The sequence below is a fragment of the Lytechinus pictus genome, chromosome 2 (genome assembly GCF_037042905.1).
Source record: "Lytechinus pictus isolate F3 Inbred chromosome 2, Lp3.0, whole genome shotgun sequence".
NCBI lineage: Eukaryota > Metazoa > Echinodermata > Echinoidea > Temnopleuroida > Toxopneustidae > Lytechinus > Lytechinus pictus.
In genome coordinates, this window is record NC_087246.1 from 36,411,545 (window position 1) to 36,532,462 (window position 120,918).

Genomic DNA, 120,918 nt, shown 5'->3' on the forward strand with positions numbered 1-120,918 from the left:
GTACCGAATTCTTGATTCATGAACAGTACATCTTACCATATAGTTAGATGAACTGCTTATGAATCAAAAGTAAAAACAGTTTTGAGACCGGGGGGGTGTTTCACAAAGATATAAGTATGACTTAGCGTTGCACTTGAATGCCTAGTTGCGTGTTATAAAAGGCAGGTCCGCATTGGTCAGATCATGCTAAGAGGAAGCGCACTGTGTATTAATCAATAAGATTGCGCGTTGCATATCATGTGCGCGTCTGTATTTAAGTGCGACTCTAGGTCATACTTAAAGCTCTGTGAAACACACCCAAGATTATTCTAAATATGTATTAATATATTTGTGCCTATTCTTCTAAGGGGGATTTATCCTTAGTCATATTTCTGTGGTCCCAAAAGATTCAACTTAGGGATAGTTATCCACTATATATCGACTCCAATGACACTATCATCATCATCATCAGCCATGTTCAGCCCACTGAATACAATTGGTCAACTTGGAATAACAAATCCTGCTACGTCCCCATTTACTCAGGGTTCCCATTTTTACAAGAAAACAAAATTCCCATAAGCTCAAAGATTCCCTGATATTATTTAAACCCATTCCCAGTTTTGCATGTTTTCAAAGTTGTTGCAGTGAATTACATGTATTTTCAGTATAAAAACAATAATGTAAAACTAATTAGTTAGCACTAAAAATGACCACCATTTATCCAGTTATTCAAAGGATGTTGTTTTGATATGCAATGAAATATAACCGAGTCTGACTGACTACCATGCTTTTGACTTTTTGACTGGATAAAAATAAAAATAATTTTCCCCGATAGGCTAGGAACCCTGTTAATTCACCTGGATTGAGCGCAGCACAATATAGAATAAGGCCTTGCTGAAGGAAATTAGTGCCATGGCTGGGATTTGAACTCGCAACAATCTGATTGAAAGGAGATGACTTTCAATGTTCAAGATTTTATGAAACTTTTAGCGTTAATGCTTTTCCATCAATTTAGAAAGCCTTCAAAATTTCTCACAGGAGGATCTATATTGTCAACAAGTGGGCTCCTTAACATTAATTTTGACAGTTGATCATGGTGCTTATTTCTAAGATTGATTACATAAATTCTAAAACACAGCACCACAATCAATTGGTAAGCTTTATGTTAAGGGGCCATGGTAGGTGTTTCTTAAAGCTATTTTTAAGTTACAAGCAGCTGTACAATGACTGGTGATCCTTTCTTAGGGACTACAGTATATCTACACCAACGAGATCTGGTGTATCATTTACTACAAGAAAGCATCACCAGTCGTTTGTAAAGTCGCTCGTAACTTACGAACAGCTTTATTAAACACCCACCTGAATTTACAAACAACACATTTTACAACAATAATTCATGATATATTTTCAGACTTTATTAGAATTCACCATTCATTTTACAAACCTCTGTACCCAATAATTTGTGAGGCAAGGTCTCCTAAATAATATATATGTTTTAATATATATTACGTTTTCTTTAGACATTACAAAAACTAAGGAGTTATCTTCGGCATGTTCAAAACATATATGAGAATATAAGGATCATATATCAAACTCAACGGCACTCAGAGTTAGGGTTGTAAACCCTCAACATGATTTTCAAACAAACATACACACAATATATGATATATTCAGCCAATTCTTTAATAAAGTGCAGTTATTCATACTTTTTACAAAATGCATAAGGGAGCTCTTCAATGATACAAAACTTCTGAATTTTAGCCATTTCTCACAGGGAAATCGGAAATGCAATAACAGCCTGACGCAATCTCAAAATAACACTTTGAATTAAATGGGAATGTCAATATATGTTAAAACCATGATTCTTAAACTCTGACCACCAGAATAAACAAAAATTATCCCACTAATATAAATGTATATTGCAAGGTAAATCCTAATATATACCCCTTTTAAATTTCTGGCCAATATGATGAAATGGTGGTGGCAGTAATGAGGATGAATATGTGACTATGATGGTGATGATACTAAATGATGATGACAGTGATTATGGTTTTGGTAATGGTGGTCACGATAGTGGTGTGGTGATGATGAAGATGATGATGGTGGTTTTGAGGACCTTAATCACATGGCTAATCTGCAAAACCCAAGTAAACATAACTAATCACCACAGACAAAAACATTTCATTAAATCTAACGAGGAATATCTGAAAAAAAAAACATTGTCGGATTACTGACCACATCATTGCACTAAGTTAATCTGGCCTTGTCAGTTCAGGTCCCCATCTTACATAGAGTTACGATTGATCCAATCAATCTCGACTCTATGGACATTCATCCATACCACAATATTTATACAAAAACAGGAATTATGCAGAAAAAAAATCACTGAATTTTCAAGAGAATGATGAATTTATGCATATACATCATATCTAGAAAATCTTTTGAACAAACATACCGGGTACATTTTAGATGTAGATTTTGCTGGCCGTCCATAGCTGTGATCGATCGGATCAATTGCAAATATTTGTAAGACGGGGCCAAGTAATGCCCGTCATCTCGTCTACATTACTGATGGGGTGTTGCAAGAAACTGGCAATCAATAACAAGTCAACTTTGGGTCCTAAAATCAATCGGAAGTCTTGCAATCACTTGCAAATTCGCACTCAAATGCTGATCTGCTTCTCGATCCAAGAACTTCAAATAATCTTGCCCAAGTGATTATTGACCTATCAATTGCAATCATTTTGCCCGTATCTTGTTTACTCTCTGAGTATGAATGCATGTTTGATGATTCCAGAAATTTGATGACCATTCAAACCAACTGCCCCATTGCATAATTGTTACTATGAACTGTCATGATAATAATTTTGATATGCAGCAAAATATAACAGACTGACTACCATGCTTTTGATATTTGGGCTGATCAAAATTCCCTGATTTTTCCCTGATTTGAGGTATTTTTAAAATCAAATTCCATGATTTTTCCCTGACTGGAAAAAGTAAAATAACTGTCCCTGATTTCCCTGATGGGCTGGGAACCCTGTCCTTGTAATGCAATTCATGTATATTGTCATAATCATCAAATAACCAGCATTTCTTGCATTTGTAGCTCTTTCAATAGGTTTATGACATTTAAAATATTTCACCAATGGAACCGAAAGACTGTTGCTTCCGTTATAATCTGTGAACACTTGCAGGTGATGAAATATTGCACATATATTAAATTTTCAGAAAAAACCCAAATCATTTGGGGGTTTGAAATGATTGGAGAATTTATTCAAATACAGGGCTTTGAGTGACCACTAGTAAAAGTGTCAAGTCGAAAAGGTAAAATCTGCAAAAGTTCCTTTACCTTTTCAGGTATACATGAATCTCGCCAAATAAACATAAAAAGTAATACATTGTAATACAACGCTGAACTCTCTGAGTATTTCACACTCCTGCAAATAATCTCATACAAAAAAAAGTGAAACTAATATCTGAAATGACAACTCAAAAACAACCTTAAGAATCCTTCATGATGGAGACAAGCAAATAACAAATTGACAGGGGATCCACTTCAGTAAAAGAGTAAACAACTATTGTAAGTTTGTCATTATGGAAACTATACAGTGCGTCCCACAAAAAAAGGAAACCCATTTTCAGAGATAGATTTCATAATTATTAAATGTTTTTTTTTACTATAGATTAGTTACTCATGGCAAAAGTACGATCTCATCTCTAATATGAAACCAACAGCTTAGCAAATAGTCCACGCATGGCAGATTACAAACAATAAATATTGAGGAATATCAGAAATGAATTGCCAAGAAACTCATGTGTGAATCTGAATCCACACTCATTTTAGGGATCAGTGAAAGAATCTAAACAAAGAATACAAAAGAAATGCTAATAATCGTCGAATAAGCACGGTCGTATCACAAACCAATCTTGTTTTTTACATTAAAATTTCATACCGGTCTTGCTCATTAATGCGTGAAGTGTTTGTCTCATATCAGGTATCAAAATAAAGAGGAATAATTGAATTAGATGATTATGTATTAAAATGAAATAAATTAAATTTTCATTTGCCTTTGAAGAAAAAAAGATAACATGATAAAGGGGCACATGCCCAGGCATTCAAGGTACTAATACAATACTTGTTGCCATCTTCATTACAAAAATTGGACAGTGTATTAACTTGCTAGCACTGCTAAAATACCACTAGCTAGATGAAAAAAGTGCAGACATACATGTATGGCTCTGATCACAGGTTGGGCAGTGGCAATTCAAACCACAGTGGCATGTGTGGGCCAATCAGGAAGGGGAGGTCCAACGAGATATCCAGATTCTCTCTATATACAGAACAGCAAGCTATATATGCAATTGACCTCCGCCTGCTGAAGGCAGAAACACAACTACCGGGTCATTTAATTAGAAGCCGAACAGCAAAGACTGGCACTAATCCAGTTTTTAAAAAAATCAGCATTATTCATGGCATCTGCATGAGCATTGTATAATTCAAGTGTCTGTAGGAAGATAACATGTGTGCCAGCATTTAATATGTATTTTAAATCTCCTTGAATACCAGGCGTGTGCTCCTTTGTCCGACTGTAGGCCTACTAATTTACAGAGATGTAGATATTATACTTAAAATAGCTCTTGTAGTACAGCGGCATGTTGGTCCAGTTATGTACTTAGATGTCATGATTAGTTGTGCTATAGTGACTTTAGATGTAGCCTTGCCTGCTCGACTACCTGTTGTGCAATTAAAAGGGAAAAAGAGAGAATTTCAAAATGTGATATTTAAAGATGATACTGATTTGAATAGTTTGAATTCTAAAAAAACTTGTCATTATGATCATACCATCAGGGTCTGCAATTCCATCATTATCATTCTTATTAAACTTCTATACAAATGAATCAACAACAAAAGGCAAGTTACTGCCCTTCTCAGATTAAAACAATTATTTGAGAGATGATGAATGGTAAATGATAGAGAGAGAGGTAGGGAAAGGCATGATTTCATGAACAACTTTCTATAAAATATATATCAAAAGAAAAATCAACTTGCTACCCTGCCCACATTAAACACAATGGCCCGTATTCTGAAGTCGGGTTTAACTTAAACTCAGGTTTAAAGTTGTGGTTTAAGTATGGGAAGCCAAAAGTATCAGAATTTTTACTAAGTTGTATGTTTCTTATGTTTACTGTGCTCTTTCATGATTCATTGATGGTGAAGACAATCATCTATTTATACTTCCTAGACAATTATGAATGATTTGATAGCCAAATGAGCTGAAGTAACAATTGGCTATCCATACTTAAACTACAACTTTAAGCCTGAGTTTAAGTTAAACCCGACTTCAGAATACGGGCCAATATCTACAAATTGATAAATAGTATACTAATTCGGTGTTGTCGCTACAGAGGGCAGCACAGGTCAGAACCACCCATCACTGAAAGTGTCCTCTAAAGAGTCCTTGGTAACAACTCTGTGCCTCTGTGCAACTTCTTGCCATTGGGTGATTTCAAGTTCGGTGTTGACCTGTTGGTGTTTCGTCTATTTTTACACGAGTATAACACCAAACATCAAATGAAGATGGTCCTGAAAAGTCACTCACTAGCTTTTGAGATGTCAATAATGTGATCTGGATCAGTTTTACAAACTCAGAAATAGATTTTGGAGCTAGGGGAATCAATCCAAATTTTAACACCAACGCCAACACTGGACTTGAAATCACCCAATTCTCATTGTCATTATCATTGTTATTATCATTATCATTGCTATTATCATTATCATTGTTATCATTGTCATTATCGTAATCATTATCATATTACGATTATCATTTTCACTATTATCATGATCACACTATCATCATCACTGGCAAAGAATACTTCCTGATTATCCAAACGTAAAAAAAAATATAAGAATAGTGTCAAATTATTTGGGAAAAGATAATCTTTCAGGACATTTGCAATAGATCTGAGTTCATGATGTATCTTTCCATTGTATTGCTGATTTTTGAGGTGTAGACATTTTTTCCTGATTACTCGTTAAAGACATTCAAAAGTTCATGTGAATTGAAACTTTAGAACATAATTTCTCTGGCATCCTTCAAGACACACGTGTGAATGTCACAACCATGTCTTTCCACTGGAATCCCCAAAAAATCCCACAAGTGTCCTTCAATCAATTATGATTCCATCATAGACCAAACAATGGAAGAATGTGGGAAAGCAAGCAGGATCCTGCTAAAAATGCAGCAGAGACTGTAAGGTGTCTAAACATATGCACTCTTGCATGTTATCAGTTGGGGATCGTGGATCACAGCATGGGGGGGGCACAAGCAAAAATTTTGAGTCACTTAGTGGGCACGCGAAACGCGCTCAATAGCCAGGTCTACTGACCTAATAGCCACATTTTAACATTTTAAGGATATGTACCTCACTAAACAGATAATGCGAGCACGAGGCGCGAGCTAAAAAATTTTGATATTCAGACCTAAAAAAAGGGACATTATTAGCAAACTTTTGTAATTATGATGCGTACCTGTCTCACTAAACAAATAATGCGAGCACGAAGCGTGAGCTGACATTTTTTATATATTGACTTCAAACAGAGATATTTTTTAGGAATTCATATCTTACCATGATAGTCATCTAATGTGAGCGCAAAACACGTGCTGATTTTTTATAGAATTAGACCTACACCTAAACACATGAAGCACTTTTAGTAGTCATGGTAATCATGAACATGATACGTATCTCGCTAATCCAATTTTTCGATATTCAGACCTGAAAAGGGGCATTCTAAGGCTTGTTTGTGGAACATACGTATTTCACTAACTAAATGATGCGAGCGTGAAGTGCGAGATGGAATTTTTTTTGATATTTAGACCAGAAAAAAGGAAGATTCAATGGATGTCGTTTTGATATGCAACAAAATGTAACAGAGTCTGACTGACTACCGTGCTTTCGATATTTGGACTGATCAAAATTCCCCGATTTTTCCCCGATTTGAGGTATTGTTTTATCAAACTCCCTGAATTTTCCCTGACTGGAAAAAAGTAAAATAATTTTCCCTGATGAGACGTCATTACTGATATTGAATAGGTATTGCATTTGGTTTCAGTTTAAAAACGGTAACAATGTCATTTAAACATCAATCACTAATATTGAACTTTATCATTATTTTAAGCCTTTATGTTGGAGTAAAGGGCAAATTGGTTTAAACTTGTGACTCATCATAAGATTGCCATGTCTTCATTACTGATATTGAATAGATATTGATGTTGGTTTCAGTTTAAAAAGAGTAACAATGTCAAGGATTTAAACATCAAGTATTCATAGAGACGATTTATAACTTTGCTCAGTAAGATGTTTCATGTTCAACATTCACATCAAGTGATGTTTTGTTCCACAATCAGATCACACACCAATTGTAAGATGTGTAGTGGCCTTCAATAAGCTCTACATCTAGCAAACCATACCTCTTTATCTTCATCTGTCTCCTTAGAGTAGTTTAAAGCTTTTTCAAAATAAGTACGAGCTGAAGTTTTATCACCCTTCTTGAGATACGTCTTTCCTAGCCACAACAGGTTCTTGCTATAGAAGTTTGGTTTCACTGTAAACAGAACAATTGGTGAACAGAAATTTTGAAAGCTTCACAACTAATCAGGATAAACAGTGCCTTAAATATTGTTAACCTGCCAAATATTTCTGAAATAGTAATATAAAGATATAAAACAAAATAATCTTTATTAATAAATTGGACCCACATACACAATGCAGGTGATTAATACACCCTCTTACTATTTTACAAATGATATAATTTTGAAAACAACATTTCATTTAATATGACTTTGATCTTATAAAGGACTTGATCACGTGCCTAAGATCTACATTTTAAATATTGAACAAGTGACGGGCATCATAAGAAATGTCAATACCAGGATCTACTAACTTATAGAAGTGAAACCATGCTTGATGGAGCATGTAATGCATGTTGTTATGTGTCTCAGCATGCCTGCACAGTTAACTACCAAAGGTCAAGTCCACCCCAGAAAAATGTTGATTTGAATCAATAGGGAAAAATCAAACAAGCATAACGCTGAATAAATCAATAAAATCGGATGTGAACTAAGAAAGTCATAACATCTTCAAGTTTCGCTATTTTTTCACAATTAACAAAAATGCACAACTCAGTAATATGCAAATGACAGAGTCGATGATGTTCCTCACTCACAATTTCTTTTGTTTTATTGTTTGAATTATAAAATATTTCAATTTTTACAGAATGACTGAACCGTAAAATGTTATAACAATGGTAATACCACATGTTCAGGGAGAAAAAAAAACTTTGTTTCTCAAAACAATGGGGAGAAAATAAGAAAATTTCATATTTCATTTAATACTAAAGAAATAGTAAGTGCGTGACATCATCAGTCCCCTCATTTGCATACCAATCAGAATGTGCATATAACTGTTTTGTGAAATTAAGCGAAACTTGAAAATGTCATAACTTTTTTAATTTTATATCCGATTTTGATGAGATTTTCAGAGTTAGGCTTGTTGGATTTTTATTCAAATCAACTTTTTGTTAGGGTGGACTTGTCCTTTAAAAGTGTTAAAATTTGTCTTAATATACCTGAACAGAGCTTCAGGGTAATGATTAATTACACGCAATTAACTAATATCTTCAAAACGAAATGAATGAGAAATTGAAAAAGGAAAAATTGACATTTAGAAATCTTACTTTTCTCTGCATGGAGGAATTTTTCAATAGCCTTCAAAAGAAAGAAAAAGAAAAACAGGCTAACACTGTAGTGATGATTTATAAAGTAATACATGTATTGATTTTCATGAAATTATGATTATTTATGTTAGATGATGAGGACAATTATTATTTCAGCAGAGTCAAATTACAAAAGTGATTTCAACTTCAAGTGCCAGGTCAACTTTTATAAAGTGTTGAGTGCTGGGGGCAAACAAAAAATATAAAGTGAAAAAGAGATACCAAAATCCAGGCAAAAAACTTTCAGACGTTATCTTGTCTCAATTGTAAAAACTGTGCAAAACTGATTCTTGGACCAGAACATGACAAGTATTGTTCTTATCATTTCAATCTGTTCACCCAGCTTAAGTTCAACAATAAGGACAAATTCATTTTCTAGACATTTGAATTGTTTGCAAAATCAAAACCTTAGCTTTAAAGATTTAACTTGTTGAAAAATCAACATAGTAGAATTACAGGGAGAGTTTCAAAGAATAAAAGACACTATATGGATTCACGACTACATGCAATTGCAGTTTGTGTTTCCACCATTGCCAGGCCAAGAATATATTACATACCTCACTTCTAAATTTCAAAATAATGATCTCAGAGACCTTTGTGATCTTTGACCTTTTGCATTGTGACCCCAAAATCTTATCAGACCATTGTCCCTCCAATATAAATACACAAACTAAGTTTGAAGTCCATGCCTTAAAAGGCTCCTTAGCTATAGACAGAACACGATATTTCAATGTATATTATACGTTGCTGACCTTTGACCTCATGACCCCAAAATCCGAACACATCATCATCACTCCTCTATGATTACTTCTACCAAGTCTGCATTTGATATATAAAACATTTCATGAGAATGAAAATGGGACAGGTGGACAGGATAGCCTGGAAACATGGGTGGAGGCAAAAAATGTGTTTAAATCAAGCATGAGATGTTATGTATGTTTAATAAACAGTCTAAACATGTATGTCTTGAATAAACTCTAGTGTGCTGTTTTGGTAGAATTTCATTAATTCATTTCAATCTGATTGCTTTTCATTAACAAAGGCAATATATGGTAGAGTTTATACTACTACTAATAATAATAATAATAGCGGCATATTTACCCAGGGTAGCCACTTCAGTTCCGAAAACTGTTCTCCCAGCGGGCCCTGCTATTATTACCCCGGCTTTAGCACGGCTACCTTTATCGGGCGCTCGAGCATTCGAGGAATTTCTTCCTACCGGGTACCCATTCACCTCACCTGGGTTGAGTGCAGCACAATGTGGATAAATTTCTTGCTGAAGGAAATTACGCCATGGCTGGGATTCGAACCCACGACTCTCTGTTTCAAAGTCCGGAGACTAATCCACTGGGCCACAACGCTCCGCTATGTTTTCTCAATTCCATTTTGGTTGAATGCCAACCTCCTCCCCCCCCCCAAAAAAAAAAAAAAATTCCATCTTGGTCTTCCTAGGTGTCCTTATTTATTGACATTTTTTCCTATTATTCACAATCAATAGCACCAAAATGCTACCTCAGTCCCTCATCACAATCAGTGTGAAGGCCTTGAATGAATGCAATGAAAATGTGATGTCAGCGCGTGCAATGGGGTGAAAAGATTGCCCAGGGATTGAATAGCAGAATAAAGGGTATGGGGAAAGTCCATCCTTGCGGTATAGCAAGCCATCGTTTGTCAGCATTTTAAAACAACCCCTCATATCTTTAGGGCCCTATAACCGATGGTAGTGATGACTGTAGAGCTGCATGATTCCTACTACAGATTTCATTGGCCATTAGGTGCAATCGATTACGAAAATCAATCACTTAGTGGCCCGAATTCACAAAGGTGGTTTTGAAAACCCATGGTTGAGTCCATGGTTTATGCAGATTTCCTGTATAAATTACGCTTAAAAAATACCGCGTATATAAACAAATGTCCAATGCTGATGCGCGCTTTTGTCACAGTGCGCCAAATTGACGCCTGTTGCCGTGGTTATCCGCGCTATTTTATTCATGAGTCCACCGTATTGAATAATGAGTCCACTCTTCAAACAGTGGACTAATGAATAAAATAGCGTATATAACCATGGTAACAGGCGTCAATTTGGCGCACTGTGACAAAAGCGTGCATCAGCATTGGACATTTTTTATACACATGCCCGATACGCGCTAAATTAAGCGTAATTTATACAGGAAATCTGAATAAACCATGGATTTTCAAAATCACCTTTGTGAATTTGGGCCATTAGGTTTCTTCTCTCTCTCCCTCCCTCCTCCTCCTCCTTCTCATCATCCTTCTTCTACTCTCCCTCCATGCTAAAATACCTAAGAGGTGCCTCTCTTACGATACTCTCATATCACACTGCATCACGCATAAAAAGTAGAACTAATCGCGATGCAGGCAGATAAGAAAGGTCAGAGGTCAGACTATATCATATTCACAAAAACCACATACAAACTAAGTACCTCGTCATAAGTTCCACTGGGGGGTGTTGCAAAGACTGTGGTAGCTATTTTTCTCTGAACCCATCCCATATCAGCAAATGTGAAATACCTGAAAAGACAGTGTAAATTTCATAAGATATTAGGATAATCTATAACAATATTCTACGAAATAAGGAACAAACTAAATAGAAACAAGTGGAGCACCTCTGGCAGTCTTGCCTGCATTACGCGATTTGATATAGCAGCAGTGCTGACTTTGAAAACAGCTATTGAATAATTATACGCAAAATAAACATTAATATGATAGTAAAATACTATGTCCATTGACCCAAAATGACCTTTGACCATGATCATGTGACTTAAAACGTGTGCAAAACAATCAGCATTCATACTTGATTACCATTATGTCTATGTTTCATGAACTAGATCCATAAACTTTCTAAGTTATGATGACAAATCCACAAATACTCCCCAAATTACCAGTTTGTTGACCCTAAATGACCTTTGACCTTGGTCATGTGACTTGAAACTCGCACAGGATGTTCAGGGATACTTGATTTAACTTATGTCCACGTTTCATGAACTAGATCCATATATTTTCTAAGTTATGACGATATTTCAAAAACATAACCTTGGTTAAGATTTCAATGTTGATGGTGCCACCGCCGTCGCTGTGGGAAAAGTGGCACCTATAATCTTGCTGTGCTAAGCAGCCAAGGCAATTAAAAAGGCATATTAAAAGGTAATTGTCTCTTCTAAAAGAAACAACACCCTTAAAAGGACAATGTATAAATTAGACAAAGATATGAGGAACATCTATAGAATATTTCTATATCAAGTGCTCAACAGCATGGGCCATAGCAGTGATTGGAAAGGATATTGTTCTTTGTTGGATATGATATTGACTTTTGCAGAGGATTATCTAAAAATTAGAACCATAATAAAAAATAGTAGTTCAATCTTTGTTAATACTTAAACTTAAAGCCTATCTAAAGTTTCGGTAAAGGATAAGGAGTGTCACCTAATATTCCAATGTAAAAAAAAAATAGAATGATTTTCACGAAATCACGTTTTTAGTTGTTGCAATTTTGGGTTTGGCATTTACTTACACAATGTTGTATAATTTGGGAATTATGTAACTGGGCATTTACATATTTGGCTTTAAAAGTTGTGCAAGATCAAGTTACAGAAAAAAAAGTCCTGAAAAAATGACACTGACAAAGCTCATCAAATGGATTTATCGCAAAATGTCTTATCATGGTTAAATAAAAACTAGTCTAAAAACTATCACCTCATAAACCTTTTCTTTGAATGTGCTTTCAAGAGCTTATATCACTTATATTTCATATGTTAATTACAATACTCACCAACGACCAAGCAAATGTATAGATGTAGCATCCTGAGGGTTCAATTCCGTGGCTCGCTGTATGCAATATTGATTTAAAAAAAAGCTTCATTAGCATCTTGCATAATCCATACCAATATGGCTGACAGTTTTGCAGGCAAACCAAATCAAATTTGTGCCCCCTGACCCACATGCCGTTCCCGCATTTCTTTGCATGTTCATGTACTGTAATTTTTTTATTCTAATGTAATGTGTATGTACTTTTTATATTGGTCAAATAAATAATAATAAATAATAATAATAATAATAAAACTCCTAAATGGATTTATGACGAGTGTAGGAAATGATTTTATTTCATAAGGGCTATTTATGATTTTTTATTCACATTGTGGAAATTGATTATTCTTTCATTTAAAGGGCTATTTGTATGTGCGAGAAGCAGTTATGTGACCAATGCAAATATCTTCTTTCTGCTGGATGTAGAATATTGATTTTCTAAATATTCTTGAATATGGATTGCATTGGATCTTGGGTCAACTGTTAAGTCAGCCCAAAGCATTCAATTTGGGGGATTTTGGGGGCAATTTGGACTGTGATAAAGGCAAAATTACCCATCACCCCCATGTCTTTCTTTCGCTGCTTATGAATCAGGGGAAGGATGTTAGAGCAGGGGGGGGGCTGGAAAAATTATTTTTCAGATATTGCCCACCAGTGTGGTATAGTAATTATCTCCTTCATCTTAAGTGAAATCTCATCTACACATTAAAGTTCACTCCAAATAATCTTGAAAACCTATCCTGTACCAAACTGAATAACTTAATATTCATAATTAATAATTTATTATTAATCATATTTTCTGTTGCTGCTTTAAAAAAGTTTATGTTTGCTATGGGTTAATTTTAGGCACCATAAGCATTCATTTGATATGCATCAAAACAGCATTGCTAGCTATCATTATCATGAATGGACAGGTATACACAGCAGACAAACAGAAAACTTTGAAGAATGAAAGTCTTACCACAAAATGATCCTTGATGGTAAAGGCATTTTCAATTTTCATCTTTGTTCCTAAATAGTCCCCTATTTCACTCAAGGAAATAGCATACCACTGGAGGAAAAAAAAATCAGAAACGAAACAACACATTATTTTCAAGGCTTGAAATACAAAGAACAAATAGAGTCACAAGATGCAATGTAGTTTTATCATTGTACATACTTATGATATGATTATTTTTATGGTCGTTTTGGTCATGTATTATAATTCTCACCCCCTCCTCCTCCCCATCATCATTATTTCATTTTGCAGAATATAAAACAAGTCAAATACAATGATAAATGATAATTGTTACAGTAACACAATAATAACACAGTAACACAAAAACACCTGGATGAGCTGCCAGGCATTGGGCAAAGTTAACCAAATAACTATAGTCCGTAGACTGCCCTAACCCATACCCCATCCAGGTGAATCCCCTGTAGTATTTTCATGTGACATAAACATAATATACATTTGCATTTAAAGTTACATATATACGAAAATAAAATGTTAAATTACTCAGAATTTAAAAGCATAAAATCACGCAAACAAATATCTATAAATAAACTGCACTACAAAATGAGAAAGTGAATCAAAGAAAAGGTATACATGCATGTATACTAACCAAATATCTAAATTAAGTTTGATTGGCTTTGACATGTGAGTCAGTAGGAAATTGTATAAATTGCAATGAATAATAAAAAATTGAAGTACTGTGGTATCTTGGCAAGCAATACAGCATACATTTATTCACGATTATTATTTATATTGCACTAAATGTAGCAAGCTAAATACAAGCCCCGAGATTTAGACTGCAATGAATGAAACTGTTATTAGGCCTAACTGCTATCATCATAATCATCCTCCTCCTCCTCATCATTATCATCATCATTTTCATTAACCACCATCACCATGATCGTCATCATCATGGGGGGCGTTGTGGTCTAGTGGTTACGAATCTCGCCTTTCAATGAGAGGGGTGTGGGTTCAAATCTCAGCCACGGCGTGTTTTCCTTCAGCAAGAAATTTATCCACATTGTGCTTCACTCAACCCAGGTGAGGTGAATGGGTACCCGGCAGGATTCATTCCTTGAATGCACCAAGCGCTTTTAGCAGCTGGAGCTACTGTAGCTCCAGCTGCTAAAGACGCTCATTGCATTCAATGGCGCACTATATATTACCCCGGCTGTAACAGCCGGGGTAATATATTGTGCGCCATTGAATAGGAAACTAGATAAATCGGCACCTCATAAATGCTATATATTATTATCATCATCACGATCATCACCACCATCACCATCATCATCATCACCATCATCACCACCACCACGATCATCATCATCACCATCATCATCATCATCATCACCACCATCACCATGATCATCATCACCATCATCACCACCACTACGATCATCACCATCACCACCACCACCACGATCACCATCACTTTTATTTTCCATGTTGTCACCTTGTGGCTAGCAAAGTTCTGATCATTTGCCTTCAGTGCCCTCTTGGCAAAGTCATGTAAATCAAAGGTCAGTTTCTTCTTCTCGTCCTTGCTTGTTCTGTCCAGTTGACCCACTGACCAACAGGCCCTGGCTAGACGCCAAAGAAGCTCATCGTGAGTGGTATCTTTGAAGCGTATCAAATGGACATACATCTCGGTTGGTTTGTTAGCACTGTAAAAACGATCTGCCTCCTCTGCTGCTGCTGCCACTTCCGGCTCAGCCATCGGCGCTGACTCTAAAAGGAAATAGCAATACTATGAATTATATTAATATCATGTTCAAAATTACACAAAACATTTTGCATAATCTGGTAGGAGGAAGGAAATTCCTCAAACTGGGGTGAATATTTGATGGATGGACACCCAACTTAGCAAGTTTAACTTTATTTTGAAGAAAATAATGAAAGAAGAACATCTCAATCGTTCTACATCAATATTGCAACACCCATTTTTTTTACATAAAGCATACTTCATATTTAAAAGAAACCTCTTCATCTTATTATTATAATCTATTACATAATCAAATAAACAACATATACAAGCAACAGGATGAGACTTAATTCTTCTACTCAGGAACACTCTGTCCCTTTTCTCCTTGACTTTTCATAACTTCTTTTGACATCAATCTCTCCTCTATAATTTCTTAAAGGCAAAGCCTTTCTTTATTTCCCTTCAAAGTTCAATCCATATTAATTTCTTGATCTCAAATTGCTTCTTCTTTGATACCTTTGTCTACATTCCTCTGCCACTTCCCTTTCCACAGGCCCATTGCAATTCGGTGGATTCATAATATGGTGCGCCATCTATCGGTTGCAGAAAACAGCGAACTTTGGGGTCGACATCTTGCACAGGTGCAGGCAGCGTATAGCGCTAGTGTACTGTGATGCTTAAAAAATGAGAATGATTTGGCAAAAGGGGAAAAATGATTCACCGAAAACGGTTTAAATTTGCAAAGAAATATGCGGCAAATTTCTCTCCCACCCCCTGGACATTTAACAGCATATGTGAGCCGGTCGAGGCGCATCAGCCAGTGCAACATAATCACATGCATGCACTAGCAGGCAACAGATGTTGAATTTTTCCCATGAGGCACTACGAATTTCGGCCTGACCACTGCAACCCATATATGGTGCACCATATTGTGAATTCATCGAATTTCCTGCTTGCCTCTCAATTTAGCGATTCCAGTCTCTTTCATTGTTCATGTACAATATATATCTTTTTTTTTTCACTTCTTCATGTAGATCTCTAGAACCAGATTTGGGGCCTGTTTCTCAACACCGTCATAAGTGTAAGTACTTGACTGAATCGGAGACAATGAGCTACTTGTACGCTGTTTCACAAAGCCCTCTTTGCCAAGATCGGGGACAACAACCTGACTAAATATTTATGACACATCCAAACCTGTCATAGTTTCTTTCGTAATGACCTAATGGCATCACGTGGGTAGACTATGGCATGCAAAAGTTTCTCGAAATTTGACATTTTAATCTAACGTAATCTATCATAGAAGTCTGAAGTTGAAATTACATTGCACAACAAGTGGGATAGCTCATTCAATGTTTTTTTTTTAAAGATACAGACCACTCTTTTCCTTTTCTTTTGTCTTCAATTAATAATTTGGTGCCTTTCAAGTTTATCAATCATCAATGGGAAGATTGGTGAGTTTGGATTGTGAAGTTCTTTTCCACAAAATCTTGCTAAATTTGTTGTTTTGTTTCATAATAGTATGGAAGTATATGTGCAGTGATTTCACTCTAGAATCTGAATTTATTTATTTTTCTTTTAAAAAAGAGAACTCAAACAGGGCCTTCGTAATATGCATACAAATCTAAAAAATGCATTGAAAACTGATAACATATATTCAAGCTTAATTTCTACGTATCCTTCTTGATACTTGTAATTAATTGCATAGGCCTACAATGCTAAATACATATTTAACACTCAGCTGCTCATCCCTCCTTAAAAAATTGTAATCAAATGCCAAGGGTCTCTAAAAAATAAAAGCTACATATTATACATGTATAACAAATTGTTGAAACAATAAAATACTTAGGGAATTGGTGAAACAATCAAATACATCAGAAAATATTTTTGTACCATACAAAGTATAAAAGGATGATAATTTTCATATGTAAAAAAAGACCCTGTACATACTAACCCAGGGAGCTCCGGCCCGCACAGCGGGCCAGAGCCCAGGGGCTTACCGTGTATTTGACCATACTCACGGGACTAGGGTGATTTATGGTCTAAATATTTCTCCAAATGAATTGTGAAAACAGAAATTATGCACTTACCACGATTATATGGATGAAGGTCTAACGAGTGGCAGTTTCCTGACATCTGGGCACAAACTGGAACCTCAAAAAACGAAAAGTTCTCTCCTTTTCCCCCCGTCTCGATCGGCCATTTTTGTTATGAATTGTAACAAAATGGCCGATCGAGACTGGGGTAGAAGGAGAGAACTTTTCGTTTTTTTGAGGTTCCAGTTTGTGCCCAGATGTCAGGAAACTGCCACTCGTTAGACCTTCATCCATATAATCGTGGTAAGTGCATAATTTCTGTTTTCACAATTCATTTGGAGAAATATTTAGACCATAAATCACCCTAGTCCCGTGAGTATGGTAAAATACACGGTAAGCCCCTGGGCTTCCGCCCGCTGCGCAGGCGGGAGCTCCCTGGGTTATGTACATACATGTATTGTATACTAAAGTTGAAAAAAAGATTGTACCGGTAATTTATATCAGAAAAACAAAGAAATACATTAGAAATTACAAAAAAAATACTTCAAACAAATTCATTAAGAAAATTATCTACCACATGATGCTGCTGTTTTGATGCCAACTAAATTATATAAATTATCTATCATGATCACCTTCAATTGGCAAAAAAAGAGGCAAGTAATTGTTATTTGGCGTAATTTGCATAATTAATCAAAATTAATTAGAAGAAATTATTGTACATATTAAGAAAAAATTAAAAAGTGACATGATTACACATCAATTGAGCTTTCTTTCACCTTTCCATTGATACCAAAATTACTTCAAAGGGCTCAAAAACAAAGAAGTTAGAGCCTGTTGAAGACTTGGGTTCAAAATGGTCACAAAAATCGGTATGTATTCCATTGACTTTACATTAAGACAATGGCCACAAATTTGGATGAATATGCGCCACTTAAACTGAAATAACTTTAATTCCTTGATGAAAATTAGAGTTCTTGGTATCATTTGAAAGGTCTTTTTAAGAGCTTTCAAATGACACAAAATTTATTGATATGTGATGATTTTCATTTTTTTGTCACATACGGTACCTAGTAAATTATAAAATTTTACCATATTTATAATTTTCATATTTGGAATAGCGAGTGCGAATTTTTCTTGATTGTATTTCCTCTAATTGTCATTTTTAAAGCACTGAAATAAAGGTGTCCGGCAATAAGATACACTGCCATATACCCTCCGCTACACCTATGACCCACCCGTTCCGGTGGGTGTAACACTAACCCGGGCCAGGGGCAGGGAGCTCGTCCGTGTAATACTAGTCAAACATCAACCTCGTATTAGTGAGTGGTCAAACATATACTTTCCAAAATGCAAAATGGGGTACTGGTAGAACTAGTAGAAGAATGGGATCGCAATCTGGCAATGGCCAATGGCAATGCAATAGCACTCCAAATAAAAGGGGAAAATATAAATCATGCACTTAATTTTTTCCTCTTTTATTTGGAGTGCTATTCCGACCCCATTTTAGAGTGGTATATGTTTGACTGGTATTACATTAACCCAGGGAGCCCAGGGGCTTACCGTGTATTAGACAGGAATAACCGTCGTTTCTGGGGATTTATTCAACAATTTCTGACATTTTACTATAATCCCCATTTACCGACGGTAGTGTGTTAGTGCGAGCCTGCATGTGTAATCTGGCTCGACAATTCGGAGGGTGGGTTTTGTCCAGATTTTTCATTTCTTTTAGATTCTAAATGACATTATATTATCTTGAACGAAGGCCCACTATTTTCTTTAGACTCTAATCTTTCTATTGATACGATGTAAAATCTATAAAATATCGAAAATATAAGTTACCGATGAGTTATTCCCTGGGTTATTCCTTATTTTTTAATTTTCTGCCGGAGAGGAAAATATGGCAGCCGTCAACGAGTTGTGCTTTTATCAAGGCTTTCCGATTAAATTTTCGATATCTTGGCCAATCAATGCGAGCGACAAGTTCCGAAAGCACGCACATCTACATGTACAAGCGCAAAGCAGCGGCACAAATCGCGATATATAGCGACTGGTAAATACGTCTGTAAGGATGATGACGTCATCCAAGATGGCAACTTATGTTGACCAACGAAAGGATCGAAGATGACGATGTTTCGATCATCGTTTGAAAGGAATTAGCGGTAACTGCGGTCTAAGGTACGATATTTCTGAATTTTAAACATTTTTTCGTAAATATGGATGTGATTTCTTTTTCATGTGACATTTTATGTACATAAAAACGATCAGAAAATCGGGTTTCCGCTGTTAGATCTAACGTAACTGCTAAAATACGTTGTCTGTACGTACGGGCCTCCAAGCTCTTCAGTCTATGTATACTATTGGTGAGTGAGCCAACGCAGTTCAGCGGAACAACCAAAATACAGAGACTGAAGCTTTTGGTCTAACCGTGTATTTGACCATACTCACGGGACTAGGGTGATTTATGGTCTAAATATTTCTCCAAATGAATTGTGAAAACAGAAAGTATACAATTACCACGATTATATGGATGAAGGTCTAACGAGTGGCAGTTTCCTGACATCTGGGCACAGACTGGAACCACTCACACAACATGCGAGGTTAGTATACTAACCTCGCACAACGCATGTGATTTCATAGTGCATTTTGACGTTTTCATTCATCACACGAATGTGAGGGACTATGAAACGCCAAATCTTTCAATATTTTTCCACTATGTTAATCTTGATCGTATGATTTAGTTCATTTTTAAAATGAATTCGAAATTTTTGATAAAGGTGTTTTTATCGCTTACCTCCAAATCTCAACCAGGATACTTCGCTCGGTCCGTCCTTAGTCATCCTTCATACTGCGGTGGAAATTACGCAAAAAAAAATTGAAATGCGAATTTTTCCTATAGAACATTCTCGATTCAAGTCGTCGGCGCATAATAGGAAATTGTACCAAAAATCAACAGGTTGCATCTCATTCTCATGTATATACTTAAAGAGGGTCCTATTTGGTCAAAGTCGTGAGAATTGAAATATTGTATAATTCGAACAATAAAAGAGAAATAGTGAGTGACATTATTGACTCTCTCATTTAGATATCAATGAATTGTGCATGTAACTGTTTTGTGATAAATAAGCGAAACTTTAATATGTCATAACTTTCTTATTTTACATCCGATTTTGATGAAGTTTTCAGCGTTAGTCTTGTTTCATAATTCTCTATTTATTCAAACATTTTTTTTCTGGGGTGCACTTGACCTTTAAGAGATTTTCCAATGAAAATACTACATGGAACTTGGAAATACAAATCATAATTTGGTTGAACAAAATGTTTTCTGTTAACATATAAAACAGAAGAGGAACATTTCCTTCACGTATTTTTATATCCAAAATATGTTGCCTTAGTATGGAATAATCACAATGACATAAAATGAAAATGGGTAAAGTACCTTCCTAATGATCATTGAGATTTCACCTATGGAATCGTTGTTTATTAATTTTCAAAGCTTTAAATAGATGAAAATGTTCATTGAGAAAATATACATATATATATATATATATATGCTCCTCTTAAAATCTACGATTTTATTTTTACGGCATTTACTAAACCTTTTGTGATTATATATATATATATATATATGAACAAAATGATAATGTCCCGATTGTTTCGCATTACGTGTGTTAGATTGCGGGCGTTTGTGTGTGTGTGTGTGTAGGAAGCAAGATTTTTGTGTTAATGTTTGCACAAAAAAGGAGAGGGAAAGGGAAAGGAAAAGAGGAGGGGGAAAGGTAGAGGAGAGAGAGGGAAAAGGAGACCATAAAATAGAAAGAAAACAAAGGAAAGGAAGAGGGGAAAGAAGAGGGAAAGGGAGGGGAAAAGAAAAATGGAAAGAGCGAGAAAACAGTAGGGGAGGGAGAAAGGAAAGAAAAGAAGGGAAAGGAAAAGCGAGAAAGGGAATGGAGGGGGCGGGAAAGGGAAAGAGAGACAAGAAAAGACAGATCAAGGGAGGGGGAAAGGTAGAGGAGAGAGAGGGAAAAGGAGACCATAAAATAGAAAGAAATTAAACAAAGGAAAGGAAGAGGGGAAGGGAGAGGGAAAGAAAAAAATGGAAAGAGCGAGAAAAGAGTAGGGGAGGGAGAAAGGAAAGAAAAGAAGGGAAAGGAAAAGCTAAAAAGGGAAGGGAAAGGGAGAGAAGAAAAGAAGGGAGAACGAAAATGGGGAAAGGGAGAGAGAGAGAGAGAGAATGATGAAGGGGATAGGAAAATGTCAAGTTTGAAGATCTGAATATTAACACTAAAACAAAATTAGACTTCCATGTTTTATTTATAAAACTACCATCTTTTTCATGATTATAAAGGTTCAACGTCCCTGTACTAGGTCTAACTTCAACATAAATCTACTGGCGCTTTGCACTTGAATTCTGGATGTCATTCCTTTTTTAAAAGAGGTAATCTGTCGGACTTTTCAAATCCCAAATTTAAATCTTAAGCGCAAATGCCCTCGCATTATTTTTGATTTAGATACAGTCCTGTCATCAATATCAAAAATTATAAGTGCGAGCTTCGCGCTGGCATCATTTTTGTAAGTGACAGTTATGATGTTGTTCATATTTTAAAAATGCTTAGAATGTCCATTTGTTGAGGATTAAATGTCCAAAAGTTCAGCGCTCGCATAATTTGTAAGGTAAATAGGCCTACCCTTTTAATTGTTATACAACGTCCAGAATGCAGTTCGGAATATTGAAAATAACTGTTGGTCCCGCTATTTCTGCCCGTGCGACAAGCATTTATCATTTTGAATCATGAGATTCACCTTTAAAATATGATGAAAAAGTATCGTTAAGACTGAATTAAAAAAAAAAGAAGCTCACGTTTCACGCTCGCATTTTGATCCGTTAGCTTATGATAATAATGGTGCATGACTTCGTTAATATATTTTATCGGACATGTCCACCTTTTGGTGCTTCAAGAAAAATAAACACAACACACAAAATAATAATAGAAAACGAACAAGAATAGAATAGATAGTTACCTATCCCACTCATGAATTCTTATTTAACAGTCCCCAAAACGTCTTTTTTTTCGTGTTAGCTTATTTCATATACATATATATATATATACATATAGGTCTCCTCATCATGGTTATAAAAAGTGCTCAGAATGTTTTATTTTCAAGTCCTTGTATCATCAGAATTTTCAGCTCGGGCAGCTCTATCGCATTTTGATTACTATCCTGTTGATTTATTTATTTGAACAAAATATTTAAAATGTCCAGCTTTTAGAACAGATATCAAAAAAAGGTATTCACCTTTGATCATAGATGAGGAAGAAGAAAAAGGGGAAAAAAATAGGAAACAAACTAACGAATTAATGTGACACAATTTTTCTTCATTTCAAGGCGACTCTTTACATTTCATCATTGCTGATGGCACTACAATCGAAAATACCGCTTGACAGCAAAAAAAAAAAAAAAAAACAGAAAAAGGAAAATAATGCTGAGCGTCTAAAATGCAGCTAGCAGTACAAGCTGCAGATCGTAAACAAACGTCTTGTGAATAATATCGCGCGCCCTCTTTAGGCAAAAGTTGATACCCACGATCATACTGCGGCATCTACGTGAAGATCACGAGAAAATGCTTTTATTTTATTAAAAAACACACCAAAGAGAAGTCAAGAAACGATCCATATAGTTCGGTAAGTGTCATAGCACAATTAGAAACATTATTTAAAAAGGAATGGCATAGTTATTTTAGTAAAAAGTGTGTGAAAGATTTGCGTGCACCATGTGCATATGAATCCTTCGCACGCGAGATGCATTGATCCCATGAGTGACTGGAACCTCAAAAAACGAAAAGTTCTCTCCTTCTAGTTCTACCCCAGTCTCCATCGGCCAAATTTTGTTACGATTTTTAACAAAAATGGCCGATCGAGACGGGGGTAGGAGAGAACTTTTCGTTTTTCTGAGGTTCCAGTCTGTGCCCAGATGTCAGGAAACTGCCACTCGTTAGAATTAGACCTTCATCCATATAATCCATTCGTGGTGATTGTATACTTTCTGTTTTCACAATTCATTTGGAGAAATATTTAGACCATAAATCACCCTAGTCCCGTGAGTATGGTCAAATACACGGTAAGCCCCTGGGCGGGCGGGAGCTCCCTGGCTGCTAACCCAGAGAGCTCCCGCCCGCGCAGCGGGCGGGAGCCCAGAAGCTTACCGTGTATTTGACCATATTCACCGGACTAGGGTGATTTATGGTCTAAATATTTCTCCAAATGAATTGTGAAAACAGAAAGTATACAATTACCACGATAATATAGATGAAGGTCTAACGAGTGGCAGTTTCCTGACATCTGGGCACAGACTGGAACCTCAAAAAAACGAAAAGTTCTCTCCTCTACCCCAGTCTCGATCGGCCATTTTGTTACGATTTTAAACAACAAGTGGAATGCCTCTGGCCGTCTCACCTGCATCACGCGATTCAATATAGCAGCAGTGCTGATTTTGAAAACTACTATAACTTGCACAAGATGTTCAGTGATGCTGGGTTACTCTTATTTCCACGTTTTATGAACTAGACCAATACACTTATAGAGATATGATGGCAATTCAACAAATACCCCCAACGTGGCCAAAGTTCTTTGACCTTACATGACCTTTGACCTTGATCATGTGACCTGAAACTCGCACAGGATGTTCAGTGATACTTGATTACTATTATGTCCAAGTTTTATGAACTAGACCAACACACTTTCAAATTTATGGCTGTAATTCAACAAATACCCCAATTTGGCCAAAGTTCATTGACCCTAAATGACCTTTGACCTTGATCATGTGACCTGAAACTTGCACAGGATGTTCAGTAATACTTGTTTACTATTATGTCCAAGTTTCATGAATCAGATCCATAAACTTTCAAAGTTATGATGGTAATTCAACAGATACCCCCAATTCGGCCAAAGTTCATTGACCCTAAATGACCTTTGACCTTGGTCATGTGATGTGAAACTCATGCAGGATGTTCAGTGATACTTGATTAACCTTATGTATAAGTTTCATGAACTAGGTCCATATATTTTCTAAGTTATGATGACATTTCAAAAACTTAACCTTAGGTTAAGATTTTGATGTTGATTCCCCCAACATGGTCTAAGTTCATTGACCCTAAATGACCTTTGACCTTGGTCATGTGACATGAAACTCAGGCAGGATGTTCAGTAATACTTGATTAACCTTATGGCCAAGTTTCATGAACTAGGTCCATATACTTTCTAAGTTATGCTGTCATTTCAAAAACTTAACCTCAGGTTAAGATTTGGTGTTGACGCCGCCGCCGCCGTCGCCGTCGGAAAAGCGGCGCCTATAGTCTCACTCTGCTATGCAGGTGAGACAAAAATGGCCGATCGAAACGGGGGTAGAAGGAGAGAACTTTTCGTTTTTTTGAGGTTCCAGTCTGTGCCCAGATGTCAGGAAACTGCCACTCGTTAGACCTTCATCCATATATAATCGTGGTAATTGTATACTTTCTGTTTTCACAATTCATTTGGAGAAATATTTAGACCATAAATCACCCTAGTCCGGTGAATATGGTCAAATACACGGTAAGCTTCTGGGCTCCCGCCCGCTGCGCGGGCGGAAGCTCTCTGGGTTACCTGGCCGCCTGGGTTAGTATTACATGGACGAGTCTTGGGCTCCAGCTCGCGAAGCTAAACGGGCCGGAGCTCCCTGGGTGAGTGTGATGTATGAACTGAAGACTAACGACGCAGCTTCAGGTGCAGCCTTGTACGCATGCGCGACAGAGAGCAAGATGGCGTAACATTAAATGGCAGACACTACTCTACATCGCTGTGCTATTATCTCATTATTATGTATCCCTTTAAGAACCACAACACGAGAACATAACAATTTGGCGACGAGGATGCAGGGATAAACATGAGAGTATAGATTGGACTTGATTTCCAGTAAGTGACATTGCATTGCGGATAGCTTTTGGAAATTAGCCGCGGATATTGTCATTGATACACTGCAGTGCAAGCAAACATAGTGTGATCGGTCAATCGCAGCCTAGCCGTAATTTGGATGACGGATGAATGTGGCTTGTTGAAATGAACGCTTTGCAGAAGCCTCACACCGCTCATGCCAGCCTATATTGAGACCGAGTTATGTAGTGTCTACAGCCCATATGTAGCATAGGCATAACGTTGACAATTGCTGTAAATTATGCCTAGCCCTACTTGTTAACTACTACATTTGACTATTGACATAGCAAATTGGAGCCAACTTCAAGCCCGAAGTCTCCAAAGCAGCCCAGCCCAGCAGCAAGCAACAGAGCCCAAGGACCAAGCCGATCGAGGACCCAGCCGAGACCTCTTTTGCCAGGTTCAGCCCAGACGGTGTTGCATTCATTAGTCAAGTCCAGCCAAGCAAGTTTTGAGTCTGCAAGCCAGGACAAAGTTGTCGTGCCAAGAAGACTCAATACAAATTCAAGCCAAGCTGCATAATTAATGAATGAAACAGAAACAAAACATCAAAGACTTTAAAGACTTTTTGATGGACTTATTATGAATAATAATAAACACAGCATTTATTTATTATGAACTGAAGCTTAATCTAAGACTAAAGGTAAGATTAAGACAAATTAGTCCAGGTCCAAAAAATACATTATGGTTGTATTTGCAACGTGTTGGACTAAACTAAAGAATTAGTCGAAACATAGATCTGGTCTAATGTAACAAAGTACCGTACATGCCCTGGTGAGTTGTTACACTGGTTCAATTAGGTAGTATTTAGATTTAGGTCATTAAAATAGCAATTATAGATCTAGGTCTAGAACCAACAGGACCAAGTCCAAGACTGAATTGAGATCTGATGCTACAGTAAATAACTATAAACTTAAGCTGAGTTTATGCCGTAGTCATATAGCAAGTTGGTCCAGTCAACTGGTCTAAGACTATGCAAGTAGGACCAGGCCTATGAAATTTAGGACCAACAAGAAGGTCCAGGTTTAAAAAAACAGGACTAGGTCTAATCAGTTGTAGGACTATAACTTAGGCCCAAAGTGTTGATCGATTATAGTCTAAGACTTAGCAATTAGGACCAGGACCCAGTGCCTATATTTGCTATGCAATTGAATAACTGCAGCCCCACGACACGGGAGTAGTCCCACATATACCAGTTGTGTGTAGTGTTATAGTATTGTCAATCGTTGGACTATCTATGTTGTTCTAGCTCATTTGTTTCAAGTATACATTAATGCTTTGTAGGCATTATGTACTAAGCAAATAAGCTTTGCTTACGCGCAATAGCAAGATCAAAATTATATTTTATGATCAATAAGTCTAGATATACATAGTGTTACAGCTACCTATTGTGTAGTCACAATCAAGTTAACAGCTGAATTTTGTACAACATATGAAACAAAATTATGGCAAGCCAACATATAGGTAGTGTGCCCAAACTGAGTGATGGGTACAATTTTGACAAATGGCTTGAACTCCTAGAAGCATGGTTTGATGCTAACAATATACAGGAAGATGGGAAAAGAAGGGCAATATTTCTGACCAATCTTGGTAGCAAGAGCTATCACATTCTCAGAGCTCTCTTGCAGCCGAGTAAACCAATAGATCAAACATACACAGTATGCAAAACTACGCTTACGTCACACTTCGTACCAAAGCCTACCGAAATTGTTCAGCGCTATAGGTTTTACACTTGTGTGCAAAAGCAAGATGAGTCCATACCGCAATTTGTAGCAAATTTGCGCCAATTAAGCGAAGGCTGTAATTTCAAAGAATTAGATAACATGATTAGGGACCGCTTAGTAGTGGGTTGCCGGGATATCGCAATTCAACGCAAGCTGTTAAGTGAGTCATCCCTAACCTTACAACATGCACTTCAGACCGCCACAGCTATGGAGGTAGCAGACAGAGATGTTGAAAAGCTCAAGGTATTGAGTAAAGGGACCGAGTCACCTACAGTTCAGAAGATGGAGGGCAGAAGCCAGCGTAAACCATTTATGTCCTCATCGCGTAAAAATACACATCAAAGACAGAAGCAGGAAGTGCAGGAAAAGCCAAGCCAAAAGAAACAGGAAAAACCTGCCTCAAGATGTTGGAGATGTGGTTCAGGTGATCATGGCCAGTCAGCATGTAGATTTAAGGATGAGAAATGCTATCAGTGTTCTCAAGTGGGTCACACCCGCAGCCAGTGTGAGAAGATCAAGCAATACAGATCTAGAAAGAAATATGCAAACCACTTGAATGGTGAGGAAGGTGCAGAACTGATAGAAAACATGCCTAGTGGAGAACTCAGACACCTTAGGGGTGGAATGGTAAACAAGATGGCAAAGTACAGTGAACCGTTCCAGACTAGCCTAAGCCTAAATGGGATCCAAGTTAACTTAGAAATAGACACAGGAAGCCCCTGGACGATGATGTCGCAGCAGGATTTTCATAAACTGGGACATCGAGCTGATGTGAAGCAAGCAAATGTTTCCTTGAAAACATACACAGAGTCATCAGTACCAATCATTGGTGAGGCAATGGTAGAAGTCAAGTTTGATGCCAGCCAACCACCAAAGAAGTTGACACTTCTTGTAGTTGAGAAAGGTGTTGCGTTACTGGGCCGAGACTGGATGCAAGCCGCACCAGAAGGAATCTACAGATTCCTACAGAATCGCCTCAACCTTCAAACACATGTTTCCAACAATCCAGAAACCGTGCATAAGATACAAGCTACCTTACAAGACATGTTAGTGAAGCACAAGCAAGTGTTTGACTGTTCAAAAGTTGGTAAACTTGAAGGCTACCAGGCAAAGGTGCATCCTCAAGATGATGGAGATAAAGCCAGGTTCTACAAAGCTGCACCAGTCCCATATGCAATGCGCCAGAAAATTGACGAAGCCATTGATGAGCTACAGGACCAAGGCGTGATTGAGCCGGTGAAGTTTGCTGATTACGCATGTCCTATCGTAGTGGTGAAGAAACCAAATGGTAAAGTCCGCATCTGTGGCAACTATAAGTTGACAGCAAATAAAGTTCTAAGGGTGGAACGGTACCCAATTCCTTCGCTCCAGGATATGCTCCAGGACTTAGGTGGAGGTCAACAGTTCAGCAAGCTTGACCTTTCACATGCATACCACCAGATAGAACTTGATGAACAAGCAAGGAAGTACACCACAGTAAATACACACAGAGGACTTTTTCAGTACACTAGGTTACCCTTTGGTATAGCCACAGCCCCTGCGCTCTTCCAAAGAGCAATGGAGTCACTCTTAGCTGACATACCAATGTGTCGCCCGTACCTAGATGATATTATAGTTAGCGGGAAGACAGATGAAGAACACATTGCCAACTTGCAAGCTGTACTGCATTGCCTAGAGAGTAATGGACTTCGACTGAAAAGGGAAAAGTGTGAGTTCATGATGGACTCGGTGGAGTTCCTTGGCCACAAGCTGGATCAACATGGAGTTAGCCCACTCCCAGACAAGATAGAAGCCATAAAGAAGACTCCAAGACCACAGAACCAGAGTCAACTACAGGCATACCTAGGACTTCTTGGCTACTATCGGAAGTTTATACCAAATTTGACCAAAGAGATCGCCCCACTAATAACACTGTTGAAGGCAGAGTATGCTTCAGTGCCAAAGAAGCAGGGAGACCGGAACAAAGCAGATCCAAACCTGAAGTGGGGAAGAGACCAAGAAAGAGCCTTCCAGAAGTCAAAGGAACTGGTTCAGAGTGACACAGTGTTGACACACTATGACCCCAGTAAGCCTTTGTTGTTGCAATGTGATGCAAGCCCCTATGGTCTAGGTGTAGTCCTCAGCCATGTAGGAACAGACGGTCTAGAGCAGCCCATTTCTTTTGCATCACGCACGCTCACCAGAAGTGAAGCAAATTACGCCCAATATGAAAAAGAAGGACTCTCTGTCATTTTCGGTGTAAAGAAATTTCACAAGTACCTGTACGGAAGACGATTTACAATCGTCACAGACCACAAGCCGCTGTTAGGCATATTCGGTGACACCAAACCTGCAAGCCCCATGGCCTCTGCAAGGTTAGCCAGGTGGCACATGATCCTCTCAGCCTACGAATATGACATCATATACAAGGAAGGTAAACAGCACCAGAATGCAGACGCCCTATCACGCCTACCCTTGGCAGATGATCAAACAGTGTGGTCGCATCAGAGTCTTGCAGAGCTGAATGAGCAGCCTCCAGTTCAAATCAATATGCTGGATATTGACACAAGGCCAGTTGAAGCCGATGAAGTCAGAAGAATCACCAAAAGGGATCCTGTTCTCGCAAGAGTAACAGCCTATGTGATGAATGGATGGCCAAACCCCAAGAGCGTTCCACCAGAGCTCAAAGCCTTTGCGCAGAAGAAGGAGGAACTCTCGATTGAGGATGACATCATATTATGGGGGCATAGAGTGGTCATTCCAGACAACAAGCAGATGAGACAAAGAATCCTTGATGAACTTCATGGGACTCATCCAGGCATAGTCAAGATGAAAGCACTTGCACGATCCTTTGTATGGTGGCCAGGCATCGACAAAATGTTGGAAGAGAAGGTGAAGACCTGTACAACTTGTCAGGAGCACCAGCGAAGCCCACCACCTGCCCCTATCCACCCATGGGAGTTCCCAGAACGTCCCTGGAGTAGGATCCACATCGATTACGCCTACATCGATAACCAGAACGTGCTGATTGTTGTTGACGCATACACCAAGTGGATTGAAGCTATTAGAGTAGCACACGCCACTGCAGCTGCTACAGTCACTGCCATGCGACGCCTGTTTGCAACGTATGGTATTCCAGAAACAGTCGTAAGTGACAACGGCACCCAGTTTGTCTCTGAAGACTTTTCGAACTTCCTGTTCAACAACAATGTAGAACATGTGCAAACAGCCCCAAAACACCCTTCCAGCAATGGCCTTGCGGAAAGGGCTGTGCAAACCTTGAAAAGTGGAGTTAAGAAAACCAGTGGAACATCATTGGAGATGCGCATCCAAGTATTCCTAATGACCTATCGGATAACTCCACAAGGAACTACCATGAAAACACCAAGTGAACTAATGTTCAAAAGGAGGATCAGAAGTAGAATGGATCGTGTCCGTCCGAACCTGCACAAGTCGGTTCAGAAGCAGCAATCTGCAATGAAACAGGCGGCAGACAAGCGCTCAAAGATGAGACAGTTCAAGTTGAATGATACTGTTCTGGTGAAGAACTTTGCAGCCGGACCAACTTGGCTCAGAGGAATAGTAACCGAAAAACTCAATGAAGTCATGTACGTGATAGAGTTACAGGATGGTAGAGAGGTACGTCGCCATGTGGATCACATTAGACTTTACACTATATCGCATGGAAATGATCATGACAAGGAAGAAATGCCTGATCAGAACACCAATCTACAACCAGAGATTCTGATTCAACAGACGCAGTATCCAAGCCAGACAACAGAAAATCCCAATATGGCACCTAGTACTAGCGAATCCTTAATTTCAAACACTGAACAGAGTATCGCTGATACTACAGCCATGTCACAGCAGGTCCAAACAGAGTCACTAAGTGATTCTGATGGAGCTGTCATGCCAAATTCTAAGGTCATGTCAGAAAGACGAATGTCCAACCGGAAGTCAAAGACACCCTCAAAGTTAAGAGATTTCATTGTATATCATTAAAGGAAAAAAGCTGTTAACATGATTGTAAATAGTTGTTGGATATACAGTTAGGAGAAACACTTAAAGCCATGTTAGAAGGCATTCTAGTTGGTATTGATACTAATTTGTAAAGAAAAGGAGAGAGGTATGTTATAAATTGGTAATTCAATTTGATAGTTGAATGATTAAAACAAAAACAAAAATAGAGGGTGGAGAGAAGAATGAAGTTCTATAGGTAGAGAGAAAAAGTGTTACCTTTAAATTTGATATGGAGGAAAATAATGACAAGTGTTGTAATCTTGAAAGTTTGTTTATTGGAGAAATATGAAAAGCACATAACTCGCATTGTATATAGTAAACTAGTCTGAGATTTAGATTTTAGCCGTTATATGAGTCGTGAAAATTGTATTTGGAGTCATTCACGAGACATTATTCATTGATGCAAACACATTTATGCAAACTTATTGATAAGGTTTAGTATATGATACAGTCTTAAGGAGTACATTATTATTATATCCTGATTCATGTGATAAGAGTCACACAGTTTATGCTAGTGAACAATTAACAGATAACCCAATGAAGTAAAATGCCACCTGTAGCTATTTCTTTATAAAGTGAGATTTAGGATGAAGTATATTCAAAGAGGTTAGTTTGAAAAAGCCATGTATGTTTAATTGATTATGGTTAATGGTTGAGTAAGCAAAGTATTATGGCGAAGTTTGGCCTAGCATGCCTAGTTTAGTATTACTGTTATCTGGTTACAAGTTATACAGTGTTACTTGTTGTATCTATTGTTATACATGGGTAGTGAATGTATTACATTAGCCAGTTGAAATGAAGCAGGATATGCTCCCAATTAAAAGGGGAGGAATGTGATGTATGAACTGAAGACTAACGACGCAGCTTCATGTGCAGCCTTGTACGCATGCGCGACAGAGAGCAAGATGGCGTAACATTAAATGGCAGACACTACTCTACATCGCTGTGCTATTATCTCATTATTATGTATCCCTTTAAGAACCACAACACGAGAACATAACAGTGAGGGTACCGTACGCTGCCCAATTCTCGCTCACCCTTACAAGCGCGATGCGCACGCTGCTTATTATGATTTTCATTTTAAATTCGTCCCAAATTCCTTATTGTTTAGTATATACTCGCATAATTAAGCACCCAAGAGGAGACCATTACATGAAAAAACAAAGTGTGGAAAAATAAAATCAATCCCTTAATAAATCATCGTGAAATACTGCTTTAAATGTAAAGTAACCCGATAACTGTTTGAACTTCGATCAACTGTACCGCAACTGCACCAAATTACGTTTTTTTTTAAATCACTTTAAAAACTCCTAAAAACAGTGAAAAATGTTATATTCTTATATGATGAATGAAAATGTGAGAGTCGTAGGTGCGGGAGGTCCTGATATGCCGTCATGACAAATTTTTCTAGAATGAATATTTGTTGTGTGAATGAATTAGCGAGGGCATACCTTGAGATAGCAGCCTGCCCTAACTCCGCTCACCCTGATTGTGTATGATAATCATTGTAAGAGTATAGGGCCTAAACGGAATTGTCATAATTTTTCAAGTAGATTTTTCTTTAGAATCTGATTTTTTGTGTCATTTCCTCTATTTTGATGGTGCTGAACATGAATCCGCTTGTTGCCAGTTTCATAAATGCCTCCTTCCGCCGTTGCCATGGCAACTGATTATGTTTAAAAAAAATAACATATTGAGCCTATATATATGGCACATTACCCTGTCAATTTAAATGGTCCAATCTATCATTCTTAAGCCTTCCAAATTCAATTTCTAGATATAGGCCTATCAAGTCATCAAAGTATTTGCAAAAGATCCATTGCCATGGTAACGGCTTATCTTTCCCACAGAAAAATACGATTGTCTTGATGATTGCCTGCAGAGACATGCAGGGCGCCGCTTTTTCCGACGGCGCGCCGTCGTAAACATTGAAATCTTAAAACAGGATAAGTTTGTGAAATGTAATCATAAGTTTGAAATATGCCTACAGGTTTTTATAGCTATCATGAAACTTAGAAATAAGGGAGTCAGTGAAAATCCTATAGTGAGTTTCAGGTCATGCCATGGTCAAAGGTAATTTAAGGTCAATGAACTTTGGCCAATGACGTTGGGGGCATTTATTGAATTGCCATCATAAATCAACATTATGGTGGGAAAAGATGAATGGTGGAAAATGACAATGAAAATGTCAAAATCTATATAGGTTTGACCAATTCATTTGAATTAAATATCGAAAACAACAGAGTGTTCTGCATGGATATAAGTTCATTTGAATGCATGGTAATGGTATGTTGCCATGGTAACGCCTGATTTCTCTACTAATTCAACTCGTGAATTTAATATGAGATGAAAATTAAGTGTAAACAATGTAGGAATGTCTGAATTTATTTCAGGTCATAAATCATAATTTTTTGCTTGTCAAATTTTCCAGCCCCTTGCCACCCCCCTACTTTTTGGGAGAGATTTCCGCCCCTGATTCAGAGAAAAAACAAGACATTTTAAGCACTTTTGTAATGATGTTTTATGTTACAAACCGAGAATGACTTGAAAACAAGACATGAATAATGAAACAAACGGGCAATGCGGGTGCGAAGCGCAGGCTGAATAGTTATTTTGTTCTAAATGAAGAGTACAGGTATTTGTCGGTCCCCCAACACTCATTTTCGTCTTGTCTTCTTCCTTTTATTTTCCTTCCTCTTAATCTTTTTTTTTTCATTTCATTATTTTCCTATTCCGGCCTTGATTGATACCTCTTCTCCTATGATTTCTTCTCTATCTCCCCCTCTCTCTCCCTTTAGCTGAGGGTTACGGCAAATAAAAGCCCCTCGGTCGTCAACGATTTATCATGGAGCAGGCAGATAAGCTGACGTTTACAGAAATGTTGAAAGATGATCAAAAGAGTTTGTCACTGTTCACCAGAAATATTTCAAGATTTAATTGTAATCATTGTCCCGGCCCAAAGTGTTTGGTAAAAAGTTTTACAAAAATTATCTTGCTCTATAACGAATTGTAGGGTCATCAATGCTAAAAAATGAGACTTCGATGTTTATCACTAAATACCGACGTACAAACAACTTGGAGATATAGGGATAGTTTTTTTTTTGTTCTGGGGTGAAGCCCCTCCCCCGGTTCCGCGGCCCCTGGCAATGTCTTCTAGGCTATTATCGATCGTAATACTGTTTTTTTATGTGGCGTATTCATATTTTGATGATTACCAATATTATTTACTCAGAGTATGAAATTTAGGGATAATTTAATTGGAATGATGGAAATAGATGTTTAATTAGGCCTATATGTGATAACTTATGAGCCTAAATGATACATATATTTTATGTTAAGCCCATACGCATTATCTGCATGCCTATCTGATTCATATCTATAAATCTAAATAAAATAAAGAATTTAAATGAATAAATAAGAAAAAATCTCCCACTAATGGGCCTATATAGGCCTTTTGAACTCGGTCAGTAGTTGATTTGAATAGATGAAACTTTGTCATGTTTCTGGAGATTTCCTTTTTTTAATTGTGTTTTGTTTGAAAACGGAACAGGATTTAAATTGACCAATTTATTTTGAACAAATAGAATTTTCTTGAGTGCCTTTTTCCCTCTCCTATTATTGACGGGAGTTCGAATATGAACTTAAGCCAGCGAGGTGATTAAATATTTATTGTTGTTTTTCAAGATGAGCTTTTTTTTAAATGAAAGTCAATATAAGGGAATCCCCCCAAAACTATTATCGGAGTTCAAGGTTTATGCACATCAACATTTCACATTTTCAAAAATCAACAATTCAATACAAACAATAATATCATACAATAGGCCTACAAGTTTTCATAGATAAGCAAAAATAAACATCGTAAAAATATGAAATGTATACATAATATAACAATAGAAAAAAGTACTAGAATGTATTCTTGTAATTGGTTCTAAAATTATGACAAAGAAAGAAAATGAGAGATGTGGATATGAGGGAGCTAAAAGTAAAAGCAAAGCTTGTTGGTTGAAGGCTCCAAAGAATTATGCAGTGAGAGTCCCATAAAATATCAATACGACAAGAAAAAGTAAAGAGTAAACAAAAAAGTGGGATACACGAATACATACTTAAAAAAATAATGAGTCAAGATAGTGTAAACGCAACAAATTTGAATTAGAACCTGAAGGAGAATGCAAATAAATATTTCTAATAAAAAAAAAAAATAATGGAAATCAATGGTCAATGGCATCAGGGGGCGATGAGCGGAAGGGACGACAAGGGGGGGGGGGCACTCAAGTTGGATGAGTGGCGAAAATGATTACTTTGAATGGCGAATGTGCTAAAAGAGTTTTATAGCGTTTTATTTATAAGAATGTAAATTCATCAATATTGATATTTTAAGTTGATTAAGTTAACTTAACTATATCAAGCATGTTATTCTATTATATATTGTTCTTTAAACATTTTTGTTCATGCTGACTCTTTTATCCGCTTCCGATTTTATGTAAGCACCCTTATTATAGCACTGGTTAGGGTCATGGTCTTTATTGACAACAGTAATTTATTTGACCCAGTGGGTGCTCAATCTATATTAATGTTGTATTACATTAATTGTTCCAATTTCATATATGGTAGGGGGTCCTAAAGCTGCGCGGGTCCTAAAGCTACGCACCACTCATCGCGCATGTAGTTTTTATGGCAAATGCGCACTCTGTGTGTGGAACTGTGACTGCAGAGTGACAAACGATTCCTATTCAATTTTTTCTACAGAGGCTGCAGTAAATCTCTAAATGCAGAGAAAACCAATAACTGTTTCGGAATTTTGGAGTTATATTCGCTTAAATTTCATTTTATCCTATGATAATATGAATATATTTTAGAAATTGAGGCACAGGAAATACTATTTTTTTGCATGATAAATCGAGTGCGTAGCTTTAGGACCCCTTCTACATCGGGTGGCGAAATCAAGAGGTGTTCGGAAAACACGGCGGGATTTTCGTATTAGTGAGTTTTGCGATATTTTCTTCTTGGTTAATGATCTTTAGAATGTTTGCCACAAATTAGTGAAAGATATTTGTTGAAGTATTAAAATTGGGATAGTTTTTATTGTTTGAAAACAAAGTGCGTAGCTTTAGGTCCCCCCATCATACTTTTCATTTCCAAAATAAATGAATAAATAAATAAATAATAATATATACTCATAAAATTCATGAATGGATTAGAATCATATTCATATTATTAGACAATTGAAATCATTTAAAGTTTGTCGGGAAAGGTTTTTTGAAAATATTTTATAAAAAATACGGAATAAAGTTTGGAGGATAAAAAAAAACGATTATAGGCGTAGATCAGTAACAAAAAGTTTGAGGCCCTAAAAATAATTGCACTTGGCGAAAGAAACATTTTATACAGTGTATACAATGAGTACTATAAAACTTGTAAACAATACATTTAATCACAACAAAATTACACACTTTCTCACTCAGAAGTGCAAGAAAAAAGGGTAGAAAAAAAGAGTTAGACAGTATCAGGCCTTATAAACTACATGTATGAATGCGCGCGCTAAGTGAGCGGAGCTAGGGCAGTGGTGAGCGGCGAATGGGACAGGCGCAAGGGGTGCCGAAAACGGCGAATTACACAGCGGTGCTTTGAAGACATATAATTATTATCCTATGAAACAATTTTCCAGTATTTTTTCTTTCAGTTGACATATAGAAGTAAGGGTATCATAGCTAATTAAATGAAACATAAAGGAAAATACGTAAACTGAGCGACGATTGGGCAGCGTACGGTACCCGGTAGGTGTACCGTACTCTAAGTACCGTACCGGTAGTTGAGTGTGGAGAGTGTCACTATACGAGAACCATCGCCTGAGTAGGGCCAGGGCTACGGTAGGCTACTCTTTAGAATTCTAGACTCTAACGTTAATTGTTACGATTCGGTTATGAATACCAAGAGGACAAATGATAGATCAATGCGAGGTTCGAATTCAGTTAAAAAGATTGTAACATACCATTCAATTCTGACATGACTGTGCACTCTCGCGATGATTGCGTAAGGCCGAAACACAGTAAAGGATGGACCGGCCGTCGGGCGGACCCGGCCCCGGCGCGGCCGGCCGGCTGGCGAAACTAAACTCCAGTCAAACTAACAACGTAACCATCGCTACCAGTCCCACGAACGGAAACGCGCAGGCGGCGGCGGCTTCATCCGTGGTCGCTACCGCTAAACTGAGATCACATTCAATGCAACTTTTGAGTTTTTAAACTATATGACCATGAATTATTATACCATATAACAAAATAAATAAGTTTGGACATGATCGTTAGCACACTCACGTACAATAGAAAATGAAACATATATTGATATAAACATGTAAAATTGCAAAATATATAAGTTGATATGTGACTTTAATTTTCACAAAAAAATAAGTGATACCTAAAATTCTTTTCTTTAATCAGGGGCACAAGAAGGGAAGCTGGCCGGGGAGATAGAAGGTGACCAACAAAACACCAATGGGGGAGGAGGAAAGAAGAAGAAAAATAAGAGGATGCAGTAAGAAGATACTATGCCTCCTAGCTGTCTAACATATTTTTTGCTGCGTTAGAATTCCACATTCATGGGCCTATATATATTCATCAAAGTAGGTATATATAGCTTTCTGAGGGCTAAAGGCAGAGGATCGCGAAACATAGATGAAAAGGAAAGTTAAGGTAGTAAGTCTGCAGCATAGCCGATGGGGCAGTTTAACCAGACATTTGCATAGAAGAATACAATAGAGTTAGAGGGTGAAGCGGCCGCCCCATCCTGACCATTAAAGGAGGGAGAAAAGTAAAGAAAAATAAGGGGATGGGTATAGTTGTCTGCATAGGGCAGGGGGGAGATTGCCCCCATGAAAATATGGGGGGGGGGGGCAAACATATCAATTTGCCCTAGCTCCTCCACCCATTTTGCCAACTTATAATTGAAAATGTTTTTTTTAAGAGAGCATTGGACTATAAAACCATTAAAGGTCAAGTCCACCTCAGAAAAATGTTGATTTGTATCAATAGAGAAAAATCAGACAAGCACAATGCTGAAAATTTCATCAAAATCGGATGTAAAATAAGAAAGTTATGACATTTTAAAGTTTCGCTTATTTTTAACAAAATAGTTATATGAACGAGCCAGTTACATCCAAATGAGAAAGTCGATGATGTCACTCACTCACTATTTCTTTTGTTTTTTATTGTTTTAATTATACAATATTTCAATTTTTACGAATTTGATGATTAGGACCTCCTTGCCTGAAGCACAAAATGTTAAAAGAATGGAATTCCATGTGTTCAGGAATAAAACTTCATTTCACATGACAATGACGAGAAAATCAAAATATTTCATATTTCATATAATAAAATACAAAAGAAATAGTGAGTGAGTGATGTCATCAGTTCCCTCATTTGCATACGACCAAGATGTGCATATAACTGTTTTGTGAAATGAAGCAAAACTTTAAAATGTCATAACTTTCTTATTTTACATCCGATTTTGATGAAATTTTCAGTGTTATGCTTGTTGATTTTTTCTCTTTTTATTCAAATCAATTTTTTGTTGGGGTGGACTTGTCCTTTAATTAACCTTGGCATAACAATACTATTGAACAGACAGAATATTCAATTCTTTTGCATGCTTTGCACTCAAGATTCTGTATTATAATTTGGCGCGAAAATTGTTGTCGTTTGTTTTCACTTTTGCCCCCCCCCCCCCTCCTTCCCATCCAAAATATGAATTGACATCCCTGGTTGGCGAATAACACAAACTCAAGGTAACTGTATAAAAATAAACATTTTGCTTGCAGTGCCCGCTCATATCCTGCGAGTAGCATTAAGTGGTGTTTAAATGTCTCCTTTTCAGGTCTCAAAAAATAAAAGACTCACTGTACTCGCACTTCTTACTCATAATATTTCTTAAAGGGGAATCCAGCCTTGGCCATAAAATGTTGTATTGGGAAGGAGAAAAATAAACTAAACAGATTGGTGAAAGTTTGAAAGAAATCGGACAAGCAATAAGAAAGTTACAGCTGCTTTAAATTTGAGATCACTATTACTATGCAGATTTCAAATTGGCAACTGGGTAAGTATATCATGACAAGGGGCAAGGACAACTTTCCCATAGGCCATGTATTTTATTATCAGAGATTTGTGGTTTTCTCCTAAGTACCCATTCCCCTGGGGCAGTAATCTAAATATAACCCAGGTAGCATATTGTTTTATGTCCTCATGAAAGAAAAATATAATTTGAAATAAAACTTTTGGGGAAAATAACATTTTAGCCATAATATGTATTGGAGTACATGGAAGAGTAGTCCTTGCCTTACATCACTATGACATCCCATATGCGGCCAATTTGAAGTCTCCATGGGTATAGTGATTACCAATATTTACAATTTAAAAAATTCATAACTTTTTTGTTGTTTGTCCAACATTGTTCAAACTTTCACATATCAACTTGTCTGATTTTTCTTTTCCTTATAAAAACAAGTTTTTATTTGGGTTGGATTCCCCTTTAAAGCCTGATGAAATAACTAACCTAAACTAAACTAACAATTAAACTTTTCATGAGGACCATAAGGACAACTCCCCCCCCCCCACCCCCCGTTTTTATCTCTTCGAGCAAGCGATGGAGAAATGTGAATGTTTTTCTGCCCCATCCCCTATTACACAATGAGCAGAATATTCCCTGTAGGCTTACAGCCCTTGGTGCTGCAAAAATTTGTGACATGAGCCCCCCCCCCCTGAAAAAATGTGAGCCCCCGGTATCATGGAAACTAGTTCTTACAGAAATTTTAAGCAATATAGATCAATACGGCATCCAAAATCTTGGTTCCTCCTGAGGCCAGTTTCATAAAGACTTAGTACTATTGTAATTTGGCAATTGTTGTATTGGATCCCTTGATAGTGATGGGTAACTAAGCCCTATTACCATGGTAATTGTTATGAGAAAGTTACCATAGTTGAAACTCTTTATGAAATGGGCCCCCGGCCTTCAATTATGACATTGTATATTAAATGAGAGATTCACAAGATAAAATTTTGATATCTCAATGTCACCTACAGCCTTGTTCATTAAAAAAACAAGTGGAATGCCTCTGGCCGTCTCACCTGCATCACGCGATTCAATATAGCAGCAGTGCTGATTTTGAAAACTTCTATAACTCGCACAAGATGTTCAGTGATACTTGGTTACTCGTATTTCCACGTTTTATGAATTAGACCAATACACTTATAGAGATATGATGGCAATTCAACAAATACCCCCAACGTGGCCAAAGTTCTTTGACCTTACATGACCTTTGACCTTGTTCATGTGATCTGAAACTCGCACAGGATGTTCAGTGATACTTGATTACTCTTATGTCCAAGTTTTATGAACTAGACCAACACACTTTCAAATTTATGGCTGTAATTCAACAAATACCCCAATTTGGCCAAAGTTCATTGACCCTAAATGACCTTTGACCTTGATCATGTGACCTGAAACTTGCACAGGATGTTCAGTAATACTTGATTACTATTATGTCCAAGTTTCATGAATCAGATCCATAAACTTTCAAAGTTATGATGGTAATTCAACAGATACCCCCAATTCGGCCAAAGTTCATTGACCCTAAATGACCTTTGACCTAGGTCATGTGTCGTGAAACTCATGCAGGATGTTCAGTGATACTTGATTAACCTTATGTATAAGTTTCATGAACTAGGTCCATATATTTTCTAATTTATGATGACATTTCAAAAACTTAACCTTAGGTTAAGATTTTGATGTTGATTCCCCCAACATGGTCTAAGTTCATTGACCCTAAATGACCTTTGACCTTGGTCATGTGACATGAAACTCAGGCAGGATGTTCAGTAATACTTGATTAACCTTATGGCCAGGTTTCATGAACTAGGTCCATATACTTTCTAAGTTATGCTGTCATTTCAAAAACTTAACCTCAGGTTAAGATTTGGTGTTGACGCCGCCGCCGCCGTCAGAAAAGCGGCGCCTATAGTCTCACTCTGCTATGCAGGTGAGACAATAAAAAACGAGGCTGTGCCTAAACACACTTCTCTTTTAGAAAAGCTCATTGACCTTGTACAATGTTCAGACAAAACAGACATGTAAGAAGAATTATATACAACATAATTTCAAAGTTTAATTGAATTTTTGGAAATTCAAAATTTAACACATTTATATCAATCAAGAGTTAAGTTCTCCTGTAAAACAGGAAATACTATATCTTTATTCAATACATTAATCAATAAATGGGGATATATCAGCATCTTTCCGAACAAAAAGAATACAAAATTGAATTCAAATCTAATTTCAAGTATAAAACTGTTCAGCATTTAGCCTGAAACCAACAAGGGTAAAAGTAAAAACACAAGTACACAACACGAGATCAAATCTCATTAAGATATATTGGTCTGCAAATGTCACATAATATGGAATGGCATGTACAATACATAGATAGTAGACAGGGAGAGAGGTGAGAGGAATACTGAATGAGGATGGTGATTATGGTGATGAAGATGATGATGGGGCTGGTGATAATGATGCTGCTGCTGATGTTGGTGGTGATGATGATGATGATGATGGTGGTGGTGGTGAAGACGATGATGATGATGATTTTGATGATTATGATGACAATGATGACGATGATGATTATGATGATGATGTTGATGCTGAACATATGATTTGATGTTGATGATGATTATGACTTTTCCATAACCCCCGAATCATGGGTTAAATCCTGAAACCAGTGGCACATAGAGTTGCAATCAACTCCAAAAATCAAATACACCTTCATTTAGAGAACCAATCAGAAGTGCCTATTTTGGACTTGTGCTTGATTTGTTTTAGCTGTGTATAGCAGCAACTCTTTCTACAATGGTCTTGATATCTTTAAGTAAAAACTTAAAAGAAACATTTAGTCTTGCCAATCTTCAATAATAATAATAATAATATCATCCAAATCAAGGTAGGATATCTTGAATAACAAAAGGGAGACTCTATCCATTGCACACAGTATGATGGTACCCACATAAAAGCAATAAATAAACATACATTACATAAATACAAGAAATAGGGTAACAGATACAGGAATATTGGGGCATGTTAGCAATCACTTTGCAGATAGATGCACCTCTAACTCAGAGAATCTTTTGTCAAAAGCCCTAATGACAAAGCAGCTTTTGTCGAAAATCGGTGAATCAAAACAGTAGCGTCATCCTGGACTCTGGACAAACGACATATTTGCAATTTTTTGTCCGGCCTGAATCCTAAGACGATGTGCTGTCCCGGTCCACCAACTTTCGATAATAATCTCTAATAATGCTAGCCGATACTAATACCTGAATATCACTCACGGATGAGGTACAAATGCACAGATGTAATACCCTTTTTAAAAACTAGTACAACACTGCAATGTGAATTCAGAGATGGATATATTATGTATACACGAGATACATCTGACACTGAGGAATAACACTGCTATTCCAGCATCAAAGCTTTTAACACACTCCAGATAGACAAACAATAAACATTTTAACAGTTCAACTGCATTTTGTCAATTAAGTACAGAGCTGTATGTGCATATTTCACACTTTTGGAGAAAATTGGCATATAGGCAGTGGAATGGATTGTTGTCATGGTTACTTGTGACCCATGGATGCTAGAATTGTCTTGGCCTCTTCCTTAACCTATGGTATAAAAAAGAGAAGAAAAAAATCACGAACATAATGCTTGAAAATTTTAAATAAATTTTCAACAGCTTATTTGATATATAAAATATCAGTAAAAGCTTGAATTGTGATCATCCTGACAAGGTTCACAGAAATTTTATATCTACCTATTTTAAAAAGAAGACTTTATGCAAAACTATTTACAATTTTTGTAAGAATACTAAATATTTTATTAACGCGAACCATGGCAGACATTAATTTATGGGGGATTGTAGTTGGCTATTGTAACACTTGCATCCATGTTGCAGGTGTATTTGTGAATGTTTTTATACATGTACACAATGGGCAGCAGAAAAATTGCACTAATAGCTTTTTATTTTATTCAGCCCTCTTTTTTTTCCTTTGTAATCAAAAACCTAATTTGATTTTCTTTATATATGACTATGATTACCCTCTACTATCAATTCAATTAATTAATTACTAAAGCTTATGTCATAGGAAAAGTTGATTCAATCATGAAAGACGCTTCACATCTACTCGACCATTATTACTCATTCAATCGTTCTGGCATAAGACTTTGTCCCACTCCAACCCGCCTCTCCTGTTTTAGAAATTTATTATCCACAAATTCAATTCACAGGTTCATCACTATCCAGCGAAATTATGGGAGCTTTGAAATGTTGTATTAATATCCCGGAAAGTTTCATAAAATTAACAATAATAATGATGATTATAATAATAATAAAATAATAATCATAATAATGATAATAATAGTAATAATAATTATAATATTAACAATAATAATAATGGTAATTACAAGTATTTTGGACAACTCAAGCATTTGTAAATGTACCACTATTAAATCTGCTTACCTCAGTAACTTGTTTGTTTGTTTATTTGCTGTGTTCATTTATGTCTATTTTCTTACAATATATAGGCCTACCTATTTTCTTTGTAATTGGCATGTTGCTAAGACAAAATAAAATATCTTGTCTAAGAGGGACTTACCCAAACAAGCTCTGCTTCCCTCATATTCATTCTCATACATTAATGGCAATATGCATTTTATTTCAAAATCTAAATGCATATCGCAAAAATATTTGAGTAAACATCGAAACTCAACTAGAGGTTCAACTCAATAGAATAATGTACAGTGCATCCCACATAAAAGGAAACCCATTTTCAGAGATAGATTTCACAATTATTAAATCTGTTTCTACTGTAAACTTGATACTCATGGAAAGGATGGAATCTCATCTGTAATTTGAAACCAACAGCTTAGCAAAGTGTTTACACATGGCAGATTACAAATAATAAATACTGAGGCATATCAGAAACAATTTGCGCAGAAACTGAATCTGAATCCGTTCACATTTCAGGGATCAGTAAGAGAATCTTAACAATACAAAAGAAATGCTCATGAGCCAATCGTCGAATAAGCACGTTCATCTTATCATGAACCAATCTTGTCCGATATTTCTGCGCAACCTGGTTTTGACATTAAAATTTCATATTCGTTTTGCTGATTAATGCGTGAAGTGTTCGTCACATATTAGGTATAAAAAAAGAGGAATAATTGAATTATATGGTTATGTAAATTAGATATCACAATTAATTTGCCTTTGAAGAAAAAAGACATGGGAATCCCTGTTTCCTTTTTTCTGGGACGCACTGTACATACTACACTCCAAACAAAGTATACAAGAAGTAACCAACCAACCTACCTGATTATCTTCTTCTGTTTTGACAGGGTAATCACGGGCTTTGGTCAAGAAGAGTAGAGCCGACTTGTTGTCACCAGTCTTTTGATACGTCTTGCCAAGCATTAACAGATTCTTACTGTAGAAGTTTGGGGAAACTGGAAATAAACAACACAAATAAAATTAGGCACTGCAGAGGTCTTTTACAGGAATAAATCAATTCATTAACAATCAATACTCTCTCCTAAATGTATTCTACACAAAGCAATTCAATATCACGACCAGCACTGATCTTTATCTTCTTAATAGTGAAGATCTTATCTGGATATAGCATATAGAACTAAACTGTGTTGGAATAATGTAAAATACACTTATAAGCCCTAAAATATGCTATGCAACTTGACAAGAATCATTTAAGCTGCCATGTTGTTGTAAGAAAATCATCTGTGAATTAGACCATAAAAAGAATGATTTATCATATCCTGATGCACAGGTTTTTTTTCAGTCTGCCAACACTGCTGCTTGTTGGAATGCTCTCTTGGTGGATATTGCTTGTTGGGATGTAATCTTAGCCCATCACGTATTACACAATACGACCACACAATTTTTGAACAAATCACATTTTGCATTGGATATGAACGTTTCAAGACGTTAATTTATTTCATTAGAAGTACAGTCCAAATCACAGCCAATAATGATGTGATAATTCGGATTTGACTTTGCTTTCATTGCAACAGGGAAGTTTGCAATAGACTGGAAAAGCAATTTCAGTATTCAACCCACTATTTGAAAATTTGATCGTTTAGATTTTACAGGTTGGAATGTTCATATCAAATTTCAATACAATTTCTTTGAAATCGGATTACAACAGATAGTATAGTGTGCGCTAGATTTTATAGGGACAGGATCCTAATTGCTAGATAAAACCATTGCCTGAATTGCCAATCATTATCAATCAAACTTGATTAAAAAACAAACAAACTAGAATTAGACGTCTCACCTTTCTCTGCAGAAAGGAACATTCTCAGAGCCTACAAAAAAAGAGAGAAATATGTACATGAATATCAAAGGGGATAGCACATGATTATCTTTAGTCCATCGTTACAAAACCTCTAGAATATTATAGTCCATTCAAGGTTAAAGTAAAACATTATATTGATCTGAAAACGAACTAAATACCGTGTCAAATTATCTACCTCAAATATAGAGATTCTTGTAAAAGAAAATCTGACATCTCACTCTCTTTCTAAATTGGATCAATTTCTAACTGTTTTTTTTTAAATTTGGAATGTGGATTTTCTTCTAACTGGATTTGTGGCCATCTATTACTGTCGGATGAAAATAATTGAGACAGGAAGTGGCAGACCATATTGTTTATTGGTAGTATGCAACATAACTTTTTAACCCTCTCTTTTGGCCATCGCTAAGAAAATGAATGTCTGGATTGCAGAATTCCATTGTGTTGTCTGGCATGCAGATCACCTGTATATTCATATATGAACATTATTACTAATTTTTTTTTACCTGCACCTGCTATGTTCATGTTTCAGTCTGAGCAATTATTACATCTAGAAATACTTGGAAGCATGGCCTATTTCAGATTCTTCTTTGTTTGTTACTCATCTTTTTTCATATGGAAAATCCTATCCAGTATGATAGCTTTGCCTTGCTTCTCATTCGCTTTACATCAGAACTTTGGGTAATTATTGAGGTCTTATCAAACCTCAAATTGGCATCTAAAATTGAATTCAAGCTTCAGAGAAATATGTATATAAAGGCCACAAATGAAAACAAGAAAAACAGTCTTTATGGGAAGGTTCATATAACATGTTTAAATGAGCAACCAAATTCAACAGGAACAAATTCTATGGTCTTTAGAGAGACTTTGAGAGGTGGTCCTTCTGAAAAGGTGGTTGTGAAGCTGGTGTTTCATAAAGCTGTTCGTAGGTTACCAGAAAACTTAAAGAATGACTGGCGATCCTTTCTTGTGGTAAATGATACACACCAGATTTTCATTGGTGTTGACAAAGTTCCTAAGAAAAGATCACTAGTCATTTGTAAAATCACCCGTAACAGCTTTATGAAACACCCATTAGGTTTTACTGTACTATCCCAAAAGTAATACCTCTTCATAAGTTCCTGTCGGAGGTGAGGCAAAGACAGCTGAAGCTATTTTCCTCTGATACCATGCCATATCGGCAAATGTGAAATACCTGGATATAGGCAACGGATAGGAAGAAGGAACAAATTACAACATCTTGTCTCTTGGCCAGAGAATCTCTTATCTGATTAATAACAATTCACTTTCTATACAAAAAAATCTAAAAAATGAAATTCCTTACAACTAAAAAATAAACACAACCCTAATATTAAGATCTCCCTAAATCAAAATAGAACTTTTGAACAAAAAGGTCTTGAGCAAAATAAACAAGAGTTTCTATACTAGCCATGCATTAATGTTAACATATTAAAGGCAAAATTGTTACTTTTCAGAACTGAGTCAATCAATTTGTTTTTCTGGTAAACATTCAAGATCTTTTGTTCCTAATAATTCATTGCTCCTTACAGTCACATACGCAAAGTTGCGTAATATTTCAACCCCATACCCGGGCATCATAAATTTGGTCTCAAAAGATGCACAAGATTTGAGAGTAAAAAGACAGCGAGTGGCGCAGTTAAAAAAAATTGTGCAGCGGAATGGTCGCAGAAAATGTTGAGGGGGGGGGTTGATTCACATGTGTGCTCCCTCTGTTTTGACTTGACAGATCAATTTCATTATTACACATATTAGTCAATGAGTGAAGGACAATTCTACCATATCCTTTTTCAATCCAAAATGTTAGTCATTTTGATTCAGAGGGAACAATCTGTTGTTTTAAATATCTAATTTACATCCATTTCTTTAAGTTAGCAAAGGAGAATAAAGGTGTATCTAGTTTGAGTGATATGTGATGATCTTACTTTTTAATTCAACAAATCTAATATTCACTAATTGTGGACCGTAAAGCTACAGTGTAGACCCCAGTGAGCCTTTTCTGAATTCAAGGCATTGCATGTGCATCATGTATGCAAATTAACGTATGTAGTAAGTTCACTTAACATACATTAAGTTTTGGGGAATCTCCCTGAAAAAAATGAAAAATTAATATGACATACATAATGAACTTTGCCATGTTCTTCGTTGTGTCTGTGGAAACACACAAAAGTGACACTTTCACTAATCTCAATTGACACTCTATACAGTTTCAAATCACTAAATACAACTATTCCTTTTCACACATTAATTCTATTTGATTTATGTTGACTGCTTTTGTATTCATTTCTATAAGAATTTTTTTTTCAAGAACTTTGTTGGATCACTCTTCAGGTATGTTTACATGTTTATTGCTTGGAACGAGACTCTTCACCTGTCTGGGATGCCATATTTATTTTGTCTGTTTCTCATCAATTACACAGTTTCTATAAGAATCACTTTGCACATTCATACACGCAAACATTTGGGTGTTCATTTTATCGGGTCTGTTCAAACTCATTTTTAACCGTTACCAAAGATGGCATTAATCTTAAATAATTTCTGGTTTGCTAACTATGCTGGTATATATATATATATACCAGCATAGTTTGCTCTATAAGAATCAATTTGCACATTCATACATGCAAACATTTGGGTGTTCATTTTATTGGGGTCTGTTCAAACTCATTCTTAAACGTTACCACAGATGGCATTAATTTTTAATGATTTCTGGTTTGCTAACTATGCTGGTATATATATATATATATATATATATATATGTATGTTATCAAAATATCAAACTATTTTTGTTTTAAGGGAGGACCGAGCTGACCAACAATGTGTGAAGTCTCTCATTGACTGTGAGGTATAAATAGCTTATCTTAAAATACAGTATACCTTTTGAGAAGTTAGAAGTATGAAGAATAAAATAGCCTATAAGGTATTTGTGTGGAGAAACTTGCCTGGTTCACATTTCATAAAGACTCGTTATAACAAATTTAGTATTCAGCCGATCAGATTGAAGAATTTCAGTAGCTTTTAACTGTTATTGGAAATGTGTTATAATAACAAGTTTCATGAAACACACCCCAGATATGGGACTTGAGGTGGGCCTGCTGGTTCATATGTCCTTTTAACCCTAAACAGGGCGGGGGGGTTGAATCAACCCCCCCTCAACATTTTCTGCGATCATTCCGCCGCGCGAAATTTTTTGACCGCGCCACTCACAGAGGCGTGATAGCTCAGTCGGTAGAGCGGGGGATTCGTATTCTGGTGACCCGGGTTCGATTCCCACTTGGTGCGCTAGTGCCCTTTGGTAAGGCATTAATCCTCAGTACCAGGTCCTGCGGAGAGGACCTTAAGCCGTCGGTCCTCTGGTTGCTTACTTACAAGCATTCGTGCTTTCTGAGCAATCAGGTAAAAAATCACCACCAATCAATATGAAATTGTTTATACTTTTAAGTCTCGCGCATCTTTTGAGACCAAATTTACGATGCCCTGGTGCACGGTTCCAAAATTATGCAACATTTTGTAAGTGCATGTCAGACCAAAAATTGTTCCAAAACATGATTTTGTGTACAAAGTCAATGCAAATTGAGTTTTCTCATCTTATTCATAAAGATATGATTGTTTTTACTTTAAACAGCTGAAATCAATTGATTTTAGCATAATTATGCTTCAAAAAGGTTGTGCAATAAATCTGGTGAAAAAAACAAAGAAAATCAAAAGGTTGAAAAACAAAGAAATACATAAGAAATTCATAAAACAATAAATACATAAGAAATTGATTTCCAAACCGAAGTTTTTTTCAATTGCGATTTTCAAGAATGCTACAAAGAATATTTTTACCAAAAATTAGCATTCTAGGAGCTTTATTTAGTGAATTAGAGCAAAAAGTATGATTTATGCATAAATTAGCATAATTAATTCATATAAAATAAATCTCATTATTTTGGAAAATTTTACCATACAGCATTGTAGATTACATCGCACACTACCAGCGCGCAAATTTTTGCGGCGCTCGCGCGATCAGCGGCCGAGATCTCAGGGGAACCCCCCCCCCCCCCCGGCCACAGAACAGCCAAAAAAGCCCGGCCTTGTTAGGGTTAATGGAGACACAGAGGAAAATTGAATCAAAATAAATTCATTGATTACGGTACTCACCACAGACCTAACAAATGAACAGATGTGGCATCCTGTGGGTTCAATTCAATGGCTCGCTGTATCAATATAAGAATATGGGTAAGCATCTGTGATTAGTATGCAGTGTAACCCATGCACTACACTCAATTATTACTTCTTAATGTGGTTGGGAGCCGAGCACTCCCCATTGCATTATTTTCAAATATTGAAAGTCTACCATAGAAAAATAGGATTAAATTTGAAAAAAGGAATAGAATTTACGTGTGCAAGTTGTGCGCTTATTGTGACGACACTCCTCATTGATCCCGAGAGATTGGGCGACCACAGCGTACTCAATACCAGGCATTCAGTATTTCTTTTTCAAAGTGATTTAAACACTACAGATTTCCTAGGATCTCACTTACAAGTTCTATTGATTTATCTTTATTCCTCCCTTTGCTTGGGATTCAATCAGTAAAATGATATTGCTTTACTTTTTCATTTTTAACTTGCGGCCTGTGCTACCTTGAATGTCTTTAAAGGAAAAAGTGGTCAACCATGAAGCCTCTCATGCAGCATAGGAAATATATGAGGGCGACGGACGATTTCGCATTCGTGACATTCCAGATCGCCCCTAAAATTCCCCCAAAATACATGCCTTTGGGCAACCATTATTTCTACAGTCACCCCAAGATCTGTCACAAACAATATTGAAGATTATTTAGAAAATCAATATTCTAACTATGGCAGGATAATCATTTTGTTTTTACTGCATAATTGCTTGTTTTCCCTAAAATTAGTCCTTAAAATGAAAGAAATAGCCCCCAAAGTTCTACAATCGCCCCCCAATGTAGGAATAAAAATAGCCCCTAAAATCTAAAAATAATTTTCTACCCTGCTTTCATGATAATGAACATCGGTGGCACATGTATTATGAAATGCACAAATTGCAGTGTTCAAAGCATTCAAGGCATTCCAACAAGTACACATCTACACCTGGGTGGAGAGTGGCAATATGAAACTTACCAGGAAATGATCCTTGATGACAAATGCATTCAGAATCTTCTGCTTCATTCCTTCGTAGTCTCCTACTTCACTCAAGCAAATAGCATACCACTGTGGAAGATATGAGATGGACAATGAGAACATTTATCCCTCGATCATGACCAGAGGACCTTATCATAAAGAGTTAAAAGTGAGGTAACTTTGCCATTACGGCAACTACCACGGAAACCTTGATTTTGATTGGCTGCTCAGCTAAGTTACCATGGTGAATGCCAAACTGGTGAAAGTTACAATAGTTGTAACTTATTAGAAAAGAGACAGGCCCAAGATCTGAAATGTATTACACATTCAGCGTCTGTCACATTCTCATGGAAGTCATAATTGTTCCCATATGCAGGCAAGGAAATGGGGTTCTTTTTTTAATCTGTGATCACTGTAGTCATCCAGCTATTGCAATGATGTGGCATTTTGTGACCTCAATGACCTTTGACTTCATTGTGTCACTGTTATCACCATCATAATCATTACTTTCATTTTTCGCTCATTACCTTATGGCTTGCAAAATTGTTGTCATTTGCCTTCAGAGCCCTCTGGGCAAAGTCCAGGGATTCGTAGGTCAGTCTCTTTTTGTCCTCTTTACTGGTGCTAGATAGCTGGGCCACACAGCGGCAAGCCCTCGCAAGACGCCATAGAAGCTCATCATTTGTAGTGTCCTTGAAGCGCACAAGATGATCGTACAGCTCAGTGGACTTGTTGGCATCATACAGTCGGTCAGCTTCTTCTGCTGCTGCAACGTCAGGAGAGATAGAGACAGGCTCTGCAACTGGCACCGTCTCTGATTAACAGTAATGAAATAATATTCCTGTCATTAGTAAATTTCATGAATAATTATAGGGGAATCTAACCCAAATAAAACTTGTTTTTAGAGGAAAAAGAAAAATGAGACAAGTTGATAGGTAAAAGTTTGAACAATATCGGACAGACAATAAGAAAGTTTTTACTTTTTTAAAGTGGTAAATATTGGTAATCACTATACACATGGAGACTTCATATTGGCCGCATATGTGATGTTATAGTGATGTAAGGCAAGGACTACTCTTTCATGTACTCCAATACAGAAAATGGCTTAAAAATATCATTTTATTCAAAGTTTTACTTCAAATTATATTTTGCTTTCATGAGGACATAAAACAATATTTAGATTACTGCCCCAGGGGAATGGGTACTTAGGAGAAAACCACAAATCCCTAATAATTAAGTACATGGCCTTGGAAAGTAGATCCTTGCCCCTTGTCATAACCCAGATGCTGAAATCTACATTGTCTTAGGGATCTAAATTTTAAACAGGCCATAACTTTCTTATTGCTCGTCCGATTTTTTTCAAACTTTCACCATTCTGTCTTTTTTTTTCTCCACTCCAACATAACATTTTATGACCAAGGCTGGATTCCCCTTTAGGCATACCAAGACTTTTCCTTTGTAAAATCACAACCTAGTGCGTTTTCTCACTATTTTTTTCTTTTGAATCTTTTATTTATTTAGAAACAAAATGTACTTGTTTTTACTCATTGAAGTATATATGAAGGGGGGAAGAGCAAAAATGTCCCAACTGTGAATTTTTCTGTTATATATTTAACATATTCTATCACATTATTTGGCAAAATATATTGGCCAATAAAGATGTATTATTACAGGCGTCACAATGTCCCAAATCTAGCAGACTTCAAAGTCCTCTAGAATAAAAATAAGTATGTAAACCTATATAATTTTGTGTATATTTGACTAATATTGACTTTCACATGGACGAAAGTAACTTTAACCAATATAGAAAGTGGGGTAAAAATTTGACATTCAGAATAGCTTTTATTTTAGAGAAGCAATTGATGTATAAATATCTTGTAACAGATATACAAGCCCCTATCTCCACTGCCATACCTGGTGGGTGTTTCATAAAGCTGTTTGTAAGATACGAATGACTTTACGCACGACTGGTGATCCTTTCTTGTGCTATGTGATATCCCTAGATGTAATTGAGTTATGACCTAAGAACAGGTTCCAGTCTTACGTAAAGTCGTTCGTAACTTTACGAACAGCTTTATGAAACACACACCAGAGGCCCGTTTCATAAAGCTGTTCGTAAGTTCAGAGCGACTATAAGAACGACTGGTGATCCTTTCTTGTGGTAAATGGTACACACCATTGGCGATGATTTAGCGCGCAAGAAAGGATCACCAGTCGTTCTTAAAGTCGCTCTTAACTTACGAACAGCTTTATAAAACGGCCCCCAGGTTGTAACTTACCAGCAACTTAACGAACGACTGGTGATACCTTTCTTGAGCTGAATTGTGTGCACCAATGTTTTAATCGGAGTGGATTTAGCTCCCAAGAAAGGATCACCAGTCGTTCGTAAAGTCGCTCATAACTTTACGAACAGCTTTATGAAACACACACCAGGTAGCTTGGTTACATTTAACTTGATTCTAACCTTTTGGTTTACCAGACCAGAGACTGAAGCCTCGAGAAACAGTAAGAGATGTTGTGAAGAATGATCCAAGTTTCAGCTTTGTTGAATGACGAGCACATACCTGCCATAATCTTGATACCTAGAAGCAAGAGCATATTGTTATTGTTATAAATAAATGTACTTTTTGTCTCGCCTGCACAGCAGAGCGAGACTATAGGCGCCGCTTTTCCAACAGCAGTGACATCAAATCTTAACCGAAGGTTAAGCTTTTGAAATGTCATCATAACTATTCAATTTTTAAGCGAACATACATTGTTAAATTCAGAAAAAGATAATAAGAAGATGAGCATTTACTCACAGATGTTATTGTCGCCATCTTGTTGTCTCTGTTATTGCAGCCTAGCTAAAAGACACATGTAGAGGGCGGCAACATCATGAGCGGTGCTACATAAATAATACGTGCATTGGCCGATAGATATCATGAATCTTACCTCGATGCTAAAATATCCCGCGCTCTAGACCAGTTGAAGCGGGATTTAGTGAATGACTTTTAAAAAAGATACTACAAGGCACACATTCAATGAACAAGGTTATATGATATAACTCCATGTGTGGCAAAATAAGGTTGGCAATGTTCGGCTTATTTTCTCTTTTTCTTTGGGACAAATGCTGGATTTTTAAACACAAGCATTTTCCATTACAGCTATTAATCATATAACTTGGCTCCTAACTTTGATTCGTTTGATTATTTTTTCTAATTTTAAAACAGAGATTGAAAAATGACAATTTTCTTGCCATATTACTTTCCACCAATAGAGGGAGTACATGTACGCAAAAATATGCCCAACATTCAAGTTTTTTAGCGCTTAGGTGAATACAAAAATTATTCCCAAAATACTAATGAAAAATAAATTGCAACTGTATGGAAATAAGTATTTTTTGTCTCAAAAGTGATATTTTAATGATTTTTTGAAGTGTGCTGCATACGGCATTGGCATACCATAGTCCTACCTGTCCCCACAGGCAGAATGGTTGCAGTGAGCAAGTGCTACAAGGGGAAGATTGGACACTTCGGCGATTTTTAGAAACACTTGATTAATGTTCATGGGGAAGGGCGCCCACTAGCGTTGAGTAAGTAAACCATCACACATTGGCACACGACTGTGTATAATACATATGGGGAAAATGAGAGAGGGGATTTGGGAAAAGGCACAAGGGCGGCGCATGAGGAAAGTTAAATATATCAAATTCTAATATCAGACAAAAAAATTTGAAGAAAAAAAAATTGAAATGTAAAAATCGTCTATTCCTTCACCCCTCCACAATTTCCCTGATATGTTTTGTACACAGCCTACCTCAAGTGATGTTCATGTAGGCTCAACTCCACTTTACTACCGCTACACTATGCTACACCTACCCGAACATTAAGGTGGTAAACTCGCTCTATACTCTGAGTGACAAAGGTGGGATTTAATGGGCGGAAAATATAAAACTCATGCACCATCATGATTTTAAAAAGAATAAAATACTTTTCATTCTACTTTTACTCCATATATATCCTCCAGTTAGTCTCAAAATTGGTGATTTAGAGCCAGTATCGGGTTTGTATTAATTCATTGCCGATTCCAAAACATCGCAAATGCAAATTGCGCATGTGTCGCGTGGAAATCGCAGAGCTCTCAGTCTCAATTTATGAATATTCAGGATGGGACTATAGATCAGGATCGTTTCGCATTTGCATGCACAGATCTCGATCTATAGTCCTTCATGAATATTCATAATTTGAGCTGCGATTTCCACGCATGCGCAATTTGCGTACGAGATATTTGGGAATCAGCAGTGAATTAATACGTGTGAGGAACCTGATACTGGCTCAAAATCACCAATTTTGAGACTAACCGGAGCCGAGGATCGATGGATATGGAGTGAAATTAGAATGAAAAGTAGAAAGATAAGTTTTTTATTCTTTAGGTGTAGCGTAGTGTAGCAGTAGTGAAGTGGAGTGGAGCCTACATGAATTGAGGTATACACTGCCCAATATATCGCGCTGGCGATACGCTAAGCATTTAAAATTAGTAAAAAAAATACTAAAACAAAAAAGTAAGGCTGGCCGAAGGTTAATCTAAAAAGTAATTGGGACTTTTGGAAATTTGGGTGAATTACTGATGTCAGATGACAGAGTAAAAACCTCCAAAATTATTTGTATGATTACATGTTTAGAAAACTCAGTGCAAAAGATGGTAACTATGTCCACCGGATTCCCCAAACTCAATCAATCACTTTATTTTTATGTACATAGTCCCACATACTGACCGATTTGCTGGTTAACCACGGCAGCTTCATTAAAATAATAGACCTTGATTTCTTTTTAGTTTTATCGATTATCATCTTACCTTCCAGGAATTTCGCAGCTGTCTCACTCTATCTTGGTAACTTATCCTCTGACTTAAACCTAGAAGGAAAGAATATCTGCGTAAACCTATCCTTCCAGCCATAGTTGAGATGAATTGAACAGCAACTTCCAACACTCCACAGCTACAGTACAGCTAAGCCTTGCACGCACAGGGCCAGGGCCCGTATTCCATAAACGAGATAAGCATGCTTAAAGGGATCGTTTAACATTGTGAGAAGCTGATTTAAAAAATTCTCAAATTAAGATGAATTATGTTTATGAGTTTATGTACTTGTTCTAAGAAACCCTAGAAATCATCTTTATTTTGAATGAAAAGTTGTTAGTAGGTATGAAAATGTGATTATATTAGAACTCGTCTACTAGACGATTTCCCAAATTACTGTGACATCCCGATTTGAAAATAAAATTGTATGCCTCCCTCTGCGTTGAGATCGTAACGGACACGCAAGCGAGAACTGTCAATCAACCAACAGTGAATGGGGACAAGGCCGCTCCGGCCGGCATGCACTGAGAATTGTAAACATTACATGCAGCGCATGTTCTCTGCTGGCTCTTTTCTATAGTGCCTTGACGGTTCTAGTCGAAGCAGAGAAAGTAGTATGAAAGAAGAAAAACAGATTCTGATAGCGCAACGAAAGATATGTACAGACCATCTAAGATAAGAAAAATGCAGACTTACTGACTCCTCGCCGGGATGGTAGTAACGTGGCAAATTTGGGGCGATGTACTTTAATATTACATGAAGATAAAGCGAAAGTGTAGCACCAGAATAAAATATGTGCGATCCAGAACATCATACATGTACTTGAGAATAGAATAAGAACATGTGGTCTCTCGAGCTCTGCGTGTGTCGTGAGCCGAGGCATGGACCATGGCTAGCTGAGGGAAGGGTGGCTTTATCCCATGCGTGAACGTTTCGTTGTTTATGTGGGTATGCAAATTACTTGGTATTACGTAAGACTCTTCCCATATCGCTCGAAAAATGAACATAATACAGGACATTCATTTTTAATTGTGCAGTCACATGATTATAACATTTCATTTATTCAAGACTGTTTCTCTAATGGGCCGAGCACCTTTTTGAGAGCAGTAATCAAAACTTGTGTAGTAAATCTGCCATATTTTACTCACGTATGCACTCCCTTCCTTTGAACGCGAGGTCCTTTCTTCTTCTTCTTTTGCTTGACAAATTTTTGGCGAAATACCTTTAGATTGTAAATTTTTAAATGAAAACCTTTTTTTTTCTTTTCAAAATTTTCTCATGAATTGTGCCTCCTCCCTTTAGAAAAACCTGGATCCACCCCTGCACAACGTAAAGCTGCCCCCCCCCCCCCTCCAACACATAACTGCACAGCCCAACAACCAATGTATAACGAACATTTTTATAATAATTATATAAAAAGATTTGGTGCAGCATAAAATATATAAAATATAAAGGTATATGCTGGGGATAAAAAGGACATAAAATAATTGCATTATTCTGTGGCCGGCGGCGAAAGCATAAAAATATTAGATTCTGGATTGGCGGTGTTCCGGCGGTGTTGAAGCATGATCTTCCGCCGCCAGTGCCAGAATGTATATTTTTACGTACTTCGGGGGGGGGGGGGGGTAAGAAATATTTCCATCCACATTTCTTCCACATCGGCTGATAAATGCTTAATTATTATCATTTAGGGGGGGTGTCCCATGCAACTAAAGTCTGAATTTTTAAGTACATCGTAGCTTTATTCTTACAATCATGGACCTACTATGGCCTAAATTAATGATGCGAGCGCGAAGCGCGCAAGGTAATGTTTATTTTTATATTTCGCCTTGAAAATAAATATAGGAGCGCGAACTTTTTTATGAACATGAACATCTTAAACGGGTCATTCTACTCACTTTTGGTAATCACGCAGGGTATGTTCATCTCAAACAATTCGATTTGATTTATTGTTCTCGTAAATGCGTATTAGCATTTTCATAACAAAAGAAACATAATATCGTTTAAAATTTTGGCATGAATAATAGAGTGTACTTATTAAAAATATGATTCAACCCACACACACCAAATGATCCACACCCAACATATTATGATATTAACAATTAGCAGGATCGAGGATTGTCATTATAAGCACATTGCTTGGAAAAAAATAACTGAAAACCCGAGATTCAAACTTATTAAATTGCATTGATTATACAACAGAATGGTGCGAGCGCGGAGCACGAAGAACGAGTTGAAAATTATTAATATTTTGACATGAAGAGCTGAATCGGGTCATTCTAATCAAATACGGTCTTATGGTAAGTATAAAGTTTATACGCCAAGCGAGCTGATATTTGTTGAAATTAAGATCTTAATACGAAACATTGTATAAACTGTTTTGGAATATTGCTGCATATTTTCCTGAATAATGATAAGAGCGCATGTAAAACGCAAGCTGATTTTTTAAAAAGTATATTCGCGATTGATTTTTTTTGTATAATGATTTCTACTTTTTCTGTTTTCAAATCGTTCCTCTTTTCTTATTTCATTCACTTTTCTTCTTCTTATATCCTTTCTTATCGTTCCTCTCTATTTCCGCTTTCTCTAGGCATAGATAGCAAAGCCCCAAGAAACTCCAGAATCCTGAGACGTCCAGATGGTATTTTGTACAAAAAAATGAAGTCACCAATCTAAAAATGTCACTTTAATCCGATTTTAAAAAATGTGGAAAGACACATGCAGGGTTCGGCGACAGGGCATATAAAGTTTAGTAATAAAATAGAGAAATGCGAGTAAACGCAAAGAGTTGAATTTGAAAAGTTTTTCGATTTTATATTAAAATCCTACATTTTTATTTCAATAGCATGTTCGTGATATTACTTATAACCCCTTATAACATTGCATTATCAAGGGTTATATATAGATATTCCCGTGATGCACATCAGTGTTTCCACGCCTCCCGAAATTTCGGGAAATTTTACCTTTTCCAGGAAAGGTTCCGAATGAAACAAATCCATGCAGGAAATTTCGGGAAATCCAAAGCCTTATTACAAGTAAACAATAATTAAACATAGCAACTGTCAACATTCATGTTATATTTTTAAAATTGTTTGCTGAAAGTTTCGGCTGGCTACATTTTTGTACAATTTTTGTTAAAATCAAACTAAAAATTCTAGGAAATGTCTATAAATTCGAGAAGTTTGTTTTGGATCTGTGGAAACACCGATGCACATGGCCTTTGTAAGCGGGGGTGCTAAATCACCTCCAAGATTTATATGGGGGTGATGTACAGGTTTGATCCAAACACCTTCATTTTGGTGCGGAAAACAAACTTTTTATTTTTGATTGTATGATTATTTTGCTTTAAATTTTAAGTATTTTCCTTTGTCAAAACTGCTATTTTGGTATTATTGGTTTTAGTAAACATGTGATATTCATCTTTTTCTTATTTTTATTTTCACATTTTTCCTTTCTTTTCTTTTTTCTTTCTTTCTTTCTTTCCCTCTTCCTTTTAAGGGGGTAACTACCCCACTTATCTAAAATTTAGGAGGGCGTGCCCCTTCCCCTCGCTTCCATTTATCGCTACCTTTCCCATTCCCTTCGTTAGTCTGGTAACCTTATTTCGACGTCAAAGTGTCCACTCTATTGTTCTACAACACAACGAACATGACTAAAGAAAGAAAATTGGGAGAGAGAAGTAAAATGAAAGGATCTGAAAACGACGTGTGACCAGGTTGAATTCTCTTATTCACAAAGTGCAACCCTGGACATGGAGGAATGGGGGGTCTGAACATGTGATTTTTGAAATCTTGAAATGAAAATCATTACATCATTATGGAATATAAACAGGGGAAAAGACAAACAAGAACATAGCAGACATTTTCGTTTCTAATATTAAAATGTCCTTTATTTTTTCTCCTATTTCTTGTGTTGTCCAAGGTTGGAGGTTGGTTGCTAGCGACCCCCTCCCTTCACGCTAGCGCATTTACACACTGACGAGGCGGATCGGAGAGATGAAATCATATATCTCCAGAATGGACGATGAAAAAAAATTAAAATTATTGAAAGGGGGAGCGGGAACGCTATAGATTATGCCTATACCTGCGGCCCCCTCAAAAAAAAATGGAGACGAGGGAAGTGGAAGGGGCGAGTAGCGTATAAGTTCTAAGTAATGATAATAATAGTAATAAAATAATATAATATTTATATAGCACACGTGTCCATCTTGTTAGGTGCTCAAGGTGCCCATGTATTATTATCACTGCTTGATTCGTGTGATCAAAACGAACATACCTATAATCCTTTATTTGAGCCCCTCCCCCGCGCAAACGAAAAACACTACGAACTTCCACAACCATGCAAGGGAGAGGGGGGGGGGAGAAGTGGTGTTCATTTTCAAAAGTGATTATATTATTTTATTTTTTGCTCACGAGCTACACTCCATCGTAAATGTTCAAAATGTTTGTCGGTATAGCCCTTGATTCTACAAATGTATATCGGTAACGTGTACCGACGTCAGCTATACGACCATGAGTCTTGGAAGTGTTCAACACTCTCCTCAGTCACATTTTCTTCCACCATACCCAGGGCAGTACAGGCTTTCATCAGTTAAAGGTAGGGGTGGGAATTATCATTCACACTTTCCCGATAGGCCGCCAAAATCATTTTTTTTTTTTTTTTTTTTTTGGGGGGGGGCATTATTCACGTTATTATTTATTTATTTATTCATTTATATATTAGAGGGCTTGACCTAACTAAAGATCGAAGTTCTAATACAGTCTTATCTTACCTTATCTCATGAGGTCTAAATATATCACATGCAAGCTAAATTTATTGTATATTTTTATTTAGAACTGAGAATTGAATATTCTGGGCAGTTATTGTAATCGTGAAGAAGATGCGTATCTAACGAAAAGATTCGTGCGAGCGCGAAACACAGAAGTAATTTTTAATATACTCACCTACAAAAGTATTCGTTTTGCAGTGACTCATGAATGTACATGTAATACAAATCTCACCAATCAATAAAATGCGAGAGCGAGTTGTACATTTTCAATATCTGGGACTAAAAAATGTATATTCGAATCACATTTTCAACCATAAATTGGATGGATATATAAGCATAACTTTATGATGCGAGCGTGCATGAAGCGCGAACAGAAATTCTAATTTTCCGCCCGAAACTCGGACAATCTAAGCACTTTTTCTGTCATGTACAATATGAGTATTATTGAGAACTGAACATGTTAACCACGTTTTGAAATCATAACCAGGATGAGTATGTAATCAAACAATTAATGCGAGCGCGAAGCGCGAGCTGATTATTTTTTTTTAAAATTCAGATCTAAAAACTGGAAAGTTCAAGTCCGTTTTTTATTTAAAGAAGAAACGTCATATTAGAGAATTAGACGCGAGGTGATTTTCCCCCTAGATTTAGACCTAAAACAAGACATAAAAAGCAATGGAACCATGAACAGAATGGCTATCACTGGCGTAAATCCGTGTTGATGGGTGGGGGGGATGACTGAAATATTTCGGCATTTTTTTTGCAACCAGGTTTTTAGATATGCAAGGAATTGCCATTGATATGTCCACAGTGGCGTACCGTGGGTCACGGCATAGGGGGGGGGGCACCAGCAAAAATTTTGAATCACTGAGTGAGTGCGCTAGTGAGCGCGCTCAGTTGCCAGTTATACTGACCTAATAGAGACATTTTAAGGACAATGTCATTAAACTGATATGTATCTCACTGATCAAATAATGCGAGCGCGAAGCGCGAGCTGAATTTTTTTTATATTCACCTAAAAAGGGACATTATAATCACATTTGTGTAAACATGACAGGTACCTGTCCGCTAAACAATGCGAGCGCGAAGCGCGAGCTGAAAATTTAGATAATTCAGACCTGAAGTGGGGCATTCTAAGGTTTTTTTGTAAGAATTAACTAGGACCATACGTATTTCATTAACCAAATGATGCGAGCGCGAAGCGCGAGCTGAAAATTTTTGATATTCAGATCAGAAGGGACATTTTAAGGACTGATTTTAGGAATTTATGAAAAGCAGACATATCTCACCAATCCACTAATGCGAACGTAATCACGGACAGGAAATGTTTCATATATACGAAGACCTTAACATAGGGCAATCACTTTTTGAGTCGTGAAAAAGAAGCATATGTCACTACATAAAACAATGATAACTGAAGTGCTAGGAAATATATTTGGTTTATATTGACTTGAAAACGGGATGTTTTAGTACAACAGGATTATATATCACGTTAAACAGACAATGCGAGCACCAGGAACAATGAAGACGTAGGCCCTGGGCAAATTATGTTTCATAAAGTTATGATAAATATGTTTCTTATGTAATGTAACATAACATAATTATAATATAATATAACATTATAATGAACAATATTTTTTTCTTTCCCACTACGTTTCTCTTCCTTTCTCCCTCTTTTCTCCTTTTCCCCTTTCCCCGTTTTTTTTTTGGGTCAGCCGATGGGGGGGATGTGTCCCCCATGCCCCCCGTAGTTACGCCACTGTATGTCCATATGGCAAATACCAAATACCAACATACTTTTTTAGCCCATGATGGTTTAATGGTTTTATTAGAGACTACATTAAAAAAAAATTTTACATTCCATCTTAATCCCTTCCCAACGACCCCAACATTGATGAATTGGAAGAAACGGGGGTTTCTCTTCAATGTTATAATAAGGACATAAGTATTTCGTTTGGAAATGGTGAACTGGCTCTTTATTTGCATTTTATGATTCAATAATATTGTTTTATTTGTTAAGCGGTATTTTAGGAAGAATTTTCACCAATAAAACAATTATCTCTTGTGATTTTTTTTTCATTTATTTCGTAAAAAGTGGGGGGGATGTTTGTACAGGCCATCCCCCCCTCCTCGAAAAGTGGGGGGGGGGGATATATCCCCCCCATCCCCCCCGGGATTTACGCCAGTGATGGCTATATATATATATATATATAAATGTGTGAAGTTATACATGTACATGTTATACATATATACATGTACATGTTATACACATATATATATATATATATAACTCAACAATCGATTAGAGCGCGGAGCGCAAGCTGATATTTCTTCCGACATGAAAAGTGGACTTTATTACATGGCGTATCTAGCCGGGGCGGCAATGGAGGCACGTGCCCCGGGTGCTACTTTCAGTGGTGCAAAAACGGGAGATAGATGCAAAGAAAGAAAGGGAAAAAATGAATAGAAAAAGCAAAGGAATTAAGACGCTGAAAAAGGAATACCGCTGACGGTAATACCCCCGTTCTCTGTACCATTAATGCACTTTTCAACGTAAAAAAATAATCTTGCATGTCTTTACCCAGAGATGAATATTCGTGCAACTTTTAATTAGTGATATACTTATATTCTCTCCATGAATTCCAACAAACACTCCTTATAAAAAAAAATAGTTTTTCAAACTCAAATGTCATAACTTTTCATCTATAGCTACGAGTTTGCATTATTTTTATACCTTTCTTTTCATTAATTCTTGCAAACAGTTCAGAAATATAATTTTCTGGTTTGTCAAAGCTTCTCACCACGCTCTGATTTTGATGAGGGAGATAAAAACTCTCCATTAGACATTTTTAGGTGAGGATATACAAAATATCATCTCGCGCTTCGCGCTCACATTAGGGCCTACCCCGGTGAGATACGTATCCTTTTCATGAATTCCTACAAAAAGCTCCTAAAATTATCCATGCTTTGATTTCCTCCCGTTTAGATTTTTCAAACTCATTGTTCTTTAACCTCCCACAAAAAGATTGGACAAAACTTCAACGTCTACAAAACTCTGCTGCCCGTCTCCTAACATACACTAAAAAGTATGACTCCATCTCGCCAATCCTCCAGTCCTTACATTGGCTGCCTGTTGATAAAAGAATCTCCTTCAAAATTATTTTACTATTATTCAATTTATTCTCTCTTCCCCCACATATCTCCGCAGCTCTATCTCAAAATATCAGCCTTCACGCAGTCTCCGCTCATCATTCTGATGCTCTATTGCTCCAGACACCCAGAACCAAACACAAATGGGGGGATGCATTCTCTGTTATAGGACCAAAGCTATGGAATCGATTGCCTATCCAATTACGCCAAATTTTCATCAACAGAAACATTCAAGTCCCAGTGAAAACTAAATTTTGATCTCCCATTAACATTCAGGAGAATTCAAATTCTATTCTTTTTCGTTTTCTATTGTTGTTTGGTGTTGTGTTTATTTTTCTACAAGCGCCATGAGCACCGAAAGGTGGACGCGTGCGCTATTTAAGAAGCCACCAATATTATTATTATTATTGTCATTATTATTATTATAATTATTATCATTATTATTAAGATTTCCCCTCAATATTAATTTTTCAGCTCGCCCCTCGTGCTTGCATGAAATGCTTAATTAGACAAGCATCGATATGTCCCGATTGTAGGTCTCAATATCAATAATTTTCGGCTCGCGCTTCGCGAATGCGTTCATTGTCTGGATATGCATCATGTTAATTATTACAAAAAGTGCTTAGAATATTCCTCTTTAAGATCTTAATACTGAAAATAATAGGCACGTGCTTAGCGCTCGCATACGTTGTTTTCGTTAGATACGCATCATTTTCATGATAAAAAACCCCGGACTAGAATAGTATGTTTTATTTTGACTGGTCGAGTGCAGAGTATATACACAATAGACCTATATTTTGAAAGGGGTGCGATTTTAGCACTTGCCCGGGCCTCGTTTGTTCTAGATACGCCACTGTGGACATGGTGGACATTAAATTAAACAATGCGAGCGAATAACGCGAGCTGAATATTATTATGGCCCGACAACTGGACATTCTAAGCAGGTTTTTTAATGTAAATATCAAATTATATGTACCTCAGTAAACAATAATTGCAAGCGCGAAGCACAATAAGCTATTTTTTACATGTAGACATAAAAACTAGACATTCCTTTTGCACTTCTTGTAATAATGAATACGAAGGGTATATCATGCTCAACAATATATTTGTTTTAATATATAATTGATCATGACTGGACGTTGTAAAACAATAAAGGACAAGCTGTTTGTAGCGCGAACTAAATTTACTGACATAAAAGTGAATATCTTAAAAGCGCTGCCCAACACGTAAGAAACTTGTGAAGATGATAATGGAACAGTCTGAATGATGCGAGCGCGAAGCGCGAGCTAACAATTTTGGCGACTGGGACATATGGCCGGGCAATTTTAATCACTGTACGTAAAAAAGAATGGGCTTGATTGTAAGGCGATTTAGACCTAAAACCTATATACATTCAAATCTCTCTCGGAACATGAAGCAATTAATTAGAACCGCCCTGTGTGACAGTATATTCTAATCACTGTCGGTATAGCATATATATACACGGAGTAATGGAACATTCCTTCGTGACCCAACAGTTATATCATTTTTCCGGTAGGCGTCAGTCCGACAGCCTCTTTTCTTTTCATTTTTTTTATTTCCTTCTTCCACTTTTCTTCTTTCTCTTCTTCCCCATCCTCACTTCTATTTCCCCCCTCTCCCCCTTACCCCGACATGGGAAGGGGGGGGGGTCATACCCTGTTAGAGACGGCCTTTCAATATCGACGGAAATACAATTATGCTCATTCACAAGAATTTGTTTTAAAATACACGAATTTAAGTGTATTGTTATGTGATAGTTGTGGTGATGATGTATGACTAATTGTTCCATGGAATTTGAATGTTTCAGTGATTGGATCGAGCAGAAAAGGGAACTTTCGTGATTGATAACGTGTGACTAATTACACTATTTCATTTTTCATTATTTTCCCCAAATGAATGATATCATGAGGATATATTATTTTACATTTGTTTTATATTGATTTGTTATACTCGTATTTATTAGAAATTTTCATATTGTAATGCTAATTTAATTAATTTATTTTTAGGGACCCCGGGGAAGAACAGGTTGGCTATCAATAGCCAATCTGAAACGGGTCTATCCCTACGATTCTGTATTACATGCATTGTAAGCTTCATTACTGTTATATTGTTAATTTGTTATATTGTGTTTTTTTTAATTATTTGATTATGTAATGTTATTTTGTTTATATTTATGCATTTTTTTTAATCGTGAATATAACCAACCAATATAAACAATACCAGATCGAAGGTAAAGGATGCTTCATATACGCTGAGGTTTCATATAAATTGTATGAAGAAAATCAATAACCAATTTACATGTTTTCAGGTAAACGAGCTAGAAAAGAACACAAAACACTATTTTCACGTAAGGTTCATATAGTAATCAGGGATGTGTAAAAAAAATCAGACTTCTTTTTTACTGTAAAGAACGGAAGGAGGATCGAGAGAGGGGAAGCAGAAGAAAAGAAAAGAGCGGCCGAAAGAAATGGAAAATGTAAAAGAAAAGTGATATGATTTGAAAGATGTCATGAGCGGATTATATGGCGGAGAAACTGAAAGAATTATTGACCCCAATCATGGATAAAATTAAATACGATTCCTACCCCTTACAAAAAAACCAATCAAATAAAAATAATAAAAAACCAACAAAGTTTATGGATAATAATTTGTAGGTCTAGTAGTCATTATAGTCCGGGGTCTAGGAGTTGAGATGTTTTGGGTTTGCAACTACCCTATCTACCACGTTCCAAAATAAAGTCCAAAACGGATAGGCCCCGATCGATCGGAGGGGGGGGGGGGCACATGTTGATCATATAGTTTCTCCCCGGGAGTTTCTCATAAGCATCTTACGTGAAGATAGGCCTACCGAAGATTTTGATGGGATGGGAAATCCGGGATGGGAATATCTTTGTTGGGGGAGCTCGTGGAGAACGTAAAAACACACACACACACACACACAAAAAAAAAACCACGATGGTGGATGTTTCCATGCCAGCTAGGGGGGGGGGGGGGAGAGAAGGAGAGGTCACTGCCTTTATTCCGAGTTCCTACCCAGCTATGCCCCGTGTATGTAAACATGCACATGACACACGAAGGCCTGTGACTACGTGCACGTAACATGACCAGAGTGGAGTTCGGATACATATTACAGCTCCATGATATTGCATTACATGGAGCTATATTGCATTCTCTTCTCGAATCAGTCGACGGACAATATCGTGACCAGGTAAAAGAGAATTATCAACAACCACAAGGATATATCTTGTAGTGCATGCAAAGGTAAACTAAAGAAAAGAACAGAGGGAATTTTTTTTTTTTTGGGGGGGGCACAATATAGCTTCTGGAAAATCACGCTCCATCCCCGGCCCCCATGATCCACAAAAAAAAACTACTATTACTCTACACTGTAGATCCGAGATTGTATTTGTAGCCCCGGTTTGTCGCGTTCTTTTCTGTTGTTGTCGTTTTATTTGCTACTAATTTACGTCGCCAAAATATAAATTCATCAAAATCCCATGGTCTGTAAGTCTACAAAGTTCATTATGAGGCATACATGTAGCATATATATTCAAATGTACAGACCACAGACGGAGTGGACATTCACGAGTTCGACACAGTTTGACAGTATGATCATGGACCTATGATATTCCCCCAGTGTTATGCACAAGCGACACACACGGCTACACACTTTCACACAGGCAATAAGCAACGCACATGCATCGATCGCTTATCGCACACACCGAGCGGAGACACAGAAAAAACCCAAAACAAACTACTAGTAACTTCGCCCACAGATCACGCAAGAAGCGAAATTCCCCGTGGTAAGCTCCGCCTACTTTCTTGCATACATCACAAGGTGGCGCTATATAATATCGATTTAAATTGGAAACAGAATCATGAATCAACCGTCGAGAAGTGCATTTTTCTCTTCAAACATTGCCTCAGATTTTCAGTTTTTAAAAACACTTCCCGAACATGTTATGATCCCAAACTTTCACATGGGGATTTTTGAGCTGTTAGTCAAATGTTCATACCATTTTCAAAAAGCAATATGATAATTTTTTCAATTGCTCACAAAGTGAAACAATCCCTTTAAGTCAAAAATCTAAGCATTTTGTCTTAGTTTTCTGTCTAAGACAAAATTCTTAGCCAAAATGCGTATTCCATAAAGAATTGGCTAAGAATTTTGTCGAAGAATTTGGCTAAGAATTTTTGCGCAACTAAGACAGATTTAGGATGAATGGCTAAGTAACTTTTCTTAAATATGCAGAGTCTGTATTTCATAAATTCTAAATGGCTAAGAATTTTGCCCTAACTTTAAGACAGTTGTGAGTTGTCTTAATTGCTTTAAGACAACGTTTAAATCCAACAAATCATGGCCAATTTTTTTTTAGAATTTATACCTATATTGCATTTCGAGCTACTTCCTCAGTTTTTAACCAATTTTCATGAAATTTGGAACACACATTGGTCTTAAGGTAAGGAGGTGTAAGAATTTTTTTTTTGCTTTTTCAGAAATTGTGTTGCCATGGTAACAGTATATTATGGCCAAAATTTAAAATTTAAATTACTTCATCGGTTTTCTACCAATTCTCATGAAAGTTGGCTCACACATTGGATTTGAGGAAAAGATGTGCAAGACACAATTTTGCATGTGTCGGAAATTGTGTTGCCATGGTAACAGTATATTATGGCAAAAATTATGTATAAATCTTGCTATTCCAACTACTTCCTCAGTTTTTAACCAATTCTCATGAAATGTGGCACAAACATTAGTCTTGATGTGAAGATGTGCAAAACATATTTTATGCCTATATACAAAAATTGCGTTGCCATGGTAACAACATATTAAATAACGAAAATTAGGTGAAAAATTTGTGGTTTTAACAAGTTTACAATATTTCAACCACTTCTCATGATGTTTGCCACAGACATAAGTCTTGAGGTAAAGATGTGCAAGACACATTTTCGTATGTGTCGGAAATTGTGTTGCCATGGTAACGGTATATTAGGGCAAAAATTATGTAAAAATCTTGCAGTTCCAACGACTTCTTCAGTTTTTAATCAATTCTCATGAAATGTGGCACAAACGTTAGTCTTGATGTGAAGATGTGCAAAGTATATTTTATGCCTTTATAAAAAATTGCGTTGCCATGGCAACAAATAAAATAACAAAAACTAGATGAAAATCTTGTAATTTGAATTACTTTATCAGTTTTCAACTGGTCAATTCTCCTAAAATGTTGGCGCACACAATAGTCTTGAGTTGAAGATGTCTAAGATATACTTTTGCCTGTATCAGAATTTGTGTTGCTATGGTAACAACATATTATATAAAGAAATTAGGTGAAAATCTTGTGGTTTGAATCCCTTTATTAGTTTTACCAATTCTTATAAAAGTTGGCTCACACATTGATTTTGAGGTGTAGATCTGCAAGACATATGTTTGAAAATTTGTTGCCATGGTAACAGCATATCAGATCAATAAATGTGTAAACAGCATGATGTGTATTGAACTACTTCTTCATTTTATGACATTGGCCTATATGTCCATGAAATGTAGGTTTTGAGCTAAAATAATCTGCAAGACACATTTTCTCATTCATCAAAATATGTGTTTGTATGATAACTACATGTATACGCCAAAAAAGATTAAGACAATGGTCAATGCGAACTTTTGTTTGGCTACATAGAGAACTACATGTAGCTGAGCCTGAGGGCTTAGTTCTATTTTTTTTTTGGGGGGGGGGCTAGACCTCAAGATTTCGAACTATACAGCCCCTAGTTTAGATCTAAGCCTAGATCAAGATTCTTTAGTCCTAGAAATAACCCAATGCTAGATCCCTAGCCTACTTCCTTTCTCAGGCCTAACGTTAGATGAGTAGAACTAGACTAGATCTAGCCTACATTTACTATTTTTAGATCTAGAATCTACATTGAGATAGAGTCTACAAGTCTCTAGATCTACACCTATTACTATGACCCTATGTACACCTAGATTGGTATAGTTCTAGATCTAGATAGGGTCTAACTTTTAGTCTAAGTGAGTAAGTCATTTAGTCTAGATCTAGGCCTAGGTTAGAGATTTCTAGATCAAACAGTAGACTAGATCAGCCAGTCCTAACGTTAGGGCTACCGGATAGGCTAGAAAATAAAATCTAGAATGAATAGAAGAAAGTACAGGCTAGGCCGCCTAGGCCCTAGATCTAAATTCTTATATAAATCTAGGCCCTAGTCTAGACTGAGCTGTTGCCAGTGTTGGTCTAGGTTTAGGCCTGTTTTCTAGTCCTGGAAACCTAGATCTAAACAAGTCCTCAAAATGTATGAAATAAAAACTCCAAACAAACAGATGGACCTAAAGCAGGAGTAGATCTAGATAGATGTCTAGACTACTACTAGGACTAGATCTAACTTTAGGCATAGTTGGCAAGCAATGCATAGCGATATATCTAGCACTGTTGACAGGAATAACCGTCGTTTCTGGGGATTTATTTAAAAGTTTCTGACATTTACTGTCATATCACATTGGTGAGACTAGGCCAACGTAACGTTAGACTGTTTATATAGTGTCGTACTCGTAATACTAAAATAGCGGAACAACCAAAATACAGTCGGAGACTGAAGCTTTTGGTCTAAGTCAGATCTATTCTAGACCTACATGTAGATCTAGATAGATCTATCCCTGTCTTAAGGCTAAGCCAGGCTAAGTCCTGCATGTTCTAGGCCTAGACCAATACTAATATAGGTCTATCGTTAGATCTAGGCCTAGTATTTAGCTTCAGTCTCAGTTGCTCCACTACGGCACTAGACTAACAAAGTTACGTTTTGCTTCAGCCTTCAGGAAAGTAAAAAGTAAAAACAATGTTCAATTCTCCTCCAAACAGACGGATATTAGTTGTAGATCTTGGGCCTAGGCTAGATCTAGGCCTAATGTTAGACCCAAGACTAGTCTCAAAAGTTACAAATGTTTTCCCTTAGACCCTAGGTCTACTTCAACTGAAGTAGAATAAAGATGTCGAGATGAATCTACCCTATCCCATTTAGATTTTGACAAACAATACATGAAAAGTAATGAATGGGACTGATACATAAAAAACTGTGCAAGTCACTCGGTTTGGGATTGAAATGTTTTGGTAATTAACAAAATATAGAATAATCTGAATAAAGAATTCTTACCATATATGGGTGATGAATGCTCTTCTTTTACTACAATAGTTGTAATTAGTTTCAATAAAATCAAACTTGTTAAGAAAAAACAACTTCAATGACATTTTTGCTATTTTGTTGCAGTCACCCCTGCAGCAGTTTAGAAGGTCATAGAATTTGACTTTGAGACTTTGGCTTAGCCATATCGTCTGACTTGAGACAAATGTCTTAAAGTTTATAGAATATCGTTAGGGAAGATTTCTTAGACAAGCAAAATGCTAAGACAAATTGCTAAGACTTAAGCAAGAAGCTTATCTCGTTTATGGAATACGGGCCCAGGGGCTGCCAACTGGCAGCAGCCGGCCGGCGCGGCCCCGCCGGCCGGGCCGGGCGCCTCTTGATCCAATCCCTCGCGACCCGCGGAAAATCAAATAGCTGGAGGAGAGAGCGAGAGAGAGAGAGAGAGAGAGAGAGAGTGGATGAGGCTCGAGGGATGACGGTACCAAAAAAGTCATCAGAATTCATAGTAAAATAAATATGGTTCAATCACCCCTCGAGGACCAGGGGCCCGGGGTGGTTTTTTTTCTTATAGTCATTGAATGATTCTAGGACATCTACCCCCTGGACATCTACCCCCCGGACATCTACCCCCCGGACATCTACCCCCCGGACATCTACCCCCCGGACATCTACCCCCCCGGACATTTACCCCCCGGACATCTACCCCCCCCCGGACATTTACCCCCCCGTATCCAAAATATCCGTGAGTAGATGCCGGGGGGGGGGGGGGGTAGCTGTCTGGGGGGGGGGGTAAATGTCCGGGGGGTAGATGTCCGGGGGGTAAATGTCCGGGGGGTAGATGTCCGGGGGGTAAATGTCCGGGGGGTAGATGTCCGGGGGGTAGATGTCCGGGGGGTAGATGTCCGGGGGGTAAATGTCCGGGGGGTAGATGTCCGGGGGGTAGATGTCCGGGGGGTAAATGTCTGGGGGGTAGATGTCCGGGGGGTTAATGTCCGGGGGGTAGATGTCCGGGGGGTAGATGTCCGGGGGTACTTGTCCGGGGGGTAGATGTCCGGGGGGTAGATGTCCAGGGGGTACTTGTCCTAGGGGGTAGATGTCCTAAGGGGGTGGATGTCCGGGGGGTGGATGTCCGGGTGGTGGATGTCCGGGGGTGGATGTCCAGGGGGTAGATGTCCGGATACGCATTCGAACATATTCCAACCAATAAAATTTTAGCGATCCGAGGTCAGAATAGTTGTAAGACTACTGAAATCAAAATTCAGTGTGGTTCAAGCCTCAATGTAGGAATAATGAAAGCAAATTCAATTCCAAATCGTAATGACGTCATCATCGGCTGCGACTTTAAGCCGATCATGGACTTTACTCCGACAGGGCTTGCCGCAAAACAAGATTATTCTGTCGAACTTCAAATAAAGTAATTTTTCTTTTTGGAACATTCATAGTTAATGCAAAATGTGATTTATCAAATCGGATATCGCACAGTGTGAGACGGTTAAGGCAACCCATAATTGTTTGTCATGGATCCCCCTACTTTCTAGGGTGGTTTTCCTCACATTTTACAATGTATACTACTCATGTGATTTTTTTCCTATTAAAGGGGAATCCAATCCAAATAAAAACTTGTTTTTATAGGGAAAAGAAAAATCAGACAAGTTGATAGGTGAAAGTTTGAACAATATTGGACAAACAACAAGAAAGTAATGAATTTTTAAAATTGTAAATATTGGTAATCACTATACCCAATGGAGACTTGAAATTGGCCGCATATGGGATGTCATAGTGATGTAAGGCAAGGACTACTCTTCCATGTACTCCAATACATATTTTGGCAAAAATGTCATTTTTCCCAAAAGTTTTATTTCAAATTATATTTTTCTTTCATGAGGACATAAAACAATATACTACCTGGGTTATATTTAGATTACTGCCCCAGGGGAATGGGTACTTAGGAGAACAAATCCCTGATAATAAAGTACATGGCCTATGGGAAAGTTGTCCTTGCCCCTTGTCATAATTTACTCACTCAGTTGCCAATTTGAAATCTACATAGTATTAGTGATCTCAACTTTAAAGCAGCTATAACTTTCTTATTGCTTGTCCGATTTCTTTCAAACTTTCACCATTCTGTTTAATTTATTTTTCTCCTTCCCAACACAACATTTTATGACCAAGGCTTGATTCCCCTTTAACATGATTAAATTGAATTGAAATTGAGACGCCCAGCAAAGGCAGCAATGACAAAACATGCGGTCAGGCGCCGGTATCTGACAGGATATATAGCAGCTAGGTTAGCTCGACGGGCTTTTATTTTTTTAATGGGATATTTTCAACATGAACCTCCATCTTTTCTTCGCTTCTCAATAATATGAATAATTATTTAAATGTCAATCTTTTGTAAATTCTTGATCCACCCCTGGTCCCATTGCGTTGAGTGACGGAAGACCGGGAGTGGTTTATTTTTATAATTCCATTGAATAATTGAATAATATAATTCCATTGAATAATTGAATAACAGAGATAATCTAGATTTAAGCGAGCCATAATTATATATCATATATTTTGTTTATTTTCCTCTTTTTTCTCACCCCCTCCCCATTTTGCCCCATGTAGCTGTGCCCCTGCATGGCAGTATATAGCCTAGGCCTACATCTTGGTATAGGCCTACAAGAAGACGAGGTTGTATAATTGATGATCAAACATAATTATCATTTTAAATGCCAGAATAGATATTTGTAGCATTCGCAGCCTATTCTGTTGTGTGAAACTTCCAAATTTCATCACAAAATGTATAAGCTTTAATAACGCACCGTAAATATAGAGTTGATCAATCATTTAGTAACATCACTGCCCCTACTACTGTTTCTTTCCCTGTGAAATAAAAATGAGTGGTTTGAATAAAGTTTTTATTTCTGACAAAAAAACCAAAACACTCGGTCGCTATGTTCCCTTACATATCTACAAATCTAAGTGCCCTCAATCTTCACTTCAAGCAGGCCTATTTTTTTATGTTATTCACTGATGCAAATAACAAATTTTATGTCCATAAATGTTATGCCCTCTCGTTGGTTTTCGGAAATTAAGCCGTCATAGACTCCAATACTGTGTTTTTTTAATTAATAAAGTTACCTAATGAAGGATAATCCTACTTCTACCTTTATATTTTTGTGTGCAGAAAATTCAGTTTTGATGCACAAATACAAGAAGAAAAAAAACTCTGCCTTGGTTATTAATATCACTCTTGACTTTCCCCCGTCAGTTGCTAATTCGCCTTCTCAACTTAATTGGCCCGAAGTTAAATGTGTTAAAAAGTTCCCGGCTATGCCATGCTTCTTACTTCAATAAAATAATAAAATTAATGGATTCCTATATCTACTGACTAATTCTATGGGAATGAGAAACATAAAAGCTCGAAATAATTATCTGTCAGAACATCTTTGTCTACGGGAAAGAGAAGATTTGGTGTTAGTTTAGGCCCACGTTCCGTACTACTAAACATAGATCCGAAAGTGAAAATAATTATAATGCATTTACCCTTACCAAATTTATCATAAAATAACATTTTTTTTCTAATTAATACTGCCGAAATAGCACCAGCGATCACAAACACAATCGCCACATATCCAGTGGGTAAGTTTGGAGCATAGGCTCCATAATTATGTACAGTCTTTGACGGGGGCGGTGCGACATGTGGGGGTGACCTTTCCTAATGATTATCAAATAAAAAAATAGAGGGAAAAGGGAAAAAGGAGGACTGAAGCCGAGGTAAATGGTATAAGATCAAAATTATCAGCCTTAAATAAGATATAAATTTAATAATTAAATTGTCCCTTTTTTCAGAATGGAATATCGACAAGTTTCATCTCGCGCTTAGGATGAGAAATAGGCAGATAGTCATCAGTTTCATATGATGACATAATGTTCTTAGAATGTCCCGGTATATGTCAAAACACAAAGTAATAATAATGAAAAATATCAGCGCGATCAATATCCACCTCACAATTTTCCTACAAAGTGCTTGAAATATAGAGCTTAAATTGACCCTTTCTCAGATTGAAATATCAAATATTTTAAGCTCGCGCTTCGCACTCGCTTTTCATGATGAAATATGTATTTAGGATGCCCATGCAGATTAGGTCTGCGCGCATGTTTATTCAGATACGCAGCTTGTTCTTTATTCAAAATATTATCCAGTTTCAGATTAGAATATCAAAAAAAATCTGCTCCCGCTTGCATTATTAATGTAGGAAGATTCCCAATTACTCATCATTTTTAATAGAGTGTCCCGTTTTTTAGGTCTAAATCTCGAATTTTCCGCTCGCGCTTCGCGCTCGCATTTTTTGTTTAGTTTTATACCCATCCTGTCCACGATTACAAAAAGTGCTTAGAATTTCCATTCTTTAGGTAAATGTAAATAATGTTCAGCTCGCGCTTCGCGCTCGCATTATTTATTTTTTTGGGAGATATGTAACGTCGTCATGGCTAACTGCAAGCAGTCCATTAACAAGTACCCTTTCGATCAGTTCAAAACGTAAATTGAAAATTTTTGTTCACGCTCACAGTAATTATTAAGTTGCATACACTTCTCGTTCAGGATAATTTTAGGACAAAATGCATAAAATTAAAGAAAAAATTAGCTCGCGCTTCGCGCTCGCACTATTTTAATAAGGATTATGAGATTATTATATATTTATGTTGATTTATAAGAATGAAGCTAAGATTGACTACTAGGACTACCCCCATCAAAGAAACAAGCAAAAATCCACTTCGAGCGGCCGATCGGAGAAGATATGGCTGAAAAAAATTCCGCCCCCCCCCCCTTGGCGGAGGCTGGATCTGCCCCTGTATTAATATGTTAAGCAACTCCCTCCCCCTAATTCCCATTTTCAAAATCGCTCAGCGGCCCAAGTTCATGTAATGATTTCTGTGGTTAGGCATCTCATTGCGACCTTATAGATTAGTTCCGAGGAAGTTAAATTATTGCTGCCTGAAACCATTCTGAAATTGGGTTTTACGACCTTACAAAGCGACTCACAATTTTTTTTAAAATTAAGAACAGGCAAATTTTATAGTGATCTCTTAAGCAAAGGAAACTCCTATAAAATTATCCAAGACTTCAAACAAACCAAAAATACAATAAATTCGGGTTATACGGGGATTATGGTCTGTACATGTCTTATTCATTTCCACCTGCCCTCATATATTTTGGGGGCGTGTCACCCCCTCCATGAACAAGGGGCGGATCCAGCTTTCGCCAATAAGGGGGGGGGGAAGAATATTTCAACCATATTTTCCCCGACCGGCCTCTCAAAGTTGTTTTTTGTTTGTTTCTCTGATGGGGTAAGTCTAACAACAGTCACTTCTTAGCTTTATTCTTAAAAAACAACATAAATTAATACAATTATCTGATAAGCCCTAATAAAACAGTGCCAGCGAAGAGCTAATCTTTTTTTCCCCTTTTTTTTTCATGTATTTTTTCCTGAAAATTTAACATTCTGATCAATGTTTGTGATCATAAAAACAAGAATCGTATGTAACTGCGAGCAGAAATTTTAATATACATTCTGGCCTGATCGAAAAGGGATGGTAAGGACTGTTTGCAGTTACCCATAAAGACGAAACATATTATTTCAACATTCAAATAATTCGAGCGCAAGCGCGAGCTGAATTTTTTGACATTCCGACCTAAAACTGGACATTCTAATAAACTTGTTCAGATAATATATACACTGTTTTTCAACATGGTCCTGTTGACATAAAAATATATAACAACGTAAGAAAAAAATGCATAAAACAATTTCATTTCAGATGTAGTAGATAGAAGAAAAAAATATTAAGTGACATAGGTATTATCAAACATAGAATATTATATTAAGAAATAAAAATACACTGGGTGATAATTATCAAATTGAAATTGGAAATATAAACTTGCATAGAAATTAAAGAATGGAGAGCGGAAAGAGTGTTAAGAGAAATGTGTTTTCTTATATTTCATTTTAAAACTATCAATTGAATTTGCAATTTGGAGTTCCGAATTTAAACTATTCCATACATTTCTCCTGCATATCTTAAATAATTTTTTTAAATACTCAATGTTCGGTTTGGGTATACAACAACATTAAGCCTATAATAGCAAATCTTGTATTCATTGAATGCCTATCAAAAACAATATCAATAGAATTACAAACGAACCTGAGCATATCCATGGACATGATGGATACAGTTATACATAATACATGCTATGAAATAGTTTTTTTCTAAAAACTGCAATTTCAATCGTTTAATAATGTCAATACCATCATGAGTATAATCACAATTCTTTTCTACTATTCTTGCTGCTCTCTTTATATTCCTAAATATTCCTTTTACTGACAGAGTTCCCCCCATACCGAATAAGAGTAATCCAGTTTGGGTTGAATTGTACAAATATAAATTTTATTGGGAACGTTCGTATTAGTGAATTTACTGACCTTTTTAAAGAAAATAACTTAAAAAAAACCCAAAGATCTACTTAGGTTCTTCACATGCCAATTCCACGTAAGATGTTCATCAATTTCGATTCCAAGATACCGAATATGTTTTACTTGTTTTATTATGTTATTATATATGATTAATTCTTGAGAAGTATGTGGGTTTCGTTTTAAAAACATAGTATACGGTTTGTCAACATTGACTTTTAATTCATTTCTCTTGTACCATTTACCAATGTTTTCAAGATTTGCCTGTAAATTAGACATAATGACATCGGTACTTTTGTCAGAAATATAAATAACAACATCATCTGCATACATATTGCATTAAAAATTACACATTATTTTGTAATCATGAACGGGATAGGTATATATCTAAACAACTGACGAAAGCGCGAAGTGCGAGAGGAAAAAAAGAGATTTAGACCTAAAAGGGGACACTCTATTCATATTTTGTAAATCATGAAAATGATGGGTAATTGGGTATCTTTCTACAATGCGAGCGCGAAGTGCGAGCGGAACATTTTTGATATTCTGATCTAAAACTGGATTATTTAAGCACGTTTTAAATAAAGAAGAAGCTGCGTATCTAAATAGACATGTGTGCGGGTGTTTTTAAATTCAAACCTATAATCTGGGTATTCTATATACATCTTTTTAAATAAAAATCATATAATGCGTGCGCGAAGCGCGAGCTGAAAATATTTGATATTCCGATCTGAAAAAGGGTCAATTTATGGATCGCACTTAATAAATTATGCCAGCGCGAAGCGCGAGCTGATTTTTTGTTAATAATTATTTTGACCAAGGACCGGGAGATTCTAAGGACATTTTGCCATCATATAAAAATGATGACTATTTTTCTTCTTCTAGAAACTTGTCGATATTCCATACTGATAAAAGAGGACAATTTGATTATTAGGAATTCATGAAAATTTTATCTTATCTATTAATCTAATGCGCCTAATGAGAGCGCGAATTCGTTGATATTAAGGCCTAAAAACTGGATATTTTAAGCACTTTTGTAATTATGAATAGGATGCAAGAGTTAATGTATTTTTAACAATTAATGTAAGAGCAATTCACGAGCCGAAATTTTTATAAACTGTCATGAATGGGGATTTCAAGTTGTTTGTTAAAATTAATGTAGAAGTATACACCAATCAAAATATGCGCACGCACCGGTCGCTGATACGTTTTGACAATCAGACATGAAAAGGGATATTTTGAGAACTTTATGGAATACAAAAAGAGAAAAGGTACTTGACAAATAAAATAATGAGAGCGCACAGCGCGAGCTGAAAATGTGTATTTAGACCATAAAACGGAAATTTTACAGAGCAGTCTTTTAAAATCAATTTGTAAATCAAACAAAATAATGAAAGCTCGATGTCGAGCAGAAATATATTTTGTATATTGACTTCGAAACTTGATATCTTAAGCTCCATATCAGCGAGCAGGCAATTAATACGAGCGAAAATTTTATAAAGTGATGAAACATTTTTTTTTTACAAGTTTTCCCCTAACCTTATTTTATTCACTCGTCTTCCTCCTCTTGTTTTCACTCTTCTTTTCTCATCTCCTTTCCTTCTTTTTTTTTTCTTTCGCCCCCCCCTTTCGCCTTGTTTGCTCCGCCAATAGGGGGGTGGGCCCACTGAACTAGTTCAGTTGGGTGGGCCCCTCGCCCCCCCCCCCCCCCGGATCCGCCTATGCCATGGACTGACGGCCAACACACGCCCAGAATGGCATGCACGAGTCCGCTTGTTCGCGGATCCATGTTTGTTATTTTTCTCTCTCGATCGGCACGGGGAACCCCCTCATTAATGGCGTAGTTTATTAATAATCGGCCCGCCATAGTCGCCGAGCATTCCTGGGGATAACGGAGCTCTTTCAATAACCCATTCAATCATAAACCGGGCATTGAGCACTCGCACACAGAAGGTCCCATTCAGATCGATGTTTCAGACACTGCTACTCTGGATAAAGTTCGCCGTGCAAGTACATAATAGGCCACTGATCTACATACTTAGTATTCAGATCAGTGGTGTAGACCTGTTATGCTAAGTTGAGTCTACGTTTCTAGAATATACAAAGTAAGGTGTGAACCGGTGTGAAATGGAGTGGGATTCATGTGCTTCGACTGCAGAGAAAATAATGGAGATGCTCTGACCTATGCACATTGTTGACAGATACCATCATTTTTATTAGCCCCCTTTTATACATGAGTTGTAATCCAGTCGTGAACATTGACGCAGATTTATATTCAACTATATAGAACGCCGGTGTTCAAACAGAAACACTATCATTGAGAAAGAATATTTTATACGCCTCATAGGATTGTTGAACCGCTGAGCAAGAAGGATTGCGTTTTTGTGCACTTCGAGGTCGATTAACGCATAATGCAGGTGCAGCTGCAACGTAACTTAAGTATATAACGGCTTGCTTAATCACCCTTTCTCCTGGAATATATGGTGATATAATGAGCGATATGTCGATGTCCTCAAGAGTCCGATGTCCCTTTTGTGCCTTTAAGAGCCTGGTCGAACGAGAAGTAAACTTTTTGTTTCATCTTGAAGGTACGTCGGAAAGACAAGTATGACAAGTTAAATCACCTGTCTATATTTCATCTTTTCGGCGTCGGGCTCTTCGCGTACGGGCATGGTAAATATATCAGCTTATTGTAAACTCCGAACGTCGGTGCTAAGACGGTCGGAGCAAGGAAAACCCTATAATGATTGGATGATCACAATTGGATGCTGCCACCACTGTCATCATTGGAGTTCGCCAACATCGTTTTTCGATTTTATTTATTTTTGTGATCGCATATCGCATAGAAAGCATTCCCGTTTTGATCGCTTCGTCTACTCTTATCTTGCGTCTGATTTCTTGAGCAAAGTCCAGACTTAAACTGACCTGGTATCAATTGGAAAAGATAATAAGGCGCGACCGGATATTTAGGGAATATCCCATTCTTTTGTTTATACCAAGGATTGAGGAAAATTACTCAGTAATCGTTAACATTTATGCCCCTCTCTCGGATCTCTGCCATGTCTTTGTGTGCTCCATCTCGAACCAATATTTGAAGGAAAAAAATGTTGAGTTGCATTCAACTCGTTTAAGTGTTATCTCTCTTAATAGTCATCGTATAGTGTTATTACAAATTGTTCATTCCGTTTTCCAGGGGAAATTACACTTAAGGATTTTTTTTTCATTCGCTTAGGCCTATTTGACAATAATCTTTCAGTATGCAGGCTGTTTGTTCAGTATCTCCGTTCAGGTTGATTTACCTGTGCTCCTTTCTCTTTCTCCAAAGTGTAGGCATTTGTTCCGGTGCCAGGATCATCGTTTCCTTGACGAATGCAATGAGGTCAAAGAGTCATAGCTTCACTCTTGCAACAATCTCGCAAGGGTTGGTGGACCACGGACACCACGTAACGGTCCTATCAGGGTCAAACAGAGGTACTGACGGATTCAAGGAGACTTCCTTCAACGATTCCTTAATCTACAAGATACCCTACACACAGGACGAGACGGATGACCTACAGGATAAGTTTACGAGAGTGTCCTTCAAGAAAAGATCGGTAGTGGACTATGCTGAATTGCTTCCTGTTGCGGGGGAATACTTCCAAGTCGTATCCACCAGTTGCAAGAGTCTCTTTGACGATCCATCGCATCTGCAACGTCTCAAGGACAAATCCTATGATGCCATTATCGGGATTCCTTTCTGCCCTTGTGATGGTCTCCTAGCGGAATACCTGAACATCAGCTTTATCGCATTCACAGCCTCGTTCCGTTACGAAACTTTCAATGAATTCACGGTTGGGATACCGGCCCCTAGTTCCTATGTTCCCTTCCCTCTCATAGAAGCCCTCACGGATGAGATGACTTTCTCGGAGCGCATCTACAACGCGTTCTATCGCTTTGTCTTTGTCAAGTATCTCCTGCACGTGTGGTCCAAGCCCTTTGTGGCCATTCAGCAGAAGCTTCACATCTCACCACATCTGTCCATTGACGACATACTCGGCAAGGCCAAGCTTTGGTTAGTGAACACCAACTTCGCCTTGGACTTTCCACGACCAACAGCCCCGGTATGGATACCAATTGGTGGCATCTTGACAGAGGAATCAAAACCATTGCAACAGGTAAATATATATTCTTTCCTTCTTCAAGTAGAAATGATTTATTAAAAAAAAAGGATGTATTAACAATAAAATTTAATGTTAACATCCAATCGTGTTTGCAGAATGGTAAGCGTACAAGATGTAAAAAACAAACAAAAAACAACAAAGGGAAATACGGGGGGGGGGGAATATTCGCCAGAATCCAAGAAGGATACTCGATTAGTCTATGCTTTTTAATTCAAATGATCTTAGTTTGTATTATCATGAGGTTAGTGACCATTTCATGAATCGACATAAAATATGTAAAATGGATGATCAGGTAAATGTAGTTTAGATTTAAATAAAGTCAATCTAAGTCATTGAGGATTTGATATAACGCTTCATAATTTGCAACACAAGATATTTAATTTGGACACTCAACATTTCAAAACAGACAAGTTGAGCAATAAAAACAGACAATAAATGGAATTTAGATAGTTTCTTGAACTGATCCTCGCATTTAGCAGTCTTGGTGAATTTTCCACAGCTGGGCAGCAATAATTGGGAAAGAATGTCCCCCGCAAGTTTATTGGAGAGACGCTAAACTAGAAATAATAATTGTATAAAGTATCCGAAAACCTTAAGTTTTAGAAGTATTCATGAGCCAGTTTCAATAGGCATTTTTTAGGTCTGTCAAAGGAATACCATGTCTGAGTACACGATGTATAATCAACGAGTAAAGTAACGAAAAATCATAAATCAAACGATAACATAAATGACAACGGAATATTACAAAAGTATTTGTCCATACAATGCGTTTTCGCCAACGAATAAAATCATCAGCAAAAATGCTCGACTCATGTCTTTCAGTATTTATCGTTATTATGTCATATTAACTTTTCAAGATATATAGTTTCTTTTATATGGATTTTTTTTAAAGAAAGAGAACCATATATACTACGGTTCCGTGAACAGGTCTATGTTATTACCCACAGGCACAACAAATTTACAATTGTGATAGAATACTGTAAATCGGAATTTGATCACCCGATAGCAGATTTGCAGTAGAAATTTCGTTAGTTATGACAAATGTTAATACATAGGACTTTGTTCGAGTTACATTTTTTCAAAGATCTAATTAACAATAGCGCCCAATCTTTCATCAATAAATTTTCGATGTATGAGGTGACCGTCCCCTTTGATTTCTCAATTAGTGAGGGAAAAAAGGAAATTGAAGAAAGATGGGGGGGGGGGGAGTATAAAAATAATTTGTAAGCCGTGTAACTCTATTTTACCTCTAGCATGTTTAGGTCATGTCCCCCAACCCACACCGACACATCAAAATACCCTGGCACCGTCCCTAATGAAAGGTTCAGGCTTGGATCATGCATGGATCTACTAGCTCCATGCTAGTATCTCCTTTTATTTTCAATGCAATATGTGGTTGTGTGCATGTGGTTGTGGTTGTATTAAAAAAAAAACCTGCACAATGCAAGAAACGTCATGAACATAAAATTCTTTTCTCGTTCATATATTTTAATCCTTTATTCTTCAATGCGAATGACTTACCATGGTAGTAGCATGTCATTCACCATCCCTTTCGAAAAATCATATGAGTGTATTTGCTTGTTTTGTGCATCGCATTTATGTTGCCTATATTTTCCGAGAGTCATCAGTCGACACCCATATTGCTAAAAACTTGTCCTCTTCCTTCTCCGAAAAAAGGGATTCGCCAGTACAGACTGATCACCTCTGGCACTCTCCCCCATTCACTGGCGTAAATAAGGTCCGAGCAATGGGGGGGGGGGGGGTGAAAGCAATATATTGACCTGAAAAATAAAAATTGGGGGGGGGACAACCCCAGACCTATATAGGGCTATGTAACCCTGACATACTCCTTTAATCTTTCAGTTAAAAGCCTTTCACGATTTTTTTTCAATGGCTCTAATTGTAATGAATTTGTGTTATAAACTATTGAACTACAGTTAATATCCAAATGCGAGCGAGCGTGGCGAGCGAGAAAATTTTCCTTAGTTGGAAGACATAATGATAACCAAATCGTCTGTCAAGGAGTTTAATTATGGGAGAAATTGCGGCGGTGACCGTAGTTAGCGAGCCTTAAAAGGTTGCTTTATCGTTTAAAATGATGATGATGATAAGAGTATTATCAATAACGTAAACTTTAGAAGAATGTGAACAAATAATATAAACAGAGCAGATAGGAATTAAATAGTCGAGTTTTGTTCTATGAAAACGCATTTGCTCATTGGTTACAGTGAGATGAGAATGAAATAAAAAATAGGATCATGATTATCGGGAATAAGGGTGCCGTATGAAATGATCATAGTCCATGATCACGTACAGGCCACAACATAAACTTAAAAAAAGTGGTAATATCACAATGAAATTGTATATGAAAAGGAAGTATTTCGAATAATGTTTAAGATTATGTTGGGAGATGATGCAACATATTTTTTAACAAAATCCCCCGCTTCCACAAAGATACCAGATGACCCCCCCCCCCATATTCACGAGAGTGTATTCAATGGATATTTTGATTCGTTATGATCAGTTATAATCATATTTAAAAGAAATTGGAATCACATATTCATAAATGGACTTACTATAACTAAACTCCCATGATGCAGTGGATATAACCTTTGCTATATGCTAAACGTAGTGATTTGTCACGACCAAAGGCAAAGTCTTGAAAGAATCGATTGAGCGCGGGAGCGGAGCGACCGCGCGAGAAATTTTGCAATTGTTTAATGCAAAAGTAGGCCAATTTAAGCACTTTTATAGTATTTAAAGATGAATCCACACATTAACAGTAGCATTAAACATTTAATGATTGAAAACATATTTTTTCTATCTTGAAAAGTGGGGGGGGGGGATGATTGTACATGCCACCCCCTCTCCGAAAAGTGTGGGGGATGTATTTCCCATCCCCCGGTATTTACGACCCGATTTCAGAATAAAATGTTGTAGAATTTGATGCTAATATTGAGACTTGGAATTTCTTACTGTGTAATGTTCGAAATCATCATACGAATACCTATGTTCAAATATGTGACTATGCTATCATCCTTCTTAGAATAAAAGCGAATTTAATATCTAGTCCTTAATGACGTCATAGCAGTCGTACGATTGGCTACGATTTGACGCTAATTTGGCCTTTACTCCAATATAAAGGTTTGCAATCTTTCAAAATGATTATATAAGTATTCTTTCAATTAATTTTAACCTCAAATAAAATGATATGTTCCATTCACATATCCAGAAAATGAGCAAAGTGCGATTTGTTCCAAAATCGGATCGCGAACAGTCGTAAGGTGTGCGGTGGCCTTAATATACACACCCACCCCCGCATTTTAATACGAAATACAGATTTGAGGTTCGGAAGAGTGTCAAATGGAAGAATCGTTTTACGATCTGAACGAAAGGACGATTAAATTTCTTTAAAAAATGAAGAAACAATACCGTCAAATAAATGTTACAAATATTACAAATGTTTGATGTGCGATGTTTTATGTCCTCCCTATATTCTGATACCAATACATCTGTTTTCAAATAAATCATATCAGACAACGTAATATATCTGTATATTGGTGTCTTTCCTCAGCTGTTTCTCCATAAATAATAAAGTTTGCACATGTTTCAACTTTTGACCTGTAGTCAGATATAGATAGCATTTTATTATGTATATGTCCTGTCTTTTCCAATAAGCAGGAGAACAATAGGGACTAACTTTGTACAACTTTGAGCCAAGGGGAGGGGGGGGGGGGCTACCCTCCCTCTCCCATATATATATATATATGTGTGTGTATTTTGAACTATTGAGCTTAATCTTTTTTGTCACAAACATACTTTCTCATTTCATTTATTTCACATTTCGGCAACTAGAAACGACCACACTATCTTCGTTCTACTTCTGCTCTTTCCCACTTCACCTCAAATGAAAAAAAAAACAATAATAAAGGCCGGACTTACTATTGTATCACGTTTTCAGAATAAACTCCCTCTCAAAGCATTTGAAAACATGATTGTAAAAAAAATCATAATAATAGACTTTTGTTTGGAACAGCCCGGGGGAAAAGGCGCTATGTGACAATAGATTCAGTTATTATTATTTGCATTCAAAGCCGGGATTTTGAATTATTTATATGCCTTAACGAAATCATATCATGTAAAATGAAGTTTAAAAAAAAACAAAAACATACATTTAGGTTGTCGAAAAAAAGGCAAAGATGCCTCCAATCTGTGGAGAGTTGACGAGGCTCAATTCAAGATCCCTGATGAATAAAAATCTTAGACCTAAGTAAAAAAAGAAAATCCATTAATTGCATATTCATTTATCATGTTTATGGAACGTTGCTCCCCCAACAAACTTTCAATGAACATTGAACCGTGATAATGGGTTTATTCTCCAAACCAGTTTCTCAAGGCATTCAGATGGGAGATTTAGAGTTTGTGTGCTCGGTATACCGTGTGAGTAAAACAAAAATTGACACCTCACAATTCCCAAATTTACGGGGAAAAATACGTCATGAATACATTATTATTATATATGGCCTGAAAGAGTATCTTCCAAATAATTTGATACCATATTTATATGGTATGTGTTAACGATCAGGAGTTTTTTTTTTGCTGTCGTGTATAACGCTTGATTTGCGCAATTGATGAATCCAGGTGCATGCCAATGAGGTCACAATCAATCCTAAATGAGTTAGTAAATATATTTGCAAATCTGTTTGATGAAATTAACTTGAGAATTGATACTAAAATGTGTTTATAAATGTTGGATATGTTGATTATTGAAAAGGACATCATTGACATAAATTCATTAATTGGATTCATTCATTGGGGTCAAGCCTTTGGCGCAAATCATGTTACATCACTGCAAAGAACACCTACTGATTTGTGATGATGATGATTTGTTTTTTCCTGATTGCTAAGAAAGCATGAAGCAACCAGAGAACCGACGCACTGTGGGCCAGAATGAGTTGAAAGTGCGCCAAAATTATATTCCGTGTTATATTTTTACTTTAAAGACCCTGACCGGTGTAAAAACAATCATATATCAAAATAAAGGTAATGATTCATACAATACGAATATACCAAAAATATTACATATATCTCCTTCCAATAGTTAAAAATATTAAATAAAAATCAAAGAAACTGCTCCTCCAAAGTACGCTTCGATTGAGCACCCCCACGTCGCCTGGAAATGATGACGTCACGTTGTGTCAGGAGGGTTGTGATTCCATAGGTTTGTGTACAAAAGCATTGGGTATTTTCTTCCATTTCCATGTTATGAATCCATTTTTTTTTTTCGTTTTCAGATGAAAATGGCACTCAAAATTATTGACTGTTCAAATTGTTGTAAACCTACAACTATTCACTACCTTTTTTGTGATTTCTTTGTTTGGCTCTTATTGGGCCTAAATTGCTATGTCAGGAAAAGTTGTTATACATAATCTAAATGCAGATAGAATTGAAATCTGCGCCAAATAAGCAGGAAATAAAATATTGCAAAAACTAGTTCAAAACTGCAGATTTCATCAATTCAAGCTTGTGGGTAAAAATATATGTGATATCCCTCTGTGATAGAAGTGAAGAGAATGAAATGCGTTATCTGGAAAGCAAAAAAATCACCCAGTTTTTCTGTGTACAAACCTATGGAATCACGACGCTTCTTACACAACGTGACGTCACGGTCTCGAGGCAGGTGAAAAGCACAATAAAGCCTATTTTCTAAGCGGGGTTCGAAACCCGATAATTGGAATATTCTTAAGCAAAATACTCAGCTGGGAAGCGGTGAAAATGCATAAAGCATACCTTGGTGTATTTAGTAGCTTATAAGCTTTCGATTGGTATATAATTTATCAATTTCATTTTCGGGTCCGGTCTGGATCTTTAACATGTTGACTAAGGGTAATTTTGGGCGTAGAATCGACTGAACATAATTTAAAGCCGATATGACGTCACTTTTATACAAAATTTTGATTGGCTACTTAAAACCTATCTGTGAAAAGACAAATTACGCTAAACAATGTGCAGTATATAAACTTTGTGTTATGTGTTACTTTAAGATTGACCAGAGTGAATGTTGGTTTATGCTTCTCACATGCCTAAAAAGTGTGTATAGATCCTGAAAATGATTTTGTGGCATCACAATGATCATTAGATTAAAAAAATACTTAAAAATCTGAAAAATATTAACCGTGCTTTATCAAGCGGTGTAGACTTGGGTAAAACGCAGAGTATATAACACCACGAATGTTTTACTATAGGAGGAGGGTTTTTGGCTGAAATTATTCTACATGTAACTTTTATCTCTGGAAGAGGGGCGGGTAACCCTTATATGCGTTATCAACCTTTATTTTGTTTGCATTATGCCCGAAATTCATGTCATTTTCATGGAATGGAAGGGGATCGTCCTCGCCGTGAACGGCAATGTACACCCCACACGGTGCACTGCGATGACTGACCGTTTTTGAACAGGTTTTGGGGGAGTTGTGTCAAGTAAAATCGGCTCTAACATGAAAACGGGCAAAAACGGGCAGCTAAATTTGGTATCGACTTAAAGCTTTAGACATCTGGCAAAATGATGATGGTAGAATTTAAACGGAAATCCACGGAAATCTAAACGTTTCTATATAATGTAAATGCAAAAAACATGGATTATCCGCCTATTTCGAGGAATCCTATAAACCTCCTGAGATGTGTCTTTTATCTACTTTGAACCCTTTCACACGAAAGAAGAATATATCAGGATTATGTGGGTGCCATATCAGATCCCTACATGAAAAACCTCCTGTGAAATTGCTTGTTTTTCAACTAAGTTGTCATATACGCGGCATTTTGCAAAGTGTCACATTTTACGATATGAGGTAGGAAATTAACAACCTTTATGCAAATTCCCGAATGAAATATTTTGCTGAAGTATTCTTCAAAGTGTTGTCTTTCAGCTGGGCATGACAAAAATTAAAAATCTGAAATTGCCCAAAATGACTTTGGCGCACTTTTGTTTCGCCCCGGCCCACTGTGCGCCGGCTTAAGGTCATCTCCGAGGAACCTGGTCATGAGGATAAATGATTTACCAAAGGGCACTAGCGCACCAAGTGGGAATCGAATCCGGGTCACCGCGGAATCCGAAACCCCCGCTCTACCGACTGAGCAATGGCGCCTATCCAAGTGTGAAGACATACCACATTATTATGTGGTCATGTCATGTTTTTCCTCAAATTGAGGATTTGTGACATGTCTATTTTTTTCTTACACGCTATAGTGGCTTACCATTTGACGCATTAAAATGAACTTTTCACCGTTTTCTATTTACACTCACAATATTTTGTTATTTTACGATGGTAACGGAATTATCCCCCACATCTGAGCGATTTCACACAACGAAAAATATGGTGTCGTGAGAAAATAATGTTCAAAGATATGGAAAATAACTTTTTATACCTTTGCGCCATGGCCCTGGGAAGCAGGGGGCTGAGGTGCTGCGTGTGTATAGGCAGCACCCCTGGAATTCTGGTAGGTGTGGCAAAATGGAGAAATGTAACCAAATACAAATGGCGTACATTTTGTAGTGTAACCCCTTTTTTGCTTGTCGAACTTATAATGACCTCCGTTTTTAATGAAACCACTTTTTTGCCTGTCAAATTTACATCACAGCACCCTCTGTAAAAAGTATTAAAAAATCGTTCCAGGGCCCTGTTCTGCGCTTATTGGTGGGGATCGAATTTCCACGATCAGCAGGACAAAGGTTTTCTCAGTATAGATCGACGAGGAGAAGAAAAGGATGAAGAAGACGAAGAAGAAGCAAAAGAATCAGCAGAATAAGAAAAAGTGAATCTACTCTCGATTTTCATTTTATTTTTTTACATGTATGGGTTTTGGGCTGACTGCTTCTTATATTTGGAGTTTAGCCTCCACCCTAGAATAGAAATATTTGTTTAAGTGTCAAATTTGAGTCCGTGCTTTTAATGTCTCTTTTGTATATGTGTATCTTTGACTTTTTATGCAGCCTTTCCTTATCTGCATTTTTGTCATGCAGATTATTGATACTCTCGTGTCTTTTGCATTTTTGTTGTTGTTACAAATGTGATCTGTGCTCAACAAGCTTTGCTTTTATACAGACCACCTCTTTTCCATACTGTATCTGATATTCTCAACACATTGTTCATGAGTTTATTCTTACTGTTTTTGTTTTAAACCTCATTGATATTGTACACGAATGAATGTATTGGTTTGTGCCTTTCAGTGGAAAGAAATAAAGTTGAACTTGAACTAAACTTGAACTACCACCCACATCAATCGACCGAAAGAGACTTCTATTTGTTTTTAAATCGTTTATTTTATTTAACAAACAACCCGCACATATACATACAAGTTATATAGAGAATCGTAACAAAAATCGCACGATGATAATAATAACAGAAACAAAAGAATTGAAAATGGCAAGAAAGCCATTTATAGCAGCTTGTATATCTATCATAGTAAACAAGGAACTTCATCGGACTCCCATCTTCTCCCATCATTGCACTGTTTGTCTGATCCCCCCCCCCCCTTTCCTTCTGAGACCTTTATCAATTTCAAGCTCTAAGCTTAAGATGAAGGTCTCCCACATTCCAAAATGTATTATTGTTGATGTATGTATATATATAATTTTCTGCTATTTTTTTAACAATATTAAAAAAAAAATTATCAGGTATACATGTAAATATATTTCAATTAGATTGTATATATGCATATGTTATTAATTATGTCATTTGCTTATTATGTTATGCTAAGAAAAAAATGATTACACTTGTATATGCTTTTGTTACTGGAATGTGGAAATAAATAAATCAAATCAAATCAAATCTCCATAATAGTTGATTGGACCCGCAAAAGGGGGAAAAGGTGGGAATAAGGGGATTAATTTTAGAAAGACCCTTTAAGTCACTCCTTTACTTTTTTTTTACATTTGGTATCTATGTGCTTCTGTCCTACTTCTGCAAAGGTGAGTTCTACAGACATGACATAAGCGAAGAGAATGTATGAACTTATGATTATCAAGGTCAGTGAATTCCTTTGTTGACTCGGTGTTCTTTACCGACCGGTGTGTTTTATCGTCAGCCTCGACTGCAAGACCTTCAGGGGGAGCATTTCTAGAAACAAACAGTGATGTTCTTTTTCACGGATGATTTTAAATCCTTGCATCTGATTGGCTCGGAGCAACTTTGTCAGTGAAAATCATCTACAAGTCTCTCCATGAAACACTCCCCTGACCCCCCCCCCCCTCTCTCTCTTTTATATATTAATTTTCCAAGGAGTTCAACTTTAAACTGGTTGACGGGCCGTGCCGCCGTGTATTATAAGTAGGTTAATAAAATAAAGTTAGAGCTTCTCTTTTGGCTCCCTGAAAGTGGGTCAGGGGTACATGGTTTGCAAGTGGGTCTTAAGGGACAGCATCGGATTTTTAAAGGGACGAAGATAACTTGATTGTGGGTAATCAGCATTTTTAACGTTAAAGGGATGGGGTTTGAATTATGCCCAACTGTAACGGAACACTTTACCACTACCCCCCCTATTTACCTAGCCCCCCCCCCCATCTCCACCCTCTTCCTCCTTCTTTCTAAAGTCACGTTTCTTTAAGTCTATATAGGTTTAAATTGATAGAGGAAAAGGAGGAAAGAAAGAAGAGTATAACTATGAAATGTCTGGGCAATACAATGCAACTCTATACCATTCTATAATTCAACTGATATAAAATACGACGCTATAGATGACATTCAGCCCCCCCCCCTCCCCCCCGCCCCCTTCCTGTCAAAAGAAATCCTGGCTCGCGGCCCCAGCGATGGCAAACAGAATTTGATAACTCATTTATTATTATTATTATTTACCATCAGTGTTTCGCTTAATTTGATGTCCACGTAGGGGTCAGATTATTATATTCGATCACAATAATTGTAAATGGAATGATCTCTTAGTTTAGGTTTGCAAAATGCAGAACTGGTATTACCAATGAACTTCTAGAACTGTCTATCTTTTCTGCCGTTCTCGTGAGGAGGGTCTCATTTAGTCTGCAGGCACAGACCCATATCGAAACTTTGATCAACAAGTGGGTCTCCACCCAAAGACTAGCACATACAAAACTTGTTGTTTCAACTCTGAGCGAGAAGACCTTCGGTATACTTATATGCTTTTCACACTGTATTTCCTTAACCCCATACTATCCTTAACCCCGGACTATCCTTATCCCCGTACTATCTTTTTTTTAAATTCACACTCGTTCTTAACCCCATACTATTTGCCTAGCCGGGGTTAACGCCTTAACCCCGGACTATCACACAGGTCATGAATATTGATGATTTTACCATACAAAGTGCGATTAACGTGCAATTTTGTCTTCTGTGATTGGCTAATGCTTAGCCCCACTTTTCCTTAACCCAGATTCGTTTTACACTGTATCTCTTAGCACTGCAAACGGCTAACCCTGCCTTTTTGCAGGGCCAGATAGTACCGTACTATTTACCGTGTTTATTAGCCCACTTTGCTAAAACGTAGTGTGAAAACGAAGTGGGCTAAGCTTAACCCCGTGAAATTGGTGGGGCTAAGACCCCCTTAAGTACCCCACCAATTTCCCGGGATTAAGGAAAAAAGTGGAGTGTGAAAAGCATAATATAGGCTGAACATTCAGACCCTTAACTCGAGTGAAGGGTTTACACAGCAGACAATATGTATCTCTAACAATGTCTAAACATTAGTAAACGAAAGTATGTCTTCACAGGCAAGGCAGGTGCTGTAATTGATATCTCGTGGAACTGAGGAAAACATCTGTCTGTGTCGTATAAAGCGGACAGGATATGGTCATGGATAGTTTGGGGGAATGGATTTAAAATGTTTCATCAAAATGGGTTAAAGCTAATACGGTTATTTAAAAGTAGGTCAGGTCGACGACAACGAGTGAGTTATCAAGGAATGAAAAAAAAGCTCTTAGGTTAATGCATATTGGGTAATTCCTGGTACACGAAACGAGCCATAACCTCTGTTTGGACGTCCTATATCAAAACGATGTATTAATAAACATTTGTCAGTTCAGTTCAATATCATTTGTTGTCTCTCAGCATAAAAAAATAATATATATACAATGTGTACAGGAATGACAAATAATATTAGAGAATGTGGAAACTAAAGAAAAGTTTATAAAAAAAACCTCATATACTGTAAAAAATGAAGTGCTAATTTAGCACTTACAGTGCTTGTATAGTGACTGCACTACGAGTGCTGATTTTTCTAGTTCAAATTTAAACTAGAAAATCAGCACTCGTATAGTGCAGTCACTATAAGCACTATAAGTGCTAAATTAGCGCTTAATTTTTTTTACAGTGTTCATTTAATAATTATACGAACGTTTTAAACTTAGATTTCAATCTAAATTTAAAACCAAATACTCTTCAAGTTTTCATTTAATCAACCCCAAATTGCTTATTGCACAGAGATCAATATGACTCCACGGTCCTGGTTTATGGAACTCTCTATACCAGAGTCTATAAAAAGATGTTCATCTCTTTACTCATTTAAGGCAAACGTTAAATCCATGTTATCAGAATGTTTGAATTAAGTTTTCTGTGTCAGTATTTCAGCTAATCATTAAATCACTCTTCCTTTGATTTAATCATCTCCAAATAATCTCCCATCATCATCATCTTCATTTTCACTATCATCCTCATCATTTTCATCTCCATCTTCATCAGTACCATTCTGCCGTGTTAATGTATTAATTGATTTAATGAGTTTTATTCCGGGGTTGTCATTTTTTTACGAAATCTGCTTATAATGACAATCCTCCTGCAAACTATGAATGTTGAAACCATTTGGTAGTAGATCATATTTCTTTCGAATGACTTTTTATTTAGTCCATTTTTTTTTCTTTATGATTCATACCAAAAAACAATATATTATGCTTATGAAAAATGTATTGTATACGAATGTTATCAATGCAGAAGAATATAACAAATCAAATCAAATCAAATGACGTCATTGTTGTTTATTTAATTTCATCTAGATTATTCCAAATGAGTGGGTCATAATGCCTTAATGAATTTAGGAGAATTTGCGTTTTAACCTTAGGAAAATGAAATTTATTACTTGAGCGAGTATTGTGATTATAAACGGAATGATTTATTTAATAAACATATGGGATATAATATTGTAGGAATTATATTATGAATAATACGAATATATGTAATTTATGAATGTCATGATTATAAAAGGGTTTTGAGATGAAAAAAAAACAAAGGTAGTGAAGGAGATCTTAAAGAGGAGTTTGTATACATTCTTGAAATTTTCTTTTGCAATAATTTATGAAGGGGTTCAAAATTTGTTATTCCAGCATTCGCCCAAATAATATTACAATGTTGAAGATAGTGTATGTTAAGACAATCATAATATCATAAATAAGTCCGTCTGTGGCAAAAAAAATTACGAAGTTTAAAGAGAATACCAACATTTTTTGAGATCTTATAATAGTATACGGTGGCTGTTGTAGGATGTATCATCTTAAGTGATTCCAAGAATTTTAGTTGTTTTCGTACAATTCAAAGGGATTTCATTCATATACGTACACATATATATTTAACATCAGGAATATTATGTTTATAATTATGTTATTTAATGATATACATAACATTTGGAATTTATCACTAATTCATTAGCATGGAGCCAGGTAATAATCTTAATTAAAGTACATCAAAATCACAATTGGACGCGAGCTTGTATCATCGGCAAAAAGGACATAATGAAAAAAAAAGAAAAACATTACATAAATCATCGACATCAAGAATAAGAGCGGGCCCGGCCAGGGGGACCCGGGAGCTCCACACGAGACCCTCCCATGACATTAATAGTATTCAAATGCGATAAAAGTCCTATGTCCATACGTCGTATATCGATACGTTGATTCGTCTCGTATGAAAGCGGGGATGATTGAGTAACGGCGACCGAACAGCCCAACCTCTTTCCACGTTTTCGGATCCCAAAAGACTGATGGGGAATAGTGGGTCCTCAATTAAGTCACCTCTCTGAACACTTCTAAAACTAAGTTTTTTCTCACCATGCTGACTGGGTCGCCGCAAGTTCAATGCGTCTACCATTCAGAATGATTATAACTGACAATGAATTCTTGGAATTATACGGGGTATTTATGGTGTTTCTTCTAAAATGACGATAGCATATGACTCAGGGGCGGATCCAGGTTTTTTTGAAAGGGGGGGGGGCACATTTTCCATAGGAAACAAATTGACAAGCAAAAAAAAAGAAAGAAAGAAAAGGTTTTCAACCAAAAATTCAGGGGATTTCGTCTTCACTTTCGAAAAGGGGGCACACTTCTGTTATAATGGTATTTTTACATTACAAATTTAAATTATATGCCTCTCAAGGGAGGAGGCGCACGGGCCAGCTGTGTCCCCCCCCCCCCCCTGAATCCGCCAGTGATAATTATGACTGCTAGAAATATCTAGTTATTGGTGCGAAAGAGTGGGCAACTCTCGTCTGGCATGCCTTATCCTCGTACACCTTTTTCTTTCCGATATTGTTTTTATTCTCATTTTATATGGGCGCGTCGTGGTCTCGTGGTTCTGACTCTCGCCTTTCAAACAGAGGGCCGTGGGTTCGAATCCTAGCCATGGCGTGTTTTCCTTCAGCAAGAAATTTATCCCCACTGTGCTGTACTCGACCCAGGTGAGGTAAATGGGTACCGGCAGGAAGTAATTTCTCAAAAAGTTGTGCGCACCAGAATCGGTAGACTAGCTTAGCCGGGGTAATATAGGAGCACCTTGAGCACCTAGCAAGGTGGATACGTGCGCTATACAAATCCTATATTATTTATTATTTATTTATATAAATCCATGTTCCCAACATTTTATTATATCTTATATAAGACTTAGGTTTCCCTAAAGGCCTGGTCTACTAGCCGACGGACGCAAAACGTATTCATAAAGGACACAGCGGACGAGCAAAATTTCCATCCGTTTTCATCCGCTCCAGATATTTGCGAAAACACAACGGAAAATAACGGACGTGGGTAGTATGTAGCGCGGATGTTAAAAGATTCATCGGAAACCTTGCAGATGAAAACGGATGGAAATGGATGACAGCTCCGAAGGGGTTACTGGAGGTTTTGAACTTTATTTACGAGATGCATACGCTTACATCCGTTCTATTTCCGTGTTACTAACGATATATAGACGTTCCATGTACCTTATCTTTCCTCCCTCTTTCCGTTGTTCATCTTCAGTGGTTCTGAGTTGCGAGGATGCAGAGAGGATACAGCGGACGTTTAACGGTTGAAAACGGACATAGAACGTTTGTTGTTCGTATATGTCGTGTATATACAGTGCGTCCCACAAAAAACGAAACCGAGATTTATCGATGATTTATCATAACTTAATCATAAATACAATAGACAAATGACCTTCCAATGTAAAGCTTAGAATCTCCTCTTTCATCTGATGTTACTTATATTATTCCTCATTCACGCATGAGTGAGCAAAAACAATTTGAAGAAATTATACAAAAAACTAATTTGGCAGGGGGTATCTGAATTTCAAAAATAAAAATCACATGCCTAAAAAGTTCAATATCTGCTCTTTTATTTGATACCTTAATCACAAAAAATTGTCAAGAAGTAAAAAAGTTATGTTCCCTCGAAACAATGCTTGTATTTCCATAATTTCATTAAATAAACGTGTTTTCACCGGTTTCCCACAGGAGCTATCGCATGGTTAACAAATGACACAATGCATGGCTGATCGTCAACAAAACGGAGTGTCGAGTGAGTTTGAACGCTAGCCTGTAAAACCTCTTCATTTTATGAAATTATTGAAATTCAAGCCTTATTTCAAATAACCAGAACTTTGTTATTTTTTGACCATTTTCTGTAATTAAGGTATCAAATTAAAGAGCAGATATTGAACTTTTTAGAAATGTGGGTTTCTTTTTAAAACCCAGATACAGCCCGCCAAGTGACTTTTTGGTATCCCCTCTTCAAATTGTTTTTGCCCACTCATGCATGAATAAGAATTAATCTTAGTAATTTCAGATGAAAGAGGAGATTCTAAGCTTTACAATGGTAGGTAATTTGTCTATTGTATTTGTGATTAAGTTATGATAAATCATCGATAAATCTCGGTTTCATTTTTTGTGGGACACACTGTACATCGTACACGGCGGAAAAGTTCATCCGTTCTGAAAGTTTTGTGCAGCTCAAATTTTATTTGCGCGGATGAAATTACAGTGGACGGATGCTCGAAGGATAGAGCGTTTGAAACACGTATGCAGTGGGTACACAACGGATGCATAGTATATTCCAACGGATGGCAAGATTTTTCCGTTTTAGATCCGCTTTGCAACCGCAAGTGATGTGGGACCGAGCCTTAATCGATCTCTCCATTAACAAATTGACAAAAATCTTCAATATCCAGTCTTCAGAATTGAAGGCTATATATTGGTTTCATGGTTTCATATAATATACTCTATTCAGTCAAATAATCTTTCCATTCAAATTCCATATTATCTGATTATGTATTGCTGTGATAATCATCTTTCTATCATAATAATTTATGCATAGCCTATATACTCTAAAAAAAAATATTGGGTAAAAAATGCTTCATGAGCGTAATTATGTGTCCAACCATTATTGGGTATTTCTTTTGGGCCTTTTTATTTATCCAGTGTGATTAAAATTTTGCCCATTTTAAAGTAATTGCTGCTTATTATACAATAGGTGCCAGGTAAAAATGGCAGAGGTAAAAATAGCAGAGGTAATAATGGCAGAGGTAAAAATGGCAGAGGTAAAAATGGCAGAGGTAATAATGGCAGAGGTAATAATGGCAGAGGTAAAAATGGCAGAGGTAATAATGGCAGAGGTAAAAATGCAGAAGTAAAAATGACTGAGGTAAAGATCATGACATGCTATATCAACTAGAAAAAGACAGAGCCTTTCCAGTTAATATCAGTCATAATTATTGGCCTTGAATGGAATCCTATCGACGGAATGAGCATTATGAACTGAAAAGATATTATTTAGATTTTTTGAATAATTTTAGGTCAGCTCTATACTTATCGTTCATATTAAACTCAAACATTTTCATGCCAAAATTATTTCAATTAGTGAGTGATGAAAGGATTTATCTTGGCCAGTTCGTATACAGTGCGTATCAAAAAAAACGGGACACATTTGAAAAGTCTATACATTTTTTGTTTCAAATTATGATCTCTATATTTTGGTGTCAATAGGTGCTCTGAGGTCTTATCCTTCAAATGCCATCAAAATAATTTAGTTTCGTTCATGCTTGAGCGAACACGGAATGTTTTTGTCTGGGGTTAAAAAGGAGGCTTGCGCCAAAATGGCATAAAATGATAAATATGATGGTCGGATTTCTTGCTAATCAGCAGACTTCCTCTTAACCTTTTCATTATCTTTGCCATAATTTTCGAATTATGCGGTCAAAATTCGTTTCCAAATCTACTTATTTGCGTGAATAGTTCTGTTGTTGTTCGTTTTTAATATGTTCTCTTTCAGCTTTGAATATTCCTTCTCTAAGCAAAAACAATTTTTTTTTCAACCGAAGTATGGGAGAGCGTCAATTTTTTTATTCAAATCCTTTCATTGTGTGCTACAAAGGTTATGGTGCCTTTGAACAGTGGCATACTGATGGGTGGGGGATCGGGGTGCCCACCCCCCCCCCCCCAAAAAAAAAAAAAAAAAAAAAAAAAAAATCATGACCAAGAAATAAAGTGAAAAGGAAAATCACAGAAAACATAAAAAGTGAAATATGATATCATTTTCTGAATATTATGTCAAAATCACAAAATTGGACATTTTGATAAAAAAGTGGAAATGTTTTGCTTGCTCGCTTCACAACTTTTTAATACATTTTACCCGATCTACCTTATTTTGCTGCTTCAAAATTGACTTAATAGGCCACACCATTGCCATTGAAAGACATGAATCCTTTCCTGTTTGTCCTGCCAAGCACACAATTAAACTTGAAGGATTCAATAACCCCTTGAAAATAGGATTCATGTCTTTATAGGTACCATAACATAATTTGTTTCACATAATAAAAGGATTTGAATAATTACAAATTCTCCCAATTAATAATGCAAATCTTCTTACTTGGGTTGACAAAAAGTCTTCTTTTCTTACTTATGAAAGAAAATTCAAAGGCAAAAGAAGTTTAAATGAAAAACAAAATAATTCAGGTAAATAAATAAATTTGTAAATGAAATTTGACAGCATAATTTGAAAATTATGGCGAAGATAATGAAAAGGTTAAGAGGAAGTCTGCTGATTAGCAAGAAATCCGACCATCATATTTATCATTTTATGCCATTTTGGCGCAAGCCTCTTTTTGAACCCCCGACAAAAACGTCCCATGTTCGCTCAAGCATGAACAAAATATATTTTTTTAAATTGCATTTCAAAGATAAGATATCAGAGCATCTATTAACATCAAAATATAGATATAATAATTTGAAACGAATTTTTTATAGACTTTTCAAAACTGTCCCGTTTTTTTTTTATACGCACTGTAGTAGAACAACACTTCATCACATACATACCAAACGGATTTTAATGTAAACACCAAAATGTGAGCTACCATTAACACACTGAAATAGACAAGTTTGGGATTTCTTCGAACCACTTGCATTACTTGGAAAACAGAAAAATAACCAAACGTTCTGTAATAAAAGTAATTTTTCATATTTCAACATCATAATGGATCCGAATAGATATTGATATGATACGTATATAGTTTAATGTAAATGATTTATTAAAAGCAATTAGTGTTTATTTTTTCAGAGCAATACCCCATTGCAGCTAGTCCAGTTGATGGCAGGTTCCTAAACTAGTTTCTATGGTAACAGTTACCGCAAGAATTTGGAAATGTGTAGCGAATCATAGGCTTTTCTTAGGTACCATTCTATTGACCTGTTTTAAAGGGGAAATCCACCCTGACAAATGATTTACTGTAAAAATAGCAGAAAAAAATATTGGTGAAGGTTTATGGAAAACCCATCAAAGATTAAGAAAGTTATTAGAAGTTTGAGTTTTTGATCTGTGAAGTCGTATACGAGCAGCTGCCCCGTATTACTTCTCAAAAAAGTCTTTCAGGAGCGGATGTGAAATGATTTGTATGTTGATATACTACAATAATTATTTAGAGGGGTCCACACAATACAAGCACTGCTTTTTAGTGGGGCCCTCCATTTTCTCAGAATTGTATTTTATAATGATATTTTGCTAATATATAATACTTTTTTTGTTTTACTTAATATGGAAAAATATATATTGTACATGCTTCAATTTGTATTGTCTGTATAAGTTCATTGTAATTATTTTGACCACATTACTTCGTCCTGTTGAAATCAAATAAATTGAAATTGAAAAAAAAATGAAAACAATAAAAAACATTTTCACTTTTTTTAAACGACATTTCCTTGGTATTTTTTATTACACCAGATTTGGAAAAAACTGCTCGCAAATGACGTCACCATTAAAATATAAAATTCTAATAGCTTTTAAAATCTTTGATGGATTCCCTTAAACCCTAACCAATATCATTTTAATCATTTTCTGCTATTTTTACAATAAACTTTATGTCAGGGTGAATTTCCCCTTTAATGAACTAAGTACAATACTTGGGATCCAAAGTGTGCTTCAAATTTGAATATTAGAAGAGCGATTTGACATGAGAAGGCTGTGCATGTAAGTCCAGGAATAAATTAAGAAAAAACGACTCAGGTGTTATCAATTTGGTGCAGAAAATATACAGTATGATTAAAAATGGTTACCCTTTCCATTCGTCAAACATTATAATTCTAATTTTTCTTCTCAGAACCTTTCTTATTTAATCTATTGTACATGGAGGGGCTTTTGGATTTGTTGGCATGGGGGTTTAAGACTGGCCATTTATACCTCTGTCATTATTACCTCTGCCATTTTTACCTCTGCCATTATTACCTCTGCCATTTTTACCTCTGCCATTTTTACCTGGCACCGTTCTACCTCTGCCATTTTTACCTCTGCCATTATTACCTCTGCCTTTTTTACCTCTGCCATTTTTACCTCTGCCATTTTTACCTCTGCCATTATTACCTCTGCCTTTTTTACCTCTGCCATTTTTACCTCTGCCATTATTACCTCTGCCATTTTTACCTCTGCCATTTGTACCTGACACCGTTCTACCTCTGCCATTTTTACCTCTACCATTTTTACCTCTGCCATTTTCACCTCTGCCATTATTACCTCTGCCATTTTTACCTCTGCCATTTTTACCTCTGCCATTATTACCTCTGCCATTTTTACCTCTGCCATTTTTACCTCTGCCATTTTTACCTCTGTCTTTTTTACCCCTGCCCTTTTTACCTCTGCCATTTTTACCTGGCACCGTTCTACCTCTGCCATTTTTACCTCTGCCATTATTACCTCTACCATTTTTACCTCTGCCATTTTTACCTCTGCCATTATTACCTCTGCCATTTTTACCTCTGCCATTTTTACCTCTGCCATTTTTACCTCTGCCATTATTACCTCTGCCATTTTTACCTCTGCCATTTTTACCTCTGCCATTTTTACCTCTGCCATTTTTACCTCTGCCATTTTTACCTTTGCCATTTTTACCTCTGCCATTTTTACACCGAGCCATACAATATGCCTCTCGCATTGGGTAAGATATACTGTCCCAAATTGGTTGGACACATAATTACCCTCGTGCTGGTTAAATTATTTTTACCCAATATTTTCTTACAGTGTAATTATGTTCAGCACAACTGCTATACGAGTCAGAATAGGCATGCATGATGTACATAATCCTGAAATCATTTTTTTTTTCAACCGTCCTTGTCCCAAGGTTTTTTTCCCCCATCACCATGATAAGACAATCACGTGAAATTCTACATAGTTGTATACCGTATCATTTCTATTCTCGTTAATCTGCAGAGAAATATGAACATTGTACCTCTTATTGTTGTTTGAGACAATATTCATGCACCCACGTATCAAAGTTCGTGGGTCGTGAAAGTACCTCGCGTACAAAAGTCTGCGTTCGGCTGCGTGAACACGACCCTGTTTGGAACTTGAATGAAATCAAACCAAATAAAATGGATTCGATTGGATTACAACTATTGTCATACAAAATAAAGACCGCAGCTTTACCGGTACGAGTCATAGGAGAAGCATAGGCCTAAGTTTTTGTCAAAAAAATTTCTTTATATTTTCCAGACCGAGGGTCGGTCTTTCGCATCATGGTTCTTTTTGATCAGATATGTAACACAAACCCTAAAGTGTGCAGATTTTGTGTGAATGAGAATGATAAATAAAGCATGATTCGTAGATAATGCATGGAGTTAGCACTGCATGCAGACTGATCAATGTAAACTAAGTTCCTCTGCGTCGACACGCTGTAATCGGATGCCGTGTATCATTGTGTCACTAATTGAGGTTATTAACTTCAACGATTAATGATGACAGAGTGTTTTTCCTTACATCAGAAGAGAATGTGGATAACTATAGCCATTTATTTGAACTTGGGATTTGTTCATTCTTTGCTTTATGTCGAGGAACAAAATTTAAAACCTTATAAAATACTGGTGAGCATGACTGACCCGACCAGCATGCACAGTCGGACTAGTCAAATGGCAGTAGTATCAAAGGCTCTTCTTGAACGAGGGCATTCTATCACTCTTTTGGTCCCTTCAAACAAGGGTATCAAAGGTTTTGAGGAAGCATTCAACCATGTGGTCGTCTACGACGTCGCTTTCAAGCAGCCTGAAGTTGACGAGTTAAAAGGGCAGATGATGCGGACTGCACTTGGGCTACCCGATGACGAACCGGGATGGAATCTCCTACGGCCGTTGGCCATCGTCGATCGCTATCTGACATTCTTCACGAAAAGCTGCTATGGTGTTTTCGATAATGAAACCATCCTAGAACAACTGGAAAAAGGTGGATTTGATCTCATGATTCAGAACGCAATCAACCCATGCGACGTATTGTTGTCTGAGAGCCTGAACATACCCTACGTCACCATGACGTCATCGATTCGGCAAACCTTCTTTGACGAGGACACTGTCTCCATTCCGACACCTACTTCGTATGTGCCCTTCTCCCTCTCAAAATCTTTCACAGACGACATGCCTTTCTTGCAAAGAACTTCGAATTTTCTTTTCCGCCATGCGATTGGATCTTGCATGAAATGGTACGCGCATTCCTTGTTTTCAGAGATCCAGATAAAACATGATGTTTCTGTCCACAAGACATTTGGCGAGCTAGTAGGGAGATCCAAATTATGGCTTGCTCATACTGATTTCAGTCTAGACTTTCCAAGACCCATTGGTCCTGCTTGGATACCTGTCGGAGGGTTACTTCATTCCGAGACTAATCCCATTCCTCAGGTACGATTGAAGCAGCATTCAATCAACATCAGGGTTGGGCTCAATTACTTTCTTCAATTACAATTACGTAATTGAAGAAATGTTCAATTACAATTACTTTTCAATTGAATTTCATTTTTTTTCAATTACGATTACTTTTGTCAATTACAATTTCAATTACTTTCTATAAAAGTCAGAAATGAAATCAGTTACAGAGAAACTAACAAGATTCTGCCTATTACACTCTTTGATGCTGAAGCAGTTGACATGAAAAAGGTCATAAAATTAAATCGTAAATTAAGTAAGTTTATTGTAAAGTAATTGAATGTAATTAAAGTAATTTACAGTAAGTGAAGCCAAATACAGTTTCCAATTACAATTACAGTTACTTTCCCTTTCAAAATTTCAAATACAATTACCATTACTCAAAAAATGTAATTAATTACGTAGTTGATCAATTACCTTGTAATTGAGCCAAGCCCTGATCAACATTATCTAAATTTACTCGAAAATGGGTCTTTTAAGAGACGTTAGGGCTACTCACCGTTTCGTTCCAACAATTTTCCTCTGTCGTGCTAGTAGAAATGAACATCTTTCAAAACGCAAACAAGAAACGCTGAAAATATGTCTTTTGAAATGCGAATCTACAGTTCTTCCTGCATATGCTGTGAGACATAATAGGGGGGGGGGGGGTCTTGGTCTGCCTCTTCAAAAAGTTCCAAGATCAAGAACCCCCAAAAAAGAATGAAAAGGGAAGGGTGAATTATGATATATCTTTTTATATCATGTCAAAATCTGTTTTAAAATACATTTTCATTATAAGAAGACAAAAAAATGTAATGTTAACCCCGTGTTTTGTCCCCTAAAAATTCTCGTCTCGAATCGCAATCGGCCCCTCCCCCACATCGGTTCTATTGTATCTGGACATGTAAAAATGGTAGCCGGAAAACGATTTAGATCAAGAAAAACTTCTTTTGACTCAAGTCTATCGAAACCGGCCCCCACCATCTTGCTGATCATATCGCCAAGACCGACCAGTCAGAAGATTGATTGGGCTGAAACATCAACAGTGAGATCTTATATAGCATTACCCAATAAACATGGTTTACATGATTAAGAAAAATGTCTATGGAACCTAGTTTTGATGCCATTACAAGGGACAATTGGTCTTTCTTTAAGATATCGATCTCGCATTATTTGTTTATAACTTGTGAACTATGTGCTTTTATTTTCGTAGGACTTGGAAAACTTTGTCCGCGGTGCGGGGAAACACGGTGTCATCATCTTCAGTTTGGTAAGAGGCTCCGTTACTGCGTTTGACCCTTTTGAGGTTGTCGGAAAATGATAAAATCCTGATTTTCTCGCATTTTTATCGTCCAAAATGCGCCAAGAAGTTGCCAGTGTATTTGCAAGTGCTTTGTTGTTCGCCTTTGGTTAGAAATATTTTCTGTCAGTTTGAAATTTCTTGCGAAAACATTCTAAATGCTTCCGAACCTGAGTGCAGCAGAGCTATAGTGAATTTCCACAAAGCCATATAATGATACACACCAACGCACAAACATATGGCTTTAAGATATCCATGTGAACATGATTACTACTTTCACATCCCCTGCATCACGGAAACCTTTTTTAAAATTTATGAATATACCAATGACATTGCCAGTACATTTCAAGTTAATCAAGAAAATATAGGGCCAATAAGCATTTTGTTTATATTTACATTTATAAGTTCGGACACTTCCAGGTTGACTTCCGGGATATAAATTACACGAAAGAGGGGCTCATGTATTAACATCAAATTCTAATCTTACCCGGTATATTTGACTCAATTTGACCAAGGTGTACTGTAGACTTGAGTCGTATTTTTATTCATATACAGAATAATCGTAAGTCTCATAGGGTTTCACCTTACTTCTAGCCAATGCCAGTTGAGTTTGATTGTGTTCGTCATTCTTAATTTGAAAGCGGAAATAAATATCAAGAGTAAGTTTTGCCCAATTTTTTTTTTCAGGGTTCCATGGTTACGTCACTAATGGATGGTGAACTTGACGAACTTTTTGCCAAGGTGTTTAGCGAGCTTCCACAACGGGTTCTTTGGCGATATGTCGGGCCGAAGCCACGTGGCCTGGGAAAGAACACACGAGTAATGGAATGGTTGCCTCAAAATGATTTGTTAGGTAATGAAAATGATCATAATGAAAATAATAGTTATTCGTCATCACGTGCTAAAAACTGAAATGTTAAATGAGCTCTTGGAGGAGCGGCCACCTTTTCCAAATCCAATCTTGCAAGCATAAAGCTGAACCATGCAAACAATTTAAGCGAACTTGGATCGTACCAGGGGCGGCGATCCGGAGGGGGGCGGGAGGCACAGACGCACAGTGCCCCCTCCCACTTTTTAAGCATTGAAAAAGTGCCCTTTTTAGGCAAGAAGAAAAAAGGTCCTGAGGAGGACCTGTTTTAGGCGTTAATACCAATTGCCCTTTCTCGTATAAGTGCCAATTATTAACATAAATACCCCCCTCACGAACGTGTTCTGTGCCCCTTTCATAACTGAGAAGGGCCCGTTTTATGCCGTTAGCAAATGCCTCCTTGCCTTCTTGTAAGTGCCCTTTCTCGAATCAGTGCCCCTCACAAACGTGTTCTGTGCCCCTTTCATAACTGAGAAGGACCCGTTTTATGCCATTAGCAAGTGCCCCTTTGCCTTCTTGTAAGTGCCCTTTCTCGAATCAGTGCCCCTTTTTACCCAAGAAAAGTGCCCCTCACAAACGTGTTCTGTGCCCCTTTCACCTGAGAAGGACCCATTTTATGTGTTAGCGAGTGCCCCTTTGAAACGAAAACAATATTCTCATTTTACTCATGTTACTACTTATGAAGGAAAAACTTAATAATCCTACGTGCATTAAGTTTCACGAGTCATGTGAGTGGGGTAGGTAAGCAGTGGCGTACAGATTGGGGGAGGAGCTTTTCACAACAAAGAAAAATAAAGAGAAAAGGAAAGAAAAGAAAATGAAAGAGAGAAGGGTAAAATATGATATTATTTTGTGAATGTTATGTCAAAATCTATCACAAGATTGGATTTTCGTTATAAAATGTCATTTGTTTTGCTCACTCGCAAGTTTTAATAGATATAACGCAATACGACATATCTAGCCCCCCTCAAATGTTTGGCTCATTACGCCACTGTAGATAAGTAATTATTTTTCTTTGTTTTAAGATATAGATCCCTTTTCGAAATAAAATGTGCATTTTTCCCCTGTGCCCCCCCCCCATTTTCAACTTCGCTCCGCCGCCCCTGGATCGAATGATTTAAAGTGGTAAATGCAACAATTTTAAAAGTTTGTCACACCCCCAACCTTTTAATGGCTCATTTTCGTTTAACAGTTTAGCGTCTGTATTGTTATCAGAACTGTTCTCCCTTATTAAGAGTATATATATCACAGTAAAAACGCTGTTTAAGATTTTATACAACACTGATGAACCTTACAGTATTTGTTTAACCGTTTAAACAATCATGTTTAATTTATTGAAAATTAGATATTGAAAATTAAACTTTGTTGCTTAAGATTTAAACAGTTGTTTAAACTGTTTAAACAATTGCTGTAAGGTTCATATATTAAACAGCGTTGTATAATTTTTTTTTACTGTGGATATGTCATTACCTTGCACGGGTTCAGAATGCGATCACTGTCAAAGGATTGTCACAACATAATAGAGACGAACTGGGAACAATAGAGTATCCAGAGGCATAGTTTGGATAGTCACTTATCTATTGCCATGGCAACATAAAAAACAGTCATATACCGCAGTAGCCTAATGAGCCAACAATTTTAAAGGGGGGCTAGATATTTATCAAAAGTTGCGAGCGAGCAAAAGTTTCGATATTTTTACTACAAAAATCCAATTTTGTGATAAGATTTTGACACAATATTATTCAAAAAATAAATATCATTTTCCACCCTTCTCTATTTCTTTTCTTTCATTTTCTCTTTTTTTTTCTTGATCATGAATTTTTTTTTTTTTTGGGGGGGGGACAAGAGCCCCCCATCTGTGCACCAGTGACTGATGCCGAAATTCTATTCACTATAAAATAATATGTCTAGATAGGCCTAATTTGTTAAAATTTACCCCATTTCCCTTTTATGCTTTTCATGTTCGTTTTGTGACACGTTTTGCACTAAATTTCCTGGCTTATACCATTAACTTAATCGATATTTTTTGAATGAAAAGAAAATCATTAATACGGTCATGTGAAAATTCACTGACAAAATACATGCTAAAACACAAGCAAAATATATACCACCAGAGAAAAACAACATTAACATGTGGGAAAGATTTACGCGGGGAAGAACTTCATTAGCCTATATACTCGCTTTCATGTATGCCTATCTCATGGTTGCTAATCATTTCGTTGGTTTTTGTAACTGTCCTATATGATATAGAAAGAATATACCTACATATAACGGTAAAATGAACTATACAATTAACGTTATATTAACGTATGGAATAAAACTTTACCTAATTGAAAATGAACATAGTACACAGGAAGCAAGGGAACGGCTATCGCCCTTGCTCTTTGTATGTACTTGGCAGAGGTATCAATGGCGGGTCCAGGATTTTGAAATAGTGGGGGCGCAGATGACATTATTCTTAGATTGGGCTATATCAGTTTGTATATATATATATTCAATGGGCAATTCTTAAAATATAGACTCGAGGTGATGTAGGCTTCCTTTGCTCCTTGACTTCCGACTAGAGCTGCCACTAGAACACGTGTCAAGTGAAAAGTAGACACTTGAAGAGAAATTAAACCATTATTTTATTAACCTGATAACCTAGAAAGCTTTTCAGGTACCAAAATATTGACAATTTTAAGAACCGTCAACTTTGGATGCCCTTTTCAATAGTCCAGTTCCTGGACTTAGGCACATCAAATACGCTTGATTTTCAGAATTTTGCTAAAATTGTAGCAGCTGCTGCAATTGAACTTAGGCCTACCTGGTGTGTGTTTCATAAAGCTGTTCGTAAGTTAAGAGCGACTTTAAGAACGACTTGTGATCCTTTCTTGTAAATGGTATACCTACACCATAAGGTTCATTGGCGATGGTATAGTGAGTAAGAAAGGTTCCCCAGTCGTTCTTAAAGTCACTCTTAACTTACGAACAGCTTTATGAAACGGCCCCCAGGTGACTTTGCCTATGTCGAAAATATAAGGACGACAGAAATATGTTAGACTAGTTCGACTAAATATGAAACATAAATATTATGTTCTGCATAGGCCTACTGTGATCTTTATGAAAATATTGCTTCGACTTGGGCGAATATTCGACTTTACAAGGTCGACTTCTTTAAACGGTAAATTTCGAATTCGTCTACTGCCACCTCGTCCATTCACCACATTGTCTACTTTAATTTATTCTAATGCCATTCCGTCCATCAACATTTCGTCTAACAACCATTTGGTACGTCCCATTATTTTGGCAATAGATCATATGGCGATGATCATCCTTCTGGACCTTCTCTCATATTTCATGAACAGGTCATCCGCAGACACGACTCCTGATCTACCACGGGGGGATCAACGGCGTTTACGAGGCCATCTACCACAAGGTTCCCATGGTCTTGCTACCAATCTTTGCTGATCAGCCCGCCGTGGGGGCTCGAGTATCCAAGAAAGGCATGGGGGTTGTCTTGGACAGGGCAAAGCTGTCGCACGACACCATCAAGGCTGCCATAGAGGAAGTCATCAACAATCCAAGGTGAGTTGCGTTTCATCAAAATTGTCGTCCGGCAAGTTGTCAGAGCCGACAATTTTCTTTAATTGTTAACATTAAAAAAAAAAAAATGAAAGCGAGGGAGTGAAGCGACGTGTCACTCGACACAATCAGTGCATTTTAATATACGACTTTACAATACTCATGGTTGCAAATACTTTACAACATATACATGTATAGGGCGATTCCATGCTAGAAAAATCAGCTATTTTTGCAAAATTTTTCAACCTATTGTCCAAACAAACGAAGAACTTCAATTTGTTTTGTGGTAATAATAGAGTACTACTGGGTAGAAATATGAAAAAAATGACAACCTACAAAAATATGCTGTCCATTGGTGAATTAGAGGTGAAAATGTTGCGTGTCGTATGGGACATTTCTGAGTCCCGTACGACACACAACATTTTCGCCCTTAATTCAGCCATAATCAAATATTTTTGTTGGTAATCAGTTTTTCACATGATTTCCCTCTATAACTTTATTATTGACTAAAAATAAGTTTTCATTGCTCAAGCAATCAGCTAAGAGACTAGAAATTGTTGACAAAATGTCCCGTACGTCATGTATGGAATCGCCCTATATATAATTTATAAGCATCTTGGTTTTCCACGTATTGGCAATAATAAGACATCAGAAATGCGAAACAAATGATATTCACAAGTAATGCGAGTTTGCAATGCCAACAAGTTCTTTATTCACTTTCCAAATTTTCGGTAGTCTACCTTCTTCGGGGAAGATTCGTGAATTGTGACAAGTTTAAAAGATAGTTGTTTTTATTAAAGCCACAATTCACGCATCACAATCATTGGCGGCGGAAGCCAAAAATTTTAGGGGGGGGGACCACCAAAAATTTTTGACAAGCAAAAAAAAAAAAAAAAAAGGGTTATCAACCAAAATTTCAGGGAGGGACCACCAAAATTTTTGGACAAGCAAAAAAAAAAAAAAAAAAAAAAAGTTATCAACTAAAAATTTTGGGGGAGATCGTCCCCCCACCTAAAATTCGCTTCCGCCGCCTATGATCACAATTGTGATTCACAATTCACGAATCTTCCCCCGAAGAAGGTAGATGACTACCGAAAATTTGGAAAGTGAATAAAGAACTTGTTGGCATTGCAAACTTGCATTACTCGTGAATATCATTTGTTTCGCATTTCTGATATACATACACATATATATATATATATATATATATACCATCACATACCATGTCAGCATCATATATATACCAATACAAATTGTATCATATCATAGAAAAGTATATTCTCCACACACACATATTCGAGCTGGCGCTGTTGAGTTTTAAGCCCCTTTCACAATTGACGTACGACCCGTTTACGACCACCTGCAACAGTTTTTTCTTGTTGTTGCACGATCGATCCCTTGGTGTCTTGCGAGCACTCGCAGTCGTTGTAGACGATCGCACAAACTCGAGGTGGTCGGAGGTGATCGTGACTGGTCGCATCTGAACTTTGAACATGTTCAAAATCCAAACGCGATCAAATACGATTGATTCACTCGCAACAGGTCGGGCGATCATCGTCCGAGTGTTGTTCAACGTTGTACGACTTGGTGCGAGAGGTGGCACAACTAAGTAGTCGCATTTACTTGACTGGAGGTCGTGCAACACTTGCACATGTGCAAGCGACCTACATGTACAGAGACCTGTCTTGCGACTGGTTGCGATAATAATATGGGCCATAAGACTGTTGCAAGACCGATCGCAACGGCTTACAACATTGCACTACCGTTTCATTCGCATGTATGCGACCGTTCCACTCGCAATCCCTCGTGCAACACTCGCATGTGATCGCACGAGCACAATAAGAGCATATGCGACTTACTCGTGCAACGGGGTTTACTGGTTGTTTTTGTTGTACGACAGCTGTTGCAACTGTGAAAGCCTCCGTGCGATCTTATGATATGACTAGCGATTGATGCCTGTTGCAGCCTGTCGCACGGCCAAAAGGTCACAAATGGTCGTACGTCAATTGTGAAAGGGGCTTAAGACAAACGCAACAAAGTCATTCCCTCCAAAAATGACCCGAAATGAAATACAAATCTAATTTTGTGACCGATTAATCGCGAAATCGTTTCATATTGTACTTCATTGTGCTCGTTATTTCGCTTCTTCCCTTTTGTTGTTGTTGTGGGGGTCCCTTGGTCGTAGAATATTTTAGGGGCCCTGTGCCCCAAGACCCACTCCCCATCTGTACGCATGTGACTGTAAGGTCTTACCGCTCACCACCCTTCATATTTTGTTTATTCCATCTTTCTCACAGTGCACCTTCTCATCGAAACATGACCTTATCTGGGTTGAATTTTGATTAATTTTTTTCTTGTGGAAGTAATTAATTCCCTACATGAACTGATGTATTTTCTTTATTCCTCTATAGGTATAAAGCCAATATCGAACATTACGGATCCATCCACCGCGACACCATCGCCAGTCCGCTAGAAACCGCGGTTTTCTGGATCGAGCACGTACTCAAATTCGGAGGCGATCACCTACGATTAAGAGGTCGAGACCTGAATTTCTTCGTCCTAAATTCATTCGATGTCCTAGCCTTTTTCATAGTTATATCCCTCGTCACCCTCTGTACTAATTATCTTATACTTCGAACTTGCTATCGATGCTGCTGTAGCAGAAACACTCGGAAACAAAAGTCTGAATAGAAGATGAACGATACCAATGTCTTCTATTTTACATACGTCTTTGACCATTTTATTGTATATAAAATTATGGGAGATATTCTATCTTGTTGATGGAATTAGCTGTGCACCAATGTCTAATATATGGAATGAAACATCAGATGGCCAGTTTGGATTGCACTGTATTAAGTTCATTATGAAAGCAATACCACCACTCTTTATAAAGTTTATTTGTTGCAATTGCAAATTTGTGTATGTAAGCGTGAGGGTGGTGTGTGTACAGTGACTCGCGTTCGGGGGGGGGGGGGGTGTGAGGGTGTGTGGGGGGATGCGCGCATGTCTCTGAGAGGGTCTAGGCAGCCCTTAAAAAAATAATCGAAACAATCGAGAAATACCCGACTCTGGAACAAAATTTGCCAAAAATCATATCAGATAATTCTGTATTCTGACATTTTATTAGAATTTGTGTTTTAAATCCAATTTATTTTGACACTGACGGAGTACTTCATTTCACATATCAATTCTCTGCATATACTATGAGATTAATTCTCTCATCTGTTTTTCCCATCGGAATTGAAGTCAAATCTAGCTGTGTATGATGATTAATCGATACCGTGGGGAAAACAAACATCATGTGAGGTTTTTTCATTTCATATTTCGTTGTACAATAAAAAAAAATTGCATCAGTAATGATTATAAAAAATAGAACTATTGTCAATATCAATTTACCAATAAGTGAAAGTATTCGGATGCAGTATCCATTTGTGAAGGGTTTTATAAATCGTGAATGTGAGACTATTATGAAAAAATTTTTATCAAAAGAAATTAGTCCAAATTGCAATTGTCACATTCACGCATATGTTATTACTTGCAAAACCATAAATTAGCTGTTATGCCGACCGAAATCGTCTCCAATCCAACCAATCAAATCTGCGTTATCAGAATTTCTTTATCCAACCCAATATTGTTTAAAATATGAACCAAGCAAAAAAAAAAAAAAACATATTACACCATATCGTTGGGTTTTGAGTTGGTTTCGTTGGCGTGGCTGTGTCATTTTACCCAAGATGAAAAATAATATGAGGTTTTACGTAAATGGGATGATTTGTTACCACTACAATAATACCACATGCTTTGAAGTCACGTCCTGATTGAAATTTATTGCCAAGAAAAAATTCAAAATCTTCATATTGATTAAGCAATGCATTTTCACAATTTTCGTCTCCGATCGTAATATTTCATTTATGAAGCTGACTTTGCATTGTATAAGCTATGCATTGAGTGAATCCACCTATTTCCACATTAATATTAACATTTGATCCGTCTCTTTAAAAATATATGTCAATAATTGTGGCCTATAAAATAAAAAAATAATCTATGTTTGTACACTTTCTTAATTCTCAGTATTTCTATCGAATGTAAATTACGTGTAATGATCATGTGTTATTTTTTCTTCTGTTGGAAATGAATAAATATGAATTTGAATATGAAAGTCAAATGTATTTTTGTGCATTCTATCGAAAGCGACATGGATAATACATTGTATGTCCAGACTAGTTATTGTTTTGAAAACTTTTACGATATTGCTTAAATTCAGTAAGAAAACACAGTATGAAGTATGTACAGGGTGATTCTAAAGAAGGTAACCGAAGTTCAACGGTTCGCTATATCAAAATACATAATATATTCTTGTGATTTCTATTTTAAATAACTGAGTAACTCATTAACTTTAATTTGAAACCTTTCTTGCGTCACAATTGTTACGAGTCACAGAGTTATGGTCCATCGAAGGCGAAGGGTACAAATCCCGCTTTTCACAAGTTTTGGGTTTTAATGTACAAGCACGTCAGACCGGGCGAGATTCGAACCCACGACCTATGTATTACTAGACCAGTGTCATAACCATCCATAGCGTGTGTTATTCATGTGGTATTGTTGCAGACAAAATGAATATCTTATTTTTTGTCTTTATCACCAAAGAAATTAATTATTCCATTTGATTTGACATCCAATCTATGGGATAGTTTGAACCCAGATCACCGAAGGCACTCCGGTGGTCTAGTGGTTATGACAGTGGTCTAGTGATCCAGAGGTCCTGGGTAGTCTGCAGGCACAGACACTGATTAAAACTTTAATCAACAAGTGTGTCTCCACGCAAAGACTAGCACATACAAAACTTGCTGTTTCAATTCAGAGCGAGAGGGCCTTCAGTACACAAGGCATGAGTAGGCTGCAATTAAGACCCTTAACTCGAGTGAAGGGTTTGCACAGCAGACTAGGTCGTGGGTGCGAATCCCGCCTGGGGCCCGTTGCAGAAAGAGTTGCAATCAAACGCAACTCTAAAAATCATGCGTAACTTGATTTTCAACCAATCAACAGCGCGCATTTGGGACTTGCGATTGATTTTTTGGCTTGCGTTTAAACGAAACTCTTTCTGCAACGGACCCCAGGTCTGCCTGTGATTTTGTTTTTTTGCAGTAGCGCGTGTTACCCCTGTGGTATCGTTGGAGACAAAATGAATATCTTAATATGTATAATTCGTTCTTAACATGTCTTTTAATACATTCCCGAATTAACCCATGTTTAATAATATCAATTAAGCAAATATTCTGAATGATCTACCCAATCTCATAATTTGTTTCCATACTTTAAATTCCCTTACTTTTCGACCAGTTTTGGATTTAACCAAGGTAGCGGTTTTACCCCCCCCCCCAAAAAAAAAAAAAAAAAAAAAATTAAAAATATCTGATAACATAATTCATAACAATGACTAAATGACGTTAATCCTATAAGCTTCGTCCAATCCAGGGATTTAAGTATCTAGGCATGTCAATCTGACTATGCAGTGTTGGCACATAAAACATATCTGTTTTACACAAACACACCCTCCCCATACTCCTCATCACACACATACACACACACAATGCTACACATGTACATTAACACCGCGTCTTATGTATTTGATGTGAGATCAAATGTTTTTTATTCTTTAATTTAATCAGTGGTATATTTTTTCTTCGAACTCTTAATGAGGAAAACTCCTGGATCCACATCCATCTCTTTCTCCTCCGGTTTTCTTCCCATTTGCTCTCACCCCCCCCCCCCTCTCCTTCCCCCTCTCTCTTACTTTCCTTTCCTTTCACTTCAGCTGTGCACGTTAATCCAAAAGACTATTCTCGCTAAAACAAATTCTATGTAATTGTTGTGCTTACTTTTTGAACAGGAAAAGAAACACTCTTAATGAGATGAATGGTAAATATGCAATGTTACATTTAATGAAATGAAAGTATTCACGATTCCATTGTGACATAAACTTGCTAAAGGTGAGCAAAAGTTTACACAAGGATATGAAAATCGCTATCAAATTAAATTTAAAACTCTCATAATTTTTTGTAAACCCCACCGACATAATGTTGGTAGCTATTTCAGTCCAGCTTTACATTACAATGTGTATATAGGTCCTAAAATTTTCATGACGTGGATGATGAACATGTGTTCATTCTTCATAGATTTTTTTCTGAAAATTCATTTTGATGGGAATCTTCAACAAAATAAAACCAACAGTGTATCTGTCTTTGTTGGTATAAAACAAATGTTCGTCATATTGCCGGAAAGTTCAGGATATCATCTGCATCATCATGTTTATTGTAGTTTTCTGAAATGCAATCACTGAATTTGTAAGATGAGTATTATCGCCTATTTAAAAAAATGAAGAAAAAAAATCACAAGGAAAGGGAATTGATATTCAAATTTCCCAAAGATCTGATGAAAAACAAATGGTTCACAACCCTTTTAAATGTTAGATGACGCTACTCTTTTTCACATTACTGAATGTTTACCCGTGTAAAAACCTTTCAGATAGGCTCAAACTCGGAACATAATCCCGGGGGGGGGGGGCACTCGATCAAAAAAGTGGTAGGGGTGTGCCGCGGGCGAGACAAAAAACGGGGGCCTTGGAGCGGGCTTATTGTAAAAAGGAGAGTCCTCGGAACGGGCCTTCGGAACTACAAATGTTTGTGAAAACGGGGGTCCTTGGAACGGATCGCCAGCGTGTGAGTGCGTATGCATCCCTATGGAACGGGCATGCGTGCATGATGCAGCTATAGCGCGGCCTCCGCCGGGTGCGCTCGCGCAGAGGCGATGGTCGGACAGCGCTCTGCGGCCGCTTTTCACCAAAATTGCAGCTCATTGTAGCAGATTAATGCGATCGGAACGGCGTAACGAAAAATATGCGAAGCTTTGGAGCGGATTTCTTTCTTCTTTTTTCTCGATAAGAAGAAAATGCTATGGTTTGGAGCGGCTTTCTTTGTTCTTTTTCTCAATAAGACAAAAATGCTATGCCTTGGAACGGAAATTTGAGTGTAAAAATGGGGGTCCCCTCCGCGGCACATACCCACTATGCATTATATACTGAGTGCCCCCCCCCCGGAACATAATCAACTCGCGAAAGCAAAGACTTGACGTTTCGGGCAGGTTGACTTTCCGAAACGTCGAGTCTACTCTCCTGCTCCTGCTACTACTCCATTCGCCGACTCAAGCCAGACTTCTCTCACCTACTCAAGCCTGTCTACTTTTCAGCTTTCCACTCCTTCTGGTTAACAGTCTTTTTAAGGACTACACTCATTTCGAAAAGAATACTCTACTTTCAAATCTCTAATTTCTCGCCTTTCCATTTCATCTCCATTTCTATCCACTTTTCTTATCTCAGTCCCTCCCGGACTTTATACATGGTGTACCGTAAATCACTTCCGCGATTGTTCATACTACCATGCAAACCTTCAAACATCATATAATCAACTTTTATTCTCTTTTTCTTACCATTTGTGGTTGAGTGTTTAAGCATTATAGAAATTGCCGAGAATGGATCCCTTCTCATCAGTTTTTAATTTGAAAAGTTGATGTAATTTTTAAAAAAATTCGATATCCATGATGAGTAATTGATTTTGTTTGGAGTTATGACTTTTTAGAGTTAAAATTCAGTTCATACTTTGTAGTCATCGTTTATTATCTCCTCTTAATGAAAATCCAAAGCATCAAAGCCTAAATAATACAGTTTACTGTAACCGAACTCGAAGTATAATTGAATTATTAAATAAAAAAGAAACAAAAACAAAATTGAATTAGTTTGAAATAGCATTAAACCATAAAATAAAAGGTTTTCAAGAAAATAATTTTTAAATTCATTTTTGTTACCACCATCCTGCTTTCTACTATAATTATGAACATGAATTGAGTTGACCATTTTTGTCATATTGCCCATAAGTGTATTCTCGTGAAAATAATAATCTCAGTCTGCCAACAGAGAAATAGAATATAACAAGTGACAACAGGTCAATGTCTTTTGTTAGGAAATGGGTTAGTCAAGTTAGTGGATTATAATGTATGTAAATGTTTTCATTGGAGGAAGGGGGCGTTGCTATAAAGCACCGAGGAATCAATATCATAAATAAGCATCATCATAATTATCATGATTATTACTCTATTTTTGTTTTTCTATGTGTGAAACAACAATTGATACATCGTTTACAACATGAAACGAGAAGGAAGACGATAACGAGTACCATCCCAACGATGAAAGCGAGGACGTCGATCGAATGAAGCTGGATGAAGTTTAGCTCCAGAGCTCTCGATCTCAGATGTGATCCTCCAAAGTTCAGGATGTTTTCAACCCAAAAAACGACAACATCATCCGGTTTGGAAAGAGAGTCCATGTAAATTCCTGAATACCGTTGGACATTCTCCAGGTAGCTGAAGAGTGGATAGAAGGGAAGATATATTGAAAAATAAAGAAAGGGAGAGAGGGAACGAAATATTATGTTTTAATAATGGTTATGTACAGCGTAATGAATATCATGCGAATTGTGAGTTATGACCTAAGGGGAAATTAATGACCATAGTAGAAAAATTATATTGATTGAATAATTTTCGATAATTTTCATCATCTTTCGAATAGCCATCTCGTCCATGATATGGGTAACGTTGCTTCAGATAGTTATAACACGGAATTGACCCATCAAATAGCAGTATTCTCCATAAATGTAACAGAATTGGCAAATCAAATTAAGTTGGATGAATTCTCTAAGCAAATAGTAAGCTTTCATTGCCATCATGGTCAATATATCGAAAGAAAAAAAATCCTTCAATTACTGCTATTACAAAATAATTTTGTGTTTGTATGATTGCTATTAGACATTAAATAGAAAATACATTTCGTGATGTGAAGAGATTTTCTAAAAAAGTATCAGGCCTATATATATTTGATAATTGCTAAAATAATACAATTTCAAGGTACAACATAGCTGTCAGCAAGAAGTGCTAAGAAAACATTCATTTTACCTGGGATCTTCGAGTACGTCAGTCAGAGCTTCCCTGACGACATCGTAAGTGATGGAGTCTTTCTCAATCACTCTTCCCATTGATTTCGCCTCGACCCTGACAGCATTAGAAGGTTGATCAGCAAAGATCGGCATGATAACCATGGGGACGCCATGCCTGATGGCTTCATAGATGCCTGCCAACCCGCCGTGGTAGATGAGAAGCCGAGCTTTGGGGTGACCTGGATATATCATTTCAGGACACAAAAATCGGGGATTTTTTTTCACTTAATATTGTTAAATGCTACTTCAAATCCTCACATCTGATTTGCTGAGAGCAAATTAGTGAGTGAAAACATTGATGAAACTCGCTGATGTGGTTTACGGTACACCATGTGAAGTGTTGTAGAAACAGTGGATAGGAGAAGAGAAGAAATGGATAGGCGAGAAAGTGGAGATTTGAGAGTAGAGTATTCTTTCTTGAAAGTAGTCCTGAAAAGGACTGTAAACCAGGAAAGATTGATGAGTTGAGAACAGCTTGAGTAGTAGAGCTAGTGAGGAGATGCTGGCTTGAGTCGGCGAGTAGAGATGATGAGTAGTAGAGAGACTCGACGTTTCGGGCAGGTTGACTGTCCGTCTTCAGGAGACGGACAGGAGACGGACACTCCTGAAGACGGACAGTCAACCTGCCCGAAACGTCGAGTCTCTCTACTACTCATCATCTCTACTCGCCGACTCAAGCCAGCATCTCCTCACTAGCTCTACTACTCAAGCTGTTCTCAACTCATCAATCTTTCCTGGTTTACAGTCCTTTTCAGGACTACTTTCAAGAAAGAATACTCTACTCTCAAATCTCCACTTTCTCGCCTATCCATTTCTTCTCTTCTCCTATCCACTGTTTCTACAACACTTCACATGGTGTACCGTAAACCACATCAGCAATTGTACATACCACCATGCAAACCTTCAAACAACATTGATGAAACTATTCATGAAATGTCCCCTGTTATCCGATAATTCACCGTTGAAAGTTGTTACAGATTGTTACAAACGAACGATACTTCGATACTTGCGTCAGAAACTCGAGTACATTTATTTGTGTCCACCCATCATCCATAATACAATACATCTTAAGGAGACATCATTTTCTTTTCTCTATCGCAAACAATACTTCCAGATAAAGTGAAAGTGAAGAGGTTGAATTTTTAAGGCTTGAACTGGATACCTAAATGAAATGTTACGTACCCAATAAATCATTTTGTGGCATCCATTTGACCAGCATAGTGTTGTTACCAAGGTTACGAGGGCGTGGTCCGGTATAACGCCAGATGACTCTCTGTGGAAGCTCGCTGAAGACTCTCGCAAAAGCCTCTGTCATCTCCGGCTTTGGAAGTTCACTAAAATGTGTACCCTGGTAAGGGGAAAACCATCAATCAGTCATTACATCAACTGCTGTAATGATATGCATATATTTGGGTATCCACGGATATCTCTTGAAATTGAGCTATATCGGTATTACATGGCTTTCTGCTTTTAAGACGAACATGTGGAAAATGATCGATTTTGATATGCATTTTACTTAAAAGTAAACCAAACAAATTATTTCTGTAACAAGTTTAAAACATCCCACACTTTTTATTCAGTTCTTAGGAACAAAAATGCTTCAAGGCATTGTGTGAACAATTTTACACCGCTTGCTTTCGTTTTATTTTGTACTGTTAGCACTTAAAGGCCCAGCTCTTCTAATTCCATTTCTAGTAAACATCTTGATACATAATTTCAAAGACCATTAAGACGGTTACTTACCAGTGAAAATATGATGAAACCGTGATCGCCAGATCCATCGATGAAATCGGCGTACTCCTTTGACAAAAAAGAACGCCGTGTGAGTTAAAAAAGAGTATACATAAAGCAAGTGAAAAAGAAGATCAAAGGGCATTTTCACAGTTATGGGTCGACAGGGGTAAGGTATTTATTTTAATAGACCGTATTATGATGTCAATATCACCATAATAACTTTCATTAATCACGAAACATTGGATGCACTGTACATCACATAACCCGTTTTTCATATCGGTAAGCTCTATCATACAGGATCTTGCCCTTTAAGATTTGATATAGAGTTCGTGATAAAAATTATGTCACAGATGTGAATCTTAATAAAAAGGCTACTATCGATCTTTCAGGGCAAATTACCGTTCTAGGATTTATAGACACTGGCGTTTCGCAACTCCACATCTTCATAATTCCAAACCACATAAACTGAAAATGTCCTACTAGCAGCCTGCATGGTATTTGAATGTTTCAACTGTATTTGGGGAGATCTGACGGAACTAGTCTCGTTGTATAACTTACCTTTGGCAAGGGTTTCAAGGGGGAATCTGTAAGGCCTTTCAATTCGATCCAGTTCGGTGTGGTGGGTCGAGGAAAATCAAATGCGAAGCTCGTCATGCACATCCACAACTCTGCTCCGCCTAGGAGATCTTGGATGCTTTGACCGGGTGCGATACCATGTTTCTCCTTCACCTCATTCAAAGCGCCAAAGTGGGACCATCCCAGTAAGCTTGCTATCACGTGATGCTCAAAGAAGCTGCCAACCCGCTCCAGAAAGGACATCTTGTCAGAGAAAGGGAAGAAACCGAATGGCACATACGACGACGGCGTTGGCACACCGTAGGTGTGTTCGTTGAACAGAGGATATCTTGTCCCGGTGGTCACAGCTATGAAGGGTATACCGAGGTAACTACTGAGCATTGCATCACACCCGTCGAAGGAATCGCCTATGAGGATGTCAAATGAAGATTCCTTAAGGACGGAGAGCGTCGCAGAGTCATCAAATAGGCTCTGACACCCGATCCGCATGACGGAGAAAATCATCCCCATGATATTGAGTTTCTTCTTCAGGTCAGACTCAAAAGCAAGACCGATTAATTCTCGTTCAAGGTTCTCCAGATCTGGCAATTCGGGTGGTAACTTGAATTGGTACTGGACGGCCTTGTCGTATGTATCCTCATGGAAACCCTTGGTCCCAACTGTGGAGCTTGTGAGGATTGTCACATTGTGGCTACCTTTGGTTAGTGCTCCTCCTATGGCTGACATCCCTTTCGAATGACTGCTCTCTCCTGGAACAAACAGTGATATGAGGATCTTGGCCCCAGTGGCCAAAGAAATGACATCGATTAAGAGAATGAAGAGGGTGAGGAAACAATAGGTGATCTCCATCATACCAACGTTTTCTCCTCAAACTACGGTAGGTATTATTTGATGGGATTCATCCAGGGGTAAAATTACCTGTAAAAGTAAAGAGGTTTAACCATTGAATGGTGACTGTTAGTGGATGCGACAAGTTTATAAAGGATGTTAGAAAACTAACACGTACGTTTATGATCCAGATGGGCATAGGCTAACATTGATATGACTGTTTAAAAAATCTGAGTCACATTTCACATTGTCCACTATACCCAGCATCAACTATGACAAAGAAATGCATAGGCCCATGCTCAAGCATAAATTATAATAGTCACTATTGTCCCCAGACAATTGGGCACATGAAATGCTTTGTAGGATCTGTTGCTGGATATGCGCCTGTTGTGTCTGTGATTATGAGACAAAAATGAAGCCCGGAAGAAAAAAAAAATCGCGTTCGAAAATCATTAATTAGTGCTTCAAAAAAGTGTAATATAAAGTGACAAGAAACACCGTCTTAATTCTATCACAT

At 37.1% G+C, this 120,918-nt stretch overlaps 5 protein-coding genes across 7 annotated transcripts; 2 read left to right on the plus strand and 3 right to left on the minus strand.

Annotated features, from left to right (window-relative positions):
* Nucleotides 1-1,372: 1,372 nt before the first annotated feature.
* LOC129254311 (regulator of microtubule dynamics protein 1-like) lies at nucleotides 1,373-56,243 on the minus strand. Of its 3 annotated transcripts, none has more exons than XM_064115658.1 (8): nucleotides 56,073-56,243; nucleotides 15,028-15,302; nucleotides 13,542-13,631; nucleotides 12,546-12,601; nucleotides 11,200-11,287; nucleotides 8,717-8,747; nucleotides 7,452-7,585; nucleotides 1,373-4,716 (listed from the first exon to the last, which is right to left on the minus strand). In XM_064115658.1, the coding sequence occupies exons 1-8, from the start codon at nucleotides 56,188-56,190 to the stop codon at nucleotides 4,678-4,680; spliced, it is 831 nt and encodes a 276-aa protein (XP_063971728.1). In that variant the 5' UTR covers nucleotides 56,191-56,243; the 3' UTR covers nucleotides 1,373-4,677. The 3 variants fall into 3 exon arrangements, with proteins under 3 accessions (XP_063971728.1, XP_063971729.1, XP_063971730.1); XM_064115659.1 differs by lacking the exon at nucleotides 56,073-56,243 and adding an exon at nucleotides 20,101-20,161; XM_064115660.1 differs by lacking the exon at nucleotides 56,073-56,243 and adding an exon at nucleotides 15,793-15,953.
* Nucleotides 41,117-55,972, minus strand: LOC129254316 (regulator of microtubule dynamics protein 1-like). The gene is made up of 9 exons (XM_054892767.2): nucleotides 55,374-55,972; nucleotides 53,002-53,119; nucleotides 51,065-51,351; nucleotides 50,538-50,627; nucleotides 49,554-49,609; nucleotides 46,503-46,590; nucleotides 45,378-45,408; nucleotides 44,402-44,535; nucleotides 41,117-42,695 (listed from the first exon to the last, which is right to left on the minus strand). The coding sequence occupies exons 1-9, from the start codon at nucleotides 55,473-55,475 to the stop codon at nucleotides 42,648-42,650; spliced, it is 954 nt and encodes a 317-aa protein (XP_054748742.2). The 5' UTR covers nucleotides 55,476-55,972; the 3' UTR covers nucleotides 41,117-42,647.
* A 22,577-nt stretch (nucleotides 56,244-78,820) lies between the features above and the next one.
* LOC129280367 (UDP-glucuronosyltransferase 2A3-like) lies at nucleotides 78,821-82,777 on the plus strand. The gene is made up of 3 exons (XM_064095625.1): nucleotides 78,821-79,507; nucleotides 80,250-81,073; nucleotides 82,757-82,777. The coding sequence occupies exons 1-3, from the start codon at nucleotides 79,411-79,413 to the stop codon at nucleotides 82,775-82,777; spliced, it is 942 nt and encodes a 313-aa protein (XP_063951695.1). The 5' UTR covers nucleotides 78,821-79,410.
* Nucleotides 82,778-101,152: 18,375 nt separating this feature from the next.
* Nucleotides 101,153-112,378, plus strand: LOC129254309 (UDP-glucuronosyltransferase 2C1-like). The gene is made up of 5 exons (XM_064115661.1): nucleotides 101,153-102,484; nucleotides 103,701-103,757; nucleotides 104,475-104,640; nucleotides 108,003-108,222; nucleotides 110,631-112,378. The coding sequence occupies exons 1-5, from the start codon at nucleotides 101,552-101,554 to the stop codon at nucleotides 110,908-110,910; spliced, it is 1,656 nt and encodes a 551-aa protein (XP_063971731.1). The 5' UTR covers nucleotides 101,153-101,551; the 3' UTR covers nucleotides 110,911-112,378.
* A 1,761-nt stretch (nucleotides 112,379-114,139) lies between these two features.
* Nucleotides 114,140-120,672, minus strand: LOC129254308 (UDP-glucuronosyltransferase 1A8-like). Its single transcript, XM_054892760.2, has 5 exons — nucleotides 119,556-120,672; nucleotides 119,007-119,063; nucleotides 118,446-118,611; nucleotides 117,223-117,442; nucleotides 114,140-116,634 (listed from the first exon to the last, which is right to left on the minus strand). Exons 1-5 carry the CDS (start codon nucleotides 120,423-120,425, stop codon nucleotides 116,361-116,363), a joined length of 1,587 nt encoding a protein of 528 aa, XP_054748735.2. The 5' UTR covers nucleotides 120,426-120,672; the 3' UTR covers nucleotides 114,140-116,360.
* Nucleotides 120,673-120,918: the final 246 nt, after the last annotated feature.

What these genes read in the sequence shown, in the direction of transcription:
- LOC129254316 (XM_054892767.2), bottom strand. Translation starts at nt 55,475, where the DNA reads ATGGCTGGAAGGATAGGTTTACGCAGATATTCTTTCCTTCTAGGTTTA. An exon ending in GTTCATTTGTTAGGTCTGTG is followed by an intron (nt 46,591 to 49,553) that starts GTGAGTACCGTA and finishes GCCTATATCCAG; the next exon opens with GTATTTCACATTTGCCGATA. An exon ending in GTTCCTTTCTGCAGAGAAAG is followed by an intron (nt 44,536 to 45,377) that starts GTGAGACGTCTA and finishes GTTTATTTCCAG; the next exon opens with TTTCCCCAAACTTCTACAGT.
- LOC129280367 (XM_064095625.1), top strand. Translation starts at nt 79,411, where the DNA reads ATGAGCGATATGTCGATGTCCTCAAGAGTCCGATGTCCCTTTTGTGCC. An exon ending in CTTTTTGTTTCATCTTGAAG is followed by an intron (nt 79,508 to 80,249) that starts GTACGTCGGAAA and finishes TCCAAAGTGTAG; the next exon opens with GCATTTGTTCCGGTGCCAGG. An exon ending in AATCAAAACCATTGCAACAG is followed by an intron (nt 81,074 to 82,756) that starts GTAAATATATAT and finishes CTCCGAAAAAAG; the next exon opens with GGATTCGCCAGTACAGACTG.
- LOC129254309 (XM_064115661.1), top strand. Translation starts at nt 101,552, where the DNA reads ATGATGACAGAGTGTTTTTCCTTACATCAGAAGAGAATGTGGATAACT. An exon ending in AGACTAATCCCATTCCTCAG is followed by an intron (nt 102,485 to 103,700) that starts GTACGATTGAAG and finishes TTATTTTCGTAG; the next exon opens with GACTTGGAAAACTTTGTCCG. An exon ending in GTGTCATCATCTTCAGTTTG is followed by an intron (nt 103,758 to 104,474) that starts GTAAGAGGCTCC and finishes TTTTTTTTTCAG; the next exon opens with GGTTCCATGGTTACGTCACT.
- LOC129254308 (XM_054892760.2), bottom strand. Translation starts at nt 120,425, where the DNA reads ATGATGGAGATCACCTATTGTTTCCTCACCCTCTTCATTCTCTTAATC. An exon ending in CCTTGAAACCCTTGCCAAAG is followed by an intron (nt 119,064 to 119,555) that starts GTAAGTTATACA and finishes TTTTTGTCAAAG; the next exon opens with GAGTACGCCGATTTCATCGA. An exon ending in GCCACAAAATGATTTATTGG is followed by an intron (nt 117,443 to 118,445) that starts GTACGTAACATT and finishes TGATATATCCAG; the next exon opens with GTCACCCCAAAGCTCGGCTT.
- LOC129254311 (XM_064115658.1), bottom strand. Translation starts at nt 56,190, where the DNA reads ATGATGTTCTGGATCGCACATATTTTATTCTGGTGCTACACTTTCGCT. An exon ending in ATACATTTGCTTGGTCGTTG is followed by an intron (nt 11,288 to 12,545) that starts GTGAGTATTGTA and finishes CTGTCTTTTCAG; the next exon opens with GTATTTCACATTTGCTGATA. An exon ending in ATTCCTCCATGCAGAGAAAA is followed by an intron (nt 7,586 to 8,716) that starts GTAAGATTTCTA and finishes TTCTGTTTACAG; the next exon opens with TGAAACCAAACTTCTATAGC.